Raw genomic sequence first — 144179 nt, 5'->3', positions numbered from 1 at the left:
CTCGTATGTGGAGCTGCGCGATGGTTGAGGACAGGAGTGATGTTTGGGGGCACATGTTAGAGCCTTTGGAACGAGCAGTAATTTGAAAGTGCATCCATCCAGGATATATGAAATACATCTCCCATAAGCACAATGCGTGTTTTCATACAGGGAGATGGTAGACGTCGTGCACTTTACTGCTGGCCCCTGATGAGGAAAATAAATTTCCGAAACGCGTCAGGTCTATTTCAAACACGCAACTGCCGATACCAACTAACGCCTTGAGGAAGGCGCACGCAGGCTCAGGTGCTACCCGCTACTTGGACAACCCCACGGAGCGGAATATATTAGCGGCGGTCCTGCCGCTGGGTAGCACCACCCCGATGAAACGGGGGCCACGAGACCCTCTATCCAAGGAGTCTCGTATGTGGAGCTGCGCGATGGATGAGGTCAGTGGTCGAAGTGGGGACAAAAAAGTAGGGGAACTGTGGGCGGAGACTCAGGGGGTGGGAATAAGCAGAGGATTGGATTAGTGGGCGGAGTCAGAGGTGTGGCTAAAAATAGCAAACCATACCAATTTTTAGTGCATTTGGAAGCTAGTGTATTGTATACCATCTGATTACCATCTGACTACTTCCTGTTTGGGCGCCAGGATACCCTTAGGGTGACAGTTGCGCATTAAAAATAATAAATACAATACAATACAATACAATACAATACAATACTGACCAGTTACAGCTTGTAACGTTATTTAATTCAAACAATCGATAAACATGTTCATTTGAGGTTTAATATACAAGTTGTTTATATTTAATTCATTTACAAAGTGGGACATGTTTCCAATCACAGAATATTCCAAATGCGCTTATAAGTGGAATCATAAGCCATTTGTCTCCGAGCCATGCAGTTTCTTTCATTGGCACTTCCTGCATTGCAAATCCCTGGTGAGTTTGCAATGCGAAATGGAGGCCCAATGGGTGAGGTTGACTGGCCTCAAGGGTCCTGTGTATCATCTCCAGATCGAGCCTCCCCTTCACACTGTCATTCTGGCATCGATCAATACCCTGCTTTATACATACTCATGTTCTGTCCTCTCTTTGCCACCATTACTTCCTGGCATCGCTCATTACCGTACTTCTGGCATAGCAGGGTTGAGCCCTCCTCTTGCCAACCTACATCTTGGCCTCACTCTTAACCCTGATTCCAGCAAACCCAGATCTAGCCTTCCCCAATTTTAATTCCTGCCATCGCACATTACTCTGCTTCTAACATACTCCGATCCAGCTTTGCTTTCACCCACTCTCACTTCCTGGCATTGAACAAAATCCTGCTTCTGGCATGGCCAGGTTCAGCCCTACCCTTGCACCCTTAGCCCCTGGCATAGTCGTTTGTATGCTTCTACCATACTTAGATCCAACCCTCATCTCGTCACCCTTAGGTTCTGGCTTCGCTAACTACCCAATTCCTTGCATACAGGGTATATCCTTCCTGTCACCTTACTTCCTGGCATTGTCCTTTATCCTACTTCTAGCACCCCAGGATCAAACCATTCGGTTGCCACACCTATTTAAGGCAACAGTAATTACATTACCTTTAGGATGTCAGGAGCCAGCTCTCCCCTCACCCTCCTCACTTTCTAGCACTGCTCATTACCATGCATCTAGCATACCCAAATACAGCCCTCCCATCACCACCCTTACTTCCTGGCACTCATTACCTTGCTTCTAGCATACCTAGCTTCAGCTCTTCCCTTACCGCCTTTACTTCATGTTATAGTTTATTGCATGCATCTACCAAACTTAGATCTAGCCTTCATCTCGTCCTGCTTAGTTTCTGAAATCACTCACTACAAAACTTGGAGGATACCCAGGTTCAGCCTTCCTCTGACCACACTTACTTCCTGGCATTGTCCTTTATCCTACTTCTAGCACCCCAGGATCAAACCATTCTGTTGCCACACCTATTTAAGGCTACAGTAATTACTTTACCTTTAGGATGTCAGGAGCCAGCTCTCCCCTCACCCTCCTCACTTTCTAGCACTGCTCATTACCATGCATCTAGCATACCCAAATACAGCCCTTCCATCACCACCCTTACTTCCTGGCACTCATTACCTTGCTTCTAGCATACCCAGCTTCAGCTCTACCCTTACCGCCTTTACTTCATGTTCTAGTTTTTTGCCATGCTTCTACCAAACTTAGATCTAGCCTTCATCTCGTCCTGCTTAGTTTCTGAAATCACTCACTACAAAACTTGGAGGATACCCAGGTTCAGCCTTCCTCTGACCACCCTTACTTCCTGGTATTGCTCTTTACCTTAGTTCTAGGAGTGATTCAGCCCTTCCGGTGCCATCGCTACTTCCTGGCATTGCTAGTTACCTTGCTTATAGCATTACTAGAGTTAAACCCTATTTGCTAACCTTACTTAAAGGTATCCCAACTTACCTTACTTCTAGCATACCCAGATCCAACCATCCCCTCACTACCCTTACTTTTTAGACATCATTACCCTGCTTCTAGCCTAGACAGGTTCAGCCCTTCCCTCGTCCTCTACCTCCTTGCACCGCTTATTATTGCCCTACTCTAGAACACTCACGTCCCGCCCTCCTCTCGCCACCCTTACTGCCCGGGATCGTTCATTACCCTAGTTCTAGCCATAGTTGGATCTCGACCTCCCTTCGGAACCCCCACTTCCTATAATCATTCATTCCCCCAGCTTCTAGCTTACATGGTTCATTTCTCCTCTTTCCACCCTTACTTCCTAGCACCACTCATTTCACAGCTTCTTCACACCCGGATTCAGCCCTTTCTTCATCCCTCTGTATCCTGGCATCCCTCATTACCCAACTTCTAGCATACCCAGATCATGCGATCCCCCTCAACCTTACCTCCCGGCATCGCTCATTACCCTATATTTAGAGTACCCAACTCCAGCCCACCCTCCCCACCCAAACTTCCTGGTATCACCCATTACCTTGCTTCTAGCATACCCAATTGTTCACCCTCACATTGCTCCTTACCCTGCTTCCAGCGTCCCCACATTGAACTCTTCCTCGCCTCCCATGCTCTCTGGAATTACCCTGCTTCTAGCATACCTACACCCAGCACTCCCCTCGCCACCCCTCACTTCCTAGCATATCATTACCCTGCTTCTAGCATACCCAGACCCAGCCCTCCCTCGCCACCCTCACTTCTTGGCAACGCTCATTGCCCTGTTGCTAGCATACCCACATCCTGGCCTCCCCTCGCTCCCCCTCACTTCCTGGCATCACTCATCACCGTGTTTCTAGCATACCCACATCCTGGCCTCCCCTCGCTCCCCCTCACTTCCTGGCATCACTCATTACCCTGTTTGTAGCATACCCACATGCTGGCCTCCCCTCGCTCCCCCTCACTTCCTGGCATCACTCATTACCCTGCTTCTAGCATACCCACATCCTGGCCTCCCCTCGCTCCCCCTCACTTCCTGGCATCACTCATTACCCTGCTTCTAGCACACCCACATGCTGGCCTCCCCTCGCTCCCCCTCACTTCCTGGCATCACTCATTACCCTGCTTCTAGCACACCCACATCCTGGACTCCCCTCGCTCCTCCTCACTTCCTGGCATCACTCATTACCCTGCTTCTAGCACACCCACATGCTGGCCTCCCCTCGCTCCCGCTCACTTCCTGGCATCACTCATTACCCGGCTTCTAGCACACCCACATCCTGGCCTCCCCTCGCTCCCCCTCACTTCCTGGCATCACTCATTACCCGGCTTCTAGCACACCCACCTGCTGGCCTCCCTTCGCTCCCCCTCACTTCCTGGCATCACTCATTACCCTGCTTCTAGCATACCCACATGCTGGCCTCCCCTCGCTCCCCCTCACTTCCTGGCATCACTCATTACCCTGCTTCTAGCACACCCACATGCTGGCCTCCCCTCGCTCCCCCTCACTTCCTGGAATCACTCATTACACTGCTTCTAGCACACCCACATCCTGGACTCCCCTCGCTCCCCCTCACTTCCTGGCATCACTCATTACCCTGCTTCTAGCACACCCACATGCTGGCCTCCCCCTCACTTCCTGGCATCACTCATTACCCTGCTTCTAGCACACCCAAATCCTGGCCTCCCCTCGCTCCCCCTCACTTCCTGGCATCACTCATTACCCTGCTTCTAGCACACCCACATGCTGGCCTCCCCTCTCTCCCCCTCACTTCCTGGCATCACTCATTACCCTGCTTCTAGCATACCCACATGCTGGCCTCCCCTCGCTCCCCCTCACTTCCTGGCATCACTTATTACCCTGCTTCTAGCATACCCACATGCTGGCCTCCCCTCGCTCCCCCTCACTTCCTGGCATCACTCATTACCCTGCTTCTAGCATACCCACATGCTGGCCTCCCCTCGCTCCCCCTCACTTCCTAGCATCACTCATTACCCTGCTTCTAGCACACCCACATGCTGGCCTCCCCTCGCTCCCCCTCACTTCCTGGCATCACTCATTACCCTGCTTCTAGCATACCCACATGCTGGCCTCCCCTCGCTCCCCCTCACTTCCTGGCATCACTCATTACCCTGCTTCTAGCACACCCACATCCTGGACTCCTCTCGCTCCTCCTCACTTCCTGGCATCACTCATTACCCTGCTTCTAGCACACCCACATGCTGGCCTCCCCTCGCTCCCGCTCACTTCCTGGCATCACTCATTACCCGGCTTCTAGCACACCCACATCCTGGCCTCCCCTCGCCCCCCCTCACTTCCTGGCATCACTCATTACCCGGCTTCTAGCACACCCACATGCTGGCCTCCCCTCGCTCCCCCTCACTTCCTGGCATCACTCATTACCCTGCTTCTAGCACACCCACATCCTGGCCTCCCCTCGCTCCCCCTCACTTCCTGGCATCACTCATTACCCTGCTTCTAGCACACCCACATGCTGGCCTCCCCCTCACTTCCTGGCATCACTCATTACCCTGCTTCTAGCACACCCAAATCCTGGCCTCCCCTCGCTCCCCCTCACTTCCTGGCATCACTCATTACCCTGCTTCTAGCACACCCACATGCTGGCCTCCCCTCTCTCCCCCTCACTTCCTGGCATCACTCATTACCCTGCTTCTAGCATACCCACATGCTGGCCTCCCCTCGCTCCCCCTCACTTCCTGGCATCACTCATTACCCTGCTTCTAGCACACCCACATGCTGGCCTCCCCTCGCTCCCCCTCACTTCCTGGCATCACTCATTACCCTGCTTCTAGATTACCCACATGCTGGCCTCCCCTCGCTCCCCCTCACTTCCTGGCATCACTCATTACCCTGCTTCTAGCACACCCACATGCTGGCCTCCCCTCGCTCCCCCTCACTTCCTGGCATCACTCATTACCCTGCTTCTAGCATACCCACATGCTGGCCTCCCCTCGCTCCCCGCTACTTCCTGGCATCACTCATTACCCTGTTTCTAGCATACCCACATCCTGGCCTTCCCTCGCTCCCCCTCTCTTCCTGGTATCGCCCATTACCTTGCTTTTAGCATACCCACTTGTTCACCCTTACTTCCACACATCGCTCCTTACCCTGCTTCCAGCGTCCCCACATCAAAACCTCCCTCGCCACCCATGCTCTCTGGAATTATCCTGCTTCTAGCATACCTACATCCAGCACTCCCCTCGCCACCCCTCACTTCCTAGCATATCATTACCCTGCTTCTAGTATACTCAGGCCCAGCCCTCCCTCACCACCCTCACTTCCTGGTATTTCATCCATAGACTGCAAACTGCCCAGGGGGCACATAGGGCGAGGGCATAAAAAAGACTTGAAGGGCATCAGCAGAGCCTCTGTACTGTAATTGCAGGTTAAGCTGCACGTCTGGATTGAGATAGGCAGGGACAGCAGTGTCTGGCCCCTACCAGCAGCACAGAGAGCAGTGGCAGATCGGGATAGATGCCCTTCGGTGGAGCAAAATGCCAACATTCTAGAAGAGTAAAGAGGGAGATTTGTTTAAAATAAACGGAAGATTTAATTTCCCCCATTGACTTCTGCAGAAGTTACAGGCTGCAGAAATAAAGCTCATCCATGCCAACATTTCAGAAGAGCAAAGTGGGAGATTTAAAAAAAAAAATCGGGAGAATGTGGCCTTGAATCGGGTTACTGGCATGTACGGGCTTTGGAAGTGTGCCGCTGCAGGATGGGACATTTGAAACGCAAATACACTTTTTCTTACCTTTCAGAAGCATGGACCACAATGGCAGGCAGAGAGAGGGTGATGCAAGTGTTGTGCACAGGCCTGGCAGTTTGCTGGCAGTGCATGCACCAGCCCCACCCCCCCTGTGTGGCAGCCCAGGCAGAAACAGCTTCCCGGGCACACACACAGCCACCCTTCCTTCCCCCCCAGAACTTCACAGGTGTTTAAAAGACCATTCCCTTATTAACGATGCTTTGTCGGGTTTTCAACCCTTCTAGAGCCCCTGCATCACTCTGACTATTGCTGGAAGAATTAACAAGTTACACAATAAATACCAAGCCCTGTCAGCTGAAACCCCTGAGGAATCGGGTTTTTGCTTGCAGTAGTCGGGAGGCGGGAGACTAGCCTTGAAATCGGTAGTCTCACGCCTGAATCGGGAGGGTTGGCATGTCTGAAAGCTGGTTTTGGCTTTAAAGGTTGGGCGTCTCCCGCCCAAATCCGGCCTATTGACATGTATTTATTTGATTTATTTTGAAGGTGTTATGTAGCACGAACAAGACTCTTGCGAGTATCAGAGCGCTTTACATGACAAGTAGAAATATATACTGTATATATTACGATATAATGAACCACGAAATAAGTAATAGATACATCTGGATCAAGAAAAGGCAGTGCGATGCTAGTGCAAAATGGCAAAGATAAACAGAAGGACGGGCCCTAAAATAGTGTTTTACATATAATCAGGCAGCACACCACTTTACATACAGTATCTCTCTTACACTGCTTTTATATATAATCATCCCAGTGCACTGCTTTACATATGACGTCCTCTGGTGAGCAGATTTATAGGTACTCGCTCCTGTGCCTTGTTTATATGCAGTTCTCTCCCGTGCACCGCTATACATAATAGTGTCTTCAGTACATGCTTCTATATATAATGGCACCAGTGCACTGTTTTACATATAGTGCTCTCCAGGAATTTTAAATGCCCGCAGTGAGCCTGGCATGGGTGGTGCCGCCAACTGCACTGGCTTCTGAGTAGGGCACTACACATTGAAAGAGCAGATTTACAGCAAGTCACAAAGTCCCCCAGGTGGCGTCCGTCAGTCTGCTTGACACCAAAGAATCCTTTGTCACAGGTCACAGGGGGGCGGGCAGGCAGGCAGTGTCCTCACAAATGAGGTGTGAATCACGGTCTCACGGCAGCAGCAGGGCCATCAGAGGTAGCCGCTTTCGCGCTATGCTACACTGATGGCCCTTTCAGTCTCACTTTGTAGGCCCCGAGACACAACAGGGAAGGGGAGGAGGTCGGGTGCAGTGCAGAGGCCCTTGTCAATATTCACGTTGCAGCACGCGCCCGACCTTCGTCAATATTCACGTTGAACCACTCAAACAAACAAAAGGTGTAATTTTAAAGTGGCTATTCCTACAGTCCCGGTACGCCCTTTCAAAACCAAGAAGTAGGGGAACGGACTAGCATAATTTTTAGAAGTAGGGGCACGCCGTGCCCTTCCGTTCCCGCCCAATTCTAACACTGGATGAGGTCAGGAGTGATGTTTGGGGGCTCATGTTAGAGCCTTTGGAACGAGCAGTAATTTGAACGTGCATCCATCCAGGATATATGGACTACATCTCCCATAAGCACAATGCGTGTTTTCATACAGGGAGATGGTAGAAGTCGTGCACTTTACTGCTGGCCCCTGATGAGGAAAATACATTTCCGAAAACGCATCGGGCCTATTTCAAACACGCAACTGCCCATACCAACTAACGCCTTGGGGAAGGCGCACGCAGGCTCGGGTGCTACCCGCTACTTGGACAACCCCACGGAGCGGAAAATATTAGCGGCGGTCCTGCCGCTGGGTAGCACCACCCCGAAGAAACGGGGGCCATGAGACTCTCTATCCAAGGAGTCTCGTATGTGGAGCTGCGCGATGGATGAGGACAGGAGTGATGTTTGGGGGCTCATGTTAGAGCCTTTGGAACGAGCAGTAATTTGAAAGTGCATCCATCCAGGATATATGGACTACATCTCCCATAAGCACAATGCGTGTTTTCATACAGGGAGATGGTAGACGTCGTGCACTTTACTGCTGGCCCCTGATGAGGAAAATACATTTCCGAAACGCGTTGGGCCTATTTCAAACACGCAACTGCCCATACCAACGAGCAGTAATTTGAAAGTGCATCCATCCAGGATATATGGACTACATCTCCCATAAGCACAATGATTGTTTTCATACAGGGAGATAGTAGATGTCGTGCACTTTACTGCTGGCCCCTGATGAGGAAAATAAATTTCTGAAACGCGTTGGGCCTATTTCAAACACGCAACTGCCCATACCAACTAACGCCTTGGGGAAGGCACACGCAGGCTCGGGTGCTACCCGCTACTTGGACAACCCCACGGAGCGGAATATATATATATATATCTATATCATTTATATGGCAAAATGAAACCCCTCATTTTGTTCCTTTTCAAATTAAATGTATTAAGTGTTACCACTTTATTCCAATCAAGATGACTTCAGGTGTGCCATACTTTTGTCATAAGTCAGACTGTTAGCGTTCTAGTTGTTCTTTAGAACACTCTGGGACATTCTGTCATTGGGCTATAGTTGGGCTACATCTGGCTGATATTTGGGCTACATTTGGGCTCTTTTGTCTCTGGTGGCCATCTTGGGAGACTGCATATCAGAATTGTTTTAATGAAATATAAGAGGATTTGAGAAGTCACTCAAAATGTGCCCTAATTTTTCTTTCTTCAGCAATAATCATAATTTCTATGGCAAAATGAACCCCCTCATTTTGTTCCTTTGCAAATTAAATGTTTTAAGTGTTAACACTTTATTGCAATCAAGATGACTTCAGGTGTGCCATACTTTTGTCATAAGTAAGACTGTTAGCGCTCTAGTTGTTCTTTAGGACACTCTGGGACATTCTGTCATTGGGCTATAGTTGGGCTACATCTGGCTGATATTTGGGCTACATTTGTTTTTTTTTGTCTCTGGTGGCCATCTTTGGGCTACATTGGGCTACATTGGGCTACATTTGGGCTCTATCATATATATAGCCCAATGTAGCCTAATATATATTTTTCAAAGTTAATTTTCGGAAAAACCACTGGCGCATATATCTTGAGACATAGCAAAGGCACATCGGGGTACCAGTCCCTACAATTTTGCCAAGTTTGGTGGTAATCCATTCAGCCGTTCGGGCTAAAAGTGAGTCCAACCGCCCTATAGAAAACTCAATGTTAAAAACACGTTTTGGGACCCCCCTTTTTTCTCGGCCCCCGCTTGACGAAACCCCCCCACACTTTCAGGGGACACTCAGAAACAGAATGTGCCATTTTCCCGAAAATTTCAGCCAATTCCGTCCATCATCGCCAAAGTTATTCAACATACAATTTTCAGAAATCCCTATTAAAAAAAATCCTAACTATATATACCTACTGGCGACCGCCAGTAGGTAATATATCACACACAACGTGGCGGGTAAGGCTGCGGGTGTGTGGTAGCGCTATTGATGTTTTAACTATTTCATTCAGCTGACTACTAGCTGCTCTTTTTAAAAATTGATATTTTGTTATTATGCTCAAATGTGTTTGTGTTTTTGAATTACTGGGCACGGCAACTTGCTCACCTGATTCCTTCGGCTCTTGACCCCGTTCCGCCCCGGCATTGTGCCGTTTGCGCGGAGGGTCGCCTAAACGAGCCCCACTTCCTGTTTTCCACCACTTCCGCCCTGCCTCTCCACCTTGCAGGTTAGCGGTCTAGTGGCTGCAGTCCTCCACCTATTTCTAGCGCGAAAACGGGCTCCCCAGTCAGAGAAACGTGGCGAGTAAGGCTGCGGGCGTGTGTTAGCGCTATTGATGTTTTAACTATTTCATTCAGCTGACTACTAGCTGCTCTTTTTAAAAATTGATAGTTTGTTATTATGCTCAAATGTGTTTGTGTTTTTGAATTACTGGGCACGGCAACTTGCTCACCTGATTCCTTCGGCTCTTGACCCCGTTCCGCCCCGGCATTGTGCCGTTTGCGCGGAGGGTCGCCTAAACGAGCCCCACTTCCTGTTTTCCACCACTTCCGCCCTGCCTCTCCACCTTGCAGGTTAGCGGTCTAGTGGCTGCAGTCCTCCACCTATTTCTAGCGCGAAAACGGGCTCCCCAGTCAGAGAAACGTGGCGAGTAAGGCTGCGGGCGTGTGTTAGCGCTATTGATGTTTTAACTATTTCATTCAGCTGACTACTAGCTGCTCTTTTTAAAAATTGATATTTTGTTATTATGCGCAAATGTGTTTGTGTTTTTGAATTACTGGGCACGGCAACTTGCTCACCTGATTCCTTCCGCTCTTGACCACGTTCCGCCCCGGCATTGTGCCGTTTGCGGGGGGGGTCGTCTAACGAGCCCCACTTCCTGTTTTCCACCACTTCCGCCCTGCCTCTCCACCTTGCACGTTAGCGGTCTTGTGGCTGCAGTCCTTCACCTATTTCTAGCGCGAAAACGGGCTCCCCAGTCAGACAAACGTGGCGAGTAAGGCTGCGGGCGTCTGTTAGCGCTATTGATGTTTTAACTATTTCATTCAGCTGACTACTAGCTGCTCTTTTTAAAAATTGATATTTTGTTATTATGCGCAAATGTGTTTGTGTTTTTGAATTACTGGGCACGGCAACTTGCTCACCTGATTCCTTCCGCTCTTGACCACGTTCCGCCCCGGCATTTTGCCGTTTGCGCGGGGGGTCGTCTAAATGAGCCCCACTTCCTGTTTTCCACCACTTCCGCCCTGCCTCTCCACCTTGCACGTTAGCGGTCTATTGGCTGCAGTCCTCCACCTATTTCTAGCGCGAAAACTGGCTCCCCAGTCAGACAAACGTGGCGAGTAAGGCTGCGGGCGTGTGTTAGCGCTATTGATGTTTTAACTATTTCATTTAGCTGACTACTAGCTGCTCTTTGTAAAAATTGATATTTTGTTATTATGCGCAAATGTGTTTGTGTTTTTGAATTACTGGGCACGGCAACTTGCTCACCTGATTCCTTCCGCTCTTGACCACGTTCCGCCCCGGCATTGTGCCGTTTGCGCTGAGGGTCGTCTAAACGAGCGCCACTTCCTGTTTTCCACCACTTCTGCCCTGCCTCTCCACCTTGCAGGTTAGCAGTCTAGTGGCTGCAGTCCTCCACCTATTTCTAGAGCGAAAACGGGCTCCCCAGTCAGACAAACATGGCGAGTAAGGCTGCAGGCGTGTGTTAGTGCTATTGATGTTTTAACTATTTCATTCAGCTGACTACTAGCTCCTCTTTTTAAAAATTGATATTTTGTTATTAAGCGCAAATGTGTTTGTGTTTTTGAATTACTGGGCACGGCAACTTGCTCACCTGATTCCTTCCGCTCTTGACCCCGTTCCGCCCCGGCATTGTGCCGTTTGCGCGGAGGGTCGTCTAAACGAGCGCCACTTCCTGTTTTCCACCACTTCCGCCCTGCCTCTCCACCTTGCAGGTTAGCGGTCTAGTGGGTCACGTCATCTAGTATAAATGGCGACTTGGCGGAAGCGCAGCGGGAGCGGCGACTACGCGCCAAAGTCGCGCCTAAGTCAAGCTCGTCTGCGCCCGTCCGCGGCCGACCGGGGCCCGGGGCCACGCATACTGCTTGTCGCATCATATATTTCTCCCAGGATCTATATTCTCTTCAATGCTTTGGTCCCCCTGCTCCCCATGTTGCTGGTATTGCTCAAGCCTGTGGCATATGGACTCCTCACCGCTCTCATCATAGCTGGGTTATGGCCTCTACCCTTACTCCTCATATTAATGCAGTCCTTGCACCCACCCTGACTAATTCACCTGATTCCCATCCTATTTCCATTGTCTACCTCAATACTCGCTCGCTTACCAAACACCAACTGGAAGTGTTTCAATTGCTAGAAAATGGCAACATTGATATTTTGCTTCTTTCTGAAACTTGGTTAAACGAGGACTCTTCCCCCGATATCGTTGCTGCTATCCCTTCGGGATTTTACATCCTCCAGTCCAACAGGACAACGGGCAGATCGGGTGGTGGAGTCGCTGCTATTATTCGCTCTCAATTTCATTTCACAAATCTGATAACTACTTCCATCCCAAATTCTGATATTCTTACCTTGAAATTCACGTCCTCTAAATTTCCCTTTATTTGTGTCCTAGTTTACCGCCCTCCTGTCAATATGCCCCTTTTTTCTTCCCATTTTGGTGATTTCATCTCCCAGTTAGTTATCAACTCTGCAAGAATTCTGATTATAGGTGATTTCAACTACTGTCCATCAGACTCCCGGGAAAGTGGCTTGTCGGTTGAATTCACAGATCTACTATGCGGCCTGAATTGTCAGCAGCACATTTCAGTAGCGACCCACAATAAAGGCCATACTCTCGACCAGGTATGGACGGCAAACCTGGACATTCCCCCCCCCCCCCCAGTTTATCCTTGCACTTGGTCTGATAATTTTTTTATTTCTTTTTTATTAAAATCTTCCCCGTCTACCCGTCCTCCACCGGTGCCTAATTTCACGGCACGAAGCTGGAAGCAGGCTGATACTTCTCACTTTCATTACATTCTGTCTACCACACTCCCTAGCGACACCATTGATATTAACACACAAACCGTTATCCTTGATCAATGGTTGACACAAGCTAGTGATGTGGTCGCCCCTGTGAAAACTATCAGAACTAAACGCCCACATGACGCTCAGCGCTGGTTTACTGATCAACTAAAACTGGACAAATTAGTCCTTAGACAAGCTAAGCGTCGGTGGAGACGAAATTATGACCCCTTACTAAGAACCAGTTATATGGATCTATTAAAATTGTACAAGAAATCTATTCTATTGGCTAAATCTTCCTACTATTCCCAGAAAATTCTCAGTTCAGCTTCAAAAACAAAGGACATTTTCTCCATTGTAGCTGAACTTTCTCTTCCTGATCGTGTTACTGTCCAGCCCCAACCCTCACAGGCTCTTTGCGACTCCCTCAATTTATTTTTTATTGACAAAATCACAACTATTACAAATAATATTCCCTCCCCTTCCTCACCTAATGTCTGTGTTCTACCCCCCACGAATCCCTGCCGCTTGCACGAATTTCCCCCTATCTCTCAGTCTGAATTCATTTCTTTATTACATGTAGTACATTCTGGTTCCCCCAATGATTGTTGCCCCCCTCAAATTCTGAAAGATGCTTTCTTGGCCTGTCCAGGTCCCCCATTAGACCTTCTTAACTACTCTCTCGCTACAGGCTCTGTCCCCGATGCTTTCAAAAAAGCTGTTGTAGTACCGATTACCAAAAAAACAGGCTCGGATCCAACTGTTTTGGGAAATTATCGACCAATCTCCCTCCTCCCCTATCTGGGGAAGGTGTCACCCGTTGGTTGAGCGCCTTCATTGAAAAATCTCACTTCCTAGATGACCAGCAGGCCGGTTTTAGACCGGCCCATTCTACGGAAGCGGTCATTGTGGCCGTGATGGATGCTCTGAGACAGGGGGCTGACAAGAACTTGGCCCAGGCCTTGGTGCTATTAGATTTGTTGGCCGCTTTCGACACGGTCGATCATGCTGTTTTGATCGACCGTGTCGGAAATGTGGGTATCCAGGGCCTGGCCTTAACTTGGATTAGGTCCTTCCTCCAACAACGTTCTCAATCGGTTCAGCTTTCTACCTTCTCTGCCCCCCAATCTTCACTTTCCTGTGGTGTCCCCCAGGGTTCTGCTCTATCGCCCCTTCTGTTTAATCTTTATATGCAACCCCTCTTAGCCTCTCTCCGTCACACCCCTGTCACCATCTTCAACTACGCGGACGACCTACAGCTAATCTTTCCTATTGATTCCTCTTCTTCCTCTTGCTCTAACTTTCAATCCACCATGCTCACCATCTCTGAGGGGATGACCCCAGCAAGACTGAGTTGGTCTTAATAGGAGGGTCCTCAAATCCTTGGAGCTCCAGCTTTTGGCCCCAAGCTCTTGGCCCTCCTCCTTGCCCAGTCAAGTCCGTGAAGAGCCTTGGTGTCATCATTTCTAGTGACCTTTCGATGAGACCTCAAATCAACTCTGTCACCTCGGCCTGCTTTTACCATCTACGCAGAATTGGCAAAATCCGTAGGTTCTTATCCACAGAAGCTCTCATACTTGTCATTATGGCCCTTGTCACCTCTCGCATTGACTATGCCAACTGCTTGTATGTGGGGATTCCTGCTTACCACCTCCATCGGCTCCAGCTGGTACAAAACCAGGCGGCCAGATTGGTTTTCCAACAGCGAAAGCACCAACATGTTATGCCCCTGTTGAAAAGGTTGCATTGGCTTCCGGTCGCTTCCCGCTGTATTTTCAAAATGGGTTGTACTGTTTTCAAATCTCTTTTTGCTCTCGCCCCTGCCTTTACCTCTCTTAGTCTCAAACGCCACATCCCCTGGAGGCATGTTAGGTCTTCTGCACACAACCTCTTATTCACCCCCAGGTTCAAACGCAAAAAACATAGTGGCTCCTGGTTCTCTTTTCTTGCTCCTTCTACCTGGAATTCTCTCCCTCTTTCAATCCGGCTTTCTTCTGACTACACCATTTTCCATCAATCTCTTAAAACTTATCTTTTTCAGCTAGCTTATGATTAACTTTTCTGTTCACACTCGACCGCTCTGTTTTGCCACTTTGTCTCTGAGCGCCATGAAACCAAATGGTGTCCATGCGCGGTAACAAGTTTCTTTAACATAACATAACAACATAAAAACAGGAAACCCCTTTTGAAGAACTTCCCCACACGAAGATAAATTACAGCTCACTTTTATTTGGCTAACAGCCTGCCAGCAGGAACCATTGAAGAGCAGCAGAATAAAAGTTCAATCGAGCCAGACGAGTTTCAGGTGTAACCCTTTCTTCAGTGGCTTCTCATGCAAAACGACTGCAAGCGCTGCTGGGAGTACACTTTTGTTTCCAACACCTGTCCATGTGGGCGTGGCCATCTGCATAGCCTTATGGGTGATGTAGTGTGCCCCAACGTATTTCCAAGTGGGTGCTCTTGCCTCAGTTTAAAGTGTCCATAAATAACATAAGCACATCTCCAAGGCGGGACCTGCCCTGCTTTGTGGCTGCAAACCGGAGCTATTGTGAATTGGTTTCCCCCTGTAAAGTCACCAATTCATCTTTGTTCACTCACGCTAGACACTGCAGTAGCGCAGTAGTTGACCCGCTCACCGCTTTTTTCTAAGTTGCATGTTACACACACACATGTCCTTTGGACATGTGTGTTCGCAACACCAATGTAGATTACATTTCAGGGGTGCTAGGGTGTCCTTTGGACACCCCTGGAACCCTTGAAATCGCATCCTTATTTGCGATTAGCAAATTGTTAATCGCAAATAAGGAATAACTCCCCATTCATTCCTATGGGCTTTAGGCCCATAGGAATGAATGGGGAGTTATTCCTTATTTGCGATTAGCAATTTGCTAATCGCAAATAAGGAATGTGTAGGAATCGCAATTTATTTAGCGATTCCTACATGAATCCCGTTTTGCAAGTCCTTAATAGCGATTCCTTAATAATCGCTATTAAGGACTCGAAAAACGGGACTATGATGAATCTAGCTGATAGTCTTTTAATTTCTTCATAAGGTCCGAATAACGTTTCATTTGTGCACTGGGCGATTTGAAATGCTTCTTGGTTACAAATTGCAATTTTGTAAGCTCTTCTGTGATGCGATCAGAATAAATATCGATGGCGTCACATGGCATACTAGGGATAAATGTTTATACAGGTTTAAAGGGAGTTTCTGAGGTGTGTGAGATATTGATTCCTTCACTCTTGCCTACTTCTTGTGAGCTACATATTTTTGTTGTGCCATCATTTAGCTCATGTAATGTGCGCATGAGACCAATGTCCCTGGCTTGTAGCCCGCTTTGGTCTGTGAGGTTACTGCTGGTAAGTTCTTTCTTACTTTCATGATGGTTTTTAATTGCATAGAATTTTCTCAATTTGATTTTTCTTATAAACTTGAAAACGTCTATGCGTGTATTACAGTAATTAAAATTACTATCAGGGCAAAACGACAGGCCCAGAGACAACAATTGTTTCTCTGCTTGATTTAAAATTGTGTCCGTCAAATTACCTATAGTGTTGTCCTGATCTAATTTCGCTTTTTCAAAAAACATTTATTTTGCTTTTTCCCTCTTCCTGTTTGAACATTTGCGCCGCTGTCGACCTCCTTGTATTTCTCCTTTGTTTGTTGTGGAGTTTTGATTCCTCTGGCGTAGTGATAGCTTTCTCTGCATCCGTATATACTCTAACTCCTCGGCCAGAGTTAATGGAAAGGGGCGACCATTCGGTCCCCCCGAACGTATGGTGGAGTACCACGATCCCCCCGGGAAGCCATCTTGGGCGGGAGGCGAGTCTCGGCTGGTATGCCCGAAGCGGCGTAGCCGGGGCGCGCCTTTTCCCGCCCTGGAGTGGGTTGTCCTAGACACAGACGCAACAAGCCAAGAAAGCTTCCTCTTGTTCCTGTGCTCTGAATCTGCACCTCCCCGCTGCACGTGAGCTTGAGACGGAACGAAGAGCCAATTTTGAGCGTGGTAATCTTTCTTTTTTGTCTTACAGATACTCTGTCTGAGAATGCCCAAGAAAGTCGGAAAGCGAGTTACTACCGATCAGATGCTCCGTATGCTCATGAAAGAAGTAACCGATCTGAAGAAGAAGATGGCGGCGAAAGACGGGGAAGGAGGACCGAAACGACCTTTGTCGGGAGCAGCTCCCGGAGGGAAAGGCAAGAGGTCCAGAAGGGGGGCATCTGGGAGGGATACCCCGGTTCCCGATACCCCACAGGAAGAGCCCACCCCAGTGCCGAGGGAGGGGAATCCGATTCCCGTGGTGGTCACTCCTGTGTCCGGGGAGGATATGCCTCCTGAGTTAGCAGCACAATTGGCAGCGTGGTTGGGGAAAGATAGCGAGGGCGCCACGGCTGACGACGCACGGGTGTTAATGAAACAACTGCGTGAAACTAGGGAGGCGGTGAAGACTCCATCGCCAGTTACCCCGCTATCTCCGGCGGTGGAAAGAGCAACAGGATCAGGTCCAGCGGCAGATGCAGCTTCTGGTTCAGGTAAGCGGCCATTGCCGATTGCGAGGGAGGGGTCTGCACCTTCCCAAAGGGAAAAGGTGGGTCAGCATGTTCCTCTGGCAATTAAGGAAAAGATGTGGGCGGATGAGTATGTAAACATTTTCTCTTTGCTTACCGATCATTATGAGATGGAGCATGTTAAGAGCCAAAAGGAGCTCATGCATCTGAGTGTTTGGCGCGCAAAAATGGCCGCCTTTAAGGTTGACGAAAACATTGGCACTTGGGGCAGGGCATGGGGAATCTTTACCTCCATCATGGGCGAACGTAGGCCCGAGTTGCTGACCGAATTGCCTATTTATCAGTCACGGATCATGGAGTACTATGGATCATATGGGGGTAATCAGTGGTTCTGTTACGATAATATTTTTAGGAAAGCGAAAGAACACGACAAAAACTTGACTTGGGATTGTTACGCTTCTGTTTCATGGACAAAAATGGAGAGTACAGGTATGTTGAAGGTACCATTGGTAGGAAGTAGCGGAGGCGAATCCTCCCGCCAATATGCTGGGACACCCTTTCGGTCGGGTGCAGGTAACGACTATCACTCAAAACCGAGTGGCAACGCAGGAAAAAGGGGGATTTGTTGGAATTTTAACAGGGGTAAATGTACGAGGCCCCAGGGGTCATGCAAGTTTAGACATGAATGTGGGGGGTGTGGGCAGCCATCCCATCCTGAGTCCATGTGCAGAGCCAAAACGGGTGATAACGGTGGTAGGGGAAGCGCCAAACAGGTCTGAAATAGTCCGAGGGGCGCCTTTACCTACTCCGATTGATACCATGGCAATGATTCCTTGGCTCAATGGATACCCGGATCATGCTTCCGCTGGGGTGTTGCGACAGGGGTTTTCATATGGTTTCCGCATCCCAGTGGGGGATTTTCAGGGTGTAGCAAAATGTAAGAACCAACTGTCGGTCTTGCAACATACGACCGTGGTGCAGGTAAAGATTGGGAAGGAGGTTACTCGAGGTCGAGTCGCCGGTCCATTTGATGTGCCACCGGTTGCTAACTTTGTTTGTTCCCCTTTAGGGGTGGTCCCCAAGAAGGACCCGGGTGAGTTTCGGCTGATACATAATTTGTCAGCCCCATGTGGTCTTTCCGTGAACGATGCGATAGACCCGGAATTGTGTTTGGTGCGGTACGCATCTTTCGATGAGGCCGTCGCCATGTTGAATCGCCTGGGGCCCGGGGCGCTGATGGCAAAATCAGATATTGAGTCAGCGTTCCGGTTGCTCCCGGTACACCCAGACGATCAGCGTCTCCTTGGTTTCATGTTTCAGGGTCGCTATTACATGGATAGATGTATGCCAATGGGATGCTCTATATCTTGTGCCTATTTTGAAAAGTTCAGTTGTTTCTTGCAATGGGTCTTCACAAAGAAGACGGGTTTTCAACATGTGATGCATTATCTCGATGACTTTTTGTTTCTGGGGGCAGCCGGGGATCCAGAATGTGGACAGGCTTTGCATGAATTTTGTGTTTTAATGAATCATTTTGGTGTGCCATTGGCACCAGGTAAGACTGTGGGTCCCTCGACTTGCCTCGAGTTTCTGGGGATCGAGCTCGACTCAGAGGAAGGTTGTTTTCGATTACCAAGAGAAAAAGTGTTAAGATTCAGGGCATCCCTTGAAACGTGTATTAGTGAGTCTAAGGTTAAACTGCATCAATTGCAACAGTTGGTGGGCCAGTTGAATTTTGCCCTGAGAGTAATGCCGATGGCCCGCCCCTTTTCCCGCTCGATCGCTCAAGCCATGGTCGGCCTGAAGGAGGGTCATCATCGCACGAGGCTCTCGGCAGAGGTTCGCCAGGACATGCGCATTTGGTTGGCATTTCTGGCGGATTTCAATGGTCGAATTGTCTGGAACAAACCGGCTGTGTCCTCCGAGGAGCTGGGGCTGTGGACAGATTCGGCAGGGAGTATTGGTTTTGGTGCCATATTCGGCACACAATGGTCGGCTCAAAAATGGCCGTCATGGTGGCACGAGTGCGGGCTGACAAGTAACATTGCTTTTCTTGAACTTTTCCCCATTCTGGTGGCCCTGAAAACTTGGCCTGAGGGGTTCAGAGATCACTCTGTGGTGTTCTGGTCTGATAACATGACCGTGGTTAAGTGTATCAATAGTCAGGCAGCACGATGCAAATGGATCCTGAGACTGCTCAAAGAAATTGTGTTATTGTGTATGCAATTGAATGTGCTATTTAAGGCTAGACATGTGCCGGGGGTAATGAATCAAGCGGCTGATGCGCTTTCTCGTTTTCGTATGCAGGCCTTCTGGGGTTTTCTGCCCACAGCGGACCCAGTGGCGGCACCCTTTCCCGAAGCTCTCTGGTCTCTCGGTGCCCCGAACTACAAAACCTCGTGGGAGAGAGTTTAGCACCCAGGACGAGGAAGGCATATGAAGGGGCGTTCCGTTCCTATTGGGCCTTTTTGGGGACTGCTAGGGGGGAGCTTTGGGGGCAGGAGGAGTCTGTAGTAAAATTTCTGCTGTCTTTACATCAGGCAGGCAAATCAGTGGCTACGGCCCAGAGGCATCGGGCCGCCATTTCCTTTATGGCAAGGGCTCATGGGATCCAGGACCCGACAGCGTCTTTCGTTGTGCAAAAAGCGCTACGTGGGTGGCAACGCCTTGAGGGTCGCAGAGTAGATGATAGGCACCCGATAGGTCTGGATAGGTTGGCCCTGTCATTGTCGGTACTCCCTGCAACGTGTTCATCCCAGTATGAAACAGTGTTATTCCGAGCCGCTTTTGCGCTAGCATTCCATGGGGCTATGCGGGTAAGCGAACTAGTGGCGAAGAACAAGCAGGATGCGATGGGGGGACTGTGCCGAGAGCACATTCAGGTGAAGGGGGAGACGATGACTGTCTCGTTTGTCAGGTCCAAGACCGATCAGGCTGCGATTGGGGACTGCATAATCATACAAAGGATTCCCGGGTCGTCCATGTGCCCTGTGGCTTGCGCGGAGGAATATTTAGCGCAAAGGGTGGCATCATGGGGGGGGACCTTGTTGAGACACGCTGACGCCACCCCACTGACGAGGTTTCAGTTCCAGCGGGTGCTTGCGATGTCGATTTCGGCAGCGGGCTTGAACCCCGGCGAGTTTGGGACCCATTCCTTTCGGATAGGGGCTGCTACAGAGGCTACAGCCAGGGGTCTGAATGTAGAACAAGTAAAACGTGTGGGGCGTTGGTCCTCGAACTGTTATAAGAGGTATGTGCGGTTGCACATGTTGTGAAGCTGTAATGATGTACTCACGCTTCTTGTTTTTGTTTGGTTTTCAGTTGCGCAAGCCTACGAGGCGGGGCGGACTGTGCAGTCGACCCGACACCTGGGGACCAGCGGTCAGACATCACCGACTGTGAAAAAGGAGGTGTGGGTCGTGGGCCACTCATACGTGAGGCGTGCCGCGGACGTATTCAAAGCAGGTGACATGATTCACGCGGCTGGGGAATACGGGTACAGGGTGTCCTTCTACGGAAAGGGCGGGCTCTGTATTGACCAGTTTCAACCATATTTTGAGGGTTTGTTAGGGCGGACAAGGTCACCGCCGTCTATAATCATAGTCCATCTTGGGGGCAACGATTTGGTGGCCACTGGTAGACGACTTCTTCTTGAGGCAATGCTTTCCACAGTAAGTTGGTTGGCAAGAAGAGTTCCAGGGTGCACAATTGCATGGTCCCATATGATCCCACGGAAAGTGTGGCGTGGGGCTATTTCGGTTTCTGCTCTGAATCATTCAGTAAGGTAAATTAATAACAAAGTGAGTAGATTGTTTCGTTCAAGTACACTGCATTCTGTTTCGCATAGTTGTATTAAAGGGGACAGTATGTATTTGGGGGACGGTGTTCATTTGTCCCGGGTGGGGAATGAGTTACTCATAGGAGACCTCATAGCTTGGTTAAAGAGTTTATAACATGACCTTTAGGTAGGAGTGTTGTGGGGGGTCCGGATAGCCGGTCAACTATCCGGCCTGTGGCGGTAAGGTCATGATCGGTGAGCAGTAATTGGAAGATCCCTATGGGGGGGCGTCACCCATTACGGATGGGAGCGCTCGGGGGAGGTGGCCATTGGCCCCTCAACGGGGAGGCGGTCCCGTCTAAGGATAGGCCGCCGGAAGGAAAGGAAAGGTGGTCAAGGCCCCTTCCTGGATAGGAGGGGCTACGGGCCCTCCTGGGGAATTTCCCGGGGCCAGGACATCTGCGACGGCAGATGTGGTAAGTTGTGTGGGGTTCGGGAGGGGGGTTTACGCTACCTTCTAGACACCTCACACGAGTCCTCGGACGACCGTTAAATGGCGTCGAGTTAATTGGGGGGCCCCCGTCAAGTCAAGGGAAATTGGTATGTGCACATGAGGTACGCCTCTGTGCGGTTGGTCCCCCCACAAGTGAGGGTGATATTTATGGTTTAGGGATCTGACACCGGTTACGACCTTGCCGTTGGCCCTTAACGTTAGGATGTACAATTTCAAGTCAAATGTTTTGTAGGATGTTAGTTCGGCTAGGAGAACCTTTGTATTAGAGATCTGTTAAGGTTAGCCAAACATCGTACTGTGGAAATGGAATTGTACATAATATGAAACTGTTATTTTAATGTTTTAATTTTGTTTCATATTTTAATAAATACGGCCGGGAGGGTCACTCCCTCCCGCCTTCCAAAAGTTCAGAACCGTTTCCGGATTTCCATCCTTGGGGATTGTGTTGAGAGGGGGTGGCGGGTATCTCAGCCATATGGAAAGGGGCGACCATTCGGTCCCCCCGAACGTATGGTGGAGTACCACGATCCCCCCGGGAAGCCATCTTGGGCGGGAGGCGAGTCTCGGCTGGTATGCCCGAAGCGGCGTAGCCGGGGCGCGCCTTTTCCCGCCCTGGAGTGGGTTGTCCTAGACACGGACGCAACCGGCCACGCCCACGGAGGCAGGCGGGGGCGGGTCTACGCCCGCCCTGAAGACGGATAAAAGGAGCAACAAGCCAAGAAAGCTTCCTCTTGTTCCTGTGCTCTGAAGCTGCACCTCGCCGTTGCACGTGAGCTCGAGACGGAACGAAGAGCCAATTTTGACCCACCCACCAGCCCCTGAGGACAGCTAGTTGTTTTGAATAAAGATTTGATGTGGTAAATCTCTTTCTTTCAGGTTGTGATGATTGTCGTGATATTTTGAATATGCAATAAAGATGGTCACTTTCCGGATGTTTGTTCAAATAAAGTATTTGCACTAGTGTTGATCAGTAATCATGCTTATAATAAGTTATAATTGTTTTGTAATTTAGTAATTTAGGTAGATTTGTCGTATTTATTGTCGGGCGGTAAGGTCATGATCGGTGAGCAGTAATTGGAAGATCCCTATGGGGGGGCGTCACCCATTACGGATGGGAGCGCTCGGGGGAGGTGGCCATTGGCCCCTCAACGGGGAGGCGGTCCCGTCTAAGGATAGGCCGCCGGAAGGAAAGGAAAGGTGGTCAAGGCCCCTTCCTGGATAGGAGGGGCTACGGGCCCTCCTGGGGAATTTCCCGGGGCCAGGACATCTGCGACGGCAGATGTGGTAAGTTGTGTGGGGTTCGGGAGGGGGGTTTACGCTACCTTCTAGACACCTCACACGAGTCCTCGGACGACCGTTAAATGGCGTCGAGTTAATTGGGGGGCCCCCGTCAAGTCAAGGGAAATTGGTATGTGCACATGAGGTACGCCTCTGTGCGGTTGGTCCCCCCACAAGTGAGGGTGATATTTATGGTTTAGGGATCTGACACCGGTTACGACCTTGCCGTTGGCCCTTAACGTTAGGATGTACAATTTCAAGTCAAATGTTTTGTAGGATGTTAGTTCGGCTAGGAGAACCTTTGTATTAGAGATCTGTTAAGGTTAGCCAAACATCGTACTGTGGAAATGGAATTGTACATAATATGAAAGTGTTATTTTAATGTTTTAATTTTGTTTCATATTTTAATAAATACGGCCGGGAGGGTCACTCCCTCCCGCCTTCCAAAAGTTCAGAACCGTTTCCGGATTTCCATCCTTGGGGATTGTGTTGAGAGGGGGTGGCGGGTATCTCAGCCATATTGTCCTAGATCACCTTGCTTTGAACCAGGGATATTGTCCTCGTACTCTGTTTCACTCGGGGCTAGGCTTACATCAGACGCCGATAAAGTCAAATAGCAATTTACTAATTCTGCATGCCTCTTGGTTGGAGCCTGTTTAGCTGCTTCACTTCCTTTATGTTTACGGAGGTGGTCGAATTTGCGGGCGAATGTGAAGATTTGCCCGGACGCGTAGTCTTGTTGGTCACGGGCAAATTTGTATGCTTTTCTAGTTTTGATTGTTTCTTCTTGGTTACGCAAACGTTCTTTCATTTCCTTTGTGCTTTTATCAATAAACGCTTTATCATCAGCACATTCAATTTTACACAGTTCCTCATTTAAACCTGCAATTTCCTCCAGGTTCTTTTGTCGATCTATCCTAGCATATTTCACTAGCAGGCATACTAATCTCATCAATGCCTCCAAATTGCTTTCTGCCCACTACTTGAGTAGGAGTAGGCTCGGATTTTTAAAGCTTGGTGCTAACATGATCCGCAGCCCCCGCGGGACTATCCCCACTTCGTGGTCCTTCTCTAGGGATCATATTTCCCACCACTTAGTTAGCTCGCTGCGGCTGCGGCTGTTCTTCTCCAAAGCTTTCATCATTTTTTTAACATCCGAAGTGTTGCTAGTTTCTGTTGCTCCGTTGTTTTACTAGTGCCTCCTCCCTGCACCACCTTAGGCAAATTGAGATAAAGCTTGTCTGCTGCTTTTTCCCTCTCTCGTATGACATATGACACTGTAATTGTAATTCCACTTTGTATATAAATAGGCTGTTTCTTTTGCTAAACACATGCTCCGTACTGATTCTATTGGCACCTCCCAACCTGCTCAAATATTCTTTGAAATCCTCACTGCATGTAAGTATCGCTGGTTTTACGTCCTTCGACTGTAGCCAATGGATCCACAGTACAATTTGATGTTTTAATAATGTACTTTTACAATGTATATGACTTTACCACACATGCATTGGCATTATAATGGCATGCGTGATAAAGTCATATGCGTTGTAAAAGTTTTAGAAATGTCTTTGCGGAGTAATAGTCCCGAGGTATAACATTTGCGGAGTGATGGTATGCGGGATGTTGGTTTGCGGAATATCATCACATATTCCCGGGGGAGGCATAGTCCCTTTCTTGCTATTTCCGTGGAGGCGGGCCTTGTGTCCGGATGGGCGTGGCGCGAGGCCTGTGCGCAACAGAAGTGGAAAATCTCCAGTGTGCGCTTCACACGTCACCGGAAGTTAAGGCGAGATTACATTTCCTGCACAATGGCCCCTGTTTGCGCTCCTTCCGGCCCTTGGGAATAGCGCCATGCCTGACCTTCATACAGTAAAGCAGGTGCACGTCACTGGGTGCGCGGGGCAAGCACACCCGGAGCAGGAATGTACAGAACCTGGGAAGAAAAAACAATGAAATATTGGGCACAACGCTCGCTTTTTTCCGTAATCCTGCGCCCGCACACGCCCACGCCCCCAGCACACGATATGAGACATGGCATGAAGGGCAGAACATACCAATCGCCCACAGCGTTTGTCACACCCCCAGCACACACCCACAGCACAACGCAGACACGCTCACAAGGGACTACTTTGCTGGCACGGTTCTTTAACCTTTTAAATGTATATGGTGGGCGTCTGCACGGCCTATGTCCTTCTGCTGCAATTGCCCTTTCCAACGCTGTATTGGGTGTTGTGATTGGTGCTGTGGTTCCTGAGATTACCCGCCTCAAAGGTTTGGGCTCTCTCTTTATTATATTAGTATAGATATATTTTTATATATATATGTATTTGTGTGTCTCGCGCTGTCAGGGAGCAAGAAAAGTTGAACAAAGGTTTTCAATTTCTCAGGAGTTCGTACTTAATGACTCGACGCGTTTCACCAGCACTGTCTTTGTCAATAAGTCATACAAAGACCAGGAATTGCCAGTGTCCTTTAAAGCATTTCCTGTTTTAGGTTAATAAATATACAAGACATTGCATATATTGTTCGCCTGCCTCGTATTTTTAAAAAGACAGACTTTCAAAAAACGTTATCAATCTTATTTGAACAAAGTCTGAAAAACAATTTAAAACAAACACTGTTAATTAAAAATATATGCAAGGTGACAGTTTTTAAAGTGAATTCATTGTGGCAATAGGTGAAAAAGCGCATATCAAAAGTTTAGAACTCCGATTGGCGGTGAACACTGATCTGGTTCTGCGCTCATTTGCACTAGATGCCCCGTTACAATTCAGAAACATGAGGTTTACTCAAGGGGTACGAAAAGTAATTACATAATGAATATTACTGCAGGGATTGGCGAGTGCCTAGGGTTGCATGTCCTGTTGACGCCACAGTTAGTGCACATGGATGAGACACTGGGTTGGGTCCACTCCTGGTACCAATAAAAGCCAAAAATTAACATCAGATTCTGCAGCGGGGTATTTGAGTGGGAACATTTAACAAATAAAATATAAACACCACAAAAAGGTGGAGAGATGGCGCGGCAGACAAAAGTCGATCTGCTGGGTGGCCGTTCAAGGGGAAGACAAGCGAGGTCCATTGGCGGGGGACCCAAAATAAGAGAGAGATGTGGATAGGGTAATGCCGCTAGCTACATTGTGAGTTACTCAAGGTACAGCGGAGGGAGGACCCCTGATGGGAAGGGGAGGTGGAGGAGAGGGGGTTGCACCACATTACTGTAGAGTAATAGTAGGCGCAAGTTACTCTCAGTTAAGCCATGGAGCTCTTCCTCAGGGTTGAGGCCTGTCGGGGTCTTGCTTTGCAGCTTCACTAAGAATTCAGATTCCAGGCATCGCAGATGATGTACCCGATCTCCCCCTCTTGCTGATGCAGAAACCCTGTCAATGCCAAAATATGAGATTTTAGAACTGATATCTCTGACATCCGAGTGTACAAAATCACAGTGCTTAGCAATGGCATATGGCATGTTGCCATTCTTGATTGCTCCCAGATGCTCTAGAACACGTTTTTTCACTAGGAAGATGGTGCTCCCCACATAGCATATGCCACAAATGCAAATCAAAACATAAACAACATAAATCAGAATTGCAGTTTATAAAAACATTAATCCTCCCTGTTTTCCGATTAGGAAGGTTGAAAGTTTTCACATTCGTGCTGTTGTTGCATGCTTTGCACCGCCCTCACTTGTTGAATCCTGGGTGTTCCCTCAACCAGGTCCCACGTATCTTAGTTTTGACGGAAAGGTGACTATGTACCAGCATGTCCTTTAACCCCTTGTATGCTCATGACGGAGCCGCTCCGTCATGAGCATCGGCTGAGCTGTGCTCACGACGGAGTGGTTCCGTCATGAGCACAGCGCAACCGCGGCTCGTGACGGAGCAGCTCCGTCATGAGCATGCGAGCGCCGCTCAGGCCACCCCCCCCTAGCGCGGCGGCGGAATTGCCGCCGCAGCGAAGGGGTTAAGGACTGACACTTTCTGTATGTTGCCTATGGCGATGGACTGTCCAGTTTCCCAATGATAACATTATTCCTGATTATGTGCCAGTGCTTATGTATTGTTCAATGGATTTCTTTTGAGGCATAGTTAAAAGTGGTGATATGTCTCACTTCATGTTTGCCACTTTCATTATCCTTTGGAACAAGTAAACTATATCTGTTTCTGCTGTCTGCTTTTGCAGTGGCTACACTGATGGTTTGGGCCGAATAGCCCCTGCTTCTAAAGCGACCCCTCATGTTCTTTGTTTATTTCTGATAGGAATCAGTTGAGCTACAGTTTCATTTTGCTCTTAATAGCTCCCTGTATGGAATGCTATTCTTCAGACCTGCCGGGTGATGGCTATGTGCATGTAAAATACTGTTGCTCGATGTTGGCTTTTTATACAAACTGGTATGTAGTGTACCTAGTTTAACCTCCACTAGAATGTCTAGGAACTTGATGCTGTGATGATCGGTTCTACTGGTAAAATTAAGGTTTATGTTATTCACTGAGAGTCATTGAATGAAAGCATCCAAGGCATCCTGTGGACCATCCCATATCAGAAAAAATGCTGTCGATGTAGCAGGTCCACAGCACATCAGAAGCATAGTGTGGTCATACATGGTGATAGGTCTGTCTCTTAAATGATATTTACCAGCCTCCAGGCCCAGATCATGATCAATACAGGTACACAGGGCCAGGATGTAGGTGTCTTTCCACAGAATCTCCTGTACCTTTGACAGGAAGTCCATGGTATCTCTGCAATAGGAGGATAGGTTGAGGACATAGAGAGAAAGAAAATAGTCTAGCTAAACTGAATTGTTTTCAAGGAGGCTTTGATTAGCTGAGATGATTGGCCTGCCTGGACGGTCTGTGGGATGTTTGTGCACCTTCGGTAACATATAAAAACCGGTGTGACTGGTTTTCGTATCAATAGAAACAGGAACTTGTTTTGACTGAGCATTTTCTCACACCAGTGACGCAGCATTTTGTGATATTCCTGTACTGATTTATTGTACCTCCCCAGGCGTGATCTCAGGTAACTGCCTGAGAATTCAAGTTGTTGCTTGGCCTCCACTATGGACGTGTTAATATCCCAAAAGACCACATTTCCCCCTTTGTCAGAGGGTTTGATCATGAAGTTTGTTGCCTGTTTCAAAGACTGCAAATCTTTCCTTTGTGCTGTGGTTAGATTCCTAGCAAAGTTGTTGCCATCTCTTTTCCATAGATCCAATAGATCACATAACACTGTCTCTTGGAATGTATCCATTCCATCATGCAATGTAATCGGGTTGAATTTAGATCTGGGTTTGAATTCATCCCTGCTGACCTCCATATCCAAACTGATAAAAAAAGGTCAAGATCCGTTTCCCAGTCTCTAGTTCCTAATTGAAATTCCTTTATAGATGCTAAGGTCTCAATGTCACCCACAGATAAAGTAGCGTCCTTGGGGGTGAGGGATTGTCTATTTGTGTGGCATTTGCTTGGCCTCTGTTATGTTTTAAGGTAAGTAACTTCAGCAACTTAAGTTTGCGCAAAAATAGAAACAGATCAATGCAGGTTTTATCAAAATCAAAATTGGCTGTGGGGCAGAAAGATAGGCCTAATTCTAAGACGGATCTTTCCTCAGGGGTGATGATATGGGGGGGAAAGGTTAATATTAGAAAGGTTTGATTGCTCACCCATCATTTGTTCCTTTTGGATCGCCTGATGCCTTTCCCATGTAGTGTTGTGTTGTCGCTGGCCTTCGCCCCCTCTCCTGCTTCTTCTTTTTTTTTCCTGTTATTTGCCTCCTCCTTTTCCTCTTCCCTTCGCTGTTTTTTTGGTGGTGCTGAGTCTCAAATGCATAAAATGGTATTCCTCTAATGATATGAAGGGTCCTCTGTTCGGTCTCAATGTCGTGGGCCTTTCCTCGTCATCCGATGGTGCGGCTGAGCTGAAAAAAAACAAGGGTTAAAGTAACTTTATAGCTTGGGGAAAAACTCAGTAACAACATAATGTTTTAAACTTAAAAATAGCACTGAAATGCAGCTTTTACAGCTATCTTTTGTGCCCCAAGGTAATGATAACGTGTGTCCTCACCGTGTACAGTTTGACATCCATTATTATTATTGGTTTTTAAAATGTTGCAGCGAAGTTAGCAATGATGCTAAAGAACATTTCATGAGTGGTGTAATATGTTGGGAAATTAGCAAAGCATGGCAAGGGTATGAGTTATAGTTAACCCTTTGGGCCTTCTTTACAAGGAATTAACACCATGGGCCCGATTCACAGAACTAACTTAAGACAAAATCTTAAACTTACTACTTTTGGTATTCACAGAAGTTAGGATTTTGTCTTAAGTTTGTCTGAAGACAAACTTAAGACAGACTTAAGACAGACTTAAGTTCGGATTTTGTCTTAAGTCTGTCTTAAGAGAAACTTAAGACAAAATCCTAATTTCTGTGAATACCAAAAGTAGTAAGTTTAGGATTTTGTCTTAAATTAGTTCTGTGAATCGGGCCCATTAAGTTTAAGTTTGTATTTTTTGTTGTGCTCCTACCCTGCCCAACTCCCTCATCCCTCCTCCCCATCTCCCATGTCCATCCAACTGCCCGGCCAGCCCCCCCACTGTGTGTATGTGGGGTATGAGTTTATATTCTAAAGTGTGTGACGGTGCGACAGGAATAGTGCCCCAATTTATATGTTGTCCTCAGACATTACTACTAATTTCCTAGCCCAAGTCACCTATCAAAAGACCCATGCTTCCTAGATCTGTGGCTAACCGAGGTCACCTATTTGAGTGATGGTTGTACCAGGTGCTAAGTTTCCCTTCAGTAAAGAGTTTGGGACCAGATGTACAACATTATTTAATAGTCATTCACAGCCCATCAGGCTGTTTGTGACCGGTAAAATGCATTTTACAATGTACCAACCCTATTTTGTGTGTCGGTAACCTATTCAAACTCGAAAAATAGGGGTTGCGAGTAACTATCAGGGAGGATGTGTAATAGGCTACCCTTCCTAATAGCGAGTCACACTGATATGTATGAATATTTTTTTACCTGAAATGTGGTTGCAAAACATTTGCTAATTACCACAAAATTGAAATTGGTGTTAAGCCATTTGCAAATGGGAAGGGGTACCCAAGGGACCACTTCCCCGGGGACCCCTTCTCATTGTGAATGGGAGCACCAACAGTATTTCAGGCATTAGTCCCATGGACCACAGCGCACTCAAAAAAAATTAAAAGAAAACTATTCATTTTTATTTTTGAAAGGCATCCCATTTTCCACTAAGGAAAACGCGCTGCATTTAGAAAAAAATAATTTGATTTAACCCATTCCGAGCGTCGGATGGCCGGAAGCCGATCGACGTCACTATGGGCGTTTGCATCGGACAGCTCTCGGCCGTCCTAGCACTCACACACCGGGGAAGCGCTGGCACTCCCCGGTGAAGCACCGTTTAAGGTGCCCCTACTGGGGATGGCAGGGGAAGCCCTTCCCCTGCCTCCCCCACCACCCTCCACATCATCTAGTGATGTCAGCCCCCGAGGATTCCCAGCATGCTGGAAGCCATTTGCTTCCAGTGCACCAGCAGGAGAAAAGATAAGTTTCTCCTTGGGGAGGGAGGTATTAAACAAATGCAGGGAATTCTGGGTAGGGAAACGTTGGGGGATCTACACAACTCATACCTCATTGGACTCCGCAGAGTGTCTAGTTTTCGGAAATATGTGGGTATGGTAGGGTTACCTAGATGGCGGCAAGCCTGGGGCCAACAAACCAGGTGCCCAACGGCAAAAAAGCCAGGTAGTTTTGTGATAGGTAATTTTGAAGTCTCCACAATACGATTTTGGCCATTTCCTGTTTCAGCAACAATGCCTACCCACAAAAGTGAGGTACCATATTTATCGGGAGACCTGGGGGAATGCTGGGTGAGGGGAAATTTGTGGATCCACACAGATTCCAGAACTTTCCCATACAGAAATGTGAGAAAAAAGTGATTTTTCAGCTAAATTAAAGGTTTGCAGGGGATTCTTGGTAAGACATTTTGGGGGTCCCACGTAAGCCATACCTCGATGGACTCCCCTGGGTACCTAGTTTTCAGAAATATGTAGGTTTGGTAGGTTTCCCTAGATGGCCGCTGAGCCCGGGGCCAAAAACTCATGAGACCCCCCTAGCAAAACCAAGCTTGTTTTGTGATAGGTAATTTTGATATCACCTTAATAGGTTTTGGGCCCTTGCCTGTCGTGGGTACTTGATACAACCACGTGAGTGAGGTACCATTTTTATAGGGCATCCTGGGGGAACACAGGGTGGAGGAAATTTGTGGATCCATGTAGATTCCAGAACTTTCCCACACAGAAATTTGGGGAAAAAGTGATTAATTTCAGGTACATTTGAGGTTTGCAGGGGATTCTAGGTAGGACAATTTTGGGGGACCCACGCAAGCCATGCCTCGATGGACTCCCCACGTGTCTAGTTTTCAGAAATGTGTGGGTTTGATAGGTTTCCATAGATGCCCGCCGAGCCCGGGACCAAAAACTCATGGGATCCCCCCTCTTTGCAAAACTATGATGTTTTGTGATAGGTAATTTTGATGTCCCCTCAATAGGTTTTGGGCCCTTGCCTGTCGTGGGTACTTGACCCACCCACACAAGTGAGGTACTATTTTTCTCAAAAGACTTTGGGGAATGCAGGATCGGGTGAAATTTTGTAGATCCACGCAGATTCCTGAACTTTCCACCACAGAAATATGAGGAAAATTTATTGGGGGACAAATGTTTAGGTTTGCAAGGGATTCTGGGTAACCAAACCTGATGCGAACCAGTCAAGTCACCCCATCCTGAATTTCCCCTGGGGTCCAGTTTTTAAAAATGTATATGTTTGCTAGGTTTCCCTAGGTACCGGCAGAGCTAGGCACTTTGCAAATAAAGTGTCCATGAAGCGTTTTGAGCCGTTTCCTGTCACGGGCACTAGGCCTACCCACACAAGTGAGGTACCATTTTTATCAGGAGAATTAGGGAAACACAGAATTGTAGAGCAACTGTTATTACCCTTTGACTTTCAATGCATATCTGCTGTCCAAATGAAAGACAATGTGTAAAAAAATAAGTCATTCTCATGCTAGTATGGGTACTCGGAAATGTGCAAATATCTACTGTTTCTAAACTCTATATTTTGTTCCAATTTCAGAAATACATAGGTGTTTTTCATACCGATTTTTCCATACATATATTTTCCCAAATTAATTGCTATATTCCCGGTACATAATAAAAAACCATTGTATGACGCTTCACTGTTATTGGCTCTGGGTTCGTAGGGTTCTTGGTGAACCTACAAGTCCTATATATTCCCACAACCAGGCGTGTCCAGCAGATGTAATGGTATACTGCTTTCAAACAGCTGTCACAATTAGAAGAAGTTATAGGTGAAAACGTTGGCACAAATTGCTGTTTGTTCAACCAATTTTCAATGTTTCCTATATTAAACTATTAGTTTCTATAAAGAACCTTTGAAGGATCTACACAAATGACCCCTTGCTGAATTCAAAATTTTCTCAACTTTACTGAAATGTGTAGCTTTTGAGGATACATTATTGCTTTCATACCCTTTTTACCATTAACTGGAAGAAGGTTGAAAGCACAAAAAATTGCAAAAATAGGCTTTGTCCCAGTAAAATGCCAAAACTGTGTAAGAAATGTTGGTTTTCTTTCAAAATTCTGTCAGTCCCTAAAAGCTGGGAAAATGGTAATTTCAGCCCCACATCCCCTTTGTTGATACCAGGTCCAGGGGAAAAAACTGACAATTTTATTTGCAGCACTTTTTCCCATTTTTCCAACAAAAACATAATTTAGCTGTATTTTGGTTAATTTCTGAGTCCCCAAACCCTGGGTACCTTTAGAATCCCCATGATGTTGGAGGAAAAGGATGCAAATTTGGTGTGGATACCTTATGTGGTCGAAATGTTACAGCTGCCTAAGCGCAAACTACCCCAAATAGCCAAAAAAGGCTTAACACAGGTGTTAAAAAGCAGTAACAGACATGGTGGTCTGCGGACCCCAGCAGGCCACCATTCCTGTGAGTGCTAGCCATTTCCAAAGGGTCAAAAATTGCGACCTGCCTCATAAATATTTGTGAGGCAGGTCCATTGAGATTAATTTGGGACACTGTTGTACATAAAGTATTGTGACTCGCAAATTGCAATTCGCTAAAAATTGCAATTTGCGAGCCGCAAAAGCTGATGTTCGTTTATTTGGCCCTTGGTCACTAATTGAAGGAAAATTGTTACTAGGATTGGCTCTTTCATGATACAAACCAGCAACAGAGTTAGTCCATTTTCTTTGGGTTAGTATCAACACTTGTACCAAATTAAATGTATTGCTCAGCGTAACAACTAAACCCTACATGAAGAAGTTGCCAGATATTTCAGCTGATTAGAGTGCTTTTTCATGCTCCTTGCTATTAAGGCACCCCTCTAACTTGTGAGTACTTTTCTGCAAGTTCAAACTTGAGAAATGTAAAGTTTGGCAAAAAGTTTAGTTTTCTGGAGGAAAACTAAACTTTACGACTAAGAGGAAATTTATTTCTCAAGCGACTGGACACTTAGGGCATTGTTACGAGTTTGGAAGTCCAGGAGAGGGATGCCACACTAGCGCTCGTTCCTGGACTGCCAAACTCGAACGCTGCCCACCAGGTTAAAATTATTTTCATTGTCTGGGTGACAAGTGACATGCTGGTCCCATGGTGGTGCAGTTTAAAGGCTCCAACTCAGCCTAAAACTGCACCTCCGCAAGACCACCAGTGCATGATCCTGCATGGGAAGGAAGGTACCATGTCATCCATTCCTTCACATGCAGGAACTAGGGGGTGCAAAAATAGAGGGGGGCACAAAATATGCCCCCCTTTGTGCACCCCCATACACAGGGGCACGAGGGGGTCCTCTATGGCCCCCTTTCTTTTCCCACTGCCAAGTGTTTTGCATGGAGGAGAAACATCAATGAGACCGTTGGCAATGAGGAAAGTTGTAATATGCTTGGCTGTGATACAGGACCACATTTTGTGGACCTCAGACTACTCCGCCACCACCAGGGATTGAAGATCCATGGCAGTTGCTGCGGTCTTCTGAGGGTCCGACCACTGTAGTTTTAATACAGTAGTCGGACATCTGGTCCGGGAGTCACCAACCGCCACCGCACCTCCACTATTAGTTGTATAACTTGTAATGATGCCCTTAGTTTTGCAACACAATGGTCATGCGTTTTCCAATCCTTTCCCACTTATAATGTGATCTGAAAAGAGTTAAGCTCCGGCCCAACGAGGAGCTGCTTGATTATGAAGCATGACACCCATCTGAATGTGTGAGCACTGTTGCTTGTGATCAATCAGATCCCTGATATGCTTGATAAGCCTTTACTGGCCTACTGCTTTGCTCTTTCCTCTAGACTGCACAGGGACTGCATACCTTTGGTGAGTTCATATAAACTAGGGGAGCTTGTATGCTGAAACTAAGACTCGCTGCCAGTTCCTCTTTGTTGTGTTCCACTCAGGTTCCTATCTTATCGAGCCAGGCTTCTGGAAAGATGGTCTTGGACCAAGAGTGACTCATTGTTGGATTTCATTCAAAGAAACAGTATTTGGGCTATGTGGATGACCTCAGTCACTGCCCTATCTATAGATACCTAGCAAGGCATCACATGTCCCATGTAAAGCACATAACAAAGTGCAGTACAAAAGCAGAACAATAATTTTCTGTATTTATGGACTCTACATGGTGCTGGTCAGTGGAGATCTGGCCAATAATTGAGTCCTTATTCCTTGGAGAACTAGGCATGGGCATCCCTGTATGTAAAGAGCAAACTGGAGGGGGAACTGGCCTCAGCAGACTATAGCTGTCTTCATAATCTATACTATTGAGCATGTTCTTTCTTCATATAATCAGGGATTTGAAGAGAGCACTGCTCACCTGTGGGGGACTCAAGGTTCTGGGGGGGGCTGTTGGGCAGCTCAGTTCATCCGAAGAGCCAGGTCTTGAGGCCCTTTCTGAATGTTTGCAGTGTGGGGCTTCGTCTGATGCTGAGGGGGAGTTCATTCCAGGTCTTGGGTGCTATGTAGGAGAAGGATCTGCCACCCATTCTGGCTCTGTGGATGCAGAGGATTTTGGCCAAGTCTAGGTGAGCGAAGGTTTCTTTTGGGGGTATGGAAGGAACTTCTTTCGTTGAGGTATGTCTTCTGGTGTTATGGAGGGCTTATTAGGCTTGTTTGAGAAGCTTGAAGGTAATTCTTTTTTCGACGGGGAGCCAGTGGATGTCTCATAGATGCTGGGTGATTGTGGTATTGTTGTGGGATGTTGAGTAGCAGTCTGGCTGTGGTGTTCTGGACGGTCTGAAGTTTGTGGAGTAGAGATTTGTTGATTCTGGTGGAGAGTGTTCCCGTAGTCCAGCTTGCTTGGGATAAGTGCATGGGTGGTGGTCTTCCTGGATTTGTGTAGGATCCATTTGAAGGTCTTGCGAAGTATGCAGAGGTTGTGGAAATGTGGAGGATACCGTGTTGATCTGTGGGTTGATGGTGAGGGAGGATTTGAGTATGATGCTGAAGTTGCGGGTGTGGTCTGTGGGTGTGGGATGGTTGCTGAGGCTGAGGGGCCACCAGTTGTCATCCCACATGGAGGGTGTGAATCCAAAGATGAGGGCTTCCTTCTACTCTGAGTTGAGCTTTAGGCAGCTACTGCTCATCCAGGATGCAACGTCTTTCATTCCTCCCTGGAAATTGTGTCTGGTGATGTTGAATTCCTTGGTAAGGGAGAGGATGAGCTGGGTGTTGTTGTCGTAGGATACTCTGTATTTTCTGACGATGGTTGCAAGGGAGACCATTTAGATGTTGAAGAGTGTGGGGATGATGGAGGATCCTTGGGGTACTCTGATCCATGTGGGTTTGAAGAGGAAGGGCTGAAGTCTTATTCTTTGAGTTCGGCAGGTGAGGAAGGAGCAGATCCAGTCTAGGGCAATTCTCAGTAAGCCGGCATCACGGACTCTGGTGGCTACATTATGGTGGGAGACAGTGTAGAAGGCTGCTGTGAGGTCTAGTAGAATGAGGGCAGTGGCCTTAATCAAGGAGAGCGCAGATGTCATCCGTGGTGACCAGGAAGACCGTATCAGTGCTTTGGTTGCTGCAGAAGCCGGATTGAGATTTGTCGAGGGTGTCATTGAATTCAATTAAGTTTGTTAGCTGAATTTGGATAACCTTCTAGGTTTACTTAGGTGGGGAAGGGGAGGAGAGAGTTGGGCCTTTGGATTTTGTGGTCCACCAGGTCTGCAGAGGTGCTTCTTGAGAAGGGGTGTGACTACTGTTTGTTTCCAGTTGTCAGAGAACGTGCCTGTTTCGAGGGTGCAGTTCATTATCCGTCGTAGTTCTGGTGCAATGTTTTCAGTTGGCCGGAGGTGGCCCTTGGGAAGATGTGCGGCGAGCAGGGGTCATTATGTGCTCCGGAGTATATGCTTCTCACGGTATTGGCGGTGTCTTCTGTGGTGACGGTGGTCCAGGTGAGCATGGTTGGCTGAGTGGCGTTTCTGGTGGGAGGTGAAAGGACGGCATCTTGGTCATGTTCGTCGAAGTTGTTGTAGAGAGTCCTGATCTTGTGGTGGAAGAAGGATCCATGTTTGTTGCAGAGATCCTGGGAGGGATGTCAGAGGTTTTGCTGGGGGTTCTGGTGAATTATTGTATGATGTTGAAGAGTTCCTTGGAGTTGCAGGAGTTGGGGAGGATTCTGTCCTGGATGAAGTTCTTCTTCCTAGATCTGATGAGTTGGTGGTTTGCTTTAGGGGCTGTTCTGTAGGCGGTGCGTGCTTCTGGGGTTTTGTTGTTCTTTCACACTTTCTCGAGGCATCAGCATGAGCACTTGGATTCTCAGAGGTCCTTGGTGAACCAGGTGGCTTTCATGGTGTGTTGTCTGTTAGCATTCTGGAGGGGTGCATGCATGTTGGCGCAGTCGGCGATCCATTTGTGGAGTTCATTGGCTGCAGAGTTGGCGTTGGTCATGGTGGGGGAGGAGTGCTTCAAGGGTGGAGGCAAGGTGCCCTTCAGTGGTCTTGCTCCAGTTTCTCTTCAGGGATGTGGCATTGACTTGTGTGCTGTGTGTTTTGAGAAGGAGAAGTGAACATAGTGGTGGTCCAACCAGAGGGGTTGAATGGTGTGAATGATGAATCCTCTGGCGAAGATGGGGTCCCGCCCTGTATGTGGGAGTGGTGAGCAGTTGCTTCAGTCCAATGTAGGCAAGGTTGTCTAGGAGGGTACTGGAGTTCGAGTTGCTGAGCTTGTCAAGTTGGAAGTGCAGGTCTCCGAGCAGTACGTAGTCTGAAGAGTCAAGGGCGTGGGGCGCAATGTAATCTGTGATGGTGTTAGTGAACATAGTGTCGGGTACGGGAGGTCTGTAGGCGAGAGTTCCATGTACAGTTGTTCTAGGGTTGACCTGGATATTGAAGTGGATGTGTTCCAGTGGGGACGAGGAGTCATTCAAGATAGAGTTTGTCACTCAGAGGGAGCTTTTGTGGACAATGGCGAGGCCTCCTCCAGGGTGGTTGGGGCGGAATTTCCTCTGGATCTTGTACCCATCAGTGATGTCGGGTGCAGAGCTGGAGTTGGTCCAGGTGTCAATGAGGAAGGCGTTGTCGGGCGAGAGGGTGTTGAGGACGTTCCAGATTTCTACTGCATGTCTGAGGAGGGAGCGTACGTTGAGAAGGATGTGCTGCCATCTGGTGGGTTGGAAGTAGATGTTGGGGTCTGGAGGTGGTTGTAGGTGCGACGGCAGAGCTGGCAGGAGAACTGGCCTTGGTTTATGCTTGGCATCAAGAGCTGGCACTTGCATCCAGGGTTGAGTGCGTGGAGGGTTGCTGAGTCATAGCGGTGGGGGGTCAGGGGACCGTTTCTGGTCACGGTCTGGTCATGGACAGACGCAGATGGGCTTACCTTTGGCACAACTTCGGGGGAGACCGGTTGCCCTGACCATGAGGTCAAAGGTCTTGCTCACCCTGTCGAACAGCGGGCCCCATTAAGTAAGGTTGTGGGGAGAGAGAGCAGTTTGGAGGCGGGAGCAGGAACATGCAGGGGGGTAGGAGCCCTGGGAGCAGCAGCGGCAGGAAGGTATCAGAAACAAGGCAACGGGAAAACCAAAACAAAAGGGAAAACAGCACTAGAAACAGCACAGACAGAAATAAGGGCACAAACAGATAAAAATGTGCAAACAGATAAAGAGGCATAACAGATAAAGAGACACAAACAGATAAAAGGGCGCAACAGATAAAAAGACACAATAGATAAAGAGGCACAGAAGGACGAAAACAGAGAACACAGAAAGGCTGGCAGAGCGGACCAGCAGAAGAGCATGGCTCTCTCAATGGACCACCAGGGATAAGGCACAGGTAGGAACCTGTGGGGGTGCCTCGAACACCTACCTGGAGACGAGAGGCACTGGGGGAAGTGCCTTAAGGATGGATCTGCCCAAGTGGAGAGCAGTTACCCTGACCAGGAGGTCAGAGGTCTTGCTTGCCCTGTTTCTCAGTGGCCGCCATTAAACAGGGGTTGGAGGGAAGGAAAGAATCTAGGAGGCAGGAGCAGGAAAATGCAGGGGGGGAAGGACTGTGGTGGCAGCAGCAGCTGGAAGGGGTCAGAGAAAGGCATTGGCGAAACCAAAACAAATGAGAAAACAGCAACAGAAACGGCACAGACAGACAAAAGGCACAAACAGATAAAAAGGCACAGGCAAAAATGTATAAACAGATTAAGGCAAAACAACAATTGATGGACAGAATTCATAACAGAGATCTTGGTCTAAATCCATTTTTTTTTTTTGTTGCAATCCACACCACCCCAGTTCAGACATGACCATATGCAAATCAGCCTGACCCTGTGCCTCATGGGAACAGTCCAGCCCGAACTGCCAAGCCATGTCTTACCTGGACCGGAATCAAGCATCCTAGGACCGGTTTCTGGCTATCAGCCGTCTTCAATATAAATAGAAAAGAGCACCCTGCCAGAGTAAATAACTAGCGGTCCTCTAGAGGATCCAGTTCTGTTAAGCAGGGAGCAATATTAGCAGTGTATCAGAGCCAAGGACATCAATCATATGTGCTTCAGATCATACTTTTTATAGAAAATATATATTTTTATTGATTTTTATACAGTTAGTCATTTCTAAAAAACATTCAAAAAGTAAATGTTCAGTGTTCCACTCACTCCAGGGCAATTCAGGGGACTCAACAGACACTCAAGCCAGGATTCAAGCAGTAGCTACCCCTAAGAACGGCAACATTATACCATCTAACTTGCCTTCTCACTGTTGCACCCCCGTCCATGCAACCACAATTTCATCTCTTAGTTGCAGGCCATGCGAGATCTATCCCCATGAACTGTTTGAATGTGTGTGAGCTTGAATGATCCCTTGAAGGTGTGAGTGTCTGTTGAGTCCCCTGAATTGCCCTAGAGTGAGTGGAAAACTGAACATCATGAAGATGTTTCTTTCCCTATGTGACATGAAAAATTGCACTGATTGTATTTATTAATATGTGACATGAAACATTGCACTGATTGTATTTATGTTATGTTATGTTATGTTATGTTAATAACTTTTATTCGGCGCACAGCTGCCCCAGCGAAGGGGCGTCCTGGCGCCTGATCAAGTACCACAACACAACAAATCGCCGCTGAAAAGAGAGGAGATCAGTCAACAGAGGTGAACAAATGGGTTTTGATCGCACGTCTAAAGAGAGTCAGGCTGTTAAGGGCACGGATATGGACAGGAAGGGAGTTCCATAATCCAGCCGCCATGACACGAAATGAACGACCTCCCATCCTACTCAGTCTGAATCTAGGCGTGCTTGCTAGATGAAGAGATTCTGACCTGAGAGACCGCCTGGGGACATACGGGGAAATAAGACCCGTCAGGGCAGGAGGTGACGAAAATTTCAGGATCATGAATTTATTAATTCCTGAACATTTAATTTTTGAATGTTTTTTAGAAATGACTAACTGTATAAAAATCAATAAAATATATATTTTCTATAAATAGTATGATCTGAAGCACATATGATTGATGTCCTTGGCTCTGATACAGTGCTAATATTGTTCCCCCTTAACAGAATTGGATCCTCTAGAGGACCGCTAGTTATTTACTCTGGCAGGGTGCTCTTTTCTATTTATATTGTTTTGATCCCCTCCGTTCCTGCCTATATCCCTTATTGCTCTGGGGAACCCCCTTCTATTGTGTATCAGCCGTCTTCAGCCAGGATAGCTTGACTCCAGTGGTGCGGAGAACATGGGTCTCACGTCTGAGCATACCCATCCCACTCAGGGTGACAAATGCAAAACAACAATTGATGGACAGAATGCAGAACAATGTCATACATTCACCCCAGTACAGAGATCTGGGCCTAAATCCATCATTTTTTTTTTGCACTCCACACCACCCCAGCTCAGACATGGCCATATGCAAACCAGCCTTGACCCTGTGCCTCATGGGAACAGTCCAGCCCAAACTGCCAAGCCATGTCTTTCCTGGACCCGGAATCAAGCATCTTAGGACCGGTTTCTGACTATCAGCCATCTTCAGCCAGGATAGCTTGACTCAAGTTGTGCGGAGAACATGAGACTCACGTCTGAGCATACCCATCCCACTCGGGGTGACAAATGCAAAACAACAATTGATGGGCAGAATGCAGAACAATGTCATACATTCACCCCAGTACAGAGATCTGGGCCTAAATCCATCATTTTTTTGCACTCCATACCACCCCAGTTCAGACATGGCCATATGCAAATCAGCCTTGACCCTGTGCCTCATGGTAACATGGAGCCCGAGCAGATAAAGAGGCACAGCAGATAAAGAGGCAAAAACAGATAAAAAGGCACAACAGATAAAGAGGCACAGACAGTGAAAACAAAGAACACAGAAAGAGTGGTAGATTGGACCAGCAGAGGAGCATGGCTCCAGGGATGAGGTGCAAGCAGGAGCCTGCAGGTGGAAATGGGCCTCGAACACCTACCTGGATACCAGAAGGGGCTGGTGGCAGTACCTTAAGATCGGAGCTGCACAAGAGGAGAGCGGTTGCCCTGACAGGGAGGGCAGAGGTCTTGCCTCATTCAGTTCTTTATGCAAACTCTTGGATCTTCCCAAGCTGGGGCTAGCATACCCTACTATTTAATGGCAGCCTCTTTCTCCGGAGCTAATTTTGACTTTTGCTTAGCATGTGGTGTAAATTTACTGACAGTCCTCAGTGTAAGCGTCGTGATTAAAGGACAGATTTTAGAAAAACAAGAAGAGGTAGTTTCACCTGAAAGGCGGGCGAGGTGGAAGATGAGAGCAGGGTGTGACAGGGAAATCATTTCTCAATCTCATTATGCAAACTGGGGATTTCCCAGCAGATACACCAGGAAATAAATAGACTGCTCTACAGTCCTCAGTGGGAGATGAAGACCAGATCCTCAGCCGTGTCAGATCAAGCTCCAGGCTCTTCATCACCATGAAGGCACTCCTTGCAAGCCTCAGCATCCTCTTTGCTTTCATATCTCGAGGTCAGTTTCATCCCTCAGATTGTGAACCTCTGCAATGCACAGATGTGGTGTTTCATGTAGTCAGCTGTGGTTTCTTCCATGCTTTTCTTGGCGTGAGTGTCATCCTAAGATCTATTAACCAGGGGAGATTTTGCTGCAGGTCTTTCCATTGGATAAGATGTATTCTAAATTTAATTACAGGATCACTGATTGATGCACTTGGAGATTCAATTTCTTGAATATTTGACTAACACGTGTTTCATATCGACGTGAGAGGTCCTTGAGGGGAAACAGATTGTTTACAACAGTCTTCTGGAGACTTCCAGAGCTATTCAAATATTCAGGCATATGTTTGAGATTCCAGTTACTGGCAACACAAACGTGTCAGCCTACACTGCCCAGAGGCATTCTGCCATCTGGCATAAAAAGCTGAATTCTTCTAGAACATAAACACAGCATTATTTGGTCTTTTGCAGGCCAGATAGGGCCATCCAGCCAGCCACTTTCACGGCCTGCTCTCACTTTCTGGAGCCAAACTAATTTCATGACATTTTGTTTGCAGCTTCATCATCTTCAAAATTAATAACTTATATCCAAAATAGTCCCTAAAGGCATGATCCTGGTTTCTGGCGAACCTATGGTTGTTTTTCCGAATATCATCGACATAGCTATTGCTTCCTTAATATTATTATTATTTTTATAAATATTGTCTCAATGTTCTTGTTTTTCTCCTGACACCTCTGGCACTATCCTGGCAGTGCTGCAACTTTTGTTAATCAATTTTATATTGTGTCAACCCTGGTGCCCAGTTTTCAGCCCTTGGATGTGTTTGCTCACATGTATCAATTTGTATTTAAATAGCCCTGGAGAAAAACGTAGGGGCATATTTACAAGTCCCTATCACCACCACAACATCACTTTTCAGGACGTTGTAGTGTGGATAGGGACTTTGCCTTATTTACAAGGCAGCATGGCTTAACGCTGCCCTGTAAATGTAAATAAGGCCCCCTTTCACGCAATACTTAGCGCAAAAGGGGCGGACAATGGGTGATGTGGTGGGTGTTTAGCCGCAAAACCCATTGATTTTGATGCTGCACCCTATTTGCAAGAGTGACGTAAATAGGAGGTCGACCCAAAATTAAGGCCAGGGAAAACCTGGTCTTACCCTGGTTTAACATGGAGAAATATTTTACTTCTCCTCGTTTTTGCTGTTTCCATGTGTGTACTGCGGGAAACAACCTTTGCAAAGCCACCATTACATCGCACTACATTTACAACGCTGGCATTACATCGCAACATCCTTTACAACGCATGCCACTACAACACATCCATTACATTACATGTCATTACAACGCAGGCATTACATCGCATGTCATTACAACACATCGAACCCTTACACTATCCTACACTTACCCTACTGTTGCACCCCGTGGAGTGAGAATAGTAAATGTTACCCCTACACTATCCAACACTTACCCTACTGTTCCACCCCCTGGAGTTAGAATAGTAAATGTTACCCCTACACTATCCAACACTTACCCTACTGTTCCACCCCCTGGAGTTAGAATAGTAATTTTTACCCCTACACTATCCAACACTTACCTTAAATGCAATGTAATGTTATGCGTTGTAATGGTATGCTTTGTAAAGGTATAAGCTATAAATAGGGGGGTTGTACCCAGAAAGAGTTACGGGGACCTGGGTTAACAATTGAAGTATGGGAAGGGGTCCCAGTAAACATGAAAAATAATAACAAGGAAAGTATAAACAATCAAAGAGACCAATCATAGAGACACATTGTTTTATTCACAATGTGCTAGTATCATGTATATACGTCACTTTTAAACATACATTCATACTCCAAATGTACAGCTAATGAGAACAATAGGGTGTGGAGTTGACAGCAAAAAACAAAGTGTTGTCAACGTTTCGACCCTCGTTCGCAGATGTGGGTTTTGATCTTGCCGTGGGGTCTTCCTCAGGACTGGGGAGATGGGGGCACGTGACCACAAGGGTGGTGTGCAACTGGACCCGTTGGGTGGAGGGTAGATATCGACAGTAGATCGAGGTATCACTCGGAGACGCCTTGCGAATTAATGGTCAGGGGTCCGTTAAGGCATCAAAAAGGACAATAGCTCCGATAGCCGTATTTCATCGACTTTCGGCGTGGGGTAGCAGGCACTCGCGCTGTGGCATCCAGTCCGTGGCAGGACGGTATAGGGATTAATCCGAAGCCGTTCACTGCTCGCAAAGGGAATGCGAGCAGTGAACGGCTTCGGATTAATCCCTATACCGTCCTGCCACGGACTCGATGCCACAGCGCGAGTGCCTGCTACCCCACGCCGAAAGTCAACTCCACACCCTATTGTTCTCATTAGCTGTACATTTGGAGTATGATTTTTGCAAAACAATTTATAGGAACCTATTGGTCTTTTTCTGGGTACATTGATATGTAACTCCATTGAATTTGTCCTATTCGCCGATTTTACTGTCACTGCAAACCCTTTTTCCTTCACCTATTACCTACACGTATCACAAACCCCCCCCTCCTTTCCCAACCTTTGGGGCACTATAAAATAGTCACTGATCAATGTATGTTTAAAAGTGACGTATATACATGATACTAGCACATTGTGAATAAAACAATGTGTCTCTATGATTGGTCTCTTTGATTGTTTATACTTTCCTTGTTATTATTTTTCATGTTTACTGGGACCCCTTCCCATACTTCAATTGTAAAGGTATAAAGCGATGTAATGGAATGTGTTGTAAGTGTAGTTTTTAAATCATCGTTGTAGTGGTATGCGATGTAAATGTATGCGTTGTACAGGATGATGCAATGTAAAAACTGCGTTGTAAAGGTATGTGTTGTGAATCTATGCGTTGTAACGTCATACATTCATGTCCTGTGTTATGCAGCACACATGGAAACAGCAAAATGCCATTGATTGATAATGTGCAGGAAGGTGTCTCTTCCTCCACATAAATAATCATTTAAAACAAATTAAGTATTGCAACTTCTATGTGTGCTGTATTAAGCAGCACACATACAAGTTGCAAAACACAATTTAAAGATTGTTTATGTGCTGGAAGGGACCCATTCCTGCACATAAACAATCACTCCCATCAAAGCAGGCACCCTGGCACTACGGTGGCATTGGTGCTAGGCAGCTAAATTAGCACCAGTGACCCATATTGTTGTAAATATGGTGCAGCCCTGCATTTCCTAAGTGACTTAGCCTGTTGTTAGCCTTCTAGGCTCAATGACATGCTTCGCCGCTTTCCTAGTAAATCTGCCCTGTAGTGCTGTGGGCGACAATCTGTGGAGGATAGGTTAGCTTGTTTTGCTTTGTTTGCATAGATAGACAAGTTCCCATGTGGGTCCCCTGCATAAGCACCACCACCTATGAAGAGCCCCAATGAATAATGAACAAATGTCTTAGATGTTTTCTTTAGTTTGTTTTTTTGTCCTGTGAGTGCTCTTTTTTAAATTGTCATTTGAAATGCATCCGAAATACATTCGAATTTATTCCAGGCTTCTGAGAAAAGCCAGCCCCCAGTCCATCAGACGGGATATTCACACCGTCTATGCAAAGGTTGCACCTCATTTATTGGAGATGGCTAAGTAGAGCAATGAACAACTCAGCAAAGTGTCTGCATCTAAGCTTAGTTACCACAAGTTCCAGCTTTATTCGAGCAACATTTGATAATGTTTTTGAAATGTACACACTAAGCAGCAGAGGGTAAAATAAGTGTCAGAAACGTGTTGCTCCACATTTATGCAGAACAAATCCGCACAGCAAAATCCAGCTTTTTCTAGTGGCATTGACTATTTGATCCATGAGCTCGACCACTCATGCATTGGTGAATTAATCAACTCACACAATACTGTATTCATTCATCTGTTGAACCACTATATCATGTTTACTAACTCACCCATCTACACAGGCACAATACTTTCAATAAATCAGGCAGCTCTTTAGCTGATAACAAGCCAAACCTGTTGGCTTTGCCAGTGGTTGTTATACTTCTTTTCTGTTCAAGAAGCAATTTGTTATATTTAAGGGGGAAGGGGCGGGCATTTGGTACATTCCTCTGTAGTGCAATTCCCCCCTGTCTCGATATATTAATTGTTGGTGTCCTTTCTTGCAGGAGAGTCACTGATCTGCCAAGCTTGTGAGATCAGCTATACAGAAAGTTGTTCTGGAAAAAACAGCTGTTCGAAAATCCGCAATAAAATATGTCATGGCGGGACCTTCTGTGGAACCAGATGCGAGAACTCTTACCTGGAGAATTCCGAAAGTAGGTGTCACACGGCCGCGTGCCAGTGCTGTGGTAAATGGATCCATTCCCTATTATGTGTATAACAGGTGCAACACAGCTGTGTCGGGTGCTTCTTTGAAATGCAGACAGGGGTGTCAATGGGCCTGTCTGCCTAGGAAGGTGTGCGGCACGGGAGAGGCCAGTGAGAGAGAAACTGGACGCATTGGTCCTCTGTAACACAGGGAAGTTTGGTTCAGGAGACGACACCTCTTTGCTGACAGAGCTTATCTGTGGGTTTCTTCATGGCAAACTGGTAGCAACGGTCAAACCATAGATGTACAGTGAAAGAAAGAAGCTCCAACCACAGGGAGCAATGGTTAACGATTGGAAGATGCAGGTACAATCCCAACCCTCCATAGAAAATAATAGGATAAAGGACCTATCGCAATGTCTCAGTGTAAACAATGAAGGGCCTCATTTATGAGAAATGACGAATCGCTGCATGAAAGCAGCGATGCGTCACTTCTCAGTGCGCACTCCTTGCGACATACCTGATGCGCCATATTTAATGTATTACGCATCATGTCGCAAGGAGTCACAGATACGTCAGTATTTCTGACGTATCTGTATGGCGCAAAAGTGACGCATTGCTGGAGTGTGTCACAAAAGTGACACAAGTCCAGCAATGCGTCCTTTCACAGGGGGCAAGCCCTCCTGCATCAGTCTTGCGCCTGCTGTGAGGCAGGCGTAAGATTTTGACGCAAAGGCATCCAAGAAGTGACGCAGTGAAATCGCATAGATTTCACTGCGTCACTTCTATGAGGCTTTTTGCGGGGGAACGCCCCCGCCTGCATAAATTATACCTGACGCAGGTATAATGTAGCGCAGGGGTTTACAAAGTGACGCATCTACTTAGATGCGTAACTTTGTAAATAGTGCTACATTTCTCCAGTTATTTTGAGCTGGAACTCCCACTTTGCATCTCATTAGAGATGCAAAGGTGGGTATTACAGGAAAGGGCGCTAACGCCAGGATTCAAGCAGTAGCGTGACCTTGCTCATATAGCGATAAAATTATCGCCGCTTTTTGTCCGAAAACGGCTGCAAAAGTGGCGATCATTTTTTATCGCCGCCTTGTTGATATGCCCCTTGGTTTGGTCCAATATCGAACGAATTGTGAGGCTTTTTTATCTTACCCTCCCTTACAAGATCCAAAAATAGGTTTTTGAGAACTGCATTTCGATTGCCATCAAGAACCCCACTGAAACCCTCAAAGCTCGACAAGTGTAGAAAGCCAAGCTTTACCTGCTGCTTTTTTGGGCGAAGGCTATGACATCAATTAGTATGCCATGGCCTTAAACAATGTGATGGAGGTTGATAGGGTCCATAAAATTGATTGGCTTCGGGCAATCAAAAAACTATCTCTAGCCATAGACCTGAAAATGCTATGGGACAATACGCTTTCTAAACCGACCACGACAAGCGAGACCTTAAAACATATTTTTGGCAATGGGTTGCACAAAGTGAGGCCAAATCTCCCATTAGCTCTTGGCTGACAGGACAATTTTAGGTTTAAAGAGCAATAACCTCCTGGAATCATACTGGGGTGCCATAACAGTGCCAATAGATAGAAAATCATATTTAGGGTTGGCACATTGTGGTAAATATTTGATTTACCGTCCTAATTTCTATGCAGGTAAGTACTTAAACAAAAATAACTCAATCGGAAAGAAAGAGGCAGAGTCCGTGGTGTTAGAGTTCTTAGGGGTTTTATTCCTTAAAAAGGAATGGTACCAGACCGGATATCATGTTCCTGCCACCACTGGGGTGCAGGAAGGGATAGAGCAATATTTTATTGACAATACATAGCTTATATACTTAAATCACATTATAGAAACCAATACAGTAGGCGTAACAGCTGAGAGAAACAAGATAAAAACACACACGTGGTAGTGATACGTAATTAGAAGGCGTGAACTAGGCGTGACCATAGAGGTGTGTGCTAGAAATGTCATATGTAAGTGTCACAAGTGGGTGGCAACAAAGCAGAATCTTGTAATGTCAGCAGAAATCTGAGGCCTGGATGCGCGCGCAGCTGCATGACGTGTGATTGACGTGAAGCTGGAGGGTGCAGGGGACTTGACATTTACACTAGCGGAAAGAGACAGAAGTCTGGCATGTCAGATCAACTCGTGCCTCTATCATATCTGATATCTGATGTTTAGGAACCATATTATCTAGAAGGAAAAGGTCTCTGGGGCAGAAGCTATTCTATACTGACTGTGAGTGCGTGTATAAGCGTGTAAGTGTCTGCATGAGAAGCGTGGGGGCATGGGCCTACCATGGTAACAGAGGCTATGAATTACTTGCACGGAGACAGTGAGGCCGGCCCTTTGCTCTGCAGCTGGGGGGATGTTTACTTAAACTAGTAGGCAGGAAGGCATTTTCGAGGAGCGGAACAGATAATTCGAAGGTTGAATACAGTCTTGGCAGGCAGCAGGCTGAGCTAAGCGCCGTGAGCCGCGCAGGGAGTAAGGCAGAGGTCACGGGTACAGAGGCCGGCCCAGGCTGAGGCATCTCAGAGTCAGAAGGCAGAAAAGGCTTGATGGCAGAATTCAGGGCCTACTTCGCCTGGGCTGGAAAACGTGTAAAGTATACCACAAAAAGACGTTGGCATGGCATATTTAGAAACTGAATATTCAACCCGTTCATGGCGGGTCTGAAAGAGGACATGTTAACTTTGGACGCAAATGTATTTGCGTCTTCATAGCTGGCACAGGAGGGAAGTTACATGCACTTCAAGCTGGTACATGGAGACGGTGGGGTACACGTTAGGGAACATTACTTGACCATAAAATTTATATTTCCTCATTCCCTCCTTGTTCCCTACGGACCCTTCATGATATATCGATCCTCATGAATCGATCAGTCTGTTCTTGTAACATCATTTGCTCTTCTTTCTTCCTTTCACGTTTTGAGAGAAAACTGGAATGTTCAATGCACGATGTGGCGCACAGTCCACAAATCGCTGGCCCACACTGTAGGCACAGGCAGCAACTGAATACTATGACAAGGGCAATGCCCAGGAAGGATAGGATCTTCCATCCCCAAGCGGTCAACGTTGTCCAGAACCAACCGGACCAAGTCCAGGTGCCTGGATTCTGATGTATCAAACTTGCAATTTTATGAAGACGTGTAATAGCTTTATATACAGTTGGCGCGTTTTCTGGAATGAAAACACAGCAACTTGACCTGATGACCTTACAAGCTCCACCTCTATCTGCCAAGATGACGTCAATAACAAGACGATTTTGAAGGACAACAATCCGCATGGCGGACTGCTCCTCTGTTAAGTTACCTAGAGCGGAGGCAGTTTCATTCACTACTGCTTCGAGTGTTCTAGTTAATCTACGTATTAGTTTACTGTTTTGGACGGGGCCTGTGAAGAAAAAGAATCCTTTATTGAAATCTGTGTATTGCTCCCATGCCGTTTCAGTATAGTCGACAATCGGGAGATCTCTTCGGAATCTACTGTTTACTAGATTTGTATTTCTATGATAATCAGGAGGAGCTAGGAAAACAGGGGGCAGAAGGAAGGCAATGTAACAGGTACCATCCCAATCTGGAGGTAAGCGTATATATGCGGTATGGCCACAAACAAAGTAGGAATGACGAGTAGCTCTGAATGAGGACCTGCCATGATCATTGAATTCAACCACAGTAGTACATTTGCTATGACCTAAGTGTACTGAACCCTTCTTTCTGACACAAAAATCACCAGTGACTGGTAATACTGACATAGCAGGGAGAACTGGTGCGGCTTCGGATTCAATAGTAAGAATCATGAGGTTAACTGTATAATTACCTAATCCATATACTTCGTTTTCTAGATCAGTTCCTGTCCTAACGGGTTGTCCATTTTTGTCAGGGTAGCAGGCGTCGAGCAGAACTAGGTTCAGGTTTCCCCAAATCCAACCCCCCTCGAAAACAGCAATATCAGGATCTAAAGAATTAAACAATCTAATCCAGGCACCACAGGAGCCATTGTGAGTGAACGGGTACGGAAAGAGAGGCAGAACTCCCTTGTATTTCTGATAGGGAGGGAGTCGGCCACATATCCAACAGTTTGTAGCATTGTTAGTCTGATGGGAGTGATGTAACATACTAATGAATGTGTTGTTGCGCAGCGCAAGTCTGTAAGATAGTTCATGAGGCGGTAATTCACTAAAAGAATGTTCAGCAGAAACATTGTAAGCAGATTGTTCACGCTTGAAGATAGGGTAGTATATTGGCAATAGTATACCAGCAACAATAATCAAAAGACTTAGAAAAAACATAACCAATAATGTCACTATACAGTGACTGCGGAGTGATTTGCAGTATGCACGTTTCTTGAATTGTCTCTCTCTCTCTCTATCTCGATCTAGGGGATACATGTCAGAAACTATTTAACCGATTCACCTAGGGGAGGACTTAAACAATTAAACTGTCTGACTTGCTAGATCGAAGTTTTGTTCGATACTCCTCTTGGGGAGTTTTCTCTCGTTCGGGAACTTTAAAGTCACTAGGTTCGATGCAGTCCTTGGAGGGGGTGGACGAGTCGGTTTCTGGCAACAGTTCATTACATTTTTTAATATGACTCGTGTGGATCCACCCCTTTCGGCCTTCCGCCTTGATAGCGGTCCTCGTGGTAAGAAGGACGATCTTCGGCTCTTTCCAGCGGGGCTCCAGCGGGCTTTTCCTGTCGAAGTTCCGAATTAACACAGTATCCCCGGGACGGACATCATGTGGCTTTACATCAGTGTTGTCAGGGAAGGCTGCGGCAACCTGTGAACGACATGATTGGAGTGCAGACATCAAGGAGGCAAGGTAATCTGTCAGCATATTACAATCGACATCTGTTATTTTCTTAGGCATGGGCGTCCCCCACATATTCGGTGGTCTGCCAAAGACCACTTCATACGGGGATAGTCCTGATCTCGAATGGGCGACCATTCTCATATAGAACAATGCAACTGGCAGGGCGACTATCCAGTCGACCCCTTTCTCTTACAGATTTTAGCAAGACGTGTTTTCAGTGTCTGGTTATGCCTTTCTACAAGGCCAGCGGCTTCGGGATGTCGGACACAATGGAATCTCCACTGATATCCTAGCAGAAGGGAAACTTGTTTCATGAGCTCGGATGAGAATGGCTGTCCGTTATCTGAGTACACGACACGAGGCAAGCCGTACCGTGGGAAAAATTCTCGAACCAGCTGCCTGGCAGTGGTCGGGGCAGTGTAATCTGAGACTGGATATGCTTCGGTCCAATGGGAAAGTGCACAAACAACTACGAGGACATACTTGAATCCTCGACAACGGTCCATCTGGATATAATCCATCTGGAGGACTTCAAAAGGGTGATCGGGAGGATGAAATCCACCTTGCTCTACAGGGACGCTTTTACCTGGATTGAACTGACAACAGATCATGCAAGTACGCACTTTCTGTTTTGCTGCTGCTCGTAAGTGTTTGTTGTACCAGAGATTCTGTAAACTGTCTAACATCGCTTTTTCTCCTAGATGTGCTGGACTATGTGCTGTATTTATCATAACTTGAACCATTGAGTCGGGGAGAAACCATGTACATTTTCCCTTCGTGATCCATCCTTGATCTGTCTGAATCCCTCCTAGTTCAGTCCATTTCTTGATTTCATCTGGAGTGGCATGTGTCTGAATATCGATTACATCTAGGGTGGGATCCCTAACTGACATACACTGTGTCGGTACTATTGTCTTTGTCACATCAGTTGTCTGGGTGTGAGTCAATGCTGTATGTTTTGCTGTCTGGTCTGCCAGGTCGTTACCCTGGGAAACAGAATCCGTAACTTTAGTATGTGCTTTACACTTCATGACAGATATGCCCGAGGGCAGATGTATTGCTTCTAAAAGTGCTTGAATGAGGGACCGTGTTGGATCTTGGCACCATGAGAGGTCAAAAAACCTCGTTCTTGCCATAACACTCCGAAGTCGTGAACGACTCCGAACGCATAACGGGAATCAGTGTATATGTTAACATTTCTGTTCTTGGCTAGTATACAAGCTCGGGTCAGAGCGATGAGCTCTGCTGCTTGAGCAGACAGTGTGTCAATACGATGTGTTTCTTTGACTTCAGTTTCAGTGGTCACTGCATACGCGGCCACTAATTCTCCTGTACTTGTTCTCATGCATGAACCATCCACGTAAAGTGTCAGGTCTGGATTTGTCAGTGGAACATCTGTTAAGTCTCGTCGAGGCTTTGTTACTGCATTAATGATCTCTATACAATCATGCGGGGCTGGATCTGTCATACTCGAAGGTAACAATGTTGCGAGGTTTAGAATGCTACAGTGTCTGATTTCTATGTGTGGCTGGAATAGCGTCAATTCATAACCTGTCAGTCGTGCTATGGTCAAGTGTTGAGTCTGTGTTCTGTTTAAAAGAACCTCTACAGAATGTGGAACTTGTACTGTTAATGGATGTCCTAAAACAATTGAGTCGCTCTGTCTGATTGCTAAGGCTGTCGCTGCAACTGACTTTAAGCACGCAGGGAGTGCCTAGGCTACTGAATCCAATGTACTTGAAAAATAAGCGCAAGGCTTATGTGAACCTGCTTGGTCTTGAGTGAGGACAGACAACGCTGTACCATCACGTTCTGTAACAAAAAGTGTAAAAGGTTTGCTGTAACATGGTGTCGCTAGAACTGGTGCTTGGCATAAAGCTTTCTTTAATTCTTCAAAAGCCTGTGTATGTTCCTGAGTCCAAGGAAGGGCAGTCGAAGTCGCTGCCTCCTGTGTTGTTAACTGAATGAGTGGTTTAGCTAGAAATGCATACTGAGGAATCCATTGTCTGCAGTACGAGGTGAGGCCTATAAAGGCCCGCACTTCCTTTTGTGTCTGGGGTTGTGGCATATTTACAATTAACTGAATGCGATCAGGAGTGAGCTGTCTCCCCACTTTGGACAGCAAGTGACCCAAGTACACAACTTGCTGAACACAGAATTGTAGCTTCGAAGGAGACACCTTGTGTCCCTTGTCGGCCAGAAAATGTAAAACTGTCAGTGATGCTTGCTCACATTTGGGTTCACTTCGTGCGGTGATCAGCAGATCATCGACGTACTGTAGTAAGGCAGTGTTAACTGGCATTATGATACAATCAAGTTGTCTTTTCAGTGCTTGGCTATAGATGCTGGGGCTTTCTGTGAATCCTTGAGGTGCGCGTGAAAATTTGAAACTTCGTCCATTTAAACTGAATCCGAAGAGATATTGGCTCTCTGGATCAATAGGTACACTGAAGAAGGCGTTCTTGAGGTCAATTACAGTAAAGAACGTTGCTTCTGAATCAATAGCAGTCAATAAGGATGAGATGTCGGGAACCACAGGGTACTGTGGAACAATGCATTTATTCAGTTCTCGCAAATCAATCACCAGCCGATATACTGGCGGTGCATTGGGATCAGTACGTTTAAGAATCGGAATGATGGGGGAATTACAGATATTGGAGTCGGTCTCTACGACCACTCCTTGGGCAATGAGCTCTTCAATGATTTCCAGTAAAGCCACTACAGCATTGGGTGGTAACTTGTATTGTCTGATTCGGGGTAAAACAACACCTGGTTTGAGTGTAACACGGTATGGTGTAATGTGCATATAACCTACATCAGTTGGGCCTTGTGCCCACAAGTGGTCCGGTACATTTTTCAATCTGACATCAAACTCTCGTAATACATAATGACCCTTAAAATCTCGCAAGAAAAGTCTAACTCCTTCCGGAGAACAACATATCACGGCTCCTAAGGCCTTCAGTGTCTTTATTCCTAACAAGTTTTCTGGACATGATTTCGTGAGTAACAGGTCTGTAACACGTAATAATGGACCCACAGCCAGGGGGACGGGTTTCGATACCTCATTTACAATAGGTTGTCCTGAAAAACCAAGGGAAACATTCTGTGAGCCTGAGAGGGGTGCCCCTGGGACTTCATCATGGCTGATTGTTGTGCGACTTGCCCCTGTGTCAATTAAAAACTTTCTGTCTTTTCCCAATACTTGACTGTGTACATAAGGACCCTCTTGATCTACAGGAATCTCAATAAGAGGCAAGCCACCCTCCCTCTCTAGGCTGTTTCATGTGTATCGCGGATAATCGGGGTAATCAGATTGGGCATACTGGTACTTCTGTTGTGAAACTTGCTGAGTCGCGGCAATGGGCTGTGGCTGTGACTGTGACTGTGGTACCGCTACGGTCTGTCCTGTATGTGGTGGAGCATGCATAGGCTGTATATTCTGTGAAGTCTGTTGCTGGACCTGGTCTTGTCTAGGCGGACGCAGTCTTTCTTTAGTTTTACCTGTTGATATATTGTGTTTCAGGACTGGACATTCATGTACGTAGTGACCTGGCTGCTTACAATAGTTGCATGTCCCTTTAACGGGAGCTGCTGAATTCTGGGTCTGGGTCGTACCTTTTCTCTGGCCGTCAGCTGGAACCGACTGGGCCACTAACATTTTCATTTTCGTGTCTTTCATGCGTCTCTGTTCATGATCCTGTTCTTCTCTAATTCTGTTCTGGTGATACTGTAACATTTGTAACATCTGGGATGGCGTATTTGCTTGCCATGTACTTTCAACTTTGTATACACGGTTCTTAACTAAGGGCAGGGAATTCTCGACTAATTTCGTTACAAAAAGATGTGGGTATGACTCGCTACCTGGTTTCAGGCCACTATTAATAATGAAACATTTCTCGAATCTTGAATAGAAGTCACGAGTATCTTCATCGTGTTTCTGTTTACAGGCTGAGATTGCATCCCAGTCTTCCTTTTTAGTTGTCAATAATCTTGGCAAGACTTGTACTATTAGACCTGGTAATGTTTTAGCTTTATCTCCAAGGCCTAGCCCTGGAGTACAAGTTTTTTCTTCGTCTTCTATTTCGGTCCATATGATCTTTTTATCTCCCACCTCCCATTCTCTTTCCTTGAGTTTCTCGTAGATGCCGGTGGGCAAAAGAACCTTTAACAATTTCATAATATCAGTATATGTGTAATCTCCCATGAGTAACATGTCTTTAAGTTCTCGGTGAAAACCTGCGGGGTCTTTATCATGACTGGGTACTAGTTTCTTCATTTCTAATAGTTCTAACTTGGTCAGAGGTGTGTATACATACACACGTTTCAGGGTATTATCGGTGCCCATAACTGGATGTACTTCTCGTAAGGGATTCTGCCTGTCAAAATGCTCCATATGAAACATTTTTCTTTCTGGGGGCGGAGCGGAAACATATTGTGGGCCTAAGAAAGTGCTATATCTGTGCCGTTGTTCTAGAATTATTTGAATTAACTTGGTACTTAGGCCTCTCCATCTATCCATAAGTAGTGCTTCTAATGTATCAGGTAAGGGACCTGGGTCCGAATGTTGATTTCTGTATAACGTGAGGAGGTGTTGAATCATGTATATACCTGCTAATTTCTGCTCGTCTGGGGAAAGGTTCAGAAATGTCTGTGCTACTGTGTCATCATTGTATATATTAGGATTGTCAGCCCAAAGTACTGCTGACCGGGCTAGTTCTTGTTCATCCATAGAATTTAGTACGTGGTACCCCATTCGTTCTTGAAGCATTTTATCGGCAACCTGAAACAGATGTTCAGGAGAATTCGGTTTTGATATGCCAGAGAGAAAAACTCTCTTGCTTTCTGGACGAATGCCTTTCCTAAGGTAAGTTCCCTTACCTACATACGCTATCGTATCTGTAGTCTTTTCTGGTTCTTCAGGTCCTTCCTCCTCCTCGGAGGAGGCATTTTCTTTTTCTTTTTCGTGTACTTCTATTACTGCTTTTCTTATTTTCTTGTACATGCTAGCTATGCAATTCACTTTATCATGTTTTCCTTCGGCTATATTTTGACCCCACTTGTTTAGTGCTTCCATTTCTTCCTGGTCTGTCCCAGGCCTGTCTCGGTCTCTTATTAAGCAATTTATGAAAAAACGTAATATATATGCTTGGGTGTCAACTTTCTGGTGTGCCAGGGCCTCCTTAATACTTTCAGGATTTTCCCCAGTCTGGACAAAATGATATATTTCATCTAAGTGATCAGTCATCCCTGGGAATAACACTAGATAATCTGTAGCTTGTCGCAAGCGTAGTGATGCTATCAACATCCTATCTTCTTTACCGGGTACTGGATCGTATCTGCAAACTGGAAGGGGTTCTTTGAGTATGTCGAGACGGGGTGATTGGAGCGTAGGTTGCTTCAGTATGTCTCTAAAGTTTAATCTGTGTGCTGTTGGCGGGGTCTGGAGACCCCGCGTCGCACCTCCTGAGGCTGAGGCTTGAGCATTATCTCTCTGTGGAGTCTGTATCTGTACCTGAACTTGTCTCTTAATAGGATCAGGCAAAAGCGGATTTGGTATATTAACCTTAGGTGTGGGAAGTGGTGGAGGTGGAGGAACAGCCTGTCGGGCGGGTGAACTTTGTTGCGGTAATGGCGGGATGCGGTCTTGAGGCGGGTTGCCACCTCCGTCACCGTCAACAGGTGGCACGCGGGCAGGTGGATTGGTGTAAGCGGGAGCTACATCATCTAAATAGGAAGCGAGAAATATATCTTTAGTAGTCCTGTGTTTTACTTTAGTTGGAACCAATGGTGGCGGCAGATCTTTCGGTATTTCTGAAGTGGCTTTAGGCGAACCCTCGGCCACTAAGTACATGCCATTTACAAGATTGTTTCGTGCGCGGTCTACTTGTTCTGCTTTTACTCGGATCCCTTCATTAACTAACTCGTTTTCTCGGACTCTATCCGACTCTTCTCTATGTCTGTCTTCTCTTCGGAGTTCTTTTTCGGCACGTTTATGTGACTCTTTACGCCACAATTCTATGGCATCTTTCTGGGATTGTCTAGCTTTCTTTCTCCATAGAGCTTCTTCTACTTTCAGGATGCACTCGGCATCCCATGTTCCTGTAACGGGCCACCTGTGTCTTTCTTCTAGGTGCTTAGTATAATCGGCCCATAAATCTAGATACAGTATGGCGTCTATGCCATGTTTATGGTACATGATATTTCCAGGCGTGTCCCTAGGGGGGATAGGAATTTCTTCCTCTAGTATCCCTTTCCTAGTTCCTATCTGCTTTAACTTATTGAAAAACGGCATCTTGTTTACTTAGTACTGGATACTCAATCCTTGCTACTTAACTCTGAACACAACTAGTTACACAAAAACACAATAATGCACATTAAAAACAATCACTCATACCACGACATTAATCACATGAAAAACATTTGAAACATATATGACTACCCTCTATACTGGATGTACTGCTAAACAGCACAGATACACTGCTGAGAACAGTGCAAGAACTTGAATAACTGATATACTGCTAAACAGTACAGATACACTGTCTAAAACAGTGCAGACCGAATTTGTGTACCCAAACCCGTCTTTACCGGATACATAATAATGCACCCGTCTAGATACGTCCCAGCAATGGTACTCACCGGGAAGCACGGAAACAGAAGGCCTCGGAAAACTCGACTGGACTGGACCGGACTCGACTCGACTCGACACGTGGATATTTCGGAAACTGGTGGGCCTCTTGACACCTCGGACCTTGCTTCTTTCGGCTAGACTCTGGTCGGGATCCTCCGCACTCCTCACCGCCTCGTCTGGGTGCTGATCGCAGTCTCCGTCAACTCCGTGGGCCAGAGGGAGATACAGGAAATCCTGCCGGTACGCGTAGTTCCGTCTAACTGATGGCAGGGGGCAAAGCTTGCAACGCACCAACCGGCGCGTGGGGTGGGGGAGGGGTCCCTGTTCGGGCGCCAAAATAATGTGGTAAATATTTGATTTACCGTCCTAATTTCTATGCAGGTAAGTACTTAAACAAAAATAACTCAATCGGAAAGAAAGAGGCAGAGTCCGTGGTGTTAGAGTTCTTAGGGGTTTTATTCCTTAAAAAGGAATGGTACCAGACCGGATATCATGTTCCTGCCACCACTGGGGTGCAGGAAGGGATAGAGCAATATTTTATTGACAATACATAGCTTATATACTTAAATCACATTATAGAAACCAATACAGTAGGCGTAACAGCTGAGAGAAACAAGATAAAAACACACACGTGGTAGTGATACGTAATTAGAAGGCGTGAACTAGGCGTGACCATAGAGGTGTGTGCTAGAAACGTCATATGTAAGTGTCACAAGTGGGTGGCAACAAAGCAGAATCTTGTAATATCAGCAGAAATCTGAGGCCTGGATGCGCGCGCAGCTGCATGACGTGTGATTGACGTGAAGCTGGAGGGTGCAGGGGACTTGACATTTACACTAGCGGAAAGAGACAGAAGTCTGGCATGTCAGATCAACTCGTGCCTCTATCATATCTGATATCTGATGTTTAGGAACCATATTATCTAGAAGGAAAAGGTCTCTGGGGCAGAAGCTATTCTATACTGACTGTGAGTGCGTGTATAAGCATCTAAGTGTCTGCATGAGAAGCGTGGGGGCATGGGCCTACCATGGTAACAGAGGCTATGAATTACTTGCACGGAGACAGTGAGGCCGGGCCCTTTGCTCTGCAGCTGGGGGGATGTTTACTTAAACTAGTAGGCAGGAATGCATTTTCGAGGAGCGGAACAGATAATTCGAAGGTTGAATACAGTCTTGGCAGGCAGCAGGCTGAGCTAAGCGCCGTGAGCCGCGCAGGGAGTAAGGCAGAGGTCACGGGTACAGAGGCCGGCCCAGGCTGAGGCATCTCAGAGTCAGAAGGCAGAAAAGGCTTGATGGCAGAATTCAGGGCCTACTTTGCCTGGGCTGGAAAAAGTGTAAAGTATACCACAAAAAGACGTTGGCATGGCATATTTAGAAACTGAATATTCAACCCGTTCATGGCGGGTCTGAAAGAGGACATGTTAACGTTGGACGCAAATGTATTTGCGTCTTCATAGCTGGCACAGGAGGGAAGTTACATGCACTTCAAGCTGGTACATGGAGACGGTGGGGTACACGTTAGGGAACATTACTTGACCATAACATTTATATTTCCTCAACATTGCAGCTGAAAACATTCAACAATATCTGAACTTTTAAAAGAACCGAGATAAAATTGGACTGACTGAACTAGACTGATCATGTGCTGTACTCATGAACAGTGGACACTGATTGGTTTTATAAAACAGAAAGTCAGGTCCAATGTGTGGATTGATGTTTTACTACACTAATCAAAGGATGCATTTTGATTGGTATAGTTTTTTGATTGTTGTATTTTAGTGTTAATTTACATGTATCGATTAAATATTGCTTTTTAAACGAAACCAAAGAATGTTGTATATTGTAAAAATCATTAATCTGTATTTATGTGCATTGCACTTTTATCGTCTGTTGACCAAAATAAAGTTTATTGATTGATTGATTTGTAAGCAAATGGGGACTCGAAGCAGCAGTACAGCTCTCAGAATTGTTAGCTCAGACCCAAGTCTACTTTGTGCATGTGCCATTGCTTAATTTCAGCCAGGGCCATAGTTGCTGTTGAACAATGAACTAAAACCATCGCCCACCTTAACAACAACTTACCTAAGATCAAACAATGAAAATTTGAGATCTGTATTATGAAGGTATTAGGATTTATAGATGTGCATTTTCTGTCATTTTTAATAACGATTTGTTTGGGTGTACTGATGCACGGATGTGTCTTGAAATTTGCTTTTGAAATGCCTTTTCAACTTGCATCTCATTTGATAACTCTTGGTTATTGACCATTCACCAAATAACATGATGACCATAATTAGAGTGATTGCAGTGAACCACCCTTTTACGGTTTTTACGACCCAAGAACAAAGAAGGAAATTTATTCAAGGAGAAGAGGTGATCTTGTTTGTAATACATTTTGGTGTGCTGCGATGCGTCGGCTCTCATATCAGAATGACTTTGTGTTTATTGTATTTATTTATTTATTTATTTATTAGGCTTCTAAAGCGTGACAGCTACCCAAAAAGGGCTTCCCAGCGCTAAAAAGATACTACATCAGTGAGCAGATTATAAAGCTCTGAGGAATGGCTGGAGCAACTTACTGATTAAAAAGCATGTTTTTATGGCTCTGCAGAAGTAGATGTAGCGGGTTTCCAAAGGTAAGTTAAGTGGGAGAGCATTCCAGAGTTTGGGGCCCGACAGGGAGAATGATCGTCCTCCAATCCTCGCTCGGCGCACTTTGGGCACACAAAAGAGGCCTTGAGATGAAGATCTCAGGCAGCGAGCCGGCATGTAGGACTGCACGAGGACTTGTAGGTATCTGGGGGCATTTCCCTATTTAATTCTGTGCATGAGGCTTAATGTCTTAAATTTGACCCTGTTGTCCATTCTCAGCCAGTGGAGTGCCTTAAGATGTCCAGACATTCGTTCCATTCTGTGAAACTTGCAGAGTAGTCTTGCAGCGGCATTTTGAACAACTTGAAGGCGTCTCATGACTGCCTGTGATGACCCCAAGTAGAGGACCTTTCCGTAATCTAAACGGGTGGTGATCAGTGCGTTGACCACAGACTTCTGTGTGTCGTCAGGCAGCATCCAGATGATTTTCCTGAGCCCCCTCAGAATGGTGAAACAGGTAGATGTTAAGATGGTAACTTGGGGCTCCATGGTTAGGCCATTATCATTGTTAATGCCCAGATTGCGTACCTGGTGCGACGGGGTGGGTAATGAACCCATTTCAGAGGGCCAGTGTCTTGGGTTCCAAAGATTGTGATTTGGACCCAGTATATTAAAACCTCTGTTTTATTACCATTCAGTTTGAGTAAATTATCCCTCATCCAAGTTGCAATTTTCCTAAGGACTATCTGCAGGCGAGAGGAGGAGTCCTGATCACCATTGGACAGTGAAAAAACAATCTGAGAATCGTCCGCATAGGTGAACATGTTTAAAACTGCTGCTTCGGCGATCTGGGTGAGAGGGGTTACATATAGGTTAAAAAGCAGAGGACTCAACACTTACGCCTGGGAGACACCAAAGGGGATAGATGGACTTTTGAGGCCGAGGTGTTGGAAGTGATCTGAAATGTCCTAAGTGTCAGGAATGATGCAATCCAGTCCAATGAATTGCCCCTGATGCCCATGGCAGAGAGTGAGGTTAACAGAATGTTATGGGAGATGGTGTCGAATGCTGCCCTGAGGTCAAGAAGAATCAGCGCAGCAGAATCCCCTCTGTCGACCAGGAGGCGAAGATTTTCCATCACCCCGAGCAATGTCGTCTCTGTCGAAAAGCCAGGGCGAAAGCCCGATTGGGAAGGGTGAAGTATGTCATTTACCTCTGTGTACCTAGCAAGGTGACCGTGGACGTGTTTCTCCAAAACTTTGGAGAATGCAGGTAGTAGGGATATAGGACGAAAGTTGGCCAGGATATTGGGGTCTGCCAATGGTTTCTTTAGCAGTGGTGAGACCATGGCATGTTTCCACATAGATGGAACCTTTGCTGTGGAGAGGGATAGATTCAGAGTCTGGCAAATTACAGAAAGTTGTGGACTGTCCAAAAGTCTTAGTACAGAGATTGGGAGGGGGTCGAATGGAGAGCCCGATTTCAGTTTCCCTAAGATAACTTGAAGGCCCTGAACGTTTAGCTCAGGCCAGGATGTCAGTGGCTCATAGGACAGGTCTGGCGAACAGGAGGTGTTCTCCTCCCTCGGGTTGAGATCTGGGTTCATTGCGGCATGTGTCTGATGTTGTCTGATGATATCCTGATAGATGGTCTCAATCTTGTTTGTGAAAAACTGTGCCAGTTCTTTACATTAAACTTCAACGGAAGAGGTTTGGCTGTGGTGTTAGCGCCTGCAAAATCCTTTACTAGATTGAACAGTATTTTAGATTTGTTTGTGGCCTCGGCAATAGACTTTGCCACGTAATTGGCTCTGGCTGTGGTGCAGGCTTTGTGATAAAGCTTGAGTTCATTTCTGTAAGTCGAGCCAGCTGCAGGGGAATAGTCTTTCCTCCAGAGACGTTCCAGGCGTTTACACTTGGATTTTGCAGCCTTCAGTGATTTATTGTACCATCGCGCTGGAGGATTGTGGGTTTTATATTTTTTTGTGAGCCAGAGGCAGACATGTGTCTAAGGCTCCTAAAAGCCAATTGTTAATCTTAGTGGCTACTATCTTCATGTCCTCCGTGTCAAATATCTCGCCCAGGGGTGCAGAGTCTAAGACAGAGATGAAGTGATTGATATCCAGCTTCTTCCAATTCCTGTTACGGGGCTATAGTGGCGGGCAGGAAGGCCTAATAGCCATTGGATTGGGTACGCTAAATTTGATTAGGAAGTGGTCTGACCAGTGTAGGGTCAGGGCTGGAGGGCAGTGTGACAGGGAAATGCTGGAAAAAATAGGGTCCAAGAGATGACCACCTTTGTGTGTTGCTCCTGAGTTTCACAGCGTAAGGTTTATGGCAGCAAGGTCATGGAGTAAATTACTGCCTAGTTTATTCAGTGGGTCATCAAGGTGTATATTCAGGTCTTCTATGATGGACAGGTTGCTATAGTTAACCCGAACCAAAGCAGTCCAGTCCACAAATTGGGTGGCCCAGGATTGAGCGGGACCTGGTGGTCTGTAGATCAAAAGACCAGTGAAGGTGAAATTCGGGTATAGTTGGAGTTTAAAAAGGGCCATCTCACAGGCATTTAAGGAAACCGGTTCCAAAGTATATTGAAATGATTTCTTAAAAATGACTGCTATGCCCCCCCCACTCCTGTTGCTCGATCTTTTCTGATTATCGCATAGTTAGACGGTAAGGCTTCTGCAATATCAGGGCCCGCACTGTCATGTAACCACGTCTCTGTGAGAAACAAAGCGTCCGTGTGTCTTCAGACAGAAGGTCGTAGATGTTTCTTTTGTGTTTGCTGAGAGACCGGCAATTTAGGCTACCAAGAAGCCACCTGTGTATCGGCTGGCAACCTGTGGTAAGGTGTCGGCAAAGCTGGGGGAGTTGCAAGGAGTGTAGCATGTCAGATGAGTAGACTCGCAATGGTGGAGCGTTTTCTCCAGGGGTTTGGGGCCCAGGGCCCGGCCTGGCGCGGACGGGCGCAGACGGGCTTACCTTTGGTGCGCCTTCGGCGCACTGGCGGCGCGCCTGCTGCGCGTCCAGGGAATGCAAATTGATATAGGGAGGTGGGAGGCGTGGCCACAAGAAGTGGGTGTGGCCAGGGGGTTTGGCGCGCGATGGCGGCGATGTTTGTCCCTACCCGTAGCAGCGCTAAGATCCGCTGTACGGTGGAAATTCCAGCAAAGTTTTCAGGAGGAAAGTGCCCAGGGGTGAGTGGCCAGTGGATTAAAAAGCAATACAATGCAGTGTTTTAAAAGTAATACGAGCAAGTTCTCCCGGCTTCCGCCTCAGGAGAGATTAGGTATCTATGGCGCGACTAGTAACTCAGCGCGACTTAAGAAGCCTAGAGTAGAGTGGGCGTGGCCTCAAGAAGTGGGCGTGTCCAGAGGGTTTGGCACGCGATGGCGGCGATGTTTGTCCCTACCCGTAGCAGCGCTATGATAAGCTGTACGGTGGAAATTCCAGAAAAGTTTTCAGGAGGAAAAGTGCCCAGGGATGAGTGGCCAGTGGATTAAAAAGCAATACAATGCAGTGTTTTAAAAGTAAATACGAGCAATTTCTCCCGGCTTCCGCCTCAGGAGAGATTAGGTATCTATGGCGCGACTAGTAACTCAGCGCGACTTAAGAAGCCTGGGGAAGAGTGGCCGTAGCCTCAAGAAGTGGGCATGGCCAGGGGGTTTGGCGCGCAATGGCGGCAATGTGTGTTCCTACCCGTAGCAGCGCTGAGATCCGCTGTACGGTGGAAATTCCAGCAAAGTTTTCAGGTGGAAAGTGACCAGGGATGAGTGGCCAGTGGATTAAAAAGCAATACGATGCAGTGTTTTAAAAGTAAATACGAGCAAGTTCTCCCGGCTTCCGCCTCAGGAGAGATTAGGTATCTAATGTGTAAGTAAGTGTATGATAAGTATTTTACTCAGTTTTGGTCTATTTTAAACGTTGCTTTTATTGCACAATATTGTCAAGATAAATTAAGTTGAATTGGTATATTTTGTATTTACTGTACTTTGTATTATAAAAAAAAAACAATAGTCTAGTGCGAAAGGCAAGGCTGTTTCAAAAGCCAGGTGTATGGTATGCTGTCACCAACTCCTTATACATCATACTCAGCACCGGCACATTAGTCCTCTGCCCATGATAAAGGCATGCTCGGTGCGGCTTTCAGGTCCAGGCAGGCCTTTAGTTAAAAAAAATCAGGGGGTCTCGCAAAGGGGCGTGGCCAATACAATTAAGGGCGTTGCTTCAAACACATAAGCTTACAATCATTAGCAAAGTGTGCCGCCCGACTTGTATTTTGTTGTTCCTATAATTGTATCCAGATATATGATACAACAAGTCACATCATATCTATAAGTCAGGACTACTGGCTTTGTCAATGGTTGCTAGTAATAAGCAGCAATTATGGCTTGCATATAATATTGAAAAAACTTCCACTACAAGCCCTGGTGACGAATGTCTGACAAAATATCGCAATCAAAAATATCGACATACAAAAATATCGGGACAAAAATATCGAAGTCAAAAATATCGGAATCCTATCCCTAACAAGGTAAGTACAAAAATATCGAAAAAATAATATCGTAGTACAAAAATATCGAAATTAAAAATATCGTTTTTTTAAATGTATTAATAATAATGTAAAAATAATTATAAAATACATATAATGTTACAAATATTAAATAAAAATATTAAAACATAATTAAAAAATTAAAACTAATACATATACATTTAAAATAAAATAAAAACTTAATAATTTAATGTAATTTTATATTTTTTAATTTCATTTAATTGATTTAATTTAAATTTATTTTATTTTTACCCTGTACGACTGTACCCCAAAAACCCAAAACTGACCCTGAACCCTAAAAATACCCCTTTACCCATGAACTGAAAACTGACCGATAACCCTAAAAATACCCCTTTACCCAAAAACTGAAAACTGACCCTGAACCCTAAAAATACCCCTTTACCCAAAAACTGAAAACTGACCCTAAACCCTAAAAATACACCTTTACCCAAAAACTGAAAACTGACCCAGAACCCTAAAAATACCCCTTTACCCAAAAACTGAAAACTGACCCTGAACCCTAAAAATACCCCTTTACCCAAAAACTGAAAACTGACCCTGAACCCTAAAAATACCCCTTTACCCAAAAACTGAAAACTGACCCTGAACCCTAAAAATACCCCTTTACCCATGAACTGAAAACTGACCCTGAACCCTAAAAATACCCCTGTACCCATGAACTGAAAACTGACCCTGAACCCTGAAAATACCCCTGTACCCAAAATTAATTAATATTATTTAATTACCAATTAATTTTTAATTAACAATAACAATAAAGTAAATATATTAGCACATTTGCTGTAATTAATTTAATTTAATAATTAATATTATTTTGCACAATTAATTAATTAAGAATAACAATAAATTATATATATAAAAATTACTATAATTAATGTAATTAAATAATTAATAATAATAAATTACCAACTAATTAATAATTATAAATAAGTAAAAAATTATAATAATTAATTAACTAATTAATAGAAATTAATTACCAATTAATTATTAATTAAAATATGTACAAACATATATCAATTAATTAATTATTATTAAATTACTTCCCACCCTATTCCCCTATAAACCCATAACCCGCTACAGAACATATTTATCAATTAATAAATTAATTAAAAATAATTTAAAATTAATTCTCAATTAATTAATTAATAATTCCTACTAATTAATAATTAATTTAACATAATTAAATTACTTCCCACCCTATTCCCCTATAAACCCACAACCCGCTACAGTAGTAAAAGACAATATTTAATAAAATAACATTAAAAATAAATAATAAAACATAATAAATACAATATAATATACACTAAATTTATTTAAAAATTGATATTAGTAACATCAAAGTTATTAATTTCGATATTATTAACATCGATATTTACAACTTCGATATTACTGATATCATACCAATATCGATATTTAGACTGTCGATATTACTTACCTTCGATATTTTTGTATATCGATATTTAAACTTCGATATTTTTGCATATCGATATTTAAAAATCGATATTTTGTCTGTGTACCCTGGTGACACCATGACAATGTTGCTGCTCCTGAGTTTCAAAAAGAGAAGGGAAATACAGAGAGAAAGTTACTCTCTTTAAAGGATTTCCTTTCCCCTACAACCCTTATGGCATGATGTCATGCCGTAACTTCTACACTAGTGATAAGTGAGCAGTGTGAGCAACGCACATCCATGTGCCTGCTGTCACTGCAGTCTGCCTTTGCCAGGGCACAAAACAGAGCCCGATAGAGACCCGTTTCGGATCTCCATAAAACTGCCGGTGCTCTGCACCGGTGAGACCAGGCTCATTTAAGGCCCTGGGTACAGGACCTCACATTGTAAAAGATGTGCCTAGGACTCAGCAATGCAAGGGACATTCCTGTCCCAACATAGGTGAAAATAATTTCTCATGAAAAAATAAATAAATAGGGAAAAAATATTCCTCTGCACAGCCAGCGGACACGAGTAGCTGGAGATGGCTGCCTACAAACGCAACCAGTGTGCGTATGTGCGTATGTGTATGTGTGTGTGTGGGGGGGTGTGGCAGTGTGTTTGGTGCATGGCTTGGCGAAAGGCAAGGCCCGGTTGTCATCCCCCAATGCACCCAGCCAAAGGGGTTCACCACCCACTGCCATGAATTAAGTGCAGACCCCAGGCACGTCTAAGCCTTGCACCCTTCCCATGTTGTGCATGCCCAAAGGTCGTGCCCAGCGAGGGTTGGCCGCCTGCGAGGGGTCGCGTGCAAGACCTGGCAGCCACAGAGTCTCTGTGGCCAATCAACGCTGTACCTCAAGGAATGTTGTGCAGAGCAGGGTTTGGCTTCCCAACGTTGGTTGGTGCAGGTCCAGGACAAAGCCAGGCCCTGTGCCAATCACGTCTGCGCACAGACTTCAATTTCCCGTCCGGGTCAGGATGGGTGAAGACCTTGCCGCAGGCCGCTCCTGTAGCCAACCGCCGCTGAGCTCCTCTGGCTCACTAAAAACATATATTTTTATATTTTCCTATAACCTTTGACTCCATGAACAGATTTGCCCCAAAATTGTCAATTCCTTGGCATAGTGAGCTAAGGTATGCCATGCTAATTTTCCTGAAGATCAATGCATTGGGAAAAAGTTGGGGGTAGGGTCAAAATGATTCTGTTTTTCCCAGGCATGCTTCTGTAGGACATTTTTCTCAAGTAAAAAACTCTGAACTGATTACTTCAAACTTGTCATGAAAGTAGATCTTTAGCCATGATCGTGTTCTGATTGGTTTGGTGGAAATCCATTCAGGAGCTATAAAAAAGATTTAAAATAGTTGGTGTATGAGCATGTCAATACTTTTGAATACCACTGGTGTCTAAAATCGTGATTCAGAAAATCACGAATTCCTATCATTTACATTTTGAATTGTTTTTCTGCATCTTTAAATGTGTTTAAAAAAATTGCGATATGCCTGATGTGGGAATAAAAACCTTCCAGTGCCTAGGGAGAGGGAGAAGCAGCATTACAAGTGCCCTACCCTACAGAAGTGCACTGGATGGAGGGAGGCCCTAAACAAGAAATACACGTTTTGCTGGGTTTCCTACAATAGCACAGAACTATGCAAAAGGAGAGTGCCGCCCGCTATTCAAATTCACCCTTTCTTTAGTGCCAATATCGGCCAACTCACCAGTCCTCCCGCAGCAACATGCATGTATCGTAAATAAGAGACAAGACAACTTTTTGTTGAGAAAAAGTCGCTGCAGGTTTATTAGCATATATATGCCAACATGGTGGGTTATCTTACAAACAATCCAAAGACAAGTCGCCCCTCGCGGCCTACCACCTGATGGGCCAATTTGCATCGTGGCCTTAGCCAATCGGTGCTTAGCGGTTGTGGTGAGTGGATAGCCACTCCCACTTCCGGTGAACCATTGGTCTACCCTCTTGCTCACACCCCCCCTACGAGGGGCGGAGCATTCAAGCGACCCCCGGTTGTACAGGTTTCCAACAGCCAGTAGGACAGACGGGGCGCCGTTGTACCCCAGGGTCCACCGCTCAGACTTCCTGGGGATATTAGGCCTCAGCACCCTTTGTGCTCCTGAAGAGGGTACCCCTGAGAACCTTTCCACCTCTGGATCACCCTGTAACTCTGCCACAGCCCTGGGTGTGATGACCGTCGCAGCCAGGGCCCCCCACCAAGGCCGGCATTCCTACTTACATCCTGCCATTTCTAGGGCAACTTCCCTAACCAGCAATAATCAGTCCATGCTTATACTGGGCAAATATACCCTTACGTCATAACACACTCTTGTGCATTTGACATGTAGCACCCAGGTCCAAGCTCCCAGCCACAGGAGCCAGGGGGATTTTCGACCACTGACGTTTACCTGTCCCCCACTGGTTGTTAATTTGCCCCGTGTGTCAATGTGTTCTTCATCCCTGGGTCATACTTTGCCACATTGACCAGACAACTTTGCTTTATTTACAAATTGACCCTGGTGCCCAACACAATGGTGTCACACAGGTATGCGGGAATAGGCATGTGGTGCCCATCATTAGACACTGCAGCAACTCGTGGAGTGCCAACCTACAGATGCCCGGACCCTGATATCCACCTGTGACCCTTGATACTTATACCAGTAATAGTGTCGAGCCACCAGATAGTGTCACATGCTATATTCCTTTTTGGTGGATTTGATGGGACCCATCTGTGTCTCTGCCCAAGCTGAGTCACCCACTTCAGCCCCAAATACCCTAGCCCGTCCCTCCAGGGCACCTTATAGCCTGAAGTCCCTCGCTGACTTAAGAAGGGATTTTGGGCCCGGCACACCCTATCTATGATTCTAACCTTATCTCCCTTACAGGCTCCAGCTAGTGTGAGCGGCAATCCCTGTCCTGGCGAGGCACACAATGGCCATGTCCCACCTAGGGGACTATCCTGCCATGGGATAAGTGACATAGACACGGGTATCCATGTGTCCTTGTTGTAGAAAAAGGGGGGAAGCACCTGAACGCAAAACACTTGTCCCATTATGGGCAGTCGGAATGCCAAGCAAACAATCAATCATAGTAGCCAAACTATGGTGACCCCACGTTCTCAAATGGTTGCAGGACTATTGATCCATAGCTCTCTCACCAAGGGCACAAGAAAATTGCTGGTTCTCCAGCTGTTGCAATTCAAACAAAATTCTGTTGAGTGTTCATACACTTAAGTTTATTTTTTCATCGTATTCAAATGTTTTCATGTTGAGTTCACATGTTTATTTTTTCTTTCTACATCGTTTGTTAATTGTTCCCAAAATAAATCACATCCAATGCATTTCGGTGCATATAGCACCTTCATCAGGGAAACCTGTGGATTAATGAAACAAAAACTTGCTTTAGCCTGCCCTAATTTATATATTACGTGCATTGAAACCTAATGTGATGGCATTGTTATTACGTAAATGCGTGGCTTAACACCGGTTACATGATGATACAAAAGTATTACAAGGTGCTGGACGAGTTTTAAGTAATCTGATGGGCTTCTGTGTTAATGGTGCTTCAATATGACTGTAAAGCGTATTTGCTAACTGCTAGTCTAAATATAACCCCTATGGTTATGAGGCCGCTCGCTCGCTTGCACGTACCTAGATAACTGCGCGCTAGGATTACGCAATGCTACTAAAGTCCTCCACTCATTAACACTCTTGCCGCTCACCTTTTAAACGTTTTAAACTGCTTGCTTCGCCTACGGGAACTCCGCGTTGCATCTATCAATGGCTCTGGGGTCAAGTCTATGCTTTGTACTACCGGCGGTTTGACGCCTGCGTATTAACGCGTGTGCCGTTTAAAAAAAAAAAAAAAATCAGTCTACGGCACTAACATACTGAGAAAATATATATACTGCTGGCTGCTCGCCTTTGCCATGTCGCACCACTATGCCTAATCAATCTAAGGAATGAAAGTTTAACCATAGTGTTAAACATAGTTACAACATGATGCATAATGGCTTGTTCAGGATATCCTCTATCCTGGAACCTTTTGGCCATGATTGTTAGTTGGGTCTGACATTCCTGAGTTTCCGAGACCACTCTTCTTACCCTGAGGAACTGCGAGTATGGCAGGTGTGTTTTCAGGGATTGAGGGTGATGACTTTTATATTTCAATATATTGTTTCTATCTGTGGGCTTTCGATAAAGGTTGGTCTGAAATTGATGATTGCATCTAGTAATCTCCACGTCTAGAAATTGGATTTTAGAAGTGCTCATTTGCCACGTGAATCTAATCCGTTCGTTTCTGCTATTTAATGTTTCCAACTCTTTACATAAGGTTTCACCATGGCCTTTCCAGATTAAAAATATGTCGTCGATGAACCTTACGTACATCAATAATTGAGTTGCCCATTCTTGTCTTTGATAGATATGTTGATTTTCAAAATCCGTCATAAACAAATTGGCATACGCCGGCGTGGCACAATTGCCCATTGATGTTCCACTGCGTTGGATGAACCATCTTCGTTGATGTTCAAAATAGCTGTTCATGAGGGTAAATTCCATTAACTCCATTAAAAATACTTGCAGGTCTTGATCATATGTGCTGTTCAACAGAGCGTTTTCTATGGCTTCTAGGCCTTCCTTGTGTGGTATTGACGTGTACAGCGCCTTTACATCAATAGTTACCATTGTGATATTCTCCGTTGTTTTTAGGCTGTTCAATTTTGTCAAAAAGTCAGTGGTATCCTTGATGTGTGATGATGATTTTAGCACCAATGGTTGCAAGTATTTATCAATAAACTTTCCCACGGGTTCGTGGAGAATTCCCTTCGTGGACACTATCGGACGGCATGGTTGTTTGTTCAAGCCTTTATGGATCTTGGGAACCATATATATAGTTGGGCTTTTTAGGCTTTCCTGGGTTAGGTATTTCCTTGTTTTGTCTGTTATGGTGCCTTTGTGTTCTGCTCTCATCAGTATGTTAGATAAGGTTTTTCGGATTTCTTCTGTGGGATTGTAATCAATTTCCATGTACAGTGACTCATCTTCAATGTGTTCCTTAATCACTGCTTCATAGTAAGATTTATTCAAAATCACCATTGCTCCTCCCTTATCTGCCTTTTGACAGAATATTTTGTCGTTTTGGGCCAATGCTTGTATTGTGCCATACTCCTTGTTTGTCATGTTCTTCCATTTGGGCGTCTTTTTTGTGTTAACGTTTTCTATTTCTTGTTTGCATAAGGTTTCAAAGAGGTCAATCGTCTTATGACTGACTGGTGGCATGTATGTACTAGTGGTTTTTAACCCTCTTAGTTCATCGGTTTTAGGTTGAGGAGGTTCTGTAAGGACATTATCGAAAAAATGTCGTAGTCTTATTTTCCGTGTCAGTTTAAATAGGCTTACCTCCAGCTCTAATTTGTTGGTGCGGGCTGTAGGTACAAATGACATCCCCTTTTGTAAAGTATCCAATTGGAATTTGTTAAACCTTTCAACTGATATGTTAATTACCAAATTGTTCAGCTCGGTTGATGTTTCTTGTTCCTGTCTTTCCTGGACGTCACTGTCCTCGTTTGTGGCATCGTTTTGTCTTTTTCTTTTGCTCTTTCTGAGTCCCCTCCGGGGTCTACTGTTTCGGCGGGGCCTTCTTCTAAAAAAGGAAGCTGTTCCGTTGAAGTTCTTGCTTGGTCAGATGATTCTGGGGCTTTCCTGCCCCGTTCTGTGCGCATCGGTCGTCTGTCCTCGTCTGTAGAGGATGAGTCCGTTTGGGACGTGTATGTTTTAGTCTGGCGTCTTCTGGCATATACCTCTGCCCACGTATACACTTCCTGTAACTTATAATCTAAAGTGTCTCTCTTGTATTTCCGCAATTTTCGTTCATTGACTTCTTGCGTATGTTTTATGAGTTGGTTGTTTATGTCCTCAACAATCTTATTAAGTTCTTCTTCAGATACCATTTTCTTTAGTTCTTCTGTAGTGTTCTCAATTTCCGTCTTTAGTCCTGCTACTATCTTGGATAGTTCCTCGATGATTAATAGGATTAAATCCAAACTACACTTATTTAATATGGCATACCATCGTTCTGTGAAAGGTTTAGAATTTTTACATAAAGACGGCCGCAGGGAAATTCGAAGGCCTCGTGGAATTCGTTGGGCTTTGTGGTATTTTACCATGGTGCTGGCGTGTAGCCGTTGGTTGATCTCCTTTCTGGTCAGGTACAGCAAGTGTTTTATTTGTTTTTCTTTGTTCTTGACAAACGTGTGTTCTGTGGATTCTATATTTATTAATGAATACATTCTTTCGCTCGCTTCTGCTGCAAAAGCGAATGTATCCGCTCTAATGTCTGTAGAGTGCGTAATTTCATCGTACTGCATGAGGATTATATAGGTGTTGCCCGCTGCTCCGTGTGCGGAGACACCGCGTGCCGGCCGGAGATCACCATAGATGAGGCTTACATTCAGCACTGGTTGAGCATGGCATTGTGTGCAGTGGTGCAGCTTAAGGCCAGGCCCCAGACTATTAAAATATGCAAAAGCAGAACGCGTGGCTCGAGGAACCCAAGCAGCTCAGAAGTCAGGGAAGAACCTGAGCATACTGGGCGCGGCCATTAGGACACGGTGCGGGCCGAGCGGAGGTCGAAAACAGTCTTTGCTCGCATTAGCAGCCAACAGAACCCTGAAAGCAGAACCCCCTTTCAAAAACCAGCCGTCTCCACTCACTGGAGGCACCAGGGCCGGCCCTAGGCATGTGCAAAGTGTGCACCTGCACAGGGCCGCCAAACCCCAGGGGCCGCCATGACGAGGATCGGATCGGAAGGATCTGATAATCGAGGCAGTGGCGGCCCCCTGGCAGGATTTGGCGGCCTCCACAACGTCCCGGTCCCGACTCCTGTGTTTGAATTTGCTGCTGTCCCAGTCTCCAGGGCCGTCAATCAGACTCGCTACCAATGACGGCCCTGGGGCGACATAAAATAATTTATTATTTTTGCCAGCCCTGCCCCCGCGTCGCGATGACGAGTAGGGCGTAGCAGTGAGCGTCAGGCGCTTCACCGCTACGCGCTCTCGCGCTCATTTCGGCCTGGGGCAGTCGCCCTGTGCTGCTCTCTTCATCCACTGGACTTTCGCTTGACCCAAGTTCAGGCCCGCCCAGAAGACTCTGGAAGCACGCGACGGTAAATGCTGCAGTGGATCCTGTTCGAGTTACTGCTACTTCGTTAAGTAAGTGAGAGACCGGACTGTGTGAATCTACTCTGTGCTATGATTATTTAATTATTTCAGAGAGCGCGTGATCGGCAGCTGCCACCGTGGGTGGTCGTGTACAAAAATCACTGTAACTTGTAGTGCCCTCCTTGCATGGCTGAATGTTGCACTAGTGCTAATTTATTTAGCATTTAACTGTTCTTGTCTCAGTCTGCCTAATTGGGATGAAAGGTGATGGGTGAAGTGGGCCTCTTTCAATTGGAAACGTAGAAGAATGAAATGCGCTAATGTTATGGCATATTCTCATTACATAAGAGCTTATAGCTCATAGAATTGCGTACTTTATATATGCAACACACGATTTGGGCCTTTTTCTTTCTCTGTATGAAGCAATCTAATTGGTGACGAAACGCAAGGTAGAGGGGCCCTCGTTACAAGACAAGGCGAGGAGTCACCGGGGTTCCTGTCCGACCATAGGCATGCAATTACCTCCTCTAATCTCACCCTACAAACGAGCCTCGGTTGTCATAACACCCGGCTTCCTAAAAGCATTTATTAAAGCACATTGTTAAAAGCTTGCTAAGATGTAAAGCGCCTTTTACAGGAGACAAGATCCTACTCGGGCATTGCCAGATTCCATTGACTCGATAATGCATGTTACCAGTTTCGCAGTTATTTATTTATTTGTTTATGTCCGTGTTTTTATAAGAGCGAAAGTGGCATGGGACGGTAGAGCGCGTTGCAGTGAAGATGTCAAACTACTCAACTACTGCAGTGAACCATCGATACGTATAATGATGTTGAAACCCTTCAATACGTAAATAACCTTAATTTGACTCTGCTCCATGACTGTTCACCAGTGTTCCATTCCTTAACTGAGATGTTATCTCTAATTCAACTGAGGTGTCCGGCACATGTTTGGCTATATTTACTTGCTGCAATAGCCATGTCAAGTGCCTCACATTTGCATTTCCCCTTCCATTTCTGCTTTTGGCCATCTCTCTCTCCTCCAAGCTCACATATACACCTTCTTTTTTAACTCTTTCCCTCTCTCCTCCTTTTGTCTACCTCCTCCCCTCACACCCCTCTCCCTGCTCGCATTGTCTCCCCCCTTCTCTCTCCTCTCCCGCCTTCATTTTTTTCTCTTCTTCGTTCTCTTTTTCCTTCTCATCCCTTTACCTCCACCTTTTAGAAATGTTTACATACATAGTCTGCAGTGAATGTCATGTGATGCCTTAATGAACAACCTGTATTCAACAGCATGTTAAAAATCGGACATGTTCAAAACAGCATGTATGCAATATGGTATGCACTTCCACTGTCACTTTAGTGCTAAAAGAATGATAATAGCTGTAACCAAGTGTGCGGTTCTGTGCCTTCCTTTGAGTTTGCGGTTTATTTCTCAAAACTGCAGGGGGTAATTTAAAGGTTTTCTGACAGCAGTAAGCTATCATCTATATTGTATGGGAGATTATTGCACCAGAATGGTGCTAGGCAGTTTAGTCTGTCTGTGCACGTGTCAGCTGAGACAGTGTGACACTTAGATAACTGAGATGACTTTGTGGGTAACTTGTTCATGTTGGTGCTTAACACATCCTTCCTGTTGGGCCAGGTCCCATGTGGACAGAGACCATTTCTTTGCAGCACTTTTAAGATGTTCTTGGAGTTTCTTGTTGCTCAAATGGGTGTAATTTCTGATATTTATATGTTTCCCTCATCTTCATTGCTTGATTTTGCTTGTGAGAAAGTGTCACTCCTAGTCGTTGAAATGTCACACATAATTACACTGACATTTTGAAAAATTTCGCACATAGCAATCTGAAACCTTGGCAGCTATGCCACCCTTGGCTACCTGGTATAGAGACTTTGGAGTTTGGAGTGAGTCACTCACGAGTGAGGTAAGAAAGATCTTGACCCACTTTTTTTTAACCAGAAAAATCATACAATGCATCACCCCCCCCCCAAACACCCACACCCTTTCGTACCCCTTACCCTATGCACAGGTCCCCCTGTAAATGTTCAACCTACTTACAGCAGGTGGTAAATGTATGTGGCAAATCCACATGGAATATGGGGTTCCTTGTGATTTAATGGCTGGAAAAAACGACCTCACGCACTGAGGGGCATATCATCTAGAAACTGAGTTAAAATTATCGCCGCTTTAGCGGCAGAAAACTGTCCCTAAATTGGCAATGATGGGCTTGATAATACGCCCTTGAGAATTCCAATAGAAGCCCATGTTCACTGCAGAACATGGGCTTCTATTGGAATTCTCAAGGGCGTATTATCAAGCCTCTTATCTCCACTTTAGTTTTCTGAATTTGGAATGGCCTAATTGCGGGCCCTTTTGTTTAGATTTCTTTTTTGGGTGGGCAGTGGGGGAACCTGGGGTTGGTGCATTAATCTGAGCAGGGGCAGAGACATGCTGTGGAAGCTGTACTAATCTTGGGTCAGTAAAACCCAGGGGATACTCCTGTTAGGCCACAGGTACTACTGCTAGTGTCACTGGGTAGTGGTAACTCAGTTTCATTGTTGAACATTAAAAGAAGGCGACTTCAGGCAGGATAGAATTGGTGCTCACTAGGCAGGTCTTACTTTCGTTCTTGGATCTGACTATGTTGGCAGCACAAACTTCATATCTACAGATGTTGGATTTGTCTTTGTGGATCCTGGCTTGTTTGGCTCATTTATTGTTAAAATTACTTTCACCTCATGACTTTTCCCTCTTGGACATAAAAGATTAACCATTGGTGTTGGCAGCAAGGTAAGCAGGGCTGGCCCTAGGCTGGGGACTGCGTGGTAATGGCATTTTGTTTGCTTTGATACTTGCACAAGTGCCACCATTGCCTTTGCCTACGAACGTAACGTTTGTTCTTGTGCTCGTATTATTAAAACACCTTCCTGAGCTCCGCCCAGTCCGGACCCCCTCTTCCGGGGCCCCCACCTACGCTCCCTGCACAGGGCCACCATGAGCCTAGAGCCGGCCCTGGAGGCACGTAGGTGACCTGTTCGGCCTAAAACCGGGCATATGTTTAAAATGAGAAAGGCGTGGGAGCATTTGTATCACCTGCCCAGATCGGTAATGCCGCCTCTTCTCTGCCTCAATGAAACCAGCTACTGCAAAGCCGAGCGGGGGCGGAAATACTGTCTAAAGCAGGGGACCTGAGTGCACAGGCTGACTCACCTCCCTCTCCCCTAACACGCGCTGCTCCCGACGCGCCTCGAGATGGCGTGCCTAGCTCTGGGCATTGGAACCAGGAAATTGTGTAGAGCGCAGTTTGAGCTAAGGAAGGGTGGACTCCAGCCTGCTGAAATAGAGAGTGCAAGCTACATTTCGAGAATAGAAACACAGCTCCTAGCGCCAGCGGTACTCAATAGCTAGCGCCAAATGTAGGCTGGCAACTCTGCAGAATACATATGGTTCACTTAGTAGACAGGATCTTCATAACGTGCTTTGAAATTCCCTCCCAACTATCAAGTAAAAATATGCCGGCACACTTCACATTACAACCAAATACAGGCAATAGCCGGATGCCGGCTGCAGGGAAGTTCCCCGGAGAGACGTTACCTTGCTTCCTTTTCCTCCGATTTACTGAAAATTCTATTCTCCAAGAATATGCAAGGCCTTCCCAGAGTGTTCTTGTAGTTAGAGTGTTTGCCAATTACTGCAGTATTATCCCTGTACCTGTGTTTGGTACTCTTGTATAACATAGACACGTCGCTCGTCTCCTGTTACACAGTTTGCTACCTCTTACATTTTTGTTTGCCTATTAGATACTTGCACAAGTGCCACCACAGCCTACGTAACGTTTGTTCTTGTGCTTGAGTGTCTACCATATATTGCAGTAATATACCTCAAATGTACTTTGTTTTCTCTTGTAACTTGTACCCATGTCACTTTTCCTCCTGTAATGCACTGTTTGCTACCTCATGGGTTTTGTTTGCTCTCAATTGTTACTTCGCTTGATGTAACTTAATGTTTTTTTTTAATTTGTTCACTTGTAAATTCCTCCTCATGTGTCATTACTGTTCCTGTTGTGAAGAGCTCTGACGCCTTCGGGTAAAGTCTGCGCTATTTAAAACGCATAAATAAATATATAAAGAGGCTGATAGATAGATAGTCAATATTTACCGGAGGCAACAATGTCACTGCTTCCAGCCATGGAGGCACCAAGCCGTAACGAATTTGCGATGAGCGTAACCAATAAACCATGCTGCACGACTGGCCACACCTCGCTCAGGGAGAACCTTCTTCTGCATCAACCCCCGGTAGTCCACACTGCCAGGCCCGCACTCCCGACTGCCTGGGTCACAGTGCAGGGGCAGAAGGCGCACCGAGCCGGGCTACCCAGCATCGCTCCGGGAGACATCAGCGCAGGCGAGATGCCCCTCCCTCCACACGACCCCCTCAGCTCGCAGCCAAACCCGTCCCAGCAAGCGATTTGGCCCCGGAGCTGACTTAACACTGTCTCAACCGCGGGGACAGCGCGACCTGGAGAACGAAGCAGCGTCCGGGCAGCCAGGCAGTTGGGGCAATGTAGTGTTTTGGTTACATTGAAAGCCGGACCTCGCTAGGTTTCATGCCGATGCAATATTTCTGCGGTGTTTGACCCTCGGCGCTCCCCAAGCGTGGGCAGCTGACGAAAGGCGCTGTGTGCTGGCAAGCTGTCCGCTGGAATCTCAATTTCCCCTCAAATGAGTTCCCGTGATCCCAGCCACAAAATGCCTAAGGAATAGCGTGTGGGGGAACGGAGCGCTGCAGGGCAATGAACCTTCCACACGACTCAAAGGCTCATGAACCGGTTTCCACGGTGAGTCTGGGCAGCCCTTTAGGTGAACGGGTGTCGAGGCCTCGCGAAACAAGGGAGGCAGGAGACCACGGACCTAGGCCCCCACATATCTGCGTGTGCCCGGCTCACCCCCAAGGAGTTGGGACCGCCTTGGCCGTTGAATCCCTAAATAGGGCGCCCGCTAACCAGAGTGCACATTTGTCCCATGCACGGCCTAAGTCCCGATCAACAGCACTAATTTCCCAGCTGGGGACAAGCAGGGAAGTCAAGGCTGGCTGCGCAGCACTGCTGCCCCTATGGAAGCTGTCCCGCTCGTCTCTACTCAGCAGTAGATCAAAAGGGCGGGAGGAAATGCCGGCATGAGGTACGGCAAAGACCGCTGAGTCCTACCCGTAGAGGGTTGCACACGCAGCGATCAGGCCCACAGAAGGGGCCCGAAAGTCACACCCTCTATTTCCGGGGAGAAAGGGGGCCGAATACCGTGGTGTACTCCAACCAGCCCCGCAGTCGGGGCTCGGCACGCGCTGTGGTGTATTATCCACGGAACTTGCCCTGCTTCTCTACCCCCACCCGCATCGGTTGACCCCAGTGTAAAGTCTAGGCCCTCATGCTCGCAATCACTGACACAAACAGACTGGCTGTATGGTGCAACTGGCCCAGAGCACGTGGGCTCGGACTCTTTTATTTAAGCTGGGTCACCTGACCAGTGACATCACGGTGGGTGGGTGAACAGTGTATTTACATAGTTAGCACTAGAATGCTAACTGACTCTAGGGCACTACATCCCTCCCAAAATTGTTTAAAAATGAAACCAAGCAGAAAGAGTCCAAAATCCTGTGGGGAAAAGAGAACACGGAAATGTAACATTGGCCTTATGTTTTCAAACGAGTCTCTTTAGCTGCTTGCAAGCCGCAGGCAGTGTAGTTCTTGCATTTAGGACTAACAGTTCTCTGTGGCACGGCTCCCAGTTGTTCGGTGGATCTATTGTTTGTCTGCGCCGTCTGTACGCTGTTCACATCCCTGCCTTTGCTTTGCTCCATTGGTGATGAGATAGAGATGGACGACATAGGTGTCAACGGTCTTCTGGTTTTGTTCTCCCTTCTGGCTTCATGATGTTTCCGGGCAGGCTTTAGTGTTGTCTCTTGGCAGGTGAATAGAGTAGGTGCAAACATCCCTCTCACTAGGATGCCCCTCTTGCAGGTATTCCTCTCTCACAAGACGTCTGGGAGGACCTCGTTGCCAGGTTTCCACTGGACGAGTGTTTTCGGTCGTGTTGCTCCACCATAGCCTTCGGGCCCTGAGCAGGGCACTCCACGAGCCTCACCGTTGTGTCCTAGTTCGACCTGAAGGTTGAGTTGTCGACTCTTTTCCTTGCTCGCGAGGCTTTCATCCCCTAGGGTCCTGCAGACACACATCTGTAGATCTGTCTCCCGTGCGGGACTTGCTGTCACCAGAGTCCCTTGAGGCCTCTGCTTTCTGGGTTGCCACGGGCTGGTGTGAGGTGGTCAGTTCCTCGGCTTCCGGAGGCCTGAGCATTCTCGCCATCCAATCTTCCACTCAACCTAAGAGGTAGATGTCACGAACAGTCTTGCTTGCTCTCTTCTGCGTTTGCCATGTGGATGAATGGCTCATAGGTAGATGTCTTTGATCTGCGCTGCCTGTGCTCTTGCCAGGTCTTGTCTTCCATTGCACACAGGTGTTCCAGTGCCTGTCACCTTCCTTCTTTCTGCAGGGGTGGCTTCTTCTTGCAGTGGCAGCGTGCCATTCTGACTTCTCCTTTCTTCTTTTCTTAGTGGCGATAGCCACTCTGTTCTTTCTTCCTTCTTCTTGAAATGGCAGTTGTGCCACTCTGATTTTGTCTTTCTTCTTTACTTCTCCTTCTCGCGACATACCCTGGTCTCCTCTCCTTCACCTTCTCTGGCCAGGCTTCCCCATGCAGCGCGCGCACTCCTCACAGGTCTTCGTGGTCCTGTCCTAGTCCTAGGACACTGTCTTCTTGTCGCTCAACTCCCAGGGTTAGCGTCGCGTCCTTCGCTTTATCTTTCCGTCACTTCCATTATTTGTGAAGCTGAAGTTCGTTGGTCCATGCATGCGGACGGCAAATTGGCTGAACTTCTTGGACCTTTTGCTAGTCCCTTCTGCCGACCTCTGTCAGGTATGCTGCTTGGTGCGACCATCTGGCAAGTGGGCTTCTTGGTGCAACCATCTGGCTGGCCAGCTTCATGCTTGGTGACCAGGCTGAGTGGTCATGTTACTCTTGTGCTGAGTCTTCAATGCTGTGGGTTGTCTGCGAAACCATTTTCCTTCCTTCGCAGTTGGTTTGCTTTGGTGCGCATCTGGGTGCGCTCTTCGTGTCTTCCTTGTGACTTGCTGCTTTGGGTTAGTGCGGTCTGCACTGCTGCGCATTGTTGCCATGCGTCTTCGCACTTCCTAGTGCTGGGTTTCAGAACCACCGTCGGTTCGTGTGGGGGTGCTCCTACTTTCACCATACTGCTGCAGCGATGGCCTGTGGCCACCAGGCATTGTTGTCTTCTCTTCTGGCGTGGCGTAGATGCTTCTTGAGTGTTTGCTTCTGGAGGGTTGCATCACCACTCCGTTGACCTTCTTCTGGTCTTGCTGCTTCTGTGCGTTGCTAGTTGCGATCCCTGTAAACTTCTCCCGCACCCCTTGGTCTAATCACCTTCACTGGACCTTGCTTGTCTTCTTGCTGCTCCTCTTCGCTGGGGTGGTCTTCGTGCTTCTGGAGCGCTCCTGCGCTGTTGCCTTTTCTTGTTTTGCGTGCCTGTCTTCGCTTCAGGATCACCAACTGTTTTCCTTGTGAGCTTCTCCAGTTCTCTTGTCCTTTGGGGTAGCCACCTGCCAGCAGGTGGTCTCTCTCTCTCCAGGCATCGCTTGTGGGTGAATTTACTCTTGGCTGTGTGTTTATTTTCCTTGCTGTAGGCTTGTTTCCTTGATCTGCTGCAATACTTGAGAATGCACGTCTGGGCAAGCCTCACTGTGGAGGGATTACATGTGGTTGTACCTTGTTCTCTTAGCATTTCTACTTGGGAATGTTATCCTGCTTAGGGTTTTTGATTGCGTGCTGCCAATACCTTGTCCTGTATAGTCCAATGCTTGTTTGCTGCCTTGGTCTTTTATTGTGTGGGCGCTATATTGTGCTTTGGCCACTAGATGGCACTGCAGGGTTGAGTTATGGCAGTACTCGGCCGTTTTTCTTGCTTCTGGAACCTCGTTCGGTTCCGTGGTGGTCATCTTGGTGTTGTGCTGCCGCAGGTGTCCTTGAGGGCAGAGAAAAATGAAATACTTTATCGTGTTTACTCTTTTCCGGCCTCCGAACAGTCTCCTGCTTCCTGACCCTACGGCTACTAGCTGGTACCGTCAGTGAGTACAAATACTTTTATCATGTATTTGTTTCATTTGCAAAGGGCAGGGAGTGCCAAGGTTCATAGGCGTCCATCTCGGTATAGACTTCCTCGGTGCGTTCTGTCTCCTCAAGGCTAGCCCCTCGCTCTCAGTCCACGGCCGCCTCTTTACTCGCCCGCCTTCAGCCTCTCCACACACATGCTGCGAGGGGCGGGGGAGGGTCGGCGCTGCTGCCGGAGCTTGCTTCGCGCAATAACTACACTCCACGCTGTTACTTGAAGCGTAAAAGGCCATTTATTAGGACAAGGTTGCAATCATTTAGACTTATTAACAGTACATCAATGCATGAAATATACATTTCCATAATCATTTAGACTTATTAACAGTATCTCAATGCATGAAATATACATTTCCATCCCATACCCACGCATTCTCCTTTCTGCCTTTCCAAAACCATCTCACCTGTTTGACTCTTCACCCATTCACTCGATAACCTCCTTCCTTTCCCCATTCTCACCTTCACTTGCCCTCCAAGCATCCTCTGTTGACTTTGCCTTTATTGCTCATTGCCTCCCATGCCCCACTATCAGTCACCTGTGTACCGTTTTCCCCCCACCCGAGGGGTGGATCTGCCCGTATGTGACTCCCCACCCCTCCAAAGTACCGCCACCCAGGGAACCCCCGGAGGGCGGTTACCTGCCCCACCCCCCCCTGTCCTGCGCACCTTTCGCCTCCTGCCAGCGACCCTACAGCCTCCCAGTGGATGACCATCCACCACCTCCCCCTGCGTCCTGCAGCAAAGCACCCCTCTCGTTGCCAACATGAATCGCGAAAGGTGCCCTTTCCAGAAGGGGCCCACGCGCCCGTCCTTCCCGCTCCGAAAGGCAGCCTCCCACAGCAGCACCCGGTGAACGACCATCCACCCAACATCCGTCCCCCCTGCAAGGCAGGAACGTCCCCAGGACAAAAACCCCCCCATGAATGTTGGTCGCAATGCAGTGATATTCCATCACTCCCACCTGCGCCTGTGTGTCGGGCAAGCTAACCCCGCCTAGGACCTACCCCAGCCGGAAACGGCACCCCCCACAACTCAGCGAACAGCCATCCACCACCTGGACCAACCCCCAAATAGACCAGCCACGTCTGGCCCCAATCCTGTGAACCGAAAACTGTCTCCCCCCCCCGTGGCGAACGGCCATCCACCACCAGGCCTCCTCCCACCACCCGAACTCATGTCCAGCAGGACAAGCGACCGCTCCGGACCACTCATCGTCCATCCAAGGTGCCCCCCTTTCTGGGGCGAACGACCATCCACCCCAGGCGCCCCCATCCATTACCCCTACGGCAGCCAATGAACTATTCTGACCGCCCTGGCCCATAAAAGGAGCCCCCCCCAAAGCCGAGGAACCTGCAATCATATGTTCCCCCCCGTACGTAAGTGCATCCCCTCTGCACAGAATGAGTAGCCCCAAGAGCTCAAGAAGACAAAGAAACAGTCCAGAGCGATGACGCGAACATCAGATGCCCAAGTGATGCCAATGAACAACTGCGCACAAAGGTGAGCATAAAAAATCCGCCTGTTGCCCTCACGTCATCCTGTACACCTACGTGAGTCGTACATTTCCCCCGTTCGCGGTGAACGACCGTCCACCACGCGTCCTTGGCTCACAAAAACCACCACCGGCCCGGGCCATACCCTAGGCACCCAAGGTGCCCCCTCACCATTTCCGAGGTGAACGACCATCCACCCCATACACCCCCCTCCTCTGCCTCCCTCGGCAAACAATAGCATCCGTAGACCGCTCGCGGTCCAAAAAGGAATCCCCCGATCAAACCAAATCGATCCTTGGTAATAGCCGAAATCCTGCACGGCCATGCACACCTCATCCCCCATCTCCCCATGCGTCGGACAAGTTACTGTGGCTCCCACCACACTCAGTGAACGACCATTCACTAATCCGTTCCTGCATTCCGTACCCAAAATGGTCTCTGGCCAATCCTGGCCAAGCTAGGCGCCCGTGGACGACCATCCACCGCCCGTACCATCACCCCCACGTAATGAGCAACAGTCCCCACCATTCTTGGACCATGACAGGCGGCTCCCTTTGACCAAAGGCCCCCACCACCAAGTCACACCGGACCGCCCCCATCACCCCAAGCGTCATGTCTTGGACCTCCAAATCCTCAGCCAACCAAGCTGTCTCCCCCAAGCACAAAAACTGCGCCCGACCAGGACGCCCCATGTTCCGTTCCTTGGAAACACCTCCCCAGCCAAGCACCTCAGGACATTGCCAGCTTGACCCATCCCAGCAACCATCCCCCTGCATGTGTCCCCAAATCAAGGCAACCGTACATCCCCTGCGCCGTATGGCAAACGTAACGGCACCAACACCTTCCAATGTCCTTCGCCCCAGTCTCCTACCGACCACCACCCAATCATCGGGGAACCTGCCCCTAAACATCCACACCCCCGCTAGCGCACCTCCTGTGGCGATCACCTTGTTGTATTCCTGTATGATGTCATTTCTAGAATTACTACTTGTCATGTGTGGATTCCTCACTACACACCTGCTGGGAGAAACCACCCCCCCCCCTCCTCCAGGCGACAAACCTGGCTCCTGACTTACCTCCTGACCCCCTGGTAGAAAAGAAGAAGTCGTCCCCAAGAAATACCTGGTGATCCCCCCGGGACCCTTACGGCTCATTCACATAACATAAGGAAGCAGGTACGAAAATCGCTGCCTGCGGCAAACAGAGAGCAGACCCGGCAAGACTCCCAAAATCAGGTACAATGCACACTTACAATTCGTACAGACCAACTTCTACAGACCCGAGATATGCAACCCTGGAGCCAGTTCTGGAATTATCAAAATAATCCACAAAGCAATCAACTGCGTTCATATAAGGAAAAGCATCGAGCCCAATGCCAAATTGTGGATAGAAGTGTGCTGCCTACTCCAACCCCCGTACCTATCGTCTGTACAAAGTTAATTGGCTCACCGCAAAGAACCCATCCGAGACCTCCCAGATTGCGAACAGCATATTGTTGATCCCTGTTGGGTCTAGAAAGAAAGCAACTATATTTTGATATAAACAATCGGCCTGGAGTTCATTCTGTATCCGAAACAGTTTGCTGACTGAGTGCGCACGACACATGCTCACACTGCCCTGTGGTACTGCCCTACTGCCGGACCAAGCTACCGCTTTAGAGAGTAAGGCTGCGCCTGGCTCTAACCTCCTTTACACCTCTGGGATATCTGGACTCTATTCACACTGCACCTCATTCTGGTCCAGTACTCCCACCCAACCCCTTACTCAGCATAGAGACTTAACTGGAAACCGAATGCACGCTTTCCGAGTCGTGAGCGTACATGGATATACTGCCACCGGAAGGTGGGGCAGCAACCCCAAAATAAACATGTTGGAGATCAGAATCGGAATGATCAACAAAGACGCCATTATATTTTGGTCTTATGTCCCAGCCGCAGCGTTATGAAAGACAAGGGTGAAAGGCCAGGCCATTATAGAGGTCAAATTCCTCGCAGTTTGGTTCTTATCCTTCTAACCAGGACCCTTGCGTTTACTTTTCTTATCGCACTGCAAAGGTAGAGACTTTCCGAAAAGGTAATACTCACATAATCTGGCTAGACTGCACTGAGTCGAAAGGAAAGTCGTGGGACGTCAGAGTTTATCTCAACAACAAAAGGAACTACAGAAATATTTCAGAATACGTCAGCAGGTAGGAAAGCACAACTGCCAAATCCCCAAGTCCTGAAACGAAAACCTCCGAACCTCCAGCATAATCCTGCACAATCATCCCCCTGCCCGTGCGTGAGCAGCCCCCCGGGACCACCCCCCCCCCTTTGCGCATCCGCTAAATCAAGATGGGCAGCAGTCCTCCACCTACGTGGTACACCCAAACCTGGCCAACACCCCAGGAGCATCCAGGCCCCGCCTCTACCTTCTCCAGTCCACTCTGGCGCCCACGTGACGCCGCCACGCCTGCCCGCCCGTCATGGGTAGGGCAGCGTTGTATCCCGCGGAGGACTCTCCGGGGTAGAAACATCCATCCCAGAGCCACTACCAACCCGAGCAACCAAATGCCATGTCACCAAAGGACCACATGGGAGCCGACCGGCCATCCCCGTCAACCCTGCTGTTGCACTATCCACTGTGAAGCTCGCCACCCACCCGGGTCCCGTCAGTACTCCATCCAGCAGCCGTACTGGCATCCCCCAGGGCACCCCCACTCCTGCAGCGCCCTGCAGCAGAAGCACCATGGTCCCCCCGGATCATACCTTATCCCCAGGCCCCAGCCACAACGTGTACCTAAAGGTGCTCCAGCACAACGCCCCTCTGCTCCTGGGCGCCATCCCATCTCGGCTGTGCCCGCGGATCCTACCACGGCCGCCCATGACCCCCGCCACCATAAAGAAACCGCCCAGCCACCAATTTACTCCCTGAAACAGCCAAACGGCCCCCAGCCCCGCTCACACAAACTTCCAATCGACCCAACATCCCCACCACACAACTCCCACAGAGCCCACAACTCCTTACACCATCACACCCACCGACCCCCAGCACTGCTATCATGCCAAACACACCGACTCTCACACCGCACAACCGAACAGGTCACACCATACATAAGTAAACATTGCTTGGACAAAAAAAAAAAAAAAAAAAAAAAACGTTGCATTGGACGCTGCGCGAATCCCACGACGGAGGGCAGGCCGCCGTGGACCCCCCTACTGCTTCGGACCAGCGTTAGGAAGCCGTAGTGCGCCCCACTGGTGTCACACCCGCTGCCGAGCCGGACCGCCATCCTCAGTTCGCCTCCTCCACCTGGTCGCCAGAACCAGGTGAGCCCCAACACCACCGGGCCTCGAGCCGTCATGGCCGTCCCTCACACGTGACCCAGCTACCCTACACAGTGCCGCCTACCAACTTCTCCAGGGGCCCGGTCCCGGCCCCCCCTCCCCCCGCCGATAAATGCCCACCACAAACTCAGGCCCGCCTAGCTGCCTAAGGAAGGAATGCTACCAAAGGCAAGGGGCAGCTCCGTACCAAACCCCCACCCCCCAGCCAAAATTGGGGCCGTTCCCGCCCCCAGGCACCCAGCAGGAAACACCCCCCAGAGGCCGCCGGCGACGCAAGCACGCACCCCCAACCCCCCCCCGCCCCCGCTGCGGGGCCCCCATCGGCCTCGCACCGGTCACGCGCCCCCCCCCCCGCCCCCCGAGCAAAGGCAGAGCACCCAAAACCCGGGAAAAACTCAGGGAAAGCCTAGTGAAAGCCGAACCAGGCACACGCGGCACAGGGCCCCCGCCAGCTCCCCGCCAGGGAAACCCCTCACTACCAGCCCCCACCGACGCGCACAGTAGCAGGAAGGCCGCAGTCCCGACCCCCGCCTCCGCACCCGGCCACTCCCCCGCACGCGCACCACTTACTACTCGGGTAGACCCCCAGGCCAGGGGCCGTGCCCGACGCTGCCTCTCCACTCGGCCAGCCCAAGCTCTGCAGTCTCCTCGGGGTGGAAAAACCCAGGTCACGCCGCAAAAATCCCCAGGGGCATCTCCACATAGCCGCAGGGCTAAAATTGCTAAGGCCAGCCACAAAGCCGATCGACAAATCGGCCCCCCCATTCAAAACTACCCTACAGCTACCACAAAATTAACAAACACCCTCCCGGTGGTGCTCAGGTGTCAGGAAGAGGCCGGATCTTCCTCTCCTGACACCTTATATGCCCTCCCCCATCCCACCCCTTCCTTTAACCCCTGTAGTCCCGCCCTCCACCTTGTCCTTCCGTATTGCGCGAAAACCCCGGGGGAAGACTGGTCTGCGACCTTCGCTTCCCCCGGGGGCCGCATTACCCGTTCTGGGCAGACCTCTTCTTCTCACCCCGGGCCGTGCAGGGGGGGTGTTCAGACTCTGCCTTACCGGCTGCAGGCCGGACGCTGGTTCCTCGTTCCTCCACCCCGCAGCTTTCACATAACACGTGCGGGGTGGGGAGAAATTTGCATCTTGCTGCAGGTGGGCTCCGCTTCACTTATTCGGCGCCCCGCAGCTCTTCACACGCTGCGGGCACTTCCCTTTCAAGTTCGTTACCTCTGCCGCCGCAGCCTCACTTCTCACGCGCGGCGGGGGACGGGGACGCTGCAGGCAGGCCGCGGGTGGGCTCCGGCGGTCTCGCCTTATTAAGGGGACAATCCGCTCACACTGCTGAGGCAAACGTATACAGTTTATAGCAGGTGGGCTCCGCTTTCGGTGCTTTACTGTCCAGGGCTCACCTTCGGCCAACGGGCCTGTTCTCACGCGGGTGGGCGCCACGACGGCTCCTGCACAGGTGGGCACAGTCGTGGCCAGGCCCGGCTCCAGGAATTATTGTTTGGGTGGGCCAAGGGTGCAATCGGGTGGGCCACTGCGGGCCCGATTTGTCTTATATATGTCTAGCCAGGCCTTCTTCTGGGCCGTCCTTTATCTCTTCTTAGTCTTACTAAGCCCAGTAAAATGCACTCTTTTACAAATCTCTTTCTAACTGATATCACTCTCAAAAAGTGTTTTTTCCATGTAATGGCTTGTCCCTTTGATGGGAAGAGGAGGTTTCTGAGTTGGGTGTATCAGGCATGTGACAATACTCGTGCTCCCTCTGTCTAAGCCTTCAGGGAGAATCCCTCCAACTGACCCCTGACTCTGCAGCGCATTCCCTTACATGCTTGATTATCCACTTTTCTACCACCCTTTTCCAGTGCATATTATCTCACAGTTGACCTTGGTCCACAGCCCTATACCAGCCACCATCTGGTTACACTTTCATTATTCCCGGGAAAAACATTAATAAAATCACCTCCAAACTTGAAACATTGAATATAGCAGTAAATATAAATAGCACACACTTTAAAGTATGTTTTGTTCCACAGTTGCCATAATGACCCGACTGCTCATTAAATAAACACGCATTTGCAATGTAATTTCTCTCACATTTGCAAGAGTTTAAGCTATTGGCATTGTAAATGACATGCCTTTTATTTATGTTTTTAAAAACCAACACATAAATAAAAGGCATTGTCATTTACAATGTCAATAGCTCAAACTCTAACAAATGTGAGACCTATTGCATTGCAAAATGCTTGTTTTAATTCTTGCGCCTCTTCTGGCCATGACGCTCCCTCCTCCCTGCGGGTTACAGAGTCTACTGTGCCTTTTATTGAAGGGCAGATACTTTAACTCGGACTACATGCGCACCATATAAAAGAAAATAAGCATTTCTGCAGTGAGAACCCTCTGGCTGCCCTTCAGACAGAACCTGTCTGCCACCCGTTCACAGCCAGCACTTAAAAAGGCACACCCTCTGTGCAGGCTTCCAGCACATAGGCCATCATGCACTGAATGAACATGACTGCCCCATGTCTTCCCCGCATGTCCACATCAGTGTTCCGACCTGCCATTGGTTGTGAAGGGATTGTTGGGTGTAAAGTGATAGGTGCAGCACCGAGTAGATAGACTTCTGGACTGAAAGTGTCTGTGTAAAAAAAATACAAATCAATGTTTTTAATATGTGTTATCAATTGCATGAGTTTGTAAAAAGTCAAAAGTTATTTGTTTTTATGTATATTTTTGTATGTTTGTTTGTACCTGTAGGGGACAGGGGTGCAGTAATTCTTATGTTTATTTTAAATTTAAATGTCCCTTTTGAAGGATGTTGGTTTGAATGGGGAGTGCTGCCTAGAAGGATTTAGGCAAGCGCCTTGGTATTGTTTCACATTGTAACTCATTCTCAGGGAATGACCATACAGGACTAGGTCATCTGTGATTACACATCACCACGAATTCACAGTGCCCATTTCAAACTCAGAGGTATGAAAGGCAAAGCTGGTCCAGTAAGAATGTCCGTCTAAGCTTAATGTTGCACAAAGCAGCAGCAGGTGCATTGACACGATGAGCTAAACTGCCTCGCTTTGTATCCCATTAGGTCCACTGCATTGTATGGTTTCACCTAAGCCTCTACTTTCTTTTGATATACAAATCTCACCACTTTGAACCCCATTTACAATGTAAACAGCCTCTTCGTGTTGATTGTCAGGAGGTAGGAAGCAGGGGGAGGAACGTATAGAGTCTCTGTGACAAAGGCAGTTTCCCATTGAGCTATCCACATAAAATTCTGTTTATCTGCATTTGAAAACTACCAACAGAAAAAATGATTGCTCTCCAGCAGGATCATAAATCACCAGAGTTATCAGGACATTATCGTTGTGTATCGTTGGCAGAATCACTGTGAGGGCCCAGGTTCTTGTTTGGGTGGGCCAGGCTCAAGTTTGGGTGGGCCTGGCCCACCCGGCCCAGCCTCTAGAACCGGGCCTGGTCGTGGCCGAAGCGGGTGGGCTCCGGTCGGTCCGCACTTTTTCTCGGGGCGCCTTCTCAGCAGGGCGGCCAGCAGCAGGTCGGATGGGTGCGGGGTGGGCTCCCGGTCACCTTCTCTTTCTCCACTAGGCCCGGGGCTCGGCACATGTCCCGCGGGCCTCTCAGCGGCCGGTGCGCCTCACAGGGGTGTGCTGTTGATGCAGGCAGCTCTCCTCCCCTTTTCCATTGATTTTTTTTTAGCTGGCACGCATGGGCACAGCTAACCCTCGTCGCCATTGTAAAGTTGTATGGGCCCTAGGCCCCCGTGCTCGCAATCACTGACACAGACACACTGGCTGTATGGTGCAACTGGCCCAGAGCACGTGGGCTCGGCCTCTTTTATTTAAGCTGTGTCACCTGACCAGTGACATCAGTGGTGGGTGGGTGAACAGTGTATTTACATAGTTAGCACTAGAATGCTAACTGACTCTAGGGCACTACACCCAGGTCTGCAACGAAGGAGGTTGCCCCAGCTGCCCCCCACAGCAACGAGGCACGGGAAAGGGGGGCATTGCAGAGTGGCCACAAACTCATCGGACAAAACTGACGCCACACCAAGGTAGCAGGGCGTCAACAGAACGACCAAACGGCGTCAGGATGAGGGTACAAAGAGGCCGCCAGGTGGGCAGGGGAGGAATATATACCTCTCATCCGCCTCCCACCAATGCCGGAAGTGACATCTAGGACCCATTAGGGTCGTGGAACACTGGGCTGCCATGTGTGCCATCTTGTGGCACTAAGGGGCCGGCTTCTTATGTGTGTCCCCTGCGGGGACATGTCGGTCAGCCCGTATTTCTTTTACTCCATTGGGGAAAAAATAGACTTTTAGAAATCCCTTCGTCTGCATCCCCACCAAACCTGGGGGTGATAAGCTGCTCAACAGCATCTTGGAATGGGAGTATTCTCTGGTGTGAAAGGATTTGATCAGAGTTTGGAATATCCAGAAACGTACGAGTTTGTTGGCTTTTTCAAATTACAAAGACTACCCACACCCTGGCATGCACCCTTTACAATCCTGCGTATGGCAGGGCAGATTTACAAGCCCCTTGCGCAGCCAGTGCATCATGTTGCGTGACGCACCGGTGGCGTAGCCAGCTGAGTGATATTTACAAGCACAGGTAAAGTCACCCTACGTGACTTAATCTGTGCTTGTAAATATCAACCCTGTTCATGCAACACTGTGCGTGTTAAGGCGTGACATGGGTGTTGCTGTGGGTGTTCCCAAACAACACCCATGTCCACTGATGCATTTCCAGATTTACGAGAAATTGTGAATGTAGAAATGCTTCAGAATGCTATGTCACCCTAGGGGTGGCGTAGCGAGGTGAAACAAGGAGAAATGTTTTAATTATTCCTCGTTTTTTTCCTCTTTCAATGTGTGCTGCATTATACAGCACACATTGGAAGAGGAAACCACCTCAATTGATTACTTTTGTGCTCAGCGCAGGCCTTCTTGCACCATGGTACGAGGGTGCCTGCACCGGCACATGGCAGCAGTTTGTGCGCTAGCGCTGAGGGAAGCACAAAGATGCAACACATTGTTGTACATATGTTGCATCCGTGTGCTTTGAAACTAACACAGCGTGGCGCACAAAAATTACTTGCTGCATCGCGCTCCGTTCGTTTCTTGTAAATCTGCCTCCATATTTGTACTGTGTATTAACAAACATTTTCACTCCCTGTGCTAAGCCTTTTTTTTCTATATGTGTTAATTTGTGCTTAGGCCCCGGTAACTTTTTGACCACATAAGGTATCCACACCAAATTTGCGTTTTTATTTTCCCAACATCATGGGGATTCTAAAGGTACCCAGGGTTTCTGAATTCCCTTAGAGGGGGCCCAGAAATTAGCCAAAATACAGCTACATTGCTTTGAAGAATGGGAAAAAAGGGCTCAAGATGAAAACGCTTTTTTTCCTTGCAACTGATACAAAAAAGGGGTTGTGGTGCTGAAATCACCATCTTCCCAGCTTTCAGGCACAAGCAGACTTTTGTCAGAAAACCACATTTCTTTTCACAGTTTTGGCATTTTTCTGGTGCCTTGACTATTCTTGCTATTTCTTGTGCTTTCAACCTCCTTCCAGTTAATGGTAGAAATTGGTATGAAAGCAATAATGGATCCTAGGAAGCTATACATTTACAAAGAGTAGACGAAATTCTGAATTCAGCAAGGGGTCATTTGAAAGTAACAGTTAAATATAGGAAAAATTGAGGGGCGTGGGCAGCAACATGGCCGAGTAGGACGTGTGCCTGCACTGCTCCAGCAACCTGAATTACTCCAACGCTCATATTGGTGGCATGAGGTCCCAAAAACTATGCAATTATATCCCTATTGGTCCATAATCCCCTCCCCGACAGCAGAGGGTGGTGAGTGAGAGCCACAGTAAGCCCACAATCCATAGTGGGGAAGACTGGTCCGAAGGCCCGAGAGCGAGATCCAAGATGGCGCCGCTGGAACGCTGAGAGGGGAGGCGGCGCGTCCGGAGGACTGTGAGACTATTAAGAACTGTGGCTGCTCAGGGGTGCATTCCCGCTTGGTCGCTGAGACCCCAGAAGGAAGCGGGGGCTCTGGCGGAGCTCTGCATCGGCACCGGGGAGTCGGCGAGACGGAGAGAGGAGAAGCTGACGCCGGGACCCGCTGGCCGGACTGCTATCGCCGAACAGGGAGGTGAGGGCTGGCCTCAAAGAGCGTGGTGCCCTGCAAAATGAATATTTCCCCCTCTCCCGACAGGTTTTTAAAGATATAAATGCCGAGCTCTGGTCACTGCTCTGGTTGGGGAAACAATCCAGGATAGCCCTAGACACACTGCAAAGGAATCAGTATAATGAGGGGATCTCCTTGTCAAATATCGAAGCGTATTACTGGGCAGAACACTTATCACCGATAAACGAATGGCTTCACGCCCCAGCAGATCATCCCACGTATAAATTGTGAGAGGGACAATGGCGCAGCGCACGTGTTTGTACTATATATATATGGGGGTAGAGGGAAGAGAGACTGCTCTCCGCAACGCAGGTTACTATGGAGGTATGGGAGAGAGTGGCCAGGACGATTGGCTGGACACACAAACCTACGAAACAGACCCCAAAATGGCACTGCTCATGGCTAAAGGAACTGCATAAGCTGAGGGGTTTAAAAGGTGGGATGACATTGGAATCTCCGTACTAGGAGACTTGCTGAAAAGGGGAGACCTGAAGTCCTTTCAGACGCTGAGGGTGGACTACAGATTGCACCACACTCAGTATTTGAAGTATGCACAGCTGTGTCATGCATGGGGGGCGGAGAAGGCGCTCTCCTCTCCCTTGCCAGAATATGGCCCGCTTGAGGGCTGCTTAATGCAGGAGCAAATCCCGAGCAAATTAGTTTCCCTGACTTATAAAACTCTGATCAATAATATGCCTGACAGATTAGTGAAACTAAGAGAATCATGGGAACAAAACCTGGGGAGATGGACACACTGGACTGGGAGACAGCGCTGATGCAACCCAGGGAAGTCCCAAAAAAGTCCGGTCTTCGGCTCATACAATATAAACTTCTGCATAGGGTATACTACAATAGACTACGACTGCATCGTATGGGGCGAGCTAGTGACACTGTCTGAGATGTGGGCAGGAGAAGGGGGACTATTATCATACTATCTGGGAATGTCCTGTCATTCAGGAATACTGGGCTAAGATAATAAGGGAATTGAGTCAGATACTGGAGATGGTTTCCCGATGGAGCCCAAATTGGTCCTACTGGGAATAACTAATAATGTTGATCTGAATCGTAGAAAGTCCCTAGCTTACCATTGAATTGGTAGAAAAGGGCGTCTACTAGAATAGTATAGAAGGTGCTCACAGCCCTAAAGTACAGACCATAACCACATGTATATTAAATCACAAAAAGAGGTATAACAAGATAAAAAAACAATACTTGTGCCGTCCGTCAGTCGCTTTAATTAATTAGCTTGACTTCCTTCACGTTCACCATTAACTGAATTTGTGCTTTATTGTGCTCTGTACACATTGCGTCGGCCTCCCTGCTCCTCTTCGTTCTCTTCATTTTCAGGATGTAAATACACGGCACAAGTATCAATGCATCCAGTCATGCTCTGTATCTTTTAGCCTGTTTCCCATATTAGTGGGTTGACTTTTAACCATCCTCACAAAATCGGTGGCTCCCTTGACTCTTAAAGTACATTCCTAATTAAGAAGATTGGCACACTATCCATGAAATTAATAGTGTCCCAATCCAAAGGAAGAAGTTGGGTTTATGATCTATCCATGTGGTGGTGACTTGGAACCATCCACACAATACAGATATTGCATGAACCTTGTCCTGATGAAGGTCCTATTGTAAAACTGAAACGCTGCGTCAACAACTTTTGTAACAATTTATTTTTAAATGTTCTTCATGTGAATTGACACATTTTTAACTGTTCTCAATGGCACTATAAATTATTTTAGGGAAATGTTTTTTTGAAAAAATTGTTTTATGAATGTATTATTCTCTAAATAAATTGTACAATTTTTCTATACATAATTTGTAATTGTTTTTTATCTTGTTATACCTCTTTTTGTGATTTATTATTCATGTGGTTATGGTCTGTACTTATGGGCTGTGAGCACCTTCTATACTATTCTAGTAGACGCCCTTTTCTACCAATTCTTTGGCAAGCTAGGGACTTATCTATATTTCTACTGTTTACTACTCCTTGTCCCTGATCGGATCTAAAAGGAGACCTCCCTGTCTTTTGTGAGGCTGATCTGAATCGGCCACTCCTGATCTTTGTAGCACTAGCTTTAGAGGTGTCTAAGAGGGACATGGCCTGGGCGTGGGGCGCTCCCATACCTCCTCGGATAGATGAATGGAGAGGGAGCATGGATATGTACATGCAACAGAAAGGGTCACATACAAAGCTAGGGATGTCCCAAGAAGTTCACTAGAGTATGGGGGAAGTGGAGACAATATCATGGCTTTGACAGGGGACTGTGAAAAGAGGAGGAAGGGATACTCTATTATTCAGGTTGCATGAGGGGAGGCCTCCAAATGATCTGTGCATTTTAGAGACAGGTGGGGCAGCACTTTATAGATTTGTCGTGTTACTAGTGGGATCGTGGGTATGGCGGGTGGAGGGAGGAGGGTGGAGGGGAGACAGGGTATGGGAGATGGATCCATATGACATGCCTGTTATGTTTATGCATTTAAAAAAAGCAAATACAAATATTTAAAAAAATATATATATATAGGAAAAATTGAAAATTATTTGAAAAAACAGTCATTTGTGTCAACGTTTTTACCTGGAACTTCTTCTAATTATGACAGCTGTTTGAAAGCAATATACCATTACATTTGCTGTACCTTTTTGGTTGTGGGGATATATAGGACTTGTAGGTTCACTAAGAACTCGACGAACCCAGAGCCAATAACTGAGCAGCGTCTTGCAATGGTTTTTATCTACGGGTATATAGCAATTATTTTTGGCAAATATATACAAGGAAAAATTGGTATGAAAGACACCTATGTATTCCTGAAATGGGAACAATATAGAGTTTAGAAATAGTATATATTTGCACATTTCTGAAATTGGGAGTACCTATACTAGCATGATAATTATTAGTCATTTTTCAAAATGACTTCTTTTTTACACATTGTCTTTCATTTGGAAACCAGAACTGCATCGAAAGTCAATAGGTAATAACAGTTGTTCTACAATTCTGTGTTACCCTAAGACTCCTGTTAAAAATGTTACCTCACTTGTGGGGGTAGGCCTTGAGCCCACAACAGGAAACGGCTCAAAACGCAATGTGGACACACCACATTTTCATAATGTAAAATGACCCTTTTTTTGCAAAGTCTCTAGCTGTAGTTTTTGAACCCTAGCTCTGCCTGCCTGCACCAAGGGAAAATAGCAAACCTATACATTTGTAAAAACTAGACACCGAGGGAAATCCAGGATGGGGTGACTTGACTGACTCTCAGAGGGTCTGTTACCCAGAATCTCTTGCAAACCTAAAAAAAATGTAAAAAAAATATTTTTTAGTCACATTTCTGTGGTGGAAAGTTCTAGAATCTGCATGGACCACAAGATTCCAGCCACCCCACATTCCCCAAAAACTTCTAAGAAAAATAGTACCTCACTTGTGTGGGTAGGCCTAGTGCCTGTGACAGGAAACGGCCCAAAACTCAAAGTGGACACACTACATTTTCACTGCACCTATCTGCCCCCCAGGGGGCAGAAAGACTGGAATTTTGTGTGTGTGTTTGGGGGGGGGGGAGGGGAATGGCATGCCCATCTTTGGCAGCCCCCACTGCTAAATTAATCATAAAAAAACTGGTGTCTAGTGGGCTTTCTGATCCAGTGGGGCAGATTGTTGGCAACCTCCCCCATCTGCACTCAGGAGGACTAAGGACTGTTATGGTGCAGGGGGTTGGGGGCTTTGGTGTGCCCATGTTGGGCAGCCCTAACCCCTAATTTACATAATAAAATAAATCCCTGGTTTTTAGTGGGTGTTCTGCCCCCTGGGGGGCAGATTGGGGGCTACTTCCCCATATGCCCCCTCTGTGGGGCAGAAAGACTTGATTTTGAGGGGGAGGGGTGGGGGCATTGGGAGGCCCCCACCCTTATATTACATGTAAAAAGAAATGGTGTCTAATGGGCTTTTTGCCCCCCCACCCCCACCAGGGAGGATCAGAAGGACTCTATTGTGGAGGGGGTGGGGGCATTGGCGTGCCATATTGGGCAGCCCCCACCCCTAATTTCCATAGAAAAAAAATGGTTCGAGTTGGCTTTCTGCCCCCCCCCCCCGGGGGGTGGTAGATTGGGGCTGTAGCCCCCCATAAAACTGAATTTAACCCAAAAACAATAAGGAGAGCAAATGCCCTTGCCCAAGAGGCCGCTCACACCTCCCTGGTGCCTAGTGGGTGAATCCCTGCTTGGGGATCGCTCACATAGGGTGATCCCCAAGCAGGGATCCACTAAGGAGTGGTGCCATTGGAAAGAGGAGATTCTCCCCTTTCCAACAATACCTCTCCCAAGTGTTTCGGTGCTCAGGGCTGAGGTAGGCCCACAAGCCCTGAAACACATGTTTTTAATCTAATGACAACAGCGTGCCGTGCGCACGATTGTCATTATATTGAAAACATGTTAGGGGCCTCTGGAGGTTGGGGAAGCTCTTCCTCACCTCCCAAGGCACAAAATAAAAATGGAAATCCCTCCGTTATGTACCGCAGAGGGATTTCCGTCCCCTGTCCTCGTGATGGAATGGTTCCATCATGACCACAGGAACACCGGTGCTCATGATGGAACAATTCCGTCATGAGCACCTAACAGGTTAATAGCTTAGCCCCCTCAAGTGTCACAAGAAGACTCGCCTGACAAGCCAGGCACACGCAGTAGCGACTCCTCCGCTAAGGCAGTGGAGCGTTGCCCCAAAAGAAAGGAAAAATAAAATGATAATAATGGGATATTATTGTCATTTTATTCCTCTCTGCTGAGGCAGCTTGCGGGCTGGGCTGCTATGCTGACAAAGCAGAGGAGGAGTGGTGAGCACACTAAAGTGCGCTTGATGCTTTCACCGGCACTCTCGGATGTGCACTGTAGCATGTTCTCCATGCAGACCTCATAACAGCTTTGCATGGAGACAGGCCCACAGTCCCCGTCTGAGCGCAGAACTATGGTCACTAGACCAATCACAACATTGTGTTGCAGTGTTGTGATTGGTTTAGGGGAGCCTGGCTGCTTCCTGTGCGGCAGATGAGAGACGACTTGGGACAGAGCAGCGAGGAGGTAAGTACATTTTTCAGTTCTTTACACATTTACCTCCTTACCTGCTCACCTCACCACCCAATGTCCGTGCTGCCTGCCACTGCAGTTACAGTACCTCAGTTTACTAAAGCATCTGATCTATGAAACGTTGTCCACGTGATGGCAGGGATTGATAAAAAGAGTACCATTTATTTGCAAGCAATAAACATCTCATAGACAGCAACAAAATACTCCAAGGAGTGAACGTGTGCTTTATAAACACAGGTCATGTTATCTGCAGAATGTTATTAAGTCTTTGGAAGAAGCACCCTCTGTAGGAGCGAGCATCACAGCCCATTTGTTTTGATCAAACATTTATTTGCTGGACCATCCACATCATTGAAATTTGTCGTGTCTTTTTCTTGAATGGGTTGAGCTTACTTACTTTGTGTTTCCCTAGAGGGTCTAACAACATCTGTGAACACCATGCGCTGTGCATTGGAGAAGGAGTGCGGCAACTTCTTACTCAGTCTGAGCATCGGAGGCTTCCAGCTCCGGCTGCAGAAGAATTACTGTGATGAAGACAGCTGTAACGCTGAAGATATCATCGGTATGTGGACCTTGGATGATATATTGTACTTAACTTAAAGGGAAATGAATCAAAACATTCTCTTTTTCATTTCAAACTATTTGAAGAACTCAGACAGGGAAAACATTAAGCCTTGGAGGCTGAACCACAGCAGCCAAGAGTAAGAGCCCCATTCCTCCATGGACCTTGCTTAACATTAGGTCTAGTTGAAGGTCACCAAAATATTGTTCGCTTGCTAGAATGACTGAAATTAGTAGCCACAATCCAGGACCTGATGGGTCCAGTGACCTCATCAAAAGACAACTCTAAGCTAGTTCACCACAAATGGCCACCATTTCAGTGCTGGTCTTGGCCAGGAGGTTTCAATGATCCCTGTTTCTTCTTCAGTGGGTGATATTCTTCTGCCTTCATGCCTGCGGCCCACACCAACCCACCAGGACACACATTGATATTATCAGTGGCTAAAGGGAACAGGAACAATGTGCAGCTTCACGTCGCCAACAGCCTCAGTGTGTTCATCACTCTCCTCTGACATATACACCCATCCTATTCTGTTGCTTTTGTTGAGCCTGTCTAGGAGCCTGCTAATGTTTAATGTAATGACTGCAGTAGTCAGGGCCGGTCCTAGAACGTCTGGGGCTCCAGGCGAAAGGGAAGATGTGAGGCCCCTCTAATTTGCATGTAACATCCAGTTGCAGCCGGCATGACTCGCGAGTAATTTAAAAATAAAATAAACTTACCTTTTCGGGTCTCGCGTCGTCTCTGCTCCTGACCTGCTCTCCTGCTATCCTGCCTCTGGCAAGAACAGGAAGCCTCCCCACTCCCCTAAGCCAATCACAAGATTGCAATGGCAGCATTGAGATTGGTCGGGACGCCGACCAGCCAGGCACCTATGGGGAGGCCATTTTCTCCATGTAGGCTGCATTGCAGCCTACTTGGAGTTAAGGAGGGCGGAATCATTCAAAATATAAAATGACACAAAAGAAAACCTCTCACACCATGGATATAATTGCACATTTTAAAAGGCTCCCTTCTCTTTCTGATCTATTATTGTGCTACCTTAGGATGACATTAATACTTCCTAATTTGTTTTAATTTAAAGCCTTTCACCAGTACCCCACACGCACATGCCAAGAGACGTAGGACAATCATTTTCGTGTGTGGGCTCTTTGCTCGCCAGAATTATGTTAAGTGCAAAAACAAAATACATATAGTACAAAATTACAAGATAACATTGCAAACAAATAAAGATTGTACATAAATAAAAAAAAAGACTTCAAACAACCGAAACCATTGCTAAATCCTACAGTGACTTGAAGGCATGCTTCAGATTCAAGGGGTTTTCAAATCAACTTTTTTTATTTGGTTTCAGAACTGTAGGAAGTAGTAGTGGCTGCCTTTAGCGCTGGTGGAGCCCTGTGCGACAATGTTGGTGGCCCCCAATGACTCGCTCTGCCACAGATTCCTTCACTACCACCCTTTAACAGTGCCACTCAAGTCCCCATAACCACATTCTCACTCAGATGCATTTAATTTGATTTACAGCGCCACTGAAACCAGTGTAGGGTATCAAACAACATTATATCACACATTACACAGAGACAATCAATCATAGGTGTGTAAATCACAATAAGTAATGTTACATAGGGCAAAGGACTAGGAGTCACATGACAATCATAATAGTAGGCAGTAAAGTTTTTGGTCTGGAGAAACACAAACTCTGAAGTTAGAACATAATACCATGGTTGTGTCGGGGTGGGCCTCAGCCAGGCCTACCAGTGCTAGTGGTTCGCCCTTCTCTGCACAAGTCCTCAGACCAATAGGAAAGAAGTTGGCACTGAAACTGGAATATAAAACAAAACTTTAATTAATAAACCTCACGAGGAGGAACCAATTCACACAAAACCCTTCGGTAGTGTATGAAGTAGCACAATGAACAGTAGAAGCATGGTCCTTTTATACCCACACAGGGGCTCAAAAGAAGGTGAAACAAGCACAGAAGAGAAGGGTTACATACAAAAAAGGTCATACAGAAATGCACAGTCAACAGGTGGGAAGAGCTAGCAATTGCTAATGCTAATCCTAGTAAACACATCCTGACAGTTACATACTAAGGACAGGTGCATGGACAGTCAAAGTGCAAGAGTAAACGACAGCTAGGTAGGAAAGAGCACATGGCAGACAAGATGACTGCTGAATACAAGATGGTTTCAGCTAAGTGCTAACCCCGATCGCTGCCAATTTACAACAGTTGGGGGTTCTCTTTAAGAACCAGAATTGATTTCTGTCCAAATGTACCCTTTTTTGCAATATAAGGATAACCATAACGCTGAAATGTATACCTTGCAGTTTGCATGCAGCTCTTGGATGACAGTTAATAGCTCATTGTTCTATGTTAGGCTTTTGACTTATAAACTGCAAGTAACAATATGATCTCTGTGACAAAAGCAGTAACCCACTGGCCTATTTACATTATGTGGACTTAGTGATCTGCATGGTACATATTCTTTGCAGCATTAACATTAACCCTCTGCGCTACATTTCCACAAGTCAAAACGTCAACTTGACAAAACTCCATATCTCTCTAGGAAGAACATTAATCACCGGAGTTATCATGACATTTTTATTGTTGCCGAAAATTGCTGGAGGCCAGGAATGAGGAAGCAAGTGCTTTTAGAAGCATAACATACTTGCAAACATGATACCTCCACCTGAATTCAGCACTCAGTGCGATCTCATCTGTCGCACCGCCCTAGAGCCTTCCTGCTCAAGGGTCCTGTAACCTCAATGACAGTTTTACTGTTTCTCTAGGGCATGGGTACTCACAAACTTTCTTTCGGGGCCTAATTTACAGTGCGGATTGTGGCCGAGGGCCGCACCAGCAGGAGCCGGGGCATTAAACAGAGGCCCCTGCAGCAGTCCCATTCATCCACTGAGCTACCAGACTCGGCTACACACATCTCTCTCTCTCTCTCACTCTCTCTCATGATCTCTCACGCTGTCTCACTCTCTATGTCTCCCTCCTTCTCTATGTCTCCCTCCCTCCCTCTATCTCTCTCTCTCTCTCTCTCTCTCTGTCTCCCTCCCTCTATCTCCCTTTGTCTCCCTCTGTCTGTCTCCCTCATTATACCTCCCTCTGTCTGTCTCCCTCTGTCTCCCTCCCTCTGTCTCCATCTCTCACTCCCTCCCACTGTCTCCCTCTGTCTATCTCCCTCTGTCTCCCTCTCTCTCTGTCTCCCTCCCTTTCTCTCTCTGTCTCCCTCTCTCTCTCTGTCTCTCCCCCCTCTCTCTCTTTCTCTCTCTCCCCCTCACCCTTTGTTTCCCTCCCTCTGTCTCGCTCCTTCTGTCTCCCTCCCTCTGTATGTACCCTTCTGTCTCACTCTGTGTCTCTCTCTGTCTCCCTCTCCATCTGTTTCCCTCCCTCTCCCTCTGTCTCCATCTCTGTCTCCCTGTCTCTGTCTGTCTCTCTGGCTGTCTCTCTGTCTGTCTCTGTTTGTCTCGGTCTCTATCTTTCTCTGCCTCAATCTATCTTTCCCTGTACCTGCCTCTATCTTTCCCTGTCTCTGCATCTAGCTATCTCTGCCTGTCCCTGTCTCTATCTGTCTCTGTCTGTCTCTGTCTCTGCCTCTATCTGTCTCTACCTCTATCTGTCTCTGCCTCTATCTGTCTATCTGCCTTTGCCTATATCTGTCTCTGCCTCTATCTGTCTCTGCCTCTATCAGTCTCTCTCTGTCTCTGTCTATATCTGCCTCTGTCTCTCTCCGTCTCTATCTCTATCTGCCTCTGCCTCTCTCTGTCTCTCTCTGTCTCTGCCGCTATCTGCCACAGTCTCTCCTTGTCTCTATCTGTCTCTGTCTGTCTCTGTCTCTGTTTCTCTCTGTCTCTATCTCTGTCGGTCTCTATCTGTCTCCGTCTCTCCCCGTCTGTGCCTCTATCTATCTCTCTGCCTCTATCTGTTGCCTCTATCTGCCGGTCTCTGTCCAAACAGGAAACTTCCCAAAGGCCCTTTTAAAAGTCAGCTGTGAAACGGTTTACAGCTTACTTTTAAAGGGCCTTTTTGGAAGTTTTCCGAAGGTGCCCTGATGTCACAGAGGCCGGCAGTAAACCCAGAAGATGGCTGCAGGAGCATACGTAGTGAATACCTATTTAATACATATTCACTACATATGCTCCTGCGGTCGTCGTCTGTATTTACTGCTGGCTGTGGAAACTGCAGGACAAGGTCTGTGGGCCACCAATGAAGGCCTGCCGGGCTGCTGGCGGCCAGTACTATGAGTACCACAGCTCTAGGGTGTGCTGCTTCGTAGGCCTGCCCAAAAGACTTGAGGTGAACTTCAATATGGATTGTAGTAGACAGGACTTCAAGGTTAACCCAGATTTGCCACCACTATGGTCCACCTGCTGGTGCTCAGACACCATTCTTCTAAAGTCTTTCGGGGCCTTCGAAGGTCTAGTATGGGAATGTGCTCTCTCAGGAGAGTGGCCTGCTGGACTGGTCATGAAGGCTGAACTTCGTTCCCCAGTTCAATATTCCGCAGGTCTGACCATAGTGCCATATCCTCTTCCCACTGAACACCATACTGCCATTGATAGAGCCTAGAAACTAAAATTCTTTATAAATGATGACTCAATCCACTAGTATCACACTTACCAACAATACCAGGCCCATAAACATAGTGAATGAGGTGAATGGATACTATATGTTGTATAACTTTTAGCAATAAACTATCTACAATAAACAAGACCAGCTTGTCATTTTAAAAAGTTTATTAAAACATATTTAAGAAAACTTAGGTTTGGAACTTTATTAAGCAAACATTAGAAAAAGTCATATAAGTTTTATTCAGCATTTTATAAAGAGAGCTTATTTCAAGAAAACATTATTAATTAGCAGAAATAAGTGAAAAGGAAGAGCATTTCCAAAACCTAACTATCTCTCTGTCGCTACCCTCATCGCCTGAAAACAAAGTTTTAAAAGTTACATTTCTTACGTGTAATCATCGGACAGCAGAACACGTCCTTCTGGAATCAAGAGCGTAAGCCAAAAGTTTGCAGCTAACGCCTATTCTTATACTCTAAAAAAGCTGAGCTAACTATTTTTCACATTCCAACAGCTGAATTCTGGCTCTCCATTGGCTGAATCACCTCACGCCACAGTAAACTGTGACATCTTCCACCACAAGACCAGGCTTTACACAAAGTCATTGTCCATGCACAGAATCCTGGCAACAGTTCCATAGTCCGCTACATTTTGTAGCAAAAATGTTCAAGCAATACAAAATCTTGTCACGTCTCTTCCTTTTAGCCTTGAGCCAGAGCGTTCTAAACTTTCGTGGCACATCCAAACCCACTCCACAGAGTTGTCTTTAGCAGGTCATTTTTTGAAGCTTTCAAAATAAAAGGCTTTTCCTCCACTTCAGAATAAATTGTCTCATGTGGGTTTTAATATCAGCAGGCCTTTTCTGCGCTGCTTCAGATTGCGTCACTGCGTCACTTTTTCAGAAAACTATTATTTAAACAAACACAAAAGAATAATTAATTCAGGTAAAACAAACCCTTATGTACCACCCAGTCCCTTATTAATTATTAATTAACCCACTAATAAAAACATTTAGCAGAAGCAAACATTTAAAGCAGCACATAAAATAACCACCATTCTTCATGTAGTCCAGCTTAATGTTTCTGAAAGAATAAAAAGATGATTAAATAATACACAGACAGACAAACACAACATAGGACATACATGTAAGCACATATAAAAGCACATGCCATGAATGATCAGCTGCATGTTAATGGTGACAAAGGCAATAGGACAGACATAACAAACAGGACAATATTAATAATGTGTTACAAAAACAGACTTGCAATTGCAACAAGAGCACATTTAATTAGTTTCCCGCGTGTTCATGTGTGGTGCAAACTTAATCTAGGTTGGATTAATAAAACAAATCATGCAAACACTCATTAATGTATTAATTCAAATTATGGGAGTATGACATCACAAGCTTGAATAAAATATTTTCTAAAGCTCGCTCTATCAACTCACTGAGAGAAACTCGCACTGCCGTCAACTCAAACCCATTTGCGCCCCACTATAAACACCTTGAGGCGACTCAATTCAAATAAGGCACTGGACAAGAGCAATATGCTACCTAAAAAAAACTGCAAACATCCTGGAAAAAGCAAACACTCATAAAGAATGTAAGATTAAGTGAAAGCATGTGAAATGTAAGCAGGAACAACATGGTTACCGTAACGCTTTTGCACTTATTAGTCAGAAATCAATGAGTGCTTTTGCATGAAAAGTTAAGGCCATGACTACAGGGACTGGAAGGGACCAGTTTCAATGTCCATTGCTTATATCCTTACAAAACATAAGCAATATGGTTTAAAAAGACCACATTCGTGAATACAGAGCAGCAGTATGCATTTTGTTTTCCAATCCTCCCATCAAGCAGGTATTGCAATACCACCAGGAATGGTGAACTTCCCCACCTGGGGAAAACAATGCTGTTCAGAAAAAGACAAGAAACCTGAACTGAAGTAGAGCTTCACTGGCAAACTCTGTGAAGTGGCACTAATATGTTTTGGGTATGAATAAAATCAATCTGGCCCCTTTTAGACCCAGTCTGTCCTCCTTTAGTTAATTCTTTACATTTTGGACCTTTTATTTCACTTCATCCCATGGCTGCACTTTGGAAGTGAAAAATGTCAGAAAAAAGACGACCTTTCCGGCAAAAGTGTTTTTCTTTTTTGGATTAATTTCACAGGAAAGGAAAGAGGGAGTACTGGCTACAAAGCCCAGGGAAGGGGGCCCCCACTCCTGGACCTTGCAGCTTGCTCTAGTGCTTAGAGGCCCATGGAAAGGGGGCCCCCTCCACTGGGCCTTCGAAACACTGCCCAAGCACAGGCAGTTCTATGCACATTTTATATACACATTCCCATTTAAAAAAATGTGTTATGCATAACTTAACAAAAGCCAGTTGATCTGGCTTCTCCCTCCTCCCCTCGCCCACCTCTCCTTACCTGAGTCTGTCTGGTCCTGGAAACAAAGGGGCCTTCAGTTACCTAGCAACAAAATGCAGAAAGGGAATGGCCAGTACTTAACAGAGGTGCTGCCACGCCCCTGACACTGTGAGCCATAATTGCTGGCCCTGCCGCTGTGCCTTCCCCACTTTTTTTGTCCCTTCCCCCTACCCCTGCAACCCAGGAATGCCAACACGCCCTGACCAGCAAGGTCGACTGGAGACTTCTTGCAAGTGTATTGTGATTGAGAGGGGAGAGGGCCCTCTAGGAGCAGGTGGGCAAGCTGTGAAATTGTGGCATTTCAAAGTGAAGCGGGCCCCCTGTCTTTCAGCTGAGCGCGGGGCCCGGGGCAGTTGCCCACACTGCCCATGCCTAGCGCCGGCCCTGACAGTAGGGCTTTAGCATTTGTGGGGGATCAACAATACATAGGAAAAAAATCATAATACTCCCAAACATCTGCTCTGTATTCTTCCAGGGGCCGTAAAGGTGCACCCAGCTCAAACAATGAAAATGTGCCGTAATAACATGAATGTGCTGCCCCCAGGACCACCGCAAACTCGCGCTTCCCTGGGGGCTTCACATTCCTATGAAAACTGCAGCGGCTGCTTTAAAGCTGCTCCGAGTTTTCACAGTACAGGTGGCAACCCAAGGGGAACTAGAGATCCCCTTGTATGAGGCTGCAGTGAGTGACTGCACCCACCTGCAAAGGGATGTCTGGTGGTCCATTGACTTCTTCTTCCCCTCCAGAGGGCTGCCATCAGGAGAAGCCACCTGCGCCTCCTGTGTTCTTCTTTACCTCTGCACAGATGTCTGTAATACAGCGCAGGCACGGAGGGAAAGAGATTTCCTCATTTGCATGGCGCCACGTACTCATGCAAATTAGGGAACGCCCTCTTAAAATAGTGCTGGAGCTTCAAGTGTGCCAACGCTATCAGTATTACAGAAGGGGCCACACAAGCGCCTGTGGCCCCTGGTATAAAACCAAAGTGCCTGTATGGGCCCTTATATCTGCTCAAAAAAATGCAGAGAGTGCGCCGTTTGGAGATTCTGCCACAACTGTTTGAGACCCAGGACCTGTGTTTTATTTCAGCATACCCCTAACAGCACCATTAACCGAGGGACCAAAGATCTCAACATGGCATTTTGCTTTTCTAGTAGCTTTTCTACTCTATTTAAACTGGGTTAACACAATTTTAACATAGTATGTTGTGCTTCTATTATAACTTGTGCCTACTTATATACATACAGGGACACACACCTGTGTCCACACAGGTAGAAACAAACATGCATGCACAGACAAATGTACACAAGTTTATACTTATAGGTGCACACACGGGCACAGACCCTTTTATGTGAGGGCTGGTTGCATGGGATTCTGTCAAATGTTCATGGTATATAAAATGGAGTACAGCTAATGCAGGCCTCGGTACCATGGAGTAAGAGACCGGAAGAGGTATCAGTCCTGCCCAGTGATGCACATAATACACGTTTAATTTCCTTTCTTCTGGTTTCACAGTACCGTCCAGGGACACCACGCCCAACGGAGTGCGATGCCCCCTGTGCTATGCTGAAGGCACCACTACTTGCCAGGCTGCTGGAACCATGGAGTGCACCGGCCTGGAGACCAAATGCATGGATTTTGGAGGGAAAATACGTAGAAATGGTATGCGTTGAGGGGTATTTGACTATGGAAGTGTATTTATGGGAAGGGGTCACCTACAGACTGTCAGGAATGTGATCAAAGCGCCTGATTTAAAGATGAAACACACGCAGTGTCACCTAGGGCCCGATTCACAGAACTAACTTAAGACAAAATCCTAAACTTACTACTTTTGGTATTCACAGAAGTTAGGATTTTGTCTTTAGTTTGTCTTAAGACAGACTTAAGACAGACTTAAGTTAGGATTTTGTCTTAAGTCTGTCTTAAGTCTGTCTTAAGACAAACTTAAGACAAAATCCTAACTTCTGTGAATACCAAAAGTAGTAAGTTTAGGATTTTGTCTTAAGTTAGTTCTGTGAATCAGGCCCCTAGTAAACACTGTAGACGATCTGAGACTGGTTCTCCTTGTGAAAGAAACAGACAGGGTCCAAATCACCTTGCCTCGCTCTCAAAACCCACAGGTGTTGCCATAGGTTCTACCTACTGATTCACATGGACCACTAGGAGAAATGTAGCATACTCTGTAGTGGAGCTCAAGAAAAACCGCTGGAAACAGAAATTGTGGTGTAGCTAGCCTATCTTCACTTGAGCGGAGGCCTCTCGGTTTCAGAGACCCGATAGCCACTTCCTTTACCAAAGCTTAACTTCCAGAAAGGTATGTTTGATAATGAAATGTGAGTGAACATTTTGGCCTTGGACTTTAAATGATGCCCTTAAAGACTGGCCTATCAGTGTGGCAGAAACAGGATAGTCTTTCATAGATATATGCATTGATTCACATCTGTACCTGTCAATCTATTGAGGACTTGTTCCTTCCTCCTCATATGGAAACACCTCCATAGAGTCAGATCATGCTTTCTCTCAGTAAGGCACACTGCCTTACTCTCTTTACCATCCAACACCTTAAAGACCAGTTGCCAACGTTCAATAATAATTGCCTCGTCCACAGCTTGTTACATTTCTTCCTGCCATTTGTACTTATATTCGCTTCTTTCCATTCTGTAAAAGATCCAAAAGGTTCCAATGAAGTTCCTGCCTAAACTCAGTCATTCTGAATCACACCAGTTTTTTTTGCTTCTGAAAGACTTTTGCCAAAAATGTGTGATGTATAAGTTCGGTAGGAGTACACAAGTTGTTCACCCTAGCTTCCCTCGAACTGATGGCTTGTACCAGTCATCGCTTTACCAAGTCCTCCCCATCATGCATAGATATAGCGAAGGACTACATCATACGAGCGGAGGGTCAGGTAGACTTGGAGACGAATGACATCTGGTTCTAGAACCCGGTGGAAGAAGAACCTCGATTTGGTGTTCAAACCTCAGGCGACACTTAAAGTTCTAGAGCTGGTGGGTGGGATTGTAGACAGTGTATGCAGAATCCATGTGGAAAATATATTTGCGGTGTATTTTTGCATGCACAAAATTGTTTTAACCTTCCAAACCTAGTCTAGTTTTATGTTGTAAATTGCAAAGACATATTTAGGAAATTCCAGGGCACCATGTAAACATCAGACGCGGTGCATTTGAAAACAGCTGTGAGGTATACTTTTATTCCAGTTTCCTTTCATTGAGAATGGTCCTTTCACAGTAGTTATTCATTGGCTGAGATTCAGTGGATTCAGTCACAGCCCCAGCCAATGTCCTTGAGTTCAGGAGTGGCAACCTGCACCTCCAGCCCTTCTCTTCACCCATCTCTTTTCTCTTCACAGATCGGATCTTGACAATCGCCTCCATGAACTGTGTCAATGAAGACCCCTGTAGTCAACCAATAATGCATTGCTCTGATGGTCTCATTGAAGAGGTTGAGCACTTCCGCTGCTCCGACGGTGAGAGATGAGGGCATGCCATCGTTTCCAGAGCAGCAATGGGCTTCTTGTCCCCGGCTAAATATTTCCTCCTTACACTTCTGACTCTATTGAGTATGCACACCTAGAAGTATTTTCTCTCGGCCAACCAGACATATGACCTCTTCGTTGTGGCCATTTCACATGGATTGGTGTCACTACAACGCATGCTTTTACATCGCATGCCTTTACAACGCGGTTTTTACCACGCAGTCCATTACAACGCATAATGCTTTTAGGCGCTGGATAGTGAATTATTTAATTTACTATTCCAACTCCAGTCCCCGTGGATAGCAGGGAAGGTGTTGGATAGTAAATTAAATATATTCCCTATCCTAGAGCGCCCCCCAGCGCAATGCGTTGTAATGGTTTGCGTTGTAATGGTTGCGATGTAATGGTAGTGCGTTGTAAAAAATGCGTTGTAAGTGATGTTCCCCTTTCACATACATTGATTGTATTCGTTTTATAGCTCATGCTGCCAACGTAAGTGCATCCTTGTACTTCCATGCTCATCGTGTACATCATAATAATATTCATAGGTTTTGAAAAGATGGTCGGCTATTGTTACAATATTTCTATATAAATCCTTTAGTAAATTTACCAGGGCATGTGATATTAATATACAGGTTACAAGGTGATGTGTTGATATTACGAAGTCATGTGAAGTCAGTATTGATTAGAGATGGATGTACTGCACACAGGAGGACACATGATATCAGTACAGGTTAGAAGGGGATGTGGATTTCAGGTCAGGCCTGGGGTAAGTGGCAGTAAATTGAGAATGTCCACTGAGGGCAGCATGCCCCGTTGCCTACGATGGGAAGATGACTCCACCATCTCATCGACCTGTCCATGAAACTCGGGGTGCAATGAAGCTTCAAAGCCATGCTTTTCAATGTTGCTAGGAATCATCTTCTATTTGCTACCACTCATTTATTTGTGATTTATAGCTGTGTCTTCGCATTTAGGCAATGTGATGATTTGGGAGTTCAAATACGTTTTTGAAATAAATTATTAAAGTATCGTTGAAAATATTATTGATTGATGGAAATAAGTTGACCATCCCTACAAAAGAAAGCTCACGTCCTGATGATGATCTAAAATTGTTTAGATCGAAACGCCGTCGACCCATTCAAGGAAACTCCCCTACCCTACTGTACATATTTTCTTGGGGATTACCCTTGTTTGTGACACCTTGTATATAGTTTAATTTTAAAATATTTTCACTCAGTCACTATAAGCACTTTGTCACGTGTGAGCACCTGAAAATACAATTGAACCAAAAAACGTAAATAAATGTTTTTTATGTGTATGCTACCCTACAAAGCCTGCTCCCTAGATTGATTCTAGAACTATAGTTATACTTGACTCTATCAGGACCTTTTGAGGCCACCCAAAACCACTGTTCCTTCTATAAATAATGGACCTGCAACACTGATTGTGCCACCCACACAAATAGCCCTTCAAACATTTCTCATATCTGCCACGTCAGTGTCTGTGTGTGCAGTTCTGAATGGTCATGTCGGCCTGGCAAATGCAACCAGTTAGCATGCCCAAACCCTCTCTTTTACTACATGTAAGACACCCCTAAAGTAGGCCCAAGGTAGCCCCATGGGCAGGGTGCAGTGCATTTACACAGTAGGCCCTGTACTGGCTTGTTTTACATGTCCTGATAGTGAAATAATACAGATTTTGTTTTTGTCACTATTGCAAGGAGTATCGCTCCCATTAGTTATCAATGGAGCTGACTTGTAACCTCTTACAAATGTAGCTTCCGATTGGGAACAGATAGAGATTTGGAGTTTGGGGTCTTTAAGTGAAGTTGGTTTTTAAATTGCGTGTTTGAAAATGCCACTTTTAGAAAGTGGGCATTTTCTGGCTTGACCACTTTATGCCCTTGCCTGCCTGTGGAATCCATGCCTGGGTTTGGTTGACAGTTGAGGTGTTTATGCATTCACTCTAGACACTCACACAAAGGGAGGTCTGCCCTGCTTATCCTGATGAGCTATAGTGGTGGGAGGAGTTGTTACTGACACCTGAATAGGGCTGTGCCTGTCCTCTCACAAAGCTGTCTCCACTTTCCTGTATTTTGCCTGGAGCCAGATCAGGGAAAGGCAGGGTCTTGTCCACTACAAAGACTTTTGGTATAAGTACTTGAGCTATGACACCTTAACTTCAGAACGCCCCTGGACTAAGAAGAGATTCTGTCAAGCAGAATAACTGGAGCAGCTGTCAGGTGGGGCAACCACTTGCTGTGTGCTTTTCTGTGTTGGCCTGCTGCTTGCTGCTTTTGGCTTGGGAAGTGGTGAAAGGGCAAGACTTTGCTTTCTACATCCTGTTTGCCAAGTTAATCCAATGCTTGTGTCCTATTAAGAAGTCTCAGGGCCTTCAAAGACTTTATGTGCCGCCCCAGAACTCCTTTGCTGGAAGTTCTGACCTGCCAAGTGGTGCCAATTCCAGTTCTGGGCTCTTGGAGGTGGCTGCTGCTGTACAGGGCTAAGAAAATCCAGAAATGGATCTCCAGCACCTGTTTTTATGACGCAGTACCGCCATGCCTTTGAAAAACCAACACCTTAAGTGCCTGCCATACGGCTGAAAGATCACTGCAGTCCATGTGCTGAGCACCGTGTCCCGACGTCTGAGGCACCCGTTCTGATTCCGAGGCAGGCTGTGCTCTGCAGCTGAAGAAATCGACAAATCACCTGCCACACAGCTGGAAAATGGGAAACAAATTTCAACAATGCAGGTTGAGCCATGCATGCCATTTCGCCGCAAGTGTAACCACGCATGCCTGAACCATGCATCTGCCTTAACCAAGCATATGCATTGCTAAGGCAGGTATTAGTCTAGTGTTCAGATGAGTGGGGAAAAGAAGAGGAAGCACTAGAACAGGTAGCTCCGCACGTGGACGGGTAAGTGGGGCTTGGGCCGGGTTTGGGGCTTTTAAGGCTCAAGGTGAGGGGTTTGGGGTTTGATTTTAGAAGGTGGGCAGGCATTTAGGGCTCAGGGTGGGTGGCATGGAGGAGAGGTAATTTTAAGGGCTGGGTTTGGAGGGGTTCAGGGGTAGGGATTTATTCTTAGGACTTAGGGGGGTTAGGGTAGTTTATTTAATAGGGCAGGGTTTTAGGCTTCAGGTCAGTGAAGGGGATAGGGGTCATTTTAAGGACAGCACAGGGGTAGGTTTTAGGGCTCAGGGCAGGGGGACTGGGGGTGGGTAATTTTTGGCAGGGGCCAGGTTTTAGGCCTCAGGAAATAAGGAGGGGAAAGGGTAGTTTTAAGGGCAGGGCGGGTGGCAAGGGAAATAGTATTTTTGGCCTTGGGCCTAGGCGGAAAAGGGAGTCGTGGTAGTGATAATCTTTACACACATATTCCTTTACCAATTATGTTTTTACTATAGAAATGTGTGGTAAAGGCATGCATGGTAAAGGAATGCATGGGTTAGACACATGCGTGTTTAGGATGATGTAGAGGCACGTGCGGTTTAGTCAAGCATGCCTCTGCCATCCATCACTTGAAATGCAACACAGGGCCTGTTTCGCTGCCACTGCATTGACCTAGCGTGTCTGGATTTCTGATGCACTAACCTCTGCGCCAAGTACTTCATTGATGTAGCCCAGCAGTAGGAACTGGGGCCGCGTGTCTTGAGAACACTTATCACTCCCCCGCAGTAAAGACTCAACGCATCACCTCCCCTGACAGTAAGGAATCGCCTCATCTTCTCCACTGTGCTGTAGTAAGGAATTGATGTATCACCTTCCCTGACAGCCTGACATTACAGAATATTCCCGGGTGGAGTTTGCGGAGTAGCGCTATGCAGAACTCCATGAAGTTGCAAAAAAACTCTGCCACACTACACGGAGTTCCACTAGCAGGTGGAGTTTGCCAGCACACCCATTCACGTTGCGAAGGGAACTCAGAGTGCGTCCTCGTGTGAACAACACCATGCGGTTTGGATGGGTGCAACAATTTTGTTTTTCTACGCTCTGTTTGGTGCTGGGCCTAAAATGTAATCTCTCTTTTATCTGGGTAATCCTCTCCCTTTAAAACTAAGCTACCCCTCATTTTTATTTTTTATATTAATAAGTTGTTGTGTTTGTGTATTTTACATTTTTGGGAATTGTTTTCTGTGTTTTGGGGATTTTTTGTTTATTTCCCTTTCTTTCATTATCTTTCTTCTTTCCTTTTCCTTTTCTTTTTTCTATGGTGAGGAAGACGTAGCAGACTGTTTCTTTTAAATACAGTGCCAGCTCCACTCCATGCTGGCAGCAGGCCAAGGAGCAGATATCCCCTGCGTGAGCGTCGGGTCTGCTAGGGGAAGTTACACCGGTGCGTGCAGCACACAGCCAGGTTTGGCTCACCGTCCAGCAGCTTATGCACCACTGGGCAGATATATTAGATGGGGACTAGGAACTGTACAACCTGCTAGGCATTGAGATTCCGGGGCTCAGTAAATATTAATTATTTGTTGTGTTTGTGTTCTACAATGCGAAATAGTTTTTCTGAATAGCACGCTGCTCATACTCAGAGGTAAGTTACATTTAGTTTACTCTGGTATATTATTGTGTGATCCAGTTTCTATTTTCTGCTAGGCAGGTGCTCAGTTGTCAGGTCCCAAAAAAAAACCTTAACTACCTCGCAAAAGGCACAAACCAGAAAGACTGGAATAATAGTGGCGGCATTGTTGAGGTTAGTTAAGCAGCATTGGGTGCGAGGCCGAATTCAACATGGCGGCTGTCAATCCCGCAATTGGAGTCATGTTAGCACTCTAGTCCATCAACGAGATCGAAGAGTTCCAGGTGAAGCACGCTGCGAACTACGCACTTCACCGGAGCACTCAAAGCAGTAGGAGGTGTTTGCCGCGTCGCGTTAGTTATGGACTGAAAACTACGCGTCGCGTTTCCAGAGAGTTTGAATCCTTGAGGAATTAGTCGAAGAAGATTCCAAGTAAGACTGTTGCGTATTTTTTGGCAATTTTGAATAATCAGTTTTACGAAGATAATGAGAACTGCGCATGCTCGTAGAAGCTTTGCTTCCTCATACGAGTGCGCAGAATATATTCACACCTTGTGAAGCAGCCAGAGCCAGCACAAGTCGTTGACCTATATTTAGAATATAAAAGGTACAATACGAATTTCCTTGACAAGAAGGCACAAAGAGTTGGTGACAAATAAAGAAGCCTATCCAGCAGTTAGTTTTTTCCCTCCATGATACAAGATGTGAAATTGCAGTGAAGTAACTGTAGAACTTCTGGAAGCACGAAGAGTTTGCTAGGTGAAGATAAGAAGTATATTCCAATGCAGCTGTCTTTGTACTTTAGGAGAGCAGTGATAAGAAAAGAGAAAAAGAGCAGAGTTAGAATTAAAGAGGGAAGAGCAAGGTTTAATAGTTTCCTTCAATTACAGTGACACTAACTGAGTACAGAAGAGCAGCAGTAATAGAAGAGAAGCAAAGGCACACAACTACTGGGTAGGTAAAGGGAGGCAGAGGGAGCGAGAGTAGGAAAAGAGTAGAAGGATAAATTAAATAAATATGATTTGTTTTGCAGCAGAAAACCAGACCAGTAGAGCAGAAGCTAAATAACACTAAAGAAGAAGAAAGAAGACTACATTGTGTGCATACTCTTCTCTGTCCAAATCCCTTTTCCCCGGCGGGGCTCTTCTGGCTACGCATTTTATATTGTGCGTGCTGGGGAGTCCTGAAGGGGAGTTGGGAGCCTGCGTCATTCTGCTCCTATGTCTCTGGCCAGCGAAAAGAAGGGAAGCTGGTTCTGACATCAGTGCAACCTAATCACACTCTTCATTAGCGCGCGCTTTGGCTGATTAATTAAGAATTCATTGCAGACTGCTCTTCTGTCACTATAGTGAATCAGTGAAATCAGTGAGTAGTGAGTTCTCTCTGTAATTTTGTTTATGTAACTTGTACAGATCCACGGTTCCAGTGATTCCCAAGAATCTCAGCAAGGCAGAACAAAATCGATCCGCTGGAAGGTGTGCGACTAGTTCACCCAAACACACGGACCCGCTAAACAACAAAAAAGGCCAAAATTCGGCCAATTCTGGAGCAAAAAACACCAAACCCCGCTAAAACCTTGCCAACAATTTTGAACGAGCCTGCATTGGGCCCTGAGCCCTAGACCCTGGGAACCCTACCAAATTAATTAAACCCTAAAACCCTAGTAAACCGCACTGAATCCTAAACCCTAGATATGCTTTGTCTGTCTGTGTCAAAGAGCCTAGGTATGCTACATCAGGTTTCTTCACTCAGTGGTGCCTGCCTTGACCGTCTGCATGGCCCTGCCGCAAGTATGGGCCAAAAATTGGTTATGCTCAAGAATTTGCGAATGTTCGGCAATTTCACGAGATTCGCGGATTGTGAATTTGCTGCCGAAAAACAGCAAATTTCGCCAGCGGAACGGATTGTTGGCACATGCTTGCGGCAGGGCCATGCAGACGGTCAAGGCAGGCCCCACTGAGTGAAGCAACCTGATGTGGCATACCTAGGCTCTTTGACACAGACAGAAAAAGCATATCTAATTGTTTGCAGCAAACCACATAGCCCCAATTTTACATGAACTGATGTCTGTACTCTGCCTGGCATAACAACACTACACTGCCTCGACCACTCCATACCACGACTAGACAGACATGTAGTTCTGCGGTAGTAGGTACTGTAGACTGGTTTACCTGTTTGCCACTCACAAATTGGCCATCGTTCTTCCGTAAACCGACGCTGATGATCCATCCATCCCAGTGAGTGACTGTAAAGAAAAATATATATTATTTAATCAATCATCATGGTATATTGGCAAACAGTAAGTCCAAGGACATTTTGCATATTGGAAAATGCAACGTAGTGGCCCCTGCAGTTGAAGTACAATTTGAATTAAACAAGGTAAAAAAAGCAGAGTAGACTTGAGTTACATTTAGTGTGTAAAAGATTAAATAATAACAGAAGACATATGATTCATTTCATGCATAACAAACAGCAATTGCTTTCATCAGAGCCAGACAGCCATTGCTGTCCTCTGCATGCCATCTTCTTATCATTATTCATTACCTGTTCCACTTTTTGTCCGCATCTTCTTCTGAAAGTGAGGCACCACAGGGCAGACTCTCCTGTCAATTTCAGAAGTAACTGTCAGCAATCAGCAAGCAAGTAGCCAGTAATTCCAGTCCAACTTGAGGGGACTCATCTACGAAGACAAAGTTTCTTTATTCTGCGTAATCGACCATCTGCCTTGAGGGAAATGAATAGGGGAAGTCTGGAGGAGGAGGATAGAGGAGCATGATTGAGTTGTGAACTTGTGAACCTCAGGAATGCAGACTGCGGCACATTCAAATCAATAAGGAAGTAAGATGAAAACAGTGCTGCTGATGGACTTGTTGTGATTAGGTGATTAGAGTTTTGTTGTGGTAAAAGTTGCAAAACAAAGTAAGACACACATGAATAAAAGTGAATGAGGACGGAAAAAAAGGAAGTCATTTTCAGGCCTCAGTGTCAGGGAAGTAGAGCTCGTCCTCAAACTCTATGAATTGAGACGGGAGTAGGTCAGGTAACAGAGAAGAACTTCCGTCACGTAAGTCGTTGTCGTCTTCTTCCTGCTTGCATTCACATATTTTGTAATCTGGTGGTATGAAGTGCTGATTCATCTTGATCATTGTTAACCTCTCCACATTTTTGGGCGATTGTAACTTTTTGAAGTTACAATCGCACCAGCAGCACTGAAAACACGTTCAGAAGACACCCTTGCAAGTGGGCAAGACAAATAATTTAGAGCCAGGTTGGTGACCAGTGGCCATAGAGGCCGTTTCCTATACCAATACAGCAATGGATTCTGATTAACGAAGACCTCTGTTGTGTCATCCAGATAGGCCTGTACCATCTGCTCAAGGTTCTCCAGGGTTGCTCCACTTTGCGTACCATCTGTGGCCTTTGCATCACTGGAACGAGCAAACCCTTGATTAGTTAGCCAATCCGCTTCCGACAATATTATGGCTGGGCCTGGTGCTGGTGTCATTAACGGCTGTGAGGGAAAGTGACTCCCTTCGGCCACAGATTCAGAAGTGGAACTTATCACCGGATGGCCTGCTGATTCAGTAGTACTTCTGCCGGCTCCTTCAATTTTCTGCCGCTCTTTTTCAAACCGAGTGGCTGACACAGCTAGCCAATGTTTGTACTTTAAAACATCTGCTTCATTAAAAGGAATGAATGCTTTGCTGGCCACGACCTTTTTGTACCGTGGATCCAGAATAGTGGCACAAATGTAATGTTGTTCTGTATGTATTTTTTTAAGCCTTTCATTGTCAACTAGGCGGCTTAATAACCTCTCTGCCAACTGATATACGTCTTGCTTTTCAGCATCATCTCAAGACGTTGGTTCTCTAGCATGCGCAAAAATGGGATAGCTTTGCCCAAAGAACAGTCCTCCCTGCTGACTTCACGCGTGAAGACCTCAAAAGGACGAAGCATGTCTGTCAGGCTTGCAACTAGCTTCCATTCCTCCAACTCTAGCCTCATGTCTTTCATAGTAGAACCCAGTTTAAAGACATACTCATTGATTACCCCTCACTGCTCAGACAGACGCTCAAGCATGTAAAAGGTTGAGTTCCAATGTGTTGCCACCTCCTGGATGAGTCCTTTGGCAGTCTACGTTCATTTTGCATATTCCTCAGCTTCTTCCGGGCCTTAAAAGAATGGCTGAAATGTGTGCAGATTCTTCGGCAGGTGGTCAGTAACTTGCTGACTGTGGTTTCTTCTTTTAAGAAACCTTGCACAACAATGCTAATACTGGCCTGATTCACAGAATGAACTTAAGACTCAATCCTAAACTTACTACTGTTTTGGTATTCACAGATTGCACTTACTACTTTTGGTAGTCACAGAATGAACTTACTACTTTTGGCATTCACAGAAGGTACTTACTACTTTTGGTATTCACAGAAAGAACTTACTCATTTCGGTATTCACAGAAGTTAGGACTTCTAACTTTAGGACTCCTAAATGCCTTCTGTGAATACCGAAAGTCTTAAAATTAGGATTTGTCTCTATTTAGTAGTAGTAAAGTTAGGACTACTAACTTTAGGACTCCTTAATGCCTTCTGTGAATAACGAAAGTCTTGAAATTAGGATTTTTCTTCATTTAGTAGTAGCAAAGTTAGGACTACTAACTTTGGGACTCCTAAATGCCTTATGTGAATGCTGAAAGTCTTAAAATTAGGATTTTTCTCAATTTAGTAGTAGTAAAGTTAGGATTCCTAACTTTACTACTACTAAATTGAGAATAATCCTAATTTTATGACTTTAGGTATTCACAGAAGGCATTTAGGCGTCCTAAAGTTAGTAGTCCTAACTTTACTAGTACTAAATTGAGAAAAATCCTAATTTTAGGACTTTCGGTATTCACAGAAGGCATTTAGGAGTCCTAAAGTTGGGAGTCCTAACTTCTGTGAATACCGAAATGCGTAAGTTCATTCTGTGAATACCAAAAGTAGTAAGTGCATTCTGTGAATGACAAAAGTAGTAAGTTCATTCTGTGAATACCAAAAGTAGTAAGTGCAATCTGTGAATACCAAAACAGTAGTAAGTTTAGGATTGAGTCTTAAGTTCATTCTGTGAATCGGGCCCACTGTGCGCCAAACACGGCACTCAGAAATAGTCACCTTGCTGCATGGCCTTAACTATATTACTGCCATTATCCGTGGAAACATAACCAATGATGCGATTTCTTGGATGCAGCCATTCGTAGACCTTCCTATTAAACTCCTCCAAAAGGTTAGGTGCAGAATGAGATTACTCCATGGCAAAAATGGCTACTGTTGCATGTTTCTGAGTAGCTTGAAAAACTGTGTCCGTGTAAACACCTGCTTTTAACTTGTCTTTAACCCCTGCAAAAGAGACCCAGTGTGCAGTAATGGACATGTAATCAAGGGCTTGGCAACTGGTCCACATGTCTGTTGTCAGGTGGATAGTGTGAACAGCACTCTTCTGAATAGCTGCGCCAATCACCTCTAGCACATCTTGATGTAGTGCTGGAACAGCAACTCTGGCAAATAGGACCGGCTAGGAACCTTCCATTTAGGGCAGACTGTCGCCACAAATTCTAGAAAACCCACCCCTTCCAGGAAAGAAAAAGGGAGAAGGTCCAGCGCTAGCATTTTAGACAGCTTTGCGTTATACAGACGTGCCGTTGGGTGGTTGCGTTCAAATGGCGCATCCGACCAAAACATGCTTCTAATGGTGGTCTGAACCGTTTTACATGATGATGATGATGATGATGCAGACTTCTACAAACCAGTTAGGCTCATTGATGTACTTTTTCGCATTTGTGTCTCTCACAGACTCTTAGTGTGCCTCATACATGTTGCAGGGGTAGAGGGTGTGCTGCTGCCTGGGGTACTGGGTGTACCAGAAAAAATGTCTGTCGCTTTTTCACTTCCCCCCTGCACGATAAGCCCCTTGTCATCATCATCAGATGTAATATCAATGGATACATTTGGATTTGTTGTAATTTTGGCTCCCTGGATCTTCCTTAGGTGCGCATCCCAAACGATAATGTGGTGTTTTTTGAGATGACCTCTCTGGCCTGCGGTGCCATAGTTGGTACCAAGCTTACCCCGACTAACTACTTGTTTACAAATCAAACAAATGACCATGTTTTCTGCCTTTGTGCTAACACTAAGGAAGTCCCAAACTGGGGACTGGAGATGTCTGCTGGTGGTGGAGGTGCTACTTTCAGTTTCAATGCCAGATGAAGTGTAGGATGGGCATTTCTGAAATTTACTCTGTTGTGCCCTTATTACAGCACCACTACTTGAGGTAATGGAGGTCGAGCTGGATGGAGGTCCCTGCTAGCCTTTCTGACAAGAAAATATGGGAGCTGTAGGTGGTGTTGGTGTACAAGTTAACTGCGTTGGTGGTGGTACCAGTGCCAAGCCGCCCACATCCCGGTCAGCAGCAATCGGGATATGTTTAAAATGTCTGTCTGCTGCATGCCCGCTGCGGCTGGAATGATGTCTGTGATGACTGGGTCGTTGTCACACTGTTCATTAGCAGCAGAATACACCACTTCTTGTTCGTTGTCATCACCCATAATTGAAAGCCTTGTGGGAACCTTCCTTTTAGGCTTAGCTACCTTTGTCCGCTCATGGCGTGCCTTACTCTCAGACTCAGAATGCATTGTTGTTGGTGGTGGGTTCCAATCCACATCAAGATCATCAGAAGGAAGGGGGCTTGCAGTAGAACTTTAAGTAACCCTCCTTGATCTTTTTCTTGCTGGGGATCTGGAAGACAATGAATCATCAGGAGGAGTGGCTTCCTCGGATGATACCTCTGCTTGAATTTCGATTTCCTGATGTGCCCCTACTTCTGGGGGAACAAGCATTGTAGGCAGTTGTGCCGCTCCATGCGCCTCTAGTTGCGCCTCTCCTTGCTCCTCTCCTTGCGCCTCTCCTTGCGCCTCTCCTTGCACCTGTCCTTGCCCCTCTTGCGATTGTACTTGGGCTTGTGCTTGCGCTTGTACTAGTTGCACCTGTGGTTGCTGTTGTGCCTGTGGTTGTTGAACACTCGTCAGATGAGTTGCACCCTGCGTTGATTGGATGCTACTTTCTTGCGATGAGCCAACATCACTGGTCGATGGTGATTGAGCAATTATTACAGTGGCCGCCTCTGCAGCATTCAAGGACTTGGACCTAACTTGGCTTGGTGGCACTGAGCCCAATGAAGTGGAGGTGCTGCTTCCAGCTTGGTCCCCAGTGGACCCCGCTGCTGCAGGCATAGTTTTTTTTACCCCAAAAAATGTGCTGGGCGATGCACCAGTCTCCTTGGTAAGTGGTGCCACTTGCTTCTTCTGCTCCTTCTTACTGGCAACTTTCTTGTTTCTTGGTAGCTACGCAGCAAACAAATAGTGTTGTACAGAGTTCCCCAATGGGAGCCAGTGATTTAGCTCAGCTTGTCTTCTCTCTCACTAGTTAAAAAAGGGATAAGTGCATGGTGTAGACCCTTTTCAGAATATAAGGATACCTCACACAGGCTACCGGCAGAACCACAACTGTTGTCCCAGCCGATGACCGTCCAGTGTCATCATCGATATCCTGCTCCTACGGCAGGCTGGCGGTGCAATGCCCGTCGGGCAGCAAGGGGAGCTGCACTTTGGCGGAGATCTTCTATTCCGAGCCAACGGGTGTGTGTGTGTGAGGGGCCTAAAAAAGTGCAATAGTGAGCGTGGGGGTGTGTGTGTCTAAAAAAAGTCAGTCGAGTCCCTTGGAGATTATTTTAATAGTCAGGCTCACTGCTTTGTTAAAAATAAAGGGGTATTAAGGAGTGGTGGGCAATGAAACCAGTCCTTATTCAACCCTTGAAGTGAATGCGGTCGACATGTTTCTTGCCATAAGGGCAATTCGTCAGGACCTTCGTGCTCATACAATTGCTGGGATCCTCTCAATTAAGAGGACACCGGTATACGACCTGTATAGTATCGTACAGAAATGGTTCCTTGCGAGGGACCTCCTGGGAACCGTTGTGATTCCTCCTGAAGGCCTCACGAGCTGTCCGGGTGGGGCCAGCAGCGAGTGAGGAGATCCTCAAAGGTCGCTGATGGCAGGCATCTTAGCACCTACCCCTCCCACGGGAACACCGAAGACTGGACAGCCGGCCAGGTAGCTACGGCCACCTTTTTTTGGGCCCATCTTAATTCAGATGTCAGAAAAGCAGACCCCAGTTACACAAGCTGCAGAGTTGTCTGTGGGCACACGTGACATTGTGCTGCAAACACCGCAGCAGAACTTCTTCCTGGCACTGATGATGAATGATGAGGCTGATTCGTCTTTGTGCACCTAAAAGCAAACGAAGCCAGAGGAACATCAGTTAAATAAATGTTGCATATGTCGTGCTTCAATAAATACTTTGCAACTAGGCATTTATATTATTACAACACAAGCCAAAACGTAAAGAAAAAAATAAAAATTGCAAATATAAAAAATGGATGTTTACATTAATAGAAGAGAGACCACACAGAGAGATTTGTTTCATGCATCACCGAGTACCCCTGACCATAATGGATGAACGCAAGGCATACTGGCCTGGGTACAGCAGGCCTATGGCACAAAGCACACTGCCTGGCTTCAAAATGGCCCCTTGACCCCCAGCAACATGGCCAGGCCCTGCCTGGGCCAGGCCTCAAAATGGCCCCCAACCACATGGCCAGGCACCAAAAACACCCCAAAAAGTGAAAAAACAGACAAAAATAACCACAATCCAATGCCATCCATGCCCTCAATGATCTTTAAATTCAAGAGGCCCCACAAAAAGCATTGGTCCATGCACCACTCATTACCCCTGGGCATAATGGGTGAACGCAGGGCATGCTGGGTGTAGGCCTATGGCTCAAAGCACACTACCTAGCTTCAAAATGGCCCCTTGTCCCCCAGCCACGTGGCCAGTCCCTGCCTGGACCAGGCCTCAAAATGGCACCCACCCACATGGCCAGACCCCAACAACACCCCAAAAAGTAAAAAAAAACACAAAATTCACCACAATAGAATGCCATCCATCCCCTCAGTGATGTTTAAATTCAAGAGGCCCCACACAAAGCATTGGTCCATGCACCACTCATTACCCCTGGGCATAATGGGTGAAAGCAGGGCAGGCTGGGTGCAGGCCTATGGTTCAAAGCACACTGCCTGGCTTCAAAATGGCCCCTTGACCCCCAGCAACATGGTCAGGCCCTGCCTGGGCCAGGCCTCAAAATAGCCCCCAACCACATGGCCAGGCACCAAAAACACCCCAAAAAGTGAAAAAACAGACAAAAATAACCACAATCCAATGCCATCCATGCCCTCAATGATGTTTAAATTCAAGAGGCCCCACAAAAAGCATTGGTCCATGCACCACTCATTACCCCTGGGCATAATGGGTGAAAGCAGGGCATGCTGGGTGCAGGCCTATGGCTCAAAGCACACTACCTAGCTTCAAAATGGCCCCTTGCCCCCCAGCCACGTGGCCAGTCCCTGCCTGGACCAGGCCTCAAAATGGCGCCCACCCACATGGCCAGGCCCCAACAACACCCCAAAAAGTAAAAAAACACACAAAATTCACCACAATAGAATGCCATCCATGCCCTCGGTGATGTTTAAATTCAAGAGGTCCCACACAAAGCATTGGTCCATGCACCACTCATTACCCCTGGGCATAATGGGTGAAAGCAGGGCAGGCTGCGTGCAGGCCTATGGTTCAAAGCACACTGCCTGGCTTCAAAATGGCCCCTTGTCCCCTCGCCACATGGCCAGGCCCTGCCTGGACCAGGCCTCAAAAAGGCCCCCACCCACATGGTCAGGCCCCAACAGCACCCACAAAGTCAAAAAACAAACACAAATCACCACAATCCAATGCCATCCATGCCCTGAATGATGTTTAAATTCAAGAGGCCCCACACAAAGCATTAGTCCATGCACCGCTCACTACCCCTGGGCATAATGGGTGATAGCAGGGCAGGCTGGGTGCAGGCCTATGGCTCAAAGCACACTGCCTGGCTTCAAAATGGCCCCTTGTCCCTCCGTCACATGGTCAGGCCCTGCCTGGACCAGGCCTCATTATGGCCCCCACCCACATGGTCAGGCCCCAACAGCACCCACAAAGTCGAAAAACACAAAAAAATCACCACAATCCAATGCCATCCATGCCCTCAATGATGCTTAAATTCAATAGGCCCCACACAAAACATTGGTCCATGCACCAATCACTACCCCTGGGCATAATGGGTGAAAGCAGGGCAGCCTGGGTGCAGGCCTATGGCTCAAAGCACACTGCCTGGCTTCAAAATGGCCCCTTGTCCCCCAGCCACATGGCCAAGCCCTGCCTGGACCAGGCCTCAAAATGGCCCCCACCCACATGGCCAGGCCCCAACAACATCCCAAAAAGTCAAAAAACACACAAAAATCACCACAATCCAATTCTATCCATGCCCTCAATGATGTTTAAATTCAAGAGGTCCCACACAAAGCATTAGTTCATGCACCGCTCACTACCCCTGAGCATAATGGGTGAAAGCAGGGCAGGCTGGGTGCAGGCCTATGGCTCAAAGCACACTGCCTGGCTTCAAAATGGCCCCTTGTCCCTCCGCCACATGGCCAGGCCCTGCCTGGACCAGGCTCAAAATGGCCTCCACCCACATGGTTAGGCCCCAACAGCACCCACAAAGTCGAAAACCACACAAAAATCACCACAATCCAATGCCATCCATGTCCTCAATGATTTTTAAATTCAAGACACAAAGTAGTTAATGTAGCGTTCCCTAAATTTAGGGAGCGACCCTCTGGGCGCTGCTGGAATGAATCGCAAATGCGATATTTGGAAGAATAAATCGAACGGTTGTACTTATATATGCAGAAACAGATTGTTCAAAAGTATCAATAAAGTTTGTCAATTTTGAATTTAATTGTTCATATTAAAAAACCTTCAATGTTGCAATTCACATTAGAAGTGTTCTTTTAGCATAAACGATGAAACATATCAGTAGCATTGGTCCCAATGCATTTTGTGAATAAATCAGGCACTTCATCAGGGGAATCTATTAAAGAAAATATATACATTTGAGGTCCACATCTTCATAACACACCTGTAACATATTGAGCTATATTACCATACAAAGAGGTCTGAAAGTTACGACAAAGGTGAGTTAATCTACGATTAGATAATCAAGTAAGAAATGGTGCTCACGTAATAAATCTGTATCAATTCCTGCATACCTGTGAAAGAAAAAGGCTAAGGTATCTAGTTTGAAAAGGAAATGCGGAGAATTCAGTGAGGTTGAAAGCTGAGAAGCCAAAGAAACCGTGCAAAAATTCTGAAATAACCGATGAAAGGGAGAGAGGTCTCAAGATAAACTGAAAATGGAGTGTGATGCAATCTGTTAATAGCATTTCAGATGTAACCTGCATACTAACGATATAATAGACACACCACGTGTACCAAAAGGTAAAAGCCCTGTACCATGGTGAGAGTAGAGTTTGAAATTCTTACCGGTCTATGCTGTCGAGTAGCCCACTCGACGTGCAGTCTCAGAAGTTTAGTAAAAATGCGGCGAAAACGCCGATAAATAAATGTTAGTACGCTGGCGGTAAAGAAACTGACAAAATCCGGAAGGAGGCAGACTGAAAAGCGTCAGCCATCTTAGAACAGTAACACATTCTAAAAACGGGTCGGCCATCTTAGAACAGGGTTAATGTCAAATAATAGTAAGTAACAGTGCAATGAATCGATGTTAGTAAAGTAAAATAATTAGTGTTGAACGGTGATGAGAGTAAAAAAGAAAATAGTACAGAAAAGAATGGTGATTAGAAAGATATAAACATATGAGATGAATAATAAGAACAATGTGTGAGAATTATGAAAAAAGCACAAAAATTAACAGTGTATTCGAATCTAGGGTAATCAAGGATCAAAAAGCAAGGAAGAGCCATTTCATATGTTCATTTACAGATAGCAAGAGAATTCCAAACGGTCATTGAGCCCATAGGGTTTCATTGAGTCAAGTCTAAAAATCCATTAATTTTCTTTTTGTAGTAGTCTTCTATTCACATCTTGGTTATCGACGCTGGTGATGGTTTCGAGAACCATGAATTGCAGTTGAGCAATGTTATGTCTCCGATCATTAAAGTGTACAGCTACGGCTGATTTCTCATTTTTTGTTCTAATATTACTTTTAAGCTCGGATAAGCGTGTTTTGATTTTTTTTGTTGTTTTTCCCACATAAACAAGGCCGCATGGGCACTTGAGTAAATAAATCAGGTTCATAGAATCACAGGTGGCCGTCACTTTGAGTCGAATGGGAGTGCCTGCTCGAGGATGATTAATGGTAACGCCTTTGATGATAGCGTGACAATTGTTGCAATTGTGGCAAGGAATCGTTCCTTTGAATACATTGGTGTCCATTATTTTAGTATATCTTGTATATTCTTACTGCGGGTAAACTCAAAAACATTCTTCCATTATCACAACTGTACAGAGTCAAAATAATAGTTTCAGAACCTGATGAATCACAGACTCAGATACAGAGCATGGTTCAACGTTTTCAAGAAAGAGGATACCCCTTGAACGTCTTGGAAACATCAGTAAATAAATGCAACGTCAAATCACGCACCAATCTATTGAAAGGAACCAAGAAATCGACTGAGAAACGTACAGTGGTAGTATCAAGATATTCTACGAAAAGTCATGCTTATAAGCAAACCATTCTCAAACATTGGAAAATCATATCGAACAAACCTGATTTTAAATCGATTTTTCAAGAACAACCAAGATTTGCATTTACCTGTAGGAAGGAGCTTAGCCCTTTCATAGCCAAGTTGGTCATTCCGCTCTCCTTAAGGTGCTGAATCAGTATGGGATGAGCCACGGGGTCGAAGGCATTGCTAAGATCCAACAGAATCAGTCCCACCGTCTGTCCAGCATCGACCAGCCGACGGATGGTTTCAGTGGACAGAAGCAGCGCCGACTCTGTGGAATATGAGGCTTGTAAGCCAGAGTGTGTGGGGTGGAGTAGGCTGGCTTGATTCATGTGATCAGTTATCTGAGCATTGACCACCTTCTCCGTGATCTTCACGAAGAAAGGTAGGAGAAATATGGGTCTAAGATTCTCCAGTTGGCTGGCACTAATCCCAGGTTTCTTTTTAATAGGGACAACCACTGCCTCCTTCCATCTATGGGGAACTACTACTGCCTCAAAGGAGAGTTTGATAAGGTGTCTAATGTATGGCCCTAAAATGTCCATACTCTCCCTCATATTTCTCGGTTTAATGGGGTCTTTCGGGGAGCCTGACTTTATGTTCAAAGCTATGGATTTTAAGTCATCTATGGAGGGGAGGCTGAAACTGGAAAGACAGGAAGCATCTTCCAGATTGCATACTCCCTTCCAGTCAACTTTCCTGCTACGGGCCTCCACTGGGAAAGTAGAGTAAATCTTCTCCACTTTATCCGAGAAGTAGTCTGCAATCAAATTGCAAGACTCAACAGAGGCTTTACAAAGGGGCAGAGGTTCTGTCCAGGGAAGAAAGCTCTTTATAAATCACAAATAGTTATCTCGAGGAATTGTTGGCAAGATCAAGTTAGTTGTTTATTTACCAACTTCTCCATTACTTTAGCTAGGTATGGAAGATGAGATATAGGTCGATAGTTGGCTGGATTTTGAACATCAGTGCCCATGTTTTTTAGTAGGGGAACCACAGTGGCTTACTTCCAGATCCCTGTAAATGCTGTGGTGTGCAGAGATTTGTTAAATATGTACATAAGGGCATATAGTTGATAGAATCCGAGAGAAGATAAAATGAAGATATGGGTCTAGTTGGGATCCTGATTTAATTTTAGCCATAGCTATTGCCACTTGCTCCTATTTAAAGGGGTTGAAGTTACTGAGATGGGAATGGACATTAGGATGAGGATCTAAGATTTCCCAGTAAGTGTCATCTGATAGGTGCTGATCACCAAATGACGAATAAATCACAGAGATTCTGTCGGAAACAAATCTGATGATTGCCTCTCCTTTGAGGGGAGCATGACTTGTGACAGGCAATCTGTATTACATAGCTCCTTGACTATTTTGTAAAGCTCTTTCAGTGAGTTGCTGTTATTGTTTTGACATTTTGCAAAGTAGGCTTTTTTGGTGTTTTTAATAGCATTGCTATAGTTCCTCATTTCTGTTTTAAATGCCAGCCTGTCAACATCTTGTTTAGATAGTCTCCGCCTATGCTCAAGTGTTTTACACTTTCTCTTTAGTGTTTTTAGATCAGCTGAGTACCATTTTTTAGAAGGTCTTCTATCTTGGGCTTTATTCCCTAGTCTGGGGGCACATTGGTCTATCGTGTTGGAAATTTCTGCTTGGAGGTTTTCTGCGCTCAGTTGTACCGGAAACGGCAGCAGGGAATTTATGTCATTTAAATTGAAATGGTGCTCAAATATGTCAGAGGTTACTAGCCTCCAGGCTCTTTTTCCCGCTACCAATGGTGTACGAGAACAAATTAATTTTGCTGGTAAGGGTAACGGAGATCAGGAAATGATCTGTCATTGATGGAGGCCTAACTTCTAGTATAATAATGGAATTCATGTTAGAAAACAAAAGGTCAAGGGTGTGCCCAGCAATATGTGTAGGTTACTTGACTTACTGTCTTAGTTGCAAAATTGACATATCGTTATCTAGATGCTTGGCCATGGAATTGTCAAAATCCTCAAAGTGAACAATAAAATCTCCTATTATTACATAATTCTGGTGCTTTAAGCATGAAGGGAAGAGCTGAGTGAGAAATTGAGTGCTAAAATCTGGTTAATAGCCAGGGGGATTATAAATGATTGCTCCCCCAAATATTTTGTGGGCACCGTTTAGTAGTTGAAACGCTAAAATTGTATGCTTCCCCAGTTGAACTACTGTTTCAGAAAGGCATGTCAAGCAGTCCTTGAAAAGCAAGGCTGTACGGCCCACTATCAAACCCATTTTATCCTGTCTTGATAATTTGTACCCTGTTGGTAGGGCAACAGAAATATCTGGGGAGTTCTTATCATGTAGCCAGGTCTCCCTGATAAAAGCTAGGTCGGGCTTTATTTTGTCTATAGTGTCCCATATTTCGAGAGAGTGCTTGGGCACTGATCTAGCATTGAAATAGATACATTTAAAATGGGGGCCAGTCTGGGCAGATGTACTCTGAGACCATTCTGGGAATAAATGGCTAATCCATTTGCAGCAAGGACATGTAAGGGGACCCATTGTGCTACCTGGAGAGGCTTTCATGCACTGTGTACTGACGATGCAGGGGTTCTGGTGCCTGGTCCCGGTCTGGCACTGAGGGGGCAGACGGGTTTGCCTTTGTCGCAGCCGCGCTGCTGCCCAATTTTTATGCCTGCCCGTGTTGAGCATGGGCCACTAGACCACTAACCTCAGATACTGCTGCTTCTGGTGACTTCCAGTCCCAGCAGATGAAGAGTACCATCCTGAACCCTCCTGCCTTTCCCAGTGCTCTGCAGGTAGGCAACTACAAGTAAAATTTGACACAATCTTACTACATTTTAGTGAGTAAAATCTAATTCAAATTCAACAGTAGTTAAATACACAAATTCAGGTAAAACAGATTTTGAGAGCGAATAAACAGAGTAATGCTATACTAGTGAGCAGTCTCACTTATTCTGGCAAGTTAAAAAAATGTAATTAAAAAATAAACTCAAACAATTAAAATTCAAAAAAGTGGAGTGAAGTTTACCGGTGGGGCCTTGTAAGAAATCATTGCATCACTTCCCCTGGGAGTAAGGAATCAACGCATTGCTTTGCTTTTTTAGTGCCTCGTCTCCTCAGCTCTTCTTTTTGTCTTTGACTTTGACTCATCTCAGATACTTTGTGATAAAAGTGATGCAACCAAGGTTTTCTATGGACTGAACTATTTTGAACCTTTTAAAAGTGATATCTTTGCTTATGTATTTTGGATTTTTGTCGTTTTTGGCCTTGTTTTATTCAGATAAATATTTGGTATTTTTCTAAACTGGTGTGGTGTCCATGTTTTGTGTTTTCACTGTGCTACTCTGTATGTTTGTGAAATGCTTTACACAATATCTCTGAGATAAGCCTGACTGCTCATGCCAAGCTACCAAGGGGGTCCCTACTTGGACAGGGTGTAATTTTGAGCTAATTAGCCACTAGGGGTGGGTGGAATTTACGCAAAGCTCCACGAAATGGTAAAAAACTTTTTTTCTGTTCGCGAACGCTGTTTGCATGCTCAGGAAGAAATATCTCTCGAACACGCATTTTGAAAGTGCGAACAAGCAAAAAATCTGCAAAGCTGTGGATCGCGGAATTTTTGGCATTTCCGCGTTTTCCGCTGAACATTGAAATTACCCGAATTCCGCAAATTCCACGAGCGGAACGGAATTTACAGACCAAGCCTACTAGACACCTTCATTTCTAATAATAGATGTTTAGAAACCAGACTTCCATGATTGGATTGTTCATTATCTTCACCATGTTCCTAATGCTGGATACTTTGCTTTGTTTTATCTGCAAATAATTGCAGCTCATTCTTTCTCCGCAAGATTACAATTCCTTCAATAAATATATTGAAAACTCTATCCATATCTTTCCAGTGTTTTACTAAGGATATGCATGAGTGGACAATGAAAGGGGTAGGGCCTGTTTCCATTATTCCCTTGAGGATCAGAGTGTCATGTTCGAGGTTGCAAAAATCATCCGATCAGATGATGATTTAGAAACTTTAATGGAGCTTTTTCTTTAAGGGTCCCTCACTGCTCTTCACCAGGCTGCCTTTGGTGAGATATCGCCGACTTGGGTTTCAGCCAACTCCTGGTCAAACTCTGAGAATCGGACCTCCAGGGCTTTTCTCCGGGACATACCTAAACAGCAGGCCGGCTCACGGTTGGAGGTCTCCAGCTTGGCTGGCCAGGTCGAGTCAGTCCATTTATGGAACTTTATTATAAAGTTGCTCCAAACTTCTAGAGCTTCTTCCTGAAAGTTCTGTGAGGGTCCCAAAGTGTTCAAAACTTACTCTAAGAGTCTGGAAGCCCCTAGATGGTCCTTTATTGTTTGAAACTTTAATTCTTACAATCCACCCTTGCAAATCCACTGGTAGTACTTCAGGCTGGGGATTCTTGGTGGCGATGGTCCTTGTGAGCTCTGTTAAATTGTAGCTTGCAGGGAATACACTATTTAGTCATTTTAAAGCAAGGTAGGTACATAGGGCTGTAGTCCCAGAGTGTGCAGCAGGTGCTGTCATTCAGAGTGCAAGGCCAGGTTGGTGTAAATCCAACTTCTCACCATGGACCGTTCTTCTTCTTGCTTCAAGGAGCAGATCTGAGAGGCTCTGCCCCTCTCAGATACTCATTACAAGTTCTCTTCATGAAGCAGGGGGGCACTCCTGTCCAATAAGGTGCAGAACAACACCCCTGGGTCCGACCACATCCTCCATAGTGTGGCACTATATTCTCCTAGGTAGCACTGTATCTCCAAAATTCATCATGGCTGCTGTTCCAGCAGAGAAAGAAGAGCTAACTAAACCAGCTTACAGGATGGCTTGCCTGCATATGCTTCCTCCCCCTTGCATCTGGAAATTCCAGCCATAGGCCTGCCTTCTGGTTGGGTTCAGAAGGGTAGGGCAGTAACTGGACCAAATGTCCACAATCCTTCGCCTCTTCTCTTTAAAGAAGATGTTTTCCAACCCTTCCCCCTGCCATAGCATCCCTATGTAGTAGAACCCAGTATGGCTCTCTGCCTCAGGGCTACTTATCACCTTATCAAAACACCCTGGCTAATCCACTTAACTCAGGCAAATCTGATCAGAGCACCTGAGTCCGAATTTTGGCTTTCAGAGAAGAACGCCCTATAACTTCTTGTCAATACATTTTAGGATAAATTCGACAATACAATATTGTTGGATTTATCAATACCATTCTAGGAAGCCCTTGAATGATATGTTTATCACCCCCTTGACGTTAGTTATTATTTAATAATGTCTTGTCATGTTAACCAATGTGGCTGTGGAATTGCAATGGGAATAATGACTTGGACCATTTTTCTAACACCAGGGCCTACAAAATATCTACAGGACCTCACACCCCAGGGATACCTAGAGGGAAGTTAGGGGTTCTAAATGTGTTAAAAATATTGCAGATCCTCACTCCACAGTGCTTCTAGCACAAAAGCCGATTTTGTGAAGCACTTTACCACAATGTGTAGAGTGAAATTTGCAACATCACGAAACCCAGGGCATCCAAACCTCATTTTATAAGAGTCCTCCTTCTAGATAACTGCCCCCCCCCCACCCCTGGGACACTTAGGGGTACCTAATATGGGCAAACATTGTAACATATTAATTTTTAAGTACCCCAAACACTAAAGTCGCCAATATGATCCAGGCCACAGACTTCATCCAGCCCTATCTAACGCTACAGATCAGTACCTACGAGAGGATGTTGCTGACAAGATTCAGGCTAGACCTTTTCTTCAGACTAGTAGCCTTCTTCGATGGAAATAGGTGGGACCTAACTTTCCCTGTTTGTCCTTGCGATTCAAAATCAAAACAAACTAATCTAAACTAAACTAAACTAATCTACATACAATACTGTTTTGCAAATTCCACCTCTCACATCGCAAAATATGGCTACTACCATTGTTAAGGCAGTGGGGACTGAGACAATGTCGCCCTGCAATGCTTCGTCTCCAATTGCTAGAAACTGAATCCGCTTGTTATCATGTCCTGAACTTTTTAAAATGTGTCATGAGGCATAGGAAAAATCTGTAAAAATGCATTCTGGATGTGGCTTCAGATAACGCAATGAAATTACACCCTACATCATTTAATATGTATTAGCTTGACTTCGCCCGAATTTTAGCATGTAACACGTTTATTTTTTATTCTCTAAGAGATGAACTGTATTTTCAAAATGTTACTTTTATGGTTTGCCAATGTGTAAAACCGAATAAAGAAATTTATATTATAAAGTCGACTTTGGACACAATTTTCAGTTTGAAAGCAGGCCTGAAAGCTCAACACTGGAACCTTTGATAATTGCATTGAGAGCCATTAGAAATAATGTGATTATAAATTAAATAAATAGTCGTTGCTAGATGTCCCTCATGAGTCAAATGCAAAGTATTGAAATTATTCTTACATCAAGCTGCAGTTCCACTAGTCGTTACTAGATGTCCCTCACCTGTCAAATGCAAAACCATTGAAACACTTTCATTGAGCATTTACATTTGACTCGTGAGGGACATCTAGTCACCACCAGTTGAACTGCAGCTCTTTGTAGAATTATTTTGATATTGGATACTATATAATATTCACTGCCCACTGCTAATCTCATCCCATAATGCTTTGCAGGGCCTTTGGTTGGGAATGTTCTTTTGCCAATAACTGTGTTTGGGATGGTCCTAAGAGGATGGGACCACCACCAAATCGTTCAATACGATGTGCTTTTTTGTTTACAAGGAATCTGTTTGGTACTCCCCCTAGGTTAGGGAGGATACCACAATCATCACCTCTCTCACTGCTTGCTAATTTTTCAGTTTCACTTTTGTGAAAGTATTATATGCACTTTAGCATATAAATATAGAAATAATTATTTTATCATAACTGGCACTGTACAGGATGCTATTTGCAACTATTTTGCAATTTTATCACAGTGCAGACAAGTACACAGTGTCATCAGCTACACTATGTGCAATTTGTCACAGGGTGAGGAAATGTTTTGTGCTGGATCTTAGGAGTCTATCTGGCCTATATCAGTTTAGTTGTTTAGATAAGTACCTAGATCTGGTTCCATGTATACCCTTGTGCCATGATACAAAGGTGCCTCAGTTGTAGGCGGGTTTATTTTCGGGCGGAAAGAAGCTCTTATTTTGACAGCTCCTGCACCAACCCAAGGTGTATTGCCATGGGAAGAAGCAACTCTTATTCTTTGGTCACTGTGAACTAGTTGTGGGGGCAGCTCCTTTGCCTTAGGTATTGATGCCTGTAGGATTGGGGGGCAAAGGAATGGGACAGACCCAAATGTTAGCTACAACAAAATCAAACACACATACAACATATTCAAAAACTTCCCACCATCCCAGCATAACTACACTCATCAACTCGTCTTTGAATACCATCATAAATAGCACACACATAAACCAATCACTACTTCACACGCTCCATGCAACAAATTACACCAATTGCTCAATCTACAATATCATATACCAGAGGGCTCTAAATGAAATGCTACTAGTGGGCCTGGTGCAAAAACCACAGTTGATGGACAGAATGCAGAACAATGTCATACATTCACCCCAGTACAGAGATCTGGGCCTAAATCCATCATTTTTTTGCACTCCACACCACCCCAGTTCAGACATGGCTATATGCAAATCAGTCTAACCCTATGCCTCATGGGAACAGTCCAGCCCGAACTGCCAAGCCATGCCTTCCCTGGACAGAAACAAGCTTCCGAGGACCAGTTTCTGGCATTCCAGCCGTCTTCAGCCCGGCTTGCTGTATCCAGTGGTGTGGAGAGCATGAGACTCACGTCTGAGCATACCCATCCCACTCGGGGTGACAAATGCAAAAACCACAGTTGATGGACAGAATGCAGAACAATATCATACATTCACCCCAGTACAGAGATCTGGGCCTAAATCCATCGTTTTTTTGCACTCCACACCACCCCAGTTCAGACATGGCCATTTGCAAATCAGTCTGACCCTGTGTCTCATGGGAACAGTCCAGCCCAAACTGCCAAGCCATGCCTTCCCTGGACCAGAAACAAGCTTCCGAGGACCGGTTTCTGGCATTCAGGCCGTTTTCAGCCCGGCTTGCTTGAATCCAGTGATGTGGAGAGCATGGGACTCACGTCTGAGCATACCCATCCCACTCGGGGTGACAAATGCAAAAACCACAGTTGATGGACAGAATGCAGAACAATGTCATACATTCACCCCAGTACAGAGATCTGGGCCTAAATCCATCGTTTTTTAGTGGGCCTGGAGCACTTATTGTGCCACCTACTTAAGTATACCTTAAAACATGCCCCAAGTCTTCTACTACAGCCTATTTTCAGTTTAAACTACCAATTCGATTTGGCAATATAACCCCCTTGCCAAGGCTAAAATTCCCTATTTTTTACATATGTCATCCCTAAGGTGGGACTTAGAAAGCCCATTGGGCAGACTGCATTGTAGATAGGAGGTTGGACATTTACTTTTATGTTTCACATGTCCTGGTAGTGAAAATCTCACAAATTCACTACTGTGAAGCCAACCTCTCACCTAGGATAACATTGGGTTACTTTATTACATTAAGCGCTAACTTGTGATTGGGAGTAGTGTGTGTCTAAAGAATTTTAATTTTAAACACTCTTTAATGGTAAAGTCAGATTTTAAGTCACAATTCTGAACCTGACACTTTTAGAAAGTTGGCAATTTCTTGTCACAGCTATTTGACACTTGCAGCCTGTTCCTTAGTCACAAGACTAGGTGTAGTTGTCAATTGGCCTTTGTGTATTCCTGCAAACAATGAGTATTGTACAGAGTTCCCCAATGGGAGCTAGGAAATTAGCTCAGCCTATCTTCTCTCTCACTAAGTAAAAAAGTGGGGGTTAAGTGCATGGTGTAGACCCTTTTCAGAATGTAAGGATACCTCACACAGGCTACCGGCAGGACCACAACTGTTGTCCCAGCCGATGACCGTCCAGCGTCATCATCGGTATCCTGCTCCTACGGCAGGCTGGCGGTGCAATGCCCGTCGGGCAGCAAGGGAAGCTGCACTTTGGCGGAGATCTTCTATTCCGAGCCAACGGGTGTGTGAGTGTGAGGGGCCTAAAAAAGTGCAATAGTGAGCGTGGTGGTGTGTTTAAAAAAAATCAGTAGAGTCCTAATGGAGATTATTTTAATGGTCAGGCTCACTGCTTTGTTAAAAATTGAAGGGGTATTAAGGAGTGGTGAACAATGAAACCAACCCTTATTCAACCCTTGTTGTGAAAACGGTCGACATGTTTCTCGCCCTAAGGGCGATTCGTCAGGACCTTCGTGCTCATATAATTGCTTGGATCCTCCAAATTAAGAGGACGCCGGTATACGACCTGTATAGTGTCGTTCAGAAATGGTTCCTTACGAGGGACCTCCCGGAAACCGTTGTGATTCCTCCTGAAGGCCTCACGAGCTGTCCAGGTGGGGCCAGCAGCGAGTGAGGAGTTCCTCAAAAGTCGCTGGTGGCAGGCATCTCTGCACCTACCCCTCCCACAGGAACTCAGATGACTGGACAGCCGGCCGCTTTGTGTATTCCTCCCAGACAGCATAACAATAGAGGGTCTTGGTGTTGGCAGGATGGGTCATCTTTGACTTGACTGAGGGGCAGAGTTGCCCCTGACCACACTTGCACTTCAAGGGCACTGGATCAGCTTACACACAGAGGACTTCACATCAGCCTAATGTGCTCCCAGACAGACTGGGACCAGGGAGGCAGGGAATTCCATATAACTCTGTTGGGGCATACTCTCAAAAATGTTACAACTTCAAAGAAGGCTTCTGATATAAATATTGGATCCTCAGACCCACCTCTTCAAATTACTTCTGAACCTGTGAACTCTGTCAGGAAGAAAGCCTACCCAGCTGTGAAGTCTCCCCTGCTGCCTAAGCCCGGCTCTATCGACCAATGTCAACTTTGCTGCCAAAGGCCTGCTGTTGCTGCTCCAGGACTCTTCTGCTACTGTGAGCTGTCTGCTGAATCTAGCCTCCCTGTATGGACCCAGGTTTCCTCAAAATCTCCAAGGATCAGGTGACTGGCACCCATTGCAAGCCATTGGGGCATAGCAGGCTTTTTCAAGGTCAGCAAAGCTGCATGCATCTTTTCGCAGCATGATGTAGCTTAACACCAGCCCAGCGTGACACAACTCGTCCTCAGAACCAACGCATTCTAGCGCAGGTCTTAGCAACCCAAGGGCTTCCATGACGACAATGCAGGATCCCACAACTCAAGCTCCCTTCAAAAACGTATCTACTCTTCCACTCTGTGAAAGCATCTCGCCGGCAAATGTCACATCTAAGCTTCTTGTCAATTCTGGCCTGTGCACCTCGACACAAGGACTTCATACTTTGATGCACAGGCCAAAAAGTACTTTACTTTCAGCTGAACTCGGTCTACTGCAACCAGATAACCACAGTTTGCTCTTTTCACTTCTTAGCGCTTGATTGTCACAAAACATTTGAAAATTCATAACTCCTGTTCTACTGATTAGATTTTTGCTGTTTTGGTGTCAAATAATTATAAAAATGTTATGCATTGTTCTATGATGGTTTGAGATTTTTTGCTTGTTTTTGTTTTCACTTTCTTTCTGTTTTTGTGCTGCATAAATACTTGACACATTGCCTGTAAGTTAAAGACTGACAGTGATTGTAGCTGTGCATGAAAAGTGTTCACCCCCCCAACCAACAACCTGAATTTCTTCCACACATCAGCTATTGCTCAGTTCAGAGCCATGCAACATGACCCTCATACTCCACTTCCACCTCCATCACTCACCCATACACCTTAATCATATGCAAAGGAAAGCAACTCCACAACATTCTTCAGAACCTTGCATCCCCTTGTCTATCGCTCAACAATACTACTTTTCACGCACAACTCCACAGTGCAACCACCTCAAGTTCAAGCAGACTCAACATCCCCCACATAACCAAACTCAAAAATATCTTTTAAGCCTTTTGGAGGAAGATAATGATAAACATGAAGAACACTTTCTCTGTCCCACGGAAAGTAACACCACTAACAATTGCACACCACGAAAAATTCAAAGGACAATACTCTCCTGTAGCACAATCTTACACCACCAACGAAATACATTCTTTAGACTACATACTGATAAATGCTTGCTCCATTTATAAAAGTAAGCACGACATAGTTGATCTACTGATAGACACATAACCTGACTTGCTTTTCAAAACTGAATCATGGCTGGGGAAGATATGTCACTGGTATTGCATGAAGCTGTTTCACCAAGATATCAAACTGTGACACAAAATCACATAGCCAAAAGAGGATTTAGCATAGCGGTCATATTTGAAGAAACTACAAATCTCACCAAAGCAGAGGATGGTTCTTTACAAGGTTGTGAGGCTCTTCTTATTAGGTGCATCCCCACCCCAACTTTTCCATGCTACTTTCTATTTCTCTACAAACCTACCACCTAGCAATGCAACATTACCAACACATTCTGAGACACAATCTCTAAATTTCTTACAATACAATCAAACCTATGCCTCCTTGGTGATCTTAACACATGGTTTGACAAACCTAATATGCCACACCCTAGAACTATCCTCACTGTCCTAGACACACAAAAGCTACAGCAGCTCCTCCCAATTCCACACACATTAGGACACACAATAGATAATATGTCTGCCAACCCATACCTAGTTACATTCAAAAGGATTACTTCAGTCACATTGTAGGAAGCTGCCTCTTTCTCTGATATACCAAAATAAGATATATCATGGAAGGAGTCTAGGGGTTCCCTCATGAGTGGACAGGGGCTAGCACTAGTAATCCCAAGGCACTTTCTTAAGGAGTAGTGTATTTTAGCAGCCTTAGGCTCATCTTGGAGGAGTGCAAGACATCTGCACATACACACAACAGTTAATAAATGATACGCACAACTCAAAAAGGAGATCCACAGTGATTTTTTAAAATAACATGTATCTTTATATATATTTAGGCACCATAAACAATGTGTTCAGGGAAGTACATTTTCAAAGAGAAATACTTTTAAGTTAAAAAAAGTCCGCAATTTTTGAGAATCACAATTTTACACTTTTGGGAGTAAAAACATATGCAGTTTACCAGTTCTTTTCAGTGAATTACAAGGCCAGTGTCTTGGGTCAAAGGTGAGTAGAGGGCAAGGTCCAAGGCAGCAGGTCACCTCCAATGGCACTAGGGTGGCTGGGTGCAGTGGTGCTAACAGCGTTGGGTGCCCAATACAAGCTAATGGGGTTTTGTATGGTCACAAAGGGTCTCTCGGAAGACACTGCGAGGGCATTCAATAGGCTGCGGTTCTTGCGATGTTGGTGGACGTGGGCACACCTTTAGTCCTCTTCTCCTCGGGACAGGGCTTTTGGGTAAAGAGTGTCTTTTAGGTGTGGGGTTCTCCTTCCAGCAACGCTTGTGGTGGAGGGAGCTCGCACACAGAGTCTGCAGGCGATGTCAGGGCATTCACGAGGAGTCACTCCTTAGTTGACTCAGTACCTTAAGGGCTTGGGGACCACAATAACACTGTTGGCCCACTGTGTGATGGGTTGGGTGATTTTGGATGCAGTGGTACTTGAGGGCTTTGGCTTTTGGTGGTTCCGAGGTCCTCTTGGTTGTTCATTTGTTGTCTGCAGGATGAAGGGGACAGTGCCACTGTCCCTCAAGAGGTGATGGTTCCTGGATGAAGTGATGGAAGTTCTCCTGGGTTTTGGGGACTCATCAGCTGCAGGACAAGTTCATCTGTGATATATTGGGTTAGCAGGAAGCCCATCAGGGTTGCCACAGAGTCAGTTTCTTATTCTTCTGTTCTTTCGGTGCAACTCTTCATGTCTGACTTCTTTCTGCAGGTCAGCAGGATTTGATTTTCCAGTTACAGAGGCTCCCTTAAATTCAAAATGTATGAGTGTTTGGGAGTGTAGGGTAGTAGCCAATAGGATACTGTCCCTTAGGGTCACTATGCCTCTTATTTGACTAGTTCCAGTGGGAAGTGGACAAATGCCCAGTTCCAAAATTCCTAAGTATGCCATCACAAAGATGGTTACTTCTGAAAAGTTGTGTCCACCTCAGTTTAGCTCACCTTAGAGGTGGTACTAACCTGGGGTGGGCACACCTACCTAACTACCTAATTTTCCCACCTGTCCAGGAGACAAAGAGGGTCCTGACAAAGACGGTCGACTTCCTCTCCTGTGAGGGGAGCCAGATTCTCATTTCAAAGGTGGCAGCTCTCTGACTTAGGAAGGCTAATCAGAATGTCATCCTGTGGGAGAGGGTGTGCCAACCTCTTACCAGACAGGCTTTTGTTCTTGGTCTCCTGAGAGCGTAAGGCTTTCACTCTAAGAGGTCTGAATAGTGTCTCGGGTGGCAGGCTGTGCAGAAACTAGTCAGCAAGCACACCAGAAACTGGTAAATTTTCAGGGAGAACCTCTGAGGTGCTCTCTGGGTGTATGTATTGGTAAATCAAACACTGGAATCAGTGTGGGTTTATCAATATGAGATGTTTGATAGCAAACATCTCTATCCTCAAAGAAGCCATCATGTATATGGGAAACTCCTTTTCGCAAGTGTTCAGCACATTTTAAAAATGGGCTGCCCTGATCAATTGTACTGCCATTTACAGACATAAGCAGCACAAGAGCTTATCTACTCATGTAGGTAGTCCCTCACATGTAAAATTCAGCACCCATCCTTAGGGCTGTTAGGCCTACTGTATGGGTGGTTTGAGGTCTGCTACATATAAATTATAAAGTAGGGGTACCAATACAAGGCCTCCTTAAGAACAACACTTGAGAAGATTTTTGAGGAAGCAGCTTTCGATTAAGTTAAGTTAATCTTTACGTGGTGTTGAAATAAAGCATCTGAACTGCTCTGAGTAGAAAAGTTGGTATACTCCACTGATTTCATTTATGGCACAGAGGATGTCTGTTGATGTAGTCAAAAGCTGATTCGTAGTCAACTAAGCAGGTCTACTGAAGTGATCCCAATAGCTTTCTTTACAATAATTGAAAGAGCTATAATAATGTCTGATGTTCCTAATGCTGGTTGGAAACCACTTTAGTTAAATGGAATGCGCTTGGGTTTGATGGTCCACTCTCCAAAAACTCTCAGAAAAGGTTTTGCAAAAAAAAATCCTCCACATACAATGGAGCTTTCACTCTGTAACTTCCAGTTTCAGCAGTGGGTTCTTCTTAAATTAGCAGGTGTCATGAGATGGGAAGATAGTATAACCCTTGTCCGACAACAATGCATTAAGAGAGATGATAGAATTCTGTCAAAAAAGCCACATCATGTTTAGAAAGAAGAGCATACATATGGATTGGGCCTGGTCCACCTGAGGGCTGCTCTCTCGGATGATATTCTTGATCAATCAATTTTGGCAGCATGTGTTGCTCTCATCATTTCTGTCATTTGCCAGAGACAAAACGAAGGAAGGTGGCAGGATTCCCACTTAAAGTGTGCTCATATGATCAGTCCAACCATCTGAGGCAACACAGTTATACTTTACTCTTTTTCTAGAGGTCTTCTATCTTCTGCGACTGATTTGAGTCACTTGGACAAATATCTCATTTTTAATTTCCATTTTTCATTGTTACTTATATTTCTGCACTGACATTGTAAAACAACTGGTTGTTACTTTTCTAATATTAACTGTTCCCTGCTTATTGTCTTTTGAACCTAATTTTTCAAATAAATGTTTGAGCAGAAGATCTGATGCACATATAAAGAAAGGCTTGGTTAAAGGATCACTGGATTTAGCCAGTTCTACATGAACCATGATATTCTTCTTATCATAGCACCGAGCAAAATGTTTTTCATTCCACCATATTCTCTTGATTTACTCAACACCTGAGATCTTTCCCAGTTTGTGTAAGATATCCAGGAAGAGTGAGCATTTCTAATGTTAAAAATTTGTGGTGAGTGATCACATCTGCATGTGCTTGAAACAATGAAATTACTTATATAAGGATATAACTGAAAAAGACATGAGAGAAATGTAACATTGCTATCCTCTTTGGGGCAATGCCTATAATGGTCATTAGGTGATCTTTTGGGAAATGTCCATATAAAGCTCATATCCAGAGGGAGTTATAAAAAAAATGAGTAATACTTCCAATAATTGTTTTCTTCTTCATGGTACTGTTATTTAATTGGTGATCCCCTAAAATATATTCTCCCAGTGGAATAACTCATTGTCCAAGGTGCCATACATCAAGTCAAAATATTCACACTTTTTCACTAGATTACAATAGACTTTGAGTGTTAAAAGCATCAATTTGTCATCCATTTTCCAGTTTAAAATTGTTAAAGACAAATTGGATGGACCCCCCACCACCAGTCTGGTTACTTTAAAATCAAAGTGCAGAAAGATTTGTGGCCTGGATAACACACTAAGTTTTGGAGTACAGAAAGTAGTACTCCAGTAACATTACTTCATGCACTACAACATGCAACTCTCAAATCTCCAGGCACTGATTCCCTTCTTGTCAATCTCTTCTATGTGCAGTTCTCGGTCATGTTTGCAATAATATCAGTACACTTAGGTATTTATTATTGCAGTAAATGAGGGAGGTGCAAACGTGAGTGGTTGCTAAATGGGGAAAAGAAGTAGGCTTTAGGGAGATTAAAGTAGGGGTTTTATCACACAATAATTAAGTATTGGAGTAAGCCAAGCACCATACATGGACCATCACTGGTACTGCAAAACGTTTTTTTAGAAATCAGCAGTGACAGGAAATAGCAATAATGACACATTTGATTTGCAATACCTTGTACTCACCAAAATGTTACATGTTATTTTTAATGAACTTCCCTAAAATAAATATTCCAACAAGACATGCAATACATCTGCTAATGCAGCGGGAGCACCACCAGGTGAATTTCATTACAACAAAGACTAATTGCATGCTGGCATAAGATATACAAAATTAATTCAGACAAGAAAATAAATTATTTTGGTTCATTAAGGGAATATCTTGGTAGTATTGCTCCTCATTTTCAGGAACAGTTATTTATCAAAATCTTTCACAGTTACAGGGAAACATTCCTCACCAGATAGTGTTCCCGCAAAGTTATCCTTGGCATGGTGGCAGACTGGTGGCAGAAGCTTGATTCATCCAAAGCCAGCTCCCAGGAGATCCTTCCCTATGTTAAAATAGTGATGGCCCTTTTAAGGGGGTAAAGTCAGACAATGCAGCCATCTTGCATATAAAGAAATCTCAAAGATTGCTACACATACTGAGATTATTTGCCAGCTTGTCACCACGCCTACATTACTGGTGGACAAGGAAAGTGTGTCACAGTACTTCTTTGCATTTCCCACTTTCTTGTTCATTGCACCCACTTGCACTTTAGCCTCTAACTACAGGCGACACCTTCTCTGTAATAGATACCGCTGGCATTCCACTAACAAGCAAGCTGCCTCAGTTGCCAAAGGCTACTTCACTGAAACACGTGCCATCGTTCCTGGAAATAAACACATGTAGAAGTATTACAAAAATGTCAAAATCAAGTGGTATAGAATAAATGCCAGTAAGCCTCAAATATAAAGTCATCACAGAATAGCCAACAATCTGAAATCATTTCAAGTCCCAAATGAGCGGTAAAATCAGGGTAGGGTCAGACAGCATCCCTTCAAAAACAGGAAAGTTTTCTCTAAAAATCTAAAATGTCAGGCTCACCCTGAGAACCAAGGAGTTCTTATGCACAAATATAGTATAACAAATTAGCTTAAACTGCAGATTCATCATAACATGATCACATGTAACAACTCTTTAGTGTATCAGAAGTACATATATAAATGCCTTACAACATTAGTGCTATCCCATTGTTGTGTAGTTCTTAGGACCCCCCAGGCACTGCACATTTTGGATGACCTAAACTGAGGGCTTGGTGTGCATACAGACTCTGGACATCTCCACATGGTGAGTCAGACATTGGACTAGCTAGCTTTACTGTGCCACTACCATCTCCTGTAATCTACAATGGTGTGTGTAGTTTCTGGCAACCACCGAACATGACAACACTTATTCCTCAGGTATCGTAGAAACAATGCAGCATCTTTCGCTCAGTCTTTCGTGCTTGCTTTTTCTAAGAGCACACATAGAATGACAATTGGAACACTTTCAATAAAATATTTATGTGTCAAGCGTCAGTCTAGTGTGGAACATATTAGCTGCAACAATTAAAGGCAGGAGAAGACAAATGTGATCACTAGCACAAATATAGTAAATAGTAAATACGTTTCTACCATAGTGGTGATAAAATGAATAAAAATAGATTACATAAAACAATAGCATTGGAGAACTCTTACGATGCTTAGCCTATCTACATGCACCTAGCCTAGACATGGAGGTGAAGTATGTCTGTGTAAGTGCTAGTGTGATCCTGAATGGATTCTAATGGAGCCAAGAATTCCCCAGTGAAGAACTAACCTCTCAGCAAAACCAAAGGTGATGATGGACGGAGTGTTGAACATTGAAAGCACCCAGTTCAGACATGGCCGTAGGCAAATCAGTCTGACCCTGTGCCTCATGGGAACAGTCCAAGCCTGAAATGCCAAGCCATGTCTTCACTGGACCGGAAACAAGCATCTCGGTACCGATTTCAGGTTCATAACCCTCATCAGCCAAGCTATCTTGAATCCAGAGGCAAAGTGATCAAGGGACGCATGTCTAGGCACACCCTGCCAACTTAGGTCGAACTTAGCAAAACCAAAGGAGATGATGGACGGAGTGTTGTGCATTGCAAGCATTCACCCCCAGTCAACTGATCTGGGTTTAATCTATCATCATTCTTTAGCTCATTCCGACACCCCAGTTCGGACTTGGCCATATGCAAATCATTCTGAACCTGTGCCTCCTGGGAACAGTCCAGCCTGAACTGCCAAGCCATGTCTTCTCTGGAGCAGAAACAAGCATCCTGGTACCGGTTTCGGGTTCATAACGCTCATCAGCCAGGCTATCTTGAATCCAGAGGAAAAGTGATCAAGGGACCCACGTCTAGGCATACCCTGCCAACTTAGGGTGAACTTAGCAAAACCAAAGGAAATGATGGACGGAGTGTTGAGCATTACACGCACTCATCCCCAGTCAACTGATCTGGGTTTAATCCATCATCATTCTTTAGCTCACTCCGCCACCCCACTTCAGACATGGCCATATGCAAATCAGTCTGCCACTGTACTTCATGGGAACAGTCCAGCCCGAACTGCCAAGCCATGTCTTCCCTGGACCGAAAACAATCATCCTGGGACCAGTTAAGGGTTCATAACCCTTATCAGCCAGGATATCTTGAATCCAGTGGCAAAGTGAGCAAGGGACCCACTTCTGGGAAAACCCTGCCAACTTAGGGCGAACTTAGCAAAACCAAAGGGAATGATGGACGGAGTATTGAGCATTGCAAGCACTCACCCCCAGTCAACTGATCTGGGTTTAATCCATCATCATTCTTTAGCTCACTCCAATACCCCAATTCAGACATGGCCATATGCAAATCAGTCTGACCCTTTGCCTCATGGGACCAGTCCAGCCCGAACTGCCAAGCCATGTCTTTCCTGGACCAGAAACAAGCATCCTGGGACCAGTTTAGGGTTCATAACCCTCATCAGCCAGGCTATCTTGAATCCAGTGGCAAAGTGAGCAAGGGATCCACGTCTGGGCATACCCTGCCAACTTAGGGTGAACTTGCAAAAC

General features: G+C 46.1%; 1 protein-coding gene across 1 annotated transcript; it reads left to right on the top strand.

Annotated features, from left to right (window-relative positions):
- The first annotated feature begins 41211 nt into the window (after positions 1–41211).
- Positions 41212–109272, top strand: LOC147700986 (phospholipase A2 inhibitor and Ly6/PLAUR domain-containing protein-like). The gene is made up of 5 exons (XM_086929812.1): positions 41212–41315; positions 45447–45596; positions 97578–97727; positions 106249–106395; positions 108101–109272. The coding sequence occupies exons 1-5, from the start codon at positions 41264–41266 to the stop codon at positions 108226–108228; spliced, it is 627 nt and encodes a 208-aa protein (XP_086785938.1). The 5' UTR covers positions 41212–41263; the 3' UTR covers positions 108229–109272.
- The last annotated feature ends 34907 nt before the right edge of the window (positions 109273–144179 follow it).

Source organism: Lissotriton vulgaris, chromosome 7, assembly GCF_964263255.1.
Source record: "Lissotriton vulgaris chromosome 7, aLisVul1.2, whole genome shotgun sequence".
Lineage (NCBI taxonomy): Eukaryota > Metazoa > Chordata > Amphibia > Caudata > Salamandridae > Lissotriton > Lissotriton vulgaris.
Note: the sequence above shows the minus strand (reverse complement) of the source record. Positions and strands in the feature narration are given on the sequence as shown.

Bases quoted from the DNA above. Each gene is read 5' to 3' on its own strand.
- LOC147700986 (XM_086929812.1), top strand. From the start codon at position 41,264: ATGAAGGCACTCCTTGCAAGCCTCAGCATCCTCTTTGCTTTCATATCT. The intron at 41,316-45,446 runs GTCAGTTTCATC...CCTTTCTTGCAG, and splicing joins CTTTGCTTTCATATCTCGAG to GAGAGTCACTGATCTGCCAA. The intron at 97,728-106,248 runs GTATGTGGACCT...CTGGTTTCACAG, and splicing joins TAACGCTGAAGATATCATCG to TACCGTCCAGGGACACCACG.